General features: G+C 43.9%; 1 long non-coding RNA gene across 1 annotated transcript; it reads right to left on the bottom strand.

The window, feature by feature from the left end:
- Positions 1–17,581: 17,581 nt before the first annotated feature.
- On the bottom strand, positions 17,582–52,892 carry LOC128340829 (uncharacterized). The gene is made up of 3 exons (XR_008314002.1): positions 52,799–52,892; positions 23,890–24,055; positions 17,582–18,419 (listed from the first exon to the last, which is right to left on the bottom strand). It is a non-coding gene; the product is annotated as an uncharacterized LOC128340829 (long non-coding RNA).
- Positions 52,893–116,216: the final 63,324 nt, after the last annotated feature.

The following is a 116,216-nucleotide window of genomic DNA, read 5'->3' on the forward strand; positions in this document are numbered from 1 at the left end:
TTAATTGTGGTAGACTGTCTTCTCCCTAACACTGCAGCATTTTTGTGAAGTACAGGGCACTATTTTGTGTCAGGTTTTCTAAAATGCTCTCCTAAAGCTTTTTCTGATATAAGCAAATGCACCACACAGCTTCACAGGTAGGAAGGAAAGAAACGGTTTTCAAGCATTTCTAGAACATAATTGGTGCTCTTCTACCCTCTCATTTCTTTATTTGTGAAAGTCAGGGAGGGAAAGAAGCCCAGGATGGAATCTGGTTTTCTAGGTCAGAAAAATCCTTGCAGGCCCATATTTTTAACCTGCTGTTTTTTAATTGAAGTTATATCTCTGGGGGTATATATCTCTTTAAACATGCTTTTGCAACTCTCTGAATCTTTCTGTTCTTGTATCAATCCACTGGAAGTAGTTTGTACCATAAAGAAATGCAGTTAGCTGTGTATTCCACTTCAGAAAATGCTCCCAAATTTTCTGATCTATCTGGAGAATGTCTGGGTATAGGCTGATCGCTTGCTGTGGCGGGATAACTCACATGGTTTCTATACATGGTGGCTTTGTGAAATGAGTGAAGTTGGTAGACATGTCAGCAGAGTCAAAATGATGGTGTCCAAAAATACATGTGGGGCTGAAAACATTGCTCCTTCCAAATGACAACCAACTCCAACTGAAGCCATTCCTGGAGCATTTTCCCCACATCAGTTTTTACAAAATCAAGCCAAGATTTCCCAGTTTCTTTCTCAATAGTCACCCGAAGAGTGATGCCAATTCCTGGAGACTCTGGGCCAATGCTGGTGGGTAGGTGACCTTAATCCCAATATGCAGAGACCCCAGTATGCAAACTGTTGCCCGATATATTAAGCATTGAGCAGTTACGGCTTTACTTGCCGCTCTCCTAATATAGGCATTTCATTTATTAATTTCTTTTTACACAATGCTTTCATTCTGGGGTCCTTTCTTTAAGGGATGCACAGTGAGTTGGACCCACATAATAAGAGAGTTCAGACTGAGAAGGGAGCATAATGACTATGGTTACACATCCGAATATACCTTCAGACATTATGAATGCACCTGTATATTCATGTAAGATGACTTGACTTTAAATGGAACAAAGAATCTGCTTCCCGATTTAGGAAAACTAATGCTGGCAAGGGCCTCATAGTGTTTATTAATTTAGAAGAATTTCTAGGACATAATGACTCACCTCGCTCACTTTGTCCTGCCTGAGATGTGATTGCAATAAAGGATAAGGAGGTCTGATCGCAACCAATGGCACCTAGCTATGATGTCACCTGGGGATGCTGACTGACCCGGGTGGGGGGAGGCCTGACAAGGCAAGAAAGGGGGGAGTATGGAGGAGGAGGAGGAGGAGAGTGGAGAGCTCAGTGATGGACTGGCTGACTCTTCAAAGAAAGTTGGGGTAGCAGGCCTGGAGACTGGGCCAGAGCTAATTAAATTTTTAGAAAAATCACATGGTACGGCTTTCCTAGGATTGTACATCTTTCAGAATAAATGTCTAGGTGAAGAACTTTCTAACCTCCTGGTTTTCTAACTGCAAGGAGTGGGAGAGCATTCAGTCATATGATGGGTCGCCTGGCAGGAGGGTGTCTACCAGAAACCTCAGGAGCAGGGCTAACCTGAGAACCTGGACAAAGCAACAAGACTCTTTGTTTGATGGTCCATGTGTAGCTGGGCGGTGGACAGCAAGGTGGGTAGGTATCAGTGGGAGCGGGGGCTTGGAGTAAGGCCCTTCATTCCTTCCCACCTCTGGTTGGTAAAATGAGGACAGCCCTGGAAGTAGTCACTGTATTTCACTCTACTGTTAAGACAACCTATAGCTACCAAGTCTTGGGCATTTGCCTTTTCTCTACTAATGGGCTTCCCCTTGCAGTTCGAAAACCAGGAGGTCAGGAAGTTCTTCACCCAGACATTTATTCTGAAAAAGGTACAATCCTAGGAAAGCTGTACCATGCGATTCTTCTACAAGTGTAATTAGCCCTCTAGAATTCTGCCTTTGCAAGCCACGTCCCCAGAGAGGCCATGCCTTATTAGATGAAACAAATGCTCCTTTTGCTCAGGCCAAAAGCTCTGATACTGAAATCCCTGCTAACTTTGCAAAGAGGCATTTTTAAAGAGTGGTGCCTCTCTCATATTTAGCAGGGATGGAGGGACTGTCCCTAATTGCAACACAGTGTCCCTCCAATGGCTGTTACCAGTACCCTCCTGGTGTTCTTTTTGGATTCTGAGCCCCCTTGAGGACAGGGAACCACTTTATTCTTCTTTATAAACTGCTTTGAGACTTTTTTGTTGAAAAGCAGTATGATGTTAATTCTATAATTATGTCATTGTCTTTGTTTTTTGTTGGTGGTTTGATATGGCTGGTTGACTAATCAATACATTTGCTATTCTATTCTGGAGCAGGAAGAGGAGGAGATGTTACACCAGAAAAGATTGTACTCAGTGCTGTCAGGTGGTTGCTGTTGCCAGTCATTTTTGCTAGAGGACTGATGCACATATACAGATGTACCTTAGGGAGTGCACATGTTGCCTGCTCCTATCAGAATACCTACCAGAACATTTGGCATAAATTTGCCTAAGTGCAACTTAGGTGTCACACTGTGCCTAAGGTGCAGGCAGGTTTCTTGAGAAAACTAGAATTCAACCAACCTTCCCCCCCCCCTGCTCAAAACGTCTCTCAGATGATGAGGATTTAAAAAAACCTGACTCCCTAGAATACACAAGACACAATAAAGTCATTCTCATGACCAGCTTACCCGGGGTCAGGGAGGGCTGGCAGAAAGGCAGGCTCCTACCTGCCCCCTACACACAATCCCAGTTTCACTGAGCGCACGAGCAGCGCCACAGTGAGTGACAGAGCCAGGAGCCAGAGGAGGAAGTCCTCTGGCATCCCACGATGCACTGTGCCAGGAACGAGTCTTGGGGGAGTGCCCCATTGCTGGGTGCTCTTGCCACACCTGGCTTTTGCAGACAGCCTGAGCATTCACACAACCAGGGAGTGGGGTGGAAGGGCCCGCTCCCATCCTTCTACCTCACTATTAGCCGAAGTAAAAAACTCAGGCTATCTGGTGAAGAGCACCAGGACTGGGACCAATCCCAGGGCTCCACATAAGCAGGTGGTGCTCCTACCCGGGCAGGGCTGTGCAAGCCCAGGTCAAGCTGCTCATGTGAATTACCTCAATATGTATCAGTAGGTACACTGACCTTGCATTCCCCATCCCATGGGTCTGCCTGAGCACATTCCCATGTCTCTGTGAAGGCAGGGAGAAAGGGAGAAGCGGGCTCTGTTGGGTCCCCCCATGCATAGGTTCTGCACCACCAGTGGAAATTGATTTTTTAAAAACACATTTTATATCCCGCTCTTCCTCCAAGGAGCCCAGAGGAATACTTGAGTTTACATACTTGAGTTTCTCCTCACAACAACCCTGTGAAGTAGGTTAGGCTGAGAGAGAAGTGACTGGCCAAGAGTCACCCAGCTAGTCTCGTGGCTGAGTGGGGATTTGAACTCGGGTCTCCCCAGTCCTAGTCCAGCACTCTAACCGCTACACCACATTGGCTCTACTAGGGATTGTGTCCCTATCATATAATCCTGTAATGCTGGTGTCATTTCATTAAGTGTCTGCCTTGTTACATGTACTGTGTTGTGACACCTTGAAGGAGCTTTTTGTTCTTTTTTAGGGCTATTTTGTTTTGTACCATTAAGTTGCATATGCTGCACATAATTAATATGTACTGCATTTTTAAAAAGCTTGGCTCCAGTCATAGCAGCAAATTAGTGTTGTGAGCCAACAACAGCAATTGGAGTCCTTAAGCTGATGATTCTGGAGAGTCCAGCTACTGTCTATCAATGGAACTTCTCCAAAATTCAGTGGTGCAAGAACGAAAGTCTATCTGTTCGGAGGATTGCAGTTTAAGGATTAGCAGCCTCACCCACACACCAACAGAGTGCAGGACATTTTGGAGAATCCTCCCTGCCCCCCTCACCAATCTACAACCTAATGAGCTGAATTGCACAGTATACAATGCATCACCACTGAATGTGTGAAGTGCTTTCATAGGAGAATACTGGGTTTGAGGCAATATTAGGTGATATGAAAGAGCTGTCATTTTTGTGTTTGATCTGTGATAGATGTTTCAGAGCCAAAGGTCACCACTTGATGTTGCTCAAATAACTCCGCTTTGTTATTCCTTCATATGGCTTAAGGCTCCCTAAACAATGTATCGATTCCGCATGTGTGTTTTGCTTGCAAGGATGCAGACAGTTTGCTGTTGAAAAGGCTGAAATCTTATGGGAATACAACTGTCCTGAGAATACTCATTCTAAGTACAGTGAGTACACTCATAAGTGGATTTGTTGAAGACATTTTTTTCCAAATAAAGTATTGCAACATAAGATGATATCAACAACAACAACAATATTTATATACCGCTTTTCAACAAAAGTTTCCAAAGCAGTTTACATAGAGAAATAATAAAGAAAGAAAGATGGATCTCTGTCCCCAAAGAGCGTACAATCTATTTTCTCTAAAGAGAAAAACTTTAATAATTAATATAATATACAAAATATATCCAAATAAAGATAGTAAATTATCTGCTGAAATTTGGAGATCAAGGTGGTTTTGCATTATAATTATTATAGGGTTTAAAAATATATATATTATTATTGTCTTACAGTTCAACAGCATGTCTAATTTATATGCATGTCTCAATCATACATGGTTATATGAAGAATCTACAATTGGTTCAGCACATCGATCTATTGCTTCCGAGTATAAATTCCTCCTGTGCGTAGGATTCATCACTGGTATAATGTGTAGGAGCACTCTTATGAATTTTGGCTGCAACATTGTAGCAGAACCTAAGGTTAGGGGCTCTTATGACTACTACTACTAGGAATGTTTATATGGTGTTTTTCAACAAAAGTTCTTAAAGCAGTTTACATAGAAAATACATCAGTATTAAGCATTGCAAAAATCTACAACAATTTATGTTCACAGAACTATTTGCATAGGCAGTGTCAAGAGAGGAAAAGTACCCTCCCAAGCTAGTAACTTGCTCCCTCTGTTGCTCTCCTACTGTTGTACCCCTCTGGTAACTTGATGGAAAGGCACTTTTTTGCATACCCAGAGGTTCTGTACACCACAGAGTGCCACCCATGAAAGAATGGGGCATGCATGCTGGCTCCATGTGAGTCCAAAATACATCCTCAGTTTTTCCTGAGCTCAGAGAGGCTCTGTGGTTCCTAAAAATTGCCTCATTACTACAACAGGAATAAAAGGAAGGAAAGATTGTGCCGTTGAGTCGGTGTTGACTCCTGGCAACCACAGAGCCATGTGGTTTTCTTGGTAGAATACAGGAGGGTTTACCATTGCCTTCTCCCACACCGTATGAGATGATGCCTTTTGGCACTTTCCCATATCGTTGCTGCCCGATATAGGAGTTTTCCATATTCTGGGAAGCACACCAGTGGGGATTTGAACCAACAGACTCCTGCTCTCTAGGCAGGTTGCTTCCTCGCAATTATTCCTAATTGGAGGAGTGTCACTACAGCGATGATGCAATTCTTAGGAGGCACTGAGGCTCTCCAAGCTCAGGAGAAACAAGGATGCGGTTTGGACTCTCACAGAGCCAGCATGTGTGTTCCCCGCTCTGCCATGGGCAGCTCGCTGTGTCTATGTGAGCCAGAGTGCTTTTCTGTATTATATATGCAGAGCTGTTCCTCGTTAAGGAACCTGCATTTTTATTTAGGATAAATAAAATATTTAGGATGGAAGCATTGATTTGGTGGCGGCGGCACCCTGTTTATAGAATAGCCTCCCCAGTGAGGCTCACCTGGTGCTGTCAGTTTGTTCTTTTTGATGCCTGCTGAAGACCCTTGTGTTCACTCAGGCTTTTAAAAATTGATTTTAAAAAAATTAATAAAAAGTTTTAAAAAATGTTTTGCATTGTATTTTGTGGTGGGGTTTTTTTGGTTTTATTTTGTGATTTGTTTGTTGTGTTTTATGTATTTTATTGGATGTTCTTTAATGTTGTGATGTAAGCTGCCTATGGGGTAGGTAACAAATAAAGTTTATTGTTATTGTTATTTATTGATGTGAAATATCCCTTTCCCCCTTTCAGAAATCTTAGCATGAGGGACAAAATGCACCCCCATGCACTTTGCCCCTTCTTTACAACCCTTTTTTCCAGTGACTGTTTGATGAAGTATCACTGATAACAGCAAGATGTTTGGTTTGATTATTCAAATGTATGCATTATATTCATAGATTCACAGTATAATGTGTCCTTGACTGACCATTGATGGATAGATGGACCCTGCAGCAAAACTGCCATGTCTAGTTCCAACTGTGATTGACAGCACTGATTTTATCCCTGAAAGGGGAAAGAACACTGTTCCATCACTATTTGTTAATTTGGCAGAAGGGTTAGAAATGTTGTCTGAAGTAAACATTCTTGACCAAAAATCAACGGGAAAAGTCATGAGGGGAAAAAACAGAATAGCATAGAAATCAGTGAGTCTTAAATTGCTCCAGATGGTCTCCAGATCAGAAGCAATAGTACTGATGAACACTGCATCAAACAACATGTTTCCATTTAGCACATCAACCTGCCTCGGAGGACTGGTCTACCAGGTCTAGAGTGGAGGGCAGGTTTATCCGCCAATCCCAATTGGTAAACCAGATCTCCCTGGAAAAAAGCATCATTTTGAGGCCTATTTTATCAGCTGTCCCTGGGAAGGTGAAAGACACATAGGGGCAGTTCCTAGTGCATTGCAAGGGTGTGCTTACCAAGATGTTATCCAAGCTCACCTCTTTTCCAGGGTGAAAAGAGGTGAGCTTCACTTCTTGCCATTGCTGTGCACTCTCTCTTTTTAGGGTGGGTGTCCCCCGCCCCTCATTTTCACTCCCCTTTTTAGAGGCTGTCAGAGTGCAGCCTGAAGCCCAGCCCGTCTGTCTTTGCATTTAGTTTTCTGAGGGACATGGATAATCTTTGGGGCTGGGGAAAGTGGGAGGGGATTTGATATAGAATGAGAGGGTAGGCACTGCATCCCATAATACCCCATAGAGTGGACAGAAAACCAGAAAATGAGCTAGCACGATGAACTGTAGCATCTGCATCCTCCAACATTGCCTTCACTCTTCCACAAGTTCATTCCACCTTCTGCAAACACCCCTTGGAAATAGCCAAGGTCCAGCATGTGGACCAGCATGATCACTTGAAGGAATCAGTACAATAGTTGGCATAAAGAGGTTCAGTGCTTCTGGATCTGTTTTTTTTTTTAAATGTCTTGAGGATAAGAGCCTCACCAAAGACTATTGCGTAAACTTAGTAGCCCTGGGATAAGGGGACTAGTTCATGTACGGATCAGTAATTGGTTGAAGGACAGGGAAAAAAGGGTAGGAATAAATGGACAGTTTACACAATGGAGGAAAGTAGGAAGTGGGTCCCTCAGAGATCAGTATTGGGACTGGTGCTCTTTAACTTGTTCATAAATGATCTAGAAGTTGGGGTAAGCAGCGAAGTGGCCAAATTTGCAGATGACACTAAAAATTTTAGGGTAGTGAAATCTATAACAGATTGTGAGGAGCTCCAAAAATGATCTCTCCAAACTGGTGGAGTGGGTGCCAGCATGGCAAATGCGGTTCAATGTAAGCAAGTGTAAAGTGATGCATATTGTGGTGGGGGGACCCAACTTCACATATATGCTGATGGGATCTGAGCTGTTGGTGACTGAACAGGAGAGAGATCTTGGGGTCATGGTGGACAGCTGGTTGGAAGTGTTGACTCAGTGTGCAGCAGCTGTGAAAAAGGCCAATTCCATGCTAGGGAGCATTAGGAAGGGGGTTGAAAGTAAAAATGCTAATATTATAATACCCTTATACAAATCTATGGTGTATATTTGGCCATATTTGGAGTACTGCGTACAGTTTTGGTCACCGTATCTTACGAAGGATATTGTAGAACTGGAAAAGGTGCAGAAGAGGACAACCAAGATGACCAGGGGCCTGGAGACCTTCCTTATGAAGCAAGGCTACAGCATCTGGGGCTGTTTAATATGGAAAAGAGGTGACTATGGGGAGACATGATATAGGTGTATAAAATTATGCATGGAGTAAGGAGAGTGGATGAGTCACCTAATGGTGCAGCAGGAAATGACTTGACTAGCAAGCCAGAAGTTGCCGGTTCAAATGCCTGCTTGTATGTTTCCCAGACTATGGGAAACATCTATATTGGGCTGCAGCCATATAGGAAGATGCTGAAAGGCATCATCTCATACTGCACGGGAGATGGCAATGAAAACCCTCCCTGTATTCTACCAAAGACAACCACAGGGCTCTGTCGTCACCAGGAGTCAACACCAACTTGACAGCACACTTTACCTTTAGAGAGTGTGGACAAAGATAAATGTTTCTCCCTCTCTCACAACACTACAGCCATGAAACTGATGGCCAGGAAATTTAGGATCGACAAAAGGAAGTACTTTTCCACACAGCACATAATTAATCTATGGAATTCTCTGCCACAGAATGTGGTGGTGGCCACCTGACTGGGTGGCTTTAAAAGGGGCTAAGACAAATTCACAGAGACAGTACTCGGAGTACTTGGGGACAGCATCCACAGTTTTCTAATACTTGAACCGGGCAAGTGATACACAGAAGCACAAGTGATAGTCCATTTGGCTTTAAGGCTTGCCTAGTTCTCACCAAGGTGTTAAATTTATGTCTGGGCTGTACAGATGGAAGTTTTCTCACTACTGAATGCTCCCACATAAACAAAAATCTGGACCCTGCACATGAGCAAATGATATGTTAGAGAGAACAGTTCTAGCCTGGCCTGACTTGCTTGTTTTCTAAGTGCATGAAATGTTTTTCAGTGGAGGAATGTTCCATCATGTGTTCCATCATGTGAGCTGAACCCCCACCTGCAGTCTGCAATAGTATATCCCAGACAAAGGTTTACCGTCTAAAGCAAAATTTTGCCCTAAATGAATATGTGTTCACAGAATTCTGTGGATGTGTCTGGGGGAATGACTGTTTCAATTTGACACAGGTAGTTGTGGGGCAATATATCTAGTGATGACAATGCAAATTAGATAGGTAATGGCTCGACATAGCTTTGAGGGCTGCTAAATTATGCAGAAGGGTTGTTTTTATCCTATATTCATTGCATGGTTTGGAGTCTGTACAGATTTATGACTATAACTGTAAGAATTACAGTCTCAAGTAAGCCTTTTCTTTGCTTCTGTATATTTGATATTTGCTCTGTGTTGTTAACTAATTTTTAAAATTGCCCTATAGTCTATAATATTTCTTCAGAGGGATCTGTTCAACTTAAACAATGTTGGTGAGAAGCATAATGCCAGTATTATGTACCTGTAAATGGAGACTGTCAAGGAACACAGAAGCAACACAGCAAAGGGCCCCCACTGTATGTCTGTCCATAGACCCACCAACTGCCTGGGATTTAATAGGCCCAACTGCCAGCACTCCATGTAATCATAGTCAGTACATCAAAACATAAAGGAACAACAAAAAATATTATTGTTTATTGATTTTCTTTGGAACATTGAAGGATTACTTTGTTCCTTACCTGTACTTTCGATCAACTGATAATACAAACACCGGTTTCATTTCTTAATGTTAAGTAAGTAATGTTAGGGAGGAGCTGGCATGTCCTCCCTAAATGCCTGCCTGGAAGCAGTAATGGGCTGGATGAGGGATAACAAACTGAGGCTGAATCCAGATAAGACGGAGGTACTTATTGTGCGGGGTTAGAACTCTAGAGACGATGTCGATTTACCTGTTCTAGATGAGGTCACACATCCTCAAAAGGAACAGGTCCGCAGTCTGGGGATACTCCTGGATCCACACCTCTCTTTGGTTTCTTGTGTTGAGGCGGTGGCCGGGGTGCTTTCTACCAGCTCCGGCTGATATGCCAGCTGCACCCATTTTTCAAGATCAATGACCTCAAAACAGTGGTACACCTGTTGGTAACCTCCAGACTTGACTTCTGTAATGCACTCTACGTGGGGCTGCCTTTGTACGTAGTCCTGAAACTTCAGCTGGGTCAGAATGCGGCAGCCAGGTTGGTCTCTGGGTCATCTCGGAGAGACCACGTTACTCCTTTACTGATGGAGCTACACTGTCTGCCAATAGGTTTCCAGACAAAATACATAAAGCCCTAAACAGCTTAGACCCTGGGTATTTAAGAGAGCGTCTTCTTCACTACAAGCCCCACTGCCCATCTAAGGAGGTCCGTCTCCAGTTACTGCCAACTCGTTTGGTGGCTACACAGAGACGGGCCTTCTCAGTCGCTGCCCCGAGATTGTGGAATGTGGTCCCTGCTGAGATACGATCCTCCCCATCTCTGGCAATTTTCAAAAAACACCTGGAAACCAATCTTTTTGCCCAAGCTTTCTCAGCTTCCTAAATTGTTAGGTTTTAATTTCTGGTTTATTTTTAAATTGTTAAATTGTTTTTCATTTTTGTATATGTTTTTAACTTGTTTTATGCTATTGTTAACTGCCCAGAGATGATAGTTTGGGGCGGTGTACACATTTGATAAATAAATATGAAATTTCTTTGTGCCTCTTACCAGTGTTAAAAGGCCAATGTTGACAATCTTTATTTATTATAATGAAGAGGCATGGTATTTAAGAAAACACGTGAGTATTCTCACATTACACAGAACAGTGTCTAGGCACTAAAACGAACCTTTATTGTATTACTAGAGTGGTTTCTCCAATATGTATGTAATTAGCTAGGTAATGAACTAAACAGTTAACTAAGCAATCAACTAACACACTAGTTTAATGTATCTAGATCACTAACCAAGACTAAGTCCTATTTTAGTTTGCAATTTTTAATGTAATTTTTGATTGTAATTTTTAATGTTACCTTATTTACATGTCATTGTACACCGCCCGGAGTCTTTGGAGTGGGTGGTATATTAAATGCTTCCAATAAATAAATAAATAAATAAATAAATAAATAAATTTGAGGATAGAGGAGGGAAGAAGCAAAGAAATAAGATTAAGAGTAAACCAGGGTCCAAGAATAATCAGTGTTGGGATCAGGGGAAAAGTGGGGTGAGATGAACCCAGAAAACAACCCAGAAAACAAGAGTCCATCATAACTGTAACAACCAAAGCAAAGAAACAGTGACAAGGACTAGGTGCAAGAGTGTCAAAGAAGGGACAATGGCAAGGATTAAGTGAAAAGCAGAGTCAGAGACCAAGGAAATCTAGCAGGTTCCTAGTTAGGGGACAGGTCTAGGCTATGTAGATCAATCTGTGTCAGAGAAGAGAGAAAGGAAATAAAGAGAGAGCTCAGGTAACAACCAAGACACAGGGAGCAGAAAAAGCAAGAGAAGCAGATAGACTGGGCCAATTAAGAAAGCAGTGAGCGGTTACAGGGGGAGACAGACTTGTGATGAACTAGGGAAAATTAGGGAGAAATGGAACTAGAGTGGAGGACTGCTGAGCTGTTCTAAGGCGAGGCAATTGGCTAAAACTGGAAGCAAAATCTGTGGAGGTGGCTGTCCTTGGGTGGCCAGGGAAGGAGCCACCAGCAAGGAAATGAGTGACTGGAGCAAAGTTACGGGGGTGTAAACTGCTGGGGGGTCCATTTTAGAGGGGTTCTGGTGACTGGAGGTGCTTAAAACTGAGAAAGTCACAGGATCGGAATCCTTACCAGCAGATCTGGTTGGGATCTCCCTATGGCTGGGCAACAAAAGCCCAGAAAGCCCTCTGAACAGCCTCCTAGGGCAGCCCTTTGGATTGAGAGTTCTCATCAGATAATCTCCTCGGGTCCTGGGGGGAAGTTGGCTCTCTTCCCCAGGGGACAAGGACAAGGAGTTTCCCCATTATTCTAGTCTAAAGAGCTGCTAGGCTGGCTGGCCCTTAAACACTCACACACTCACACACATGCAGGCCTGCATCCCTACATCTTCAAGCATGCTTGGGAGGGGGAGGAGAATTAAGAAAAGCCATAGTTACCTACCCAGGTGCAATGTACTGAAGCCACATATTCAGTAGAGCACAATTGGGGTGTGCTGCCAGGATCAGAGAGAGAGCCTGGCTTGGAAGCCCCTTTTTAAAATAGGGTCTAAGTCATGTGCTCAGTGCCCAGGGGAGTCACTGAACACCTCAGTATGCTTCTTGTATCAGAGAATAGGAAGGATGGGATGACAAGTTTCCAGACTGAAAACAGGCTTCTCTTGATGACCAAAAAGACAAAATGCTGGTATTGGGCAGTTATCTTCTAAGAAGGGGTGATTGGCTTAGCCAGCATGGTTAATGGGCCATCCAGCAGGAAAACAATGAGGGCCAGGTATGGGCAAAATGAGCTTCCAGAAGGTGCTGGAAAACCCATACAGAAGATGGACAAAAGAGCCAATCTCCCTGGGGCAATAGAACGGACCCAAGAGGAGACTGGGTCCTTTAGATACTTGAATGCAGGAATGTCTGAAATGTTGCAAACTTGCTCTGGAGGAGTCTGAGCAATGGAGACTGCATCAGAGGGAAGCCTCCGGTTGTTGGGAATGAACCGTGAGGTCAGCCTGCTTTTAATAGATCAGAGAGTCTCCTGGTAAAAGGCATTTGCCACCCTTCTCTCTCTTTAGCGCTTCCCAGTGCTTCCAAACTCCAGTGCTAAAACACTGCTTATGCCTGGACTATTTCCTCATAGACACATGTCAACCATGCCAAACACTTCAGTAGGGGTGTAAATAGGCTTGCCATATTCAAGCTTCCCAAATCTGGGTGGCCTAATTTGCATATTATGCAAATTATGTGGCAACTAATTTGCATTTTGTGTTTTTATGTATTTATTTATTTGGCAGATTTGTATACTTTCCCCTCCTTTTCTGCCTTCCTATGTGATCGGATCCAGAGTAAAATCCGGGCCATCCGGGCCACGCATTTGAAATCTGTGTAAATCCAGGTGGAATTTAGCCGCCAGGTGGATGAGCCAAAATCTGGGGCCTACCCTAAATTCTGGGGGACATGGCAACCCTAGGTGTAAACCAAATTAAAGAGTGTGTGTGCTGTCAGATCTGGGGTCCAGATCCTGTCACACAGCTACTCTACTGGATATTGGCAGCTAGTAAGCCGGAGTCCTCTTCTGTCCACTCCTCATGCATCTATACTGAATACCTTTAGGTAGCATTAAAGCAAAAGCACTTACTTGTTGTTCTACACACGACTAAATATTAATGTTTTAGAGCATGGTTGCACAGCTTCAGCCCTCCTGCAGATGGTGGCCTACAACTCCCATCATCCCTGATTATTGGCAACTGTGGATGGGGATTATGGGAATTGTAGTCCAAAAAAGAGCTGGGGGGTCAACGTTGTGCAGTCCTGCTTTAAAAATTTCATGTTTCTTTTACCTTTGTAGTGAATGTGGGTCATATAATCCCTTTGTATGGATGGAGGATAAAGTAGTGAAAATAATGGATATATACTTAACCACCTGATAATCAGGGCCCAGATATACCACTTGGTGCCAGAGTTCTTTTTTAGCTACACGGATAATTCATTGTATGATACCATCAAATTATGCTGTGAAAACAACTCCTATACATTACATGTTGCAGATGCTTTTTATTGACTTAATGTGAATATTATTGCCACTGTTTATTACCAAGACCTATCTTGTAGTAATTGAAATACAATATGGTGCCATTAATCACTCTGAATACAAAATGTTAACTTTAAAGCGCTCATGGTGTGTATTATTAAATGCTGTTCCAAACATAAAACAATTTGATTTGCAACCGGACAATTTAGAAACTGTATGGCGATTTGCACTGCAATAGAATGGGAAAACATCATGTATGCTTGTAGGTATTTATAACAGGACTTTTAAAAAACTGCCATAAAATGGTCCCACAACAAGGTTTTGCATTTTATTTGGTTGTAAGTAGATGTGAGCTTCTGAACGTTTAGATGTCAGCTTTTTTAAGAGCGTCTGGAATGCAGGGCCCATCAATAAAATCCCAGATGGTAAAACTGCAAACTTTATAATATATTGGAAAGATTCTGGTTTTAGCAATATGAGCGTTAACATACTGGCTACTTTAGTGTGGTATGGATTTCACCCTCCCTTTATAGCCTAGTTTTATTATGAGAACTTTATCCCCACAATTTCTTCTCTAGAGCCGCAATGTTATATTAACAATACATAAGGCAAGTGCAAAGGAAAGACAGCATGTATGATATATTGACAAACTGTAACTACTGAAGCTATAGGTTATGTTCCAACCAAAGTAGTAGTAGTAGTAGTTGTTGTTATATACTGCTTTTCAACAACAAACGGTTCTCAAAACAGTTAAAAACATTTTAAAAAAGGCTCTTTGCCCCAAAAGGGTTCACAATCTAAAAAGAAAAACAAGGTGGACACCAGCAACAGCCACTGTGAGGACACTGTGCTGGGGTTGGATAGGGACAGTTGCTCTTCTCCTGCTAAATGTAAGAAAATCACCACTTTGAATGTTGCTTCCTTGCTCAGTTAGCAGGGTGACTTAATGCTCTTATTGCTGTAATCCTATAAACACTTACCTGAGAGTGAGCCCCATTGAACACAGTGGGGCTTACTTCCAAGTAACTATTAAGGATGTGCAAGAAATCCGCATGAATCCATTTGAATTTGAATTGAATTTGAATCTATTCAAATTGGAGCATTGAACAGAGTGGAGATTCGTTCAAATCAATTTGAATTCACCCAAATTCGAATTGAATTCAGGTGACTTAAAGCGAATTCAAATCGATTTGAATGAATCTCCATTCTATTCAATGATTCCAAATTGAATCAATTCAAATTTGATTCAAATTCAAATCAATTCATGTGAATTTTGTGCACATACCTAGTACCCATGCATAAGGCTGCTGATTTCAATCACATCCAGAGACAAAAGTTTTGGGCGGTATAGAAATATTTTAAATAAAAATAAAAATAAAATCCTGTGGATTTCAACAGGAGAATTAAGCTAGTGCTAAATCTCTCCCACATGAATGGGACTTTAAAATTTTTCACTTGAGCAAGATTGTGCCCCTAATAATAAACAACACCCAGACAAAATTAACATATAAAAAGATTAAGCAGAAGACTCTTAAATGTCTTCCTTTCTCATTTTTTGAAAAGGAAGGAAGGAAGGAAGGAAGGAAGGAAGGAAGGAAGGAAGGAAGGAAGGAAGGAAATAGGCTCAGCAATCTTAATTCAGAGGATTTCAAAGGCTATGTCCAATAGTTTGGCTATCTCTTTTGGGGGGGTGTATAGCAGTTTCTGCTATCTACAATCACTGTGGTATATTTCCTTATGCTCCACTTGGCTCTCCAGAGCATATTTTGGGTTAACTGGGTTGATTTCAATGCTCTTTGTATTTTTATGAATTTTATTGGGTGATTTGGTAGAACTGATGTAGCCTAATAGTCACATTAGTGGCTTGGAAGTTCCTGGCCACAGCCCTCCTCCTCTATCATTAATATGAGAGCAATAATACTGATCTTCTTTGTGGACCCTGTTATGAAGGGTTACACATACTGTACGGGAAGCATTGTCAACACTCTCTGATATATGATTACTAAGGATTACCATATTTACCAGAATAGAAGATGACTCTGAATTTAAGTCTACCTCCATTGGCCAAGACCATGTTGGGAAAATATATAGATCCCCTAAGTATTAGATTTGCTTGCGTAGACTGATTTCACTTTTCTCATTGCACTACAGTTCAGATAAGTGATTGGTAAGCAATGATCTGCATGTGTTCTTTTTGATACTTATAAGAACTATCCTGTTGCAAAATGAAAATAAATGGCATGCTGAGGCTCATATAGGTATATGTGGTAGAAACCAGGCTTGTTACTTCTATACCTGGTATGTAGCATAAAGCTGCACAAAGCTAAGTTCCTGTGAAGGAGATCTTTTGTTCCTGGCCGAAGGACACTCACATTGATTAAGTCTGAAAATCACTGATTCAAGCTAACGTACCTGTTAACGATAATGAGTGAGTGAGTGAGTGAGTGAGTGTGTGATGGACTCAGAACCTCGAATGGGGACTGAAAACTAAAATGCTAATGTTAGAATGCCCTTATTCAAATCCATGGTGTGGCCACATTTGGAGTACTGTGTGCAGTTCTGGTCACCCTATCTTAAGAAGGACATTGTAGAACAGGGAAAGGTGCAGAAGAGGTCGACAAAGATGATCAGGGGCCTGGAGCACCTTCCTTATGAGGCAAGGCTACGCATCTGGGGCTTTTTTAGTTTGGAAAAGAGGCAACTATGGGGAGACATAATCGAGGTATATAAAATTATGTATGGAGTAGAGAGAGTGGACAGAGAGAAAATATTCTCCCTCTCTCACAACACTAGAACCATCCCATGAAACTGAAGGCCAGGAAATTTAGAACCAACAAAAGGAAGTACTTTTTCACACAGTGCAAAATTAATCATGGAATTATCTGCCAAGGGATGTGGTGATGGCCACTAGCTTGGATGGCTTTAAGAGAGGCTTAGACAAGTTCATGGAGGACAGGTCTATCAATAGGCCACCTCCAGCCTCAGGCAGCATGCCTCTGAATACCAGTTGAAGGGGAGGAACAGCAAGAGAGAGGGCATGCCCTCACCTCTTGCCTGTGGGCTTCTCAGAGGCATCTGGTGGGCCACTGTGTGAAACAGGATGCTGGACTGGATGGGCCTTGGGCCTGATCCAGCAGGACCGTTCTTATGTTCTTATTATTGGGGGCCAATGCAGCTGATGAAGCACTGACGTGATATGATCAAAACATCCAGTCCCAGTTAATAATCTTGCAGCCCTATTTTGTACCAACTGCAGTTTCCGGACCATTTTCAAAGGCAGCTCCACGTACAGCACATTGCAGTAATCTAAGCAAGAGGTTACCAGAGCATGAGTAACTGCGGCCAAACTTTATCTATCTAGGTATGGCCGCAGTTGGCGTTATCAGCCGAAGCTGATAAAAGGCACTCCGAGCCACAGAGGCCAATTGAGCCTTCACTTTCTTCTCTGAAGCAAATAATATGGATTAGGTTTATCATACAAAGAGGCTTCCATAACTGAATCCTTCAAGTGTTCAATAATTTTTACTTTACTCAATCACTAGGTTTTTAATTACTAGATTTTAAAATTTCTTTTCCTTTTCTTTTATTCAGCTATAAGTACAATTGTGATGAACTCATTTGAACAGAATTGAATGCAATTGATCATAATCGTTTTTTCTCATTGAATAAGCAGATTCTAAAATGAACGTAAAAAGCAGGCAACAATCATGATGTCGTGACTGCTTGAACCTCCCCCGCCACCTTAAAAGCATTTCCAGGGTCCCAGAGGTCAGTGGTGAAATTTTGCAAGTTAGTACAGCTGCTCTGTGAGATATGGATGATTAGTTTGGTTAGGAAATAGAAAAGGCAAAGCTGAGTAAGAAGTAGGGCAAAGGATGTGTCCATGTGATTGTCATGTACAAATTAGAAATAACTCGCCAGATCTTAGGCTGAAGGTGTCTTGTCTAGGCAAAAGGTACTAGCACATACACAACAACTTCCAAAGGTTTCAGTGGGTCTGCTTCAATTTATTTTTGTCTCTGCTTGCTAGGTGTATTCACCTAGAGTACAATACTCTGTTATGACCTTGAAAGGAGTGTCTTTTGTCTATATGTAATACTATCACTGCTATTACAAAAAGTAAATACAGAGGTCCAGTAAAATCAACTGAAATATTAATTTCTCCCATTATACCAACTAGTAAACATTTATACCAAATTGTAGATTAATTATGTTGTTAAGCATGCACAGGATCCCTCATATTAATGTTCTTGATTACAAAGCGATCCATATGATGGAAAAACACAGCCTCCAGTCCATGAACTCTCCAGGGATCTATGGAAAGGAAGTGGGTCCCCCCCTCCCTCTTCTAGTATAAAGTGGATTGTGTGTCTGGGATGCATATATTTATATCACACATGTTTAATAAAATACAAATAAGAGAAGCAATATATCAGGTGACATACAGGCCAATGTCCCATCTTTTCCAAATGCACACTTAATCTGCAGTTGACTTACTGATATGCACATTTGTTTTATATAACCAACAGCAAGGAGATGAAGATGACATTGACATGATAATATATGAATAATCCCAGAAGGCAGAGAACCATAGTTTTCAAATGCAACTTGCTTGCCTGATGGCATGATCTGGAGGACAGGGGTCATAGATGTATCACTGCTATACAGCACATGCTCCTCATTCATCTGTCCTTGATGCTCTCTCAGTAGTTATCTGAGTATATCTTAATCATCTCAGCACGTTTACATTTCATTCTTAATTATCAGCAATCAGACCATTACTGTGGCATGGCAGTTGATGCCTCAATAGAATTGGTCAAGGGTGAGATGCTGCAATGTGAATGGGTAAAAAAGAAAAGAGAAAGCCAGAGCACATGGAATAATGCATCCTTTAAAATCGAACACATTAGTTCAGTAATTTCAACATGTAAGGATTGTCCCCACTGAAGTCCATGGTCACTATACTTACAATAAACAAATGCTTTGGTTTCCAAAGCAAAATCTCATCTAGATGATTTAATATTTATTTTTTGCATATGAGGGTGTGTGGTTTTCATTGTACTGCCTTGACAGTTGTGAGGTTTCTTTCAGAAAAACCTCTGGGCAAAATTCTGCTCTAGGCATTTAAAGCAGGATTTCTCTGAATTATTGATTGTATCAATAAATGAAACCATGGAGAAGGCAGAGGAAATTTCACAGGACCCTCGGTGAAAGGAAGCTGCTGATGCAATATTACTGTAGGGTAAATTAAAAGTTTGATGGTGGTTATTGTGTACTAGATTTTCCCTCAAACTCCACCTTTCATCTGTTATTGTATTTAATTGTTTTTCACAGGAAAGAAGCCTCAGATCAAATACAAATAGGACATCATATCCTTTAGTTTACACAGACACTCAAAAGGGTTGCCATTCCTGTGTCTGCTTCTATCTGAGAAGAGCTGTCAGTCCATTACCATTTCAAGCTATGTGGGTTCCACACACCACAAATCCTTTTTTGGACAACATTTGCAGATTTATCTTATTGAGACACATTCTGTTTCCATTAAAATAGTCAGTGTGGTGTAAAACATAAAGTGTCAGAATCGAACCTCTGTTTAAATCTCTGCTCAGCCATGCAGAATCTTCTGCCAGACATCAAGGCCATGCACACAACCTCTCTGGGGAGTGCGGGCAGGGAGTCCTGCATCTCTGCACATGATCACACTCCCCAGTTCACTCTGCCACTCACATGGGTAGTGTCATGCACATGAGCAGTGCTGCTGCGAGCGACAGAGCAGGGAGCCGTAGGAGGAAGTCCTCCAGCATCCCTCAATCCACCGCCCCAGGAGTGTGGCACATTGAAGGATTCGCCCTCAGCCAGGCACCCTTGCCGCCTGGCTCTCTGTGTGCGCAGGCTGCTTGCAGGCCGAGCACATACATGAGGAGAAGGGAACATTCATGCCCTACCGCCTGGGTAAAAGCCTGGGGGGAAACCTCGGGCTACCCAGTGGGGCAGCACCTGGATCAGCCACAATCCCAATGCTTCACACAAGCAGCCCTACGCAAGCCTGGTTAGGGCTGCTTGTGTGAACCACCTTATTATCTTTCAGTCTAATCTACCTCATAGGGTATTTGCAAGAATAAAACAGGATAACCTACCAGTGCCAGCACCATGGAGGCCAAGTACATTGGTCAAGTACCTTTTCAGCCTTCTTAGCAGAGGTGAGAGTTGTGACTGATATTTATTATTTATTTACTTACTTACTTACTTATTTATAACATTTCTATACCGCCCCATCCAAAAGGCTCAGGGCGGTGCACAACAAGTTAAAAAAAAGGCAAAACCATTTAAAGCCAGCGACTTAAAATGATATAAAAACAAATCAATTCAGAATAATTTAAAACCAATTAAACTACTCTAAAACAATTTTAAAACCTTAGAAGGCCAGGCCAAACAACTGAGTCTTTAGGGCTCTCTTGAAAGCCAACAACGAGTCCAAACGACAGATATCTGCTGGGAGTGCAGTCCACAGACCACCAGGAGTAGCCACAGAGAAGGCCCAGTTCCGAGTCGCCACAAGATGTGCTAGTGGCAACTAGAGATGGACCTCTCTGGAAGACCTCAGCATGTGATGGGGATCATACAAAAGAAGGTGCTCTCTAAGGTAACCTGGATCTAAGCCATCCAGGGCTTTAAAAGTAATAACAAACATTTTGTACTTTGCCCAGAAACATTTTGGCAGCCAATGCAACTGCTTGAGAACAGGCATAATATGGTCAGGTTCTCCCAGAGACCAGTCTGGCTGCTGCATTTTGGGCTAATTGAAGTTTCCGAACTAAATTCAAAGGGAGCCCCACATAGAGCTCATTTGCAATAGTCCAACCTAGAGGTTATCCACTGATGCACTGCTGTTTTGAGATCGTTCTCTGCAAGGAATGGACTCAGCTGTCGAATCAACCAAAGCTGATAGGAAGTGCACCTGTCCATAGCCTCCATCTGGGATACCAGGGAGAGGGCTGGATACAAGAGCACTCCCAGGCTGCATAACTGTTCCTTCTGGGAGTGGTTCCGGACCTTTCTTGGGGGGAGGTTCTAGAAGGTGATGCTGGGGGAATTTGGCTTGACTCCTTGGCTTCTGACCTATGAGGTCCTGCAAGGCTCAGTATTGTCCCCTATGCTGTTTATCATCTACATGAAACTGTTGGGAGAAGTCATCAGGAAGTTTGGACAGAAGTGTCATCAATATGCAGATGACACTTGGATCTACCTTTCCCTGACATCAGTTCCTAGGGAAGCAGTGGATGTACTGAACTGAGGGCTGGAGGTGGCGATGGGCTGGATGTGGGCTTAAATTGAGCTTAAATCTAGACAAGAAAAGCCAGTCAGAATAGGGTGATTGAACCAGTTCTGGATAGAGTTGTACTTCCCTTGAAAGAGCAAATGTGCAGCTTGGGGGTGTTGCTGAACCCGGCTTTGCTTTTGGATGCTAAGGTGTAGGTGGTGGCCAAGGGTGCCTTTGCACAACTTCAGATAGTGTATCAGTTGTGTCCCTTTCTTGAGAAGGCAGATCTGGCCACAGTTACCCATGCCTTAGTCATGCCATGGCTGGATTACTTCAATGCACTCTACATGGGGCTGCCCTTGAAAAATATTCGGAAACTTCAGTCAGTGCAGAATGCAGCTGTCAGGGTTCCCTCTGGAACTGCTTGCTCAGAGCATATTACAACTATTCTGAAAGAGCTGCACTGCCTGGCAATTTGTTTCCAGTTCCAATTCAAGGTGCTGCAGTTCCAATTCAAGGTGCTTTAAAGCCCTTAATGGTTTGGGCCCTGGGTACCTGAAGGACCCCGTCTGCTCCCAAGGGTTTATGCCCACCCAACAAGGTCATCAGGGGGGCCTTAGCTCCATGTGCAGACATGGAGAGAGGCTAAATTGTCATGCATGTGGGAAAGGGCCTTCTGTTGCCCCCAGGCTCTGGAATGCTCTCCCAGGGAATGTCCATTTTTGCCATCTGTGGCTGTTTTTAAGAAACAACTAAAGGCCACTTTATTTGTTCAGGCTTTTACCCCTTAGTGGCTGCCATGTCTCAACTCTCCTGCTTCTGTTGTCTATTTTATGGTGGTGGTTGTGGTTGTTTTTGATGTTTTATGGTTTTAACTGCTTAACTGATTTTAAGGTTTTAAATGTGATTTGTATGAAATTTTATTTACTTTTGTAAACCGCCTTGGGATGCCTTATGAAAGGTGATATAAAAACATCATCATCATCATCATCATCACAACAACAACAACAACAACAACAATAATAATAATAATAATAAATAATTAATATGAAACAGCAGGCCACCTAATCAGCTGTTGTAAAAAGATCGCACATACTGACTACAAACAAAGGCATGACAAGGTAGCAGGGATGATACACTGGAACATCTGCAAAAAAATACAAGCTACCGGTATCCAAAAATTGGTGGGACCATCAAATTGAAAAAGTTGTAGAAAATGAAGCTGCAAAAATATTATGGGACTTTCGACTACAAACAGACAAACATCTGCCACACAATACACCAGATATTACTGTAGTCGAGAAGAAAGAAACACAAGTCAAAATAATCGACATAGCAATACCAGGTGATAGCAGAACAGAAGAAAAAGAAATAGAAAAAATCACAAAATACAAAGATCTACAAATTGAAATTGAAAGGCTGTGGCAGAAAAAGACCAAAATAATCCCAGTGGTAATTGGCGCCCTGGGTGCAGTTCCAAAAGACCTTGAAGAGCACCTCAACACCATAGGGGCCGCAGAAATCACCATCAGCCAATTACAAAAAGCAACTTTACTGGGAATAGCCTATATTCTGCGACGATATCTATAATAATAACAGCAACAATACTGATAATAAAATTCAGCCATCCCAGGCCCTTGGGAAGGACTCGATGTCTGGATAAAACAAACCAGTCAATAACATCTGCCTGACTGTGTAAACAAGAAATAATAATAATAAATGGTGACTGCCAACATAGTTGCGGAATAGTGCTCCAAGCCACCACAACTGCTGTGGCAAGCCCTCACAGTGGTTTGAGGGAAGCTTACCTAGGGGTAGTGGCAGTACAGCAGCAGCACTGACAGCTGTTGTTTGGTGTCTTTTTTTAACAAGGGCCTCAAGGGCTGGCCATGAGCCTTTAATAGCCCGGAGCTTCCAATTAGTGTCTGAGCTGGTCAGCCCCTGATGCCAGCCCTACAACCATACAAACCTGAGCTCCATGGGGAATGGAAGATTCCAGATGTAACAAATAAATGTATTAATGAGTGGAAGTTTTATCCTGAGCTTTCAGAAGTGTATAGAGTTCACTTTTTGGAATTTGCCAGTAAGCATGGGAGCATTGGTGTCATTTGTTCTTTGTAAGTCTCCAAATTCAAGTGTCCCACCAACTTAAGAGTCAATATGAGCTCTGTGCCATGTTTCATGAAAAGAAGCAAGAGCCATCACTTGCAGCCAGTGCCAAAATACATCTGCTTGTGAATCCAAAGTGTGGCACAACAATATTAGAAAGCTATGAATCTATACAAGTATACACTAACGGGGGGCGGGGAGGAAAGAAAAGGTCATTTCTCCTGAGAGACACTATCTCAGTAGAGGATGTGACGTTAAAGGCCATTGTTGCCATGTGCCTTTCTGTAACCCATAGCAACAGCCATCCCCAGAGCAGCTGTCAGGTATTGATTTGAAGGGATAATAGGTGTTGCCCTTTAAAAATAACCCCACCAGATATTTGCGCACTTGAATACAAGGGATCATTTTCCATCCTGGATAGGAGATTTCCAAAGCATGGCTTTTAAAGCAGCAAACCATTTCCCTAAATAAACACAGGAAAAACATTTCAGAATGGTGACAGTATAATTTTGGAACAGTAGTGGAACACTCTCTGGGGGCAGAATCTGCTTGTTATCTCTGCACTGGTGCAATGTTGTTGCTAACTAGGGAAGCATTAACGATGGACCATAACAAGATTTTTGGGTCCAAATTCTAAGTAACAAAAGGAAAGGCAAACTGTATGTATGGCTGTAATGTACAATGCTTGTAAACAATGATAGGGCCAATTCGTCTTGGCTTGTCCCAAAACAAAGCCAGTTCTTTTTTTCTCCTCCCCCTCAAGCTTTCCTGATGAGTGCTCAAAAAAACCCTGAGGGCTTTGTTTTGTTTTTTAGCATTTGCCAAGAGCAAAAGAAAAAAAGAGAGAAATGTATGATGCTTGCCTAGCTCTCCCCTACCATTTCCTCCCTTTCCCAGCAGAATAAAAAAATAAAATAAATCCAAACGAACCTCAGGCCTGCCCTCTTCTCAAAGGTAACTGATGGTGGGGAGTGATTGCAAAGACAAGAGAAACCTTTCTGCGCCTCTCCCGTACTGCCAGGGATCATGGATTTTGTAGTTTTCTCTGCTTCCTGAATTGATGGCTGCAGAGAGTATTGTGTCTAGTTTGCAGAACCTGTTGCCGGGAAGGGAGAGAAGGACCATGTGTTACTGGCTGAGCTGATTCAGTCTGGGAGACAGAGAAAAATTGCAGGTCACAAGTTCTCAGATGTGATAATAATATGCTTAGGAGCATCATTTCTAGTTAAGCAGAGGCCCAGCACCACCTTTCATGATTCCTCATTAGTTACCCCCTCCCTCATTCTTCTAAAAGATAAGGTTTTTTGCTAGCGAAGGAAGAGAACTGGCAGGGAGCGGGGAGGAAGGAGCCCATTCTGGGAAAGACTCAAATTTGAAGAGAGGCAGACCCACCAAAATGGGATGTGGCTTCTTGAACTGGGAGAGTTCGATTCTGAACTTACCCAACTGTGAATATGCCCCATCACTATATTTCCCACAGTACATGTAAAGGGGGGAAGCAACAGCTTTTCTTCATTCATCAGGGTCATGCAGCTCAAACTCAGAAGGAAGCTGTGTGTGTAGGGCATGGAACTCTACACTCAAACAAGAAAATCACCTATTCTACAGTTAGAAAGCCAAAAGGAATCCATTACGGAAACTAGGCAACTTTACATGGTGCCGTTGTGGGGTCCTGGATATAGCAAACCAGGTTCAAATTACCACAGCCATTGAGCTAACAGAATAGCTCTTGGGCAAGTTCTACAGCTGCCACAGACTCCATCTCATGGATTCCAGAGAACCATCTAGGGAGCAGAGGAGTCAACCACTGATATTTTAGATGGTATCTTATTATTCCTCAGCTGCACCTTTCTCACTGGTTACTATGAGTGATTTTAAAAAAACAAACCCACGACAAGTGCTCTTAAAATATCCCACGTTTTTGTTGCTAGGTGTAGCCCAATTCTATGTGTGTGTACTCAGAAGAAAATCCCAGTCCCAGTCCCAAATCAATCTAGAATTTTCTCTCGAGGCACAAATGACCAGGCTCAAACTATCATACTTCGGACACATTATGTGAAAACTCAGCTCCCTCAAGAAGTCCATAATGCTGGGAAAATTTGAAGGAAAAAGAAGAGGACGACCAGCAGCAAGGTGGATGGACTCGATTACGACAACAATGAATGTACCACTCAGAGACCTTAAAGGCCAAGTTGAAGACAGATCATCCTGGAGATAATCTATCTATGTGGTTGCTAAGAGTCAACACCAACTTGACAGCACTTAATCAATCAAAAGTCCCAGTGGGACCTATACCCAAATAAATGTGCTTAGGACTGTAGCCTTGTTAATCCTAACATATCCAAGCAGAGTAGTTGTGAACCACCACCATCTGAAATCTTTATACTCCTTACCAAATTCTGAAATGGAAGTTTGGAGGTCAATACATATCATACATATCAACTAGAGATTCCTGAAGGTCAAGTAAGATACTTCTCCCATTGTCAAGAACCTGCGGCAGTGACAATATTTAGCAGAATATTTTGCAAAATATGCAACCACATCAATGGAAATTGCCAGTGTCCACATGTAAATATGACACCTATTCTATGCTATATTTATATAGCAAACCCATTACTGGTTTTCTTCTTTGTAGTCATACTAGTCTGTACAGTTACTACTGTTGTAGCAGCAAGTACAGAAATCCAAAATACTTAAAATATAACTCTGGCCTATAAAAATAGTTTAGGGAGCAAATAAAACTCACATCTTCTCAGAATATTTGCTATGTTGTCCCTTTTTCCTCCAAAATTATTTTCCCCCAGCAAAGATAATGTAGAACATATATGAAAAGTCACTTAAATGTGCTATATTATTTGTAAGTGCTCTTATTTTTCAGTTATTGATACTGATATATATTTTTGAGACAGCTGTAACTTGAGCACTGCATTAATCAAATCTGAATCTGTGGCTCCATTTGTAGCATACTAATATACCTACTCAGCCTCCTCCACATCTGTTGAATTCCTAAACATAAAAAGACTAAAAATGCTGATCACAAAAGCAAACAAAAGAGTTTTTGTCCTGTTAGACAGAAAAGGAAAAATACAGGAAGTCCCAGATAAAGCTTCCAAATACTTCTGAGGCAGTTTGATAATAGCTTAAGGATTGCACTTAACCCTTTTTTGTGTGTTTATCAGAGAGATCAGATTGAACTCTTCAAATCACATGGAGTTTAATTGCTTGGGCTTCATTCATATTACTGCATGTGAACTAACCCAACATGGGGATCTGCACACACAGTTCTGGATACTGGATCCAATTATACTGCTAAGTAAGCTGCTTCCATCCATGCACAGTGCAGAGCCAAAGGACACTTTCAGAAATATCATGCAAGTCCGCACTCTTGGGGCTGTAGCCCTTCAGAATGCATGTGGTAGGTGGCCTATTTGAGCCCTCCCTCTATCAAAACCTCCCTGTCTATAAAGAGCTAGCAGATCAGAAAGAAACGTAGTCTAGAACCCTGCTCCTCAACATGCTAGCTTTCTACAGGCAGGGAGGCTTTGACATTCAGTCATGATTGCCTCCCTACCCCTGCCACATTCTAAAATGTTCAAGCCGTAAGAGGGCCATTCAACATGATAGATCTGGTTATATAGTTCAGCTTTAAATAGCCACTTTTTATCCTGAGTCTGAATGATAGGATGCAGGTGTGTAGCATATAATTGAGCAAATGGGTTCAAAGTACCCAGACCCCGCAGCTCCTGAGGGGCCCCCAGCTCCACTCCTCCCTATTTTCTTCATTATTTCCCTCACTTGGGGGAAGGGGAGGCAGAGAGAGGGGCAAACACTGCCACCCTGTCCCCTAGCTATGCCCCTGATAGGATGGATTAGAAATTAGAAATACACCTGATTTGTGTATCTCTAGGTGGAGTACACAATTTAAAAGACAACAAATATAAAACAGAATTAAAACAATTAAAACAATTTCACGAAATAAAAACCATTAAAACAGTTTCACAGAATAAAAACAGTCGAACAGTTTAAAGTTAATTTCAGTTAAAAGCCTGAAAAAACAGAAGTGTCTTGAGGGTCTTCCTAAAAGCAATCAGAGATAGAGATGCTCTTATTTTGACAAGAAGCTTATTCTAAAGCCACAGAGAAGGCCAGGTCCCGTCACCAAATGAGCCGGTGGAAAACATAATCAGACCTCCCCAGAAGATTGTAACAGGGGGCAGGGTTCATGACAAAGAAGGCGCTCTCTTAAGTACCCTGACCCCAAGCCATTGAAGGCTTTATAGGTAATAACCAGCACTTTGTATTTCACTCGGAAACATATTGGCAGTCAGTGCAGTTCTTTTAAAACAGGTGTTATATGGTCCCTTTGGGTTATCCCGGAGTTCAGTCTGGATGCCACATTCTATACCAATTGTAGTTTCCAGAATATGTACAAAGGGAGCCCATGTAGAGAGCATTATAGGAGTCAAGACTGGAGGTTACCAGCACATGTACCACGAGTAACTAGTAATAATTTATTACAGTCAATGGCCAGTCAACATACACACCAAAATATAAATCAGCATAAAACAAAACAAAATCAAAACAGTAAAACTAGATAACAACACAACAGGTTATATAAAAATCTCAGTTACAACTACTCAGCTGTTCCCATCTCAGTTTACAACATATGTACCACTGTTTTAAGGTCATTAACCTCCAGACATGGGTGTAGCTGACATGTCAGCCAAAGCTGATAAAGTGCTTCTGGCCACTGCTTCAGCCTGAGAAACCAGAGAGAGTTTTGGGTCCAAGAGCACTCCCAAGCTACATGCTTGTTCTTTTGTGGGGAGTGTAACCCCATCCAGAACAGGCAGATCTAAACCATCTTTTGGGTCCCAACCCCCAACAATGAGTACCTCCATCTTATTTTGGATTCAATTCCAGTTTGTTATCCTTCATCCCGCTTCTTATTGCCTCCAGGCAGGCATTTAGAGAAGTTATGCCATTTCCTGATGAGGTCTATATGGAGAAATAGATTTGGGTGTCATCAGCATATTGATAACACCCTGCACCAAAACTCCTGATGATTTCTCCCAGTGGTTTCATGTAGATGTTAAAGAGCATGGGGAAAAGTATTGAACCTTGTGAAACTCTGTACTTTAGTTCTCACTTTGCAGAGCAGTTGTCTCCAAGGGACACCATCTGGAATCTACCAGATAGAAAGGAAAGGAACCACTGTAAAACAGTGCCACGCACCCAATCCCATCTCCCTCAAGTGACCCAGAAGGATACCATGGTCGATGGTAACAAAAGCCACCGAGTGATCCAAAAGGATCAGCAGAGTCACACTCACTCAGTCAATACCTAGCTGGAGCTCTTCCATCAGACTAACCAAGGCAGTCTCAACCCCATAGCCCACTCAAAAACCGGTTTAAAATCGGTCTAGATCATTTTTATAAACCAACACTGCCTGGATAAGCATTTATAATATTTACCACACCCTCTCTGATAGCACAGTTACTAGATGAAATAAGCCAAGTTAGGCAAGGGTCAAGAGAGCAGGTTGTAGAACACACAGTTTGAAGCAGGAGTCACAAACTGAAAATGAACCAATCTAATCCTGTAAGAGGAGTTGCTGGACACATCCATAGTAGACTCTGCAATAATGTGGAATCCAATTTAGTCCAAGTACGAGAGATTTTATCTGCAAAAATATATTAAAGTGAGTGACTGATTATTCCAAGTTCAAATTCAAGGGGAATTGGGCACATACTCGCCCTCTCACAGTCCTAGACAACTCTGCAGGACATGAATTTGCAGAAGCAATGTGGGTAGAAAATAACCGCCTCTTTGCCACCCACACTGCCAGAGCAATCTTTAAATGTGCTCTGTGTGATCTGTCAGATTTGCACCAAGTCTTCCTCCACTTGTGCTTTGATTGTCTACCTTGCTGCTTCAGCTCCCATAGTTCTTCCAAATACCGTGGGGCTAATTCTGAAGCAGGTCAGAGAAGATGCTTAAGACTGATTGTGTCTACAGCGCCAGTGAGTTCATTATTATGTTTGCACCAGAGCATCGACAGAATCACTGGTAGAGCCAACTCTAAACTTTTCCAAGGCTTCTTTGAATCCTGTTGGATCCAATAACCTTCTCAGGTGGACCAGCCTAATAGGTCCTTCACCCCTTCAGAGGTGGGTTGCGATTGCAAGTCCTACTTTAACCAGATGGTGGTCCATCCATGACAATGGAAAGATGACATGAATCCCCACCCATGGAACATCACCCTGATCAGAACAAAAGACCAAAGTGAGTATGTGACCAACATCATGTGTCAGTCCAGAGACCAATTGAGACACGTCCATAGTCATCATGGCCGCTACGAACTCCTGAGCTGCTCCTGACAACCCAGTCCTGAAATGAATGTTGAAGTTGCCCACCACCAGCAGCCTGGGCAACTCCAATGCCAACTCCACAACCAAGTCCATTAGCTCAGTTAGGGACTCTGTTGGACAGCAGGGTGATCAGTACACCAACTGAAGTCCCCGTCTATCCTTGGTCCCTAGGCTTAGGTACACACATTCAGTATAGACCACTTCCCTGACAGGGATCCTGGTAAGGGAGATGGTATTCTTATAGACTACAGCCACGCCACCTCCTCACCCACATCCTCTCACCGATTTGAACCAAAGCTAAGCATTGTGCAATGTACATATCTCCAGAACAATCAGAAAACAGCATAACAATATTGGCAATCCTAGAACACAGTCAGTATTGCTAGTTTAAAAAGGCTTCATTGTGTATCTTGGTGCTGAAAGAGGCGTCTCTACGGAGATTATTTCCAAACGTCATCACATGCTCATTCCTTTTAATTTGAAAATTGACACAAAATCTCCCTCATGCCAGCTCCAGGTTTTGGAAGGCTCTCAGGCAAGACTCCTTTGGAAGGCCTTATATCATGCAGCTTCTCATTGCCACTGCCACCAATGTCCACTTGCTCACATAAGGAGGAGCCAGTGGCTGGGCTGGCAGGCAAGCAAGTAAGCAGCAGTGAGGAGGAGGAGGAGGAGGAGTCACTGCCTCCCTCCTCTGAGAATGGAAGGGAGCAGGCAAGTGAGCGAGTGTCAGTGACTGCTGCTCCTGGCTGCCATCAAGCAAGCAGGCAGGTGAGTGGACTAAAATGGTAGCCAGGTTGCAGTGGGCCCTTATAGAATATACAGGTCTCAGCATCTACCCAAGGAATTCAAGGGTGTAACTGAACAAGGGAGGGGAAGGGACAAATGTCCCAGGATCCCTGAGGGAAGGGTCCCACTGGCTTGGCGACAACTTTGTCTCCTACTTCTCTGAGGAAGATGGGGGCAGGGAGCAGGGGCCCATCTTCACTTTTCACTGAGCTTGGAAACCAGGTCCTTTCCCTCCCTCTACAACATTAGATGGTGAAGCCATAATCCCCTAACAGAGCACACGCTTTGCATGTAGAAGACCCCAGGTCCATTCCCTGGTATTTCCAGGTAGGGCTGAGAAAGACCTGTCTGAAATCCTGAAAAGCTGTTGCGAATCAGTGTAGACAGTGCTGAAATAGGTGGACCAATGGTCTCTCGGCAGAAGGATGAGTATTCCTAACAAATACAGTTACACAACATTATCTCAGTACTCATCTCTTAGGCAAGAAGTCTCCACCAGATTCAGAAGACAGGTTTATCTTCCCAAGCAAAAACAACAACAGATATGTATACAGGGGCATAACTATAATAAGGCAAGGGGATACAGTTGTCTGGGGGCCCACTGCCTTGGGGGGGCTGGGGGGGGCTAAGTCACATGACTGACTCCCCCAGCCACACACCCCACCCGGGCTTCCTTCAGTTGTATTTATCCTCCAAAACTGATGTGAGTGTTGAGACCTGGAGCTACCAGAACAGCATGTCTTTCTCTAGTACCATTAAATGACTTGCATCGTCCACAATTTAGAAAACCTTTTAAAATATATAAAAAATTTACTATGCTTTTTGTTACCACTGTTCAGCCTCATTTAAGATTTCTTTACTTCATGAGCTGAGCTTCAGGGGTGGGGGGCATTTTAAAATCTTTTTTCTAGGCCCACTCCAACCTTGCTACGCCCCTGTATGTATATACTGCATTTCAACAAAAGTTTCCAAAGCAGTTTACATAGAGAAATAATAAAAAATAAGATGGCTCCCTGTCCCCAAAGGGCTCACATTCTAAAAAGAAACATAAGATAGACACCAGCAACAGTAATGGAAATACTGTGCTGGGGCTGGATAGAGCTAGTTACTCCTCCCCTGCTAAATAAAGAGAACCACCACATTAAAAAGCTGCCTCTTTGCCCAATTAGCAGGGGTGGCAAACATAAACACTAGCAGGGAAGAAGATTTGCTGGCATCAGTTTCTGGAGTTGGTTCCAGTGGTATCAGTAGGGAATCAAGGAGCTGCACCGTGGTGTTTGTATTTAACAGAGCAATTTTCCAAATGAGACCAAGCACATTTTGTAGGATCTTGGTTTGAAATGAGAGCCAATGTGATGTGAGCTTTCCCACACAGTTGAGTGGGCTTTTGCTGTGTTGTTTATGATACTGGCCCAGCTAAAACAATATTTAAATGACCATTAGCAGCATGCGTGGGGAGCGATGGTGCTTATAAAGGTAATGAAACATGCCAATGAAAAAACCCTTCCACATAACCTCTTTAAATGTGCCTAAAAGCTCATTTCATAATGAGACTTATTTGCAGAGGTTAACAACAGAGGCACATAGTAATCATCTACCCATTTCCTGTGGCAGCCGTCATAATAGAGTTCCCATGCCCCGCAGAATTTCGAGTTTCACCCGGATTTTAAGCATCTCACCCAGATTGCTTAGCCCACCCAGATTCACCCAGATTTCAGCTTTCATTTAGGGGGACGGGGGGACGGGGAGAGCTAAGCTCTAGCCCTTGTAGATGCAGAGTAATGGAGCAAAATGTGCAGTCACTATTCTGCTCAAAAAATGTTTTCAAGCCAATTTACATAATATGCAAATTAGGCACCCAGATTTGGAAAGCCAGAATATAGCAACCCTACATCATAAGGACCTGACATAAAGGGCAGAAGCCTTCTGCTTCCTGAAAAGGCTTTCTAAAAGGGATTCATGTATGCCGCATAATTCCACCAAAGTGCATCTATCATTCCTGCTCAACATTTACAGTATAGTGGTGGCATCACCAGTTAGTTAGATCCTCTGGGGAGAAGTCTTATTCATACATTATGTTGTATGTGCATTCAGTTATCTGTATACATGTGCATGTTTTTGTGTGAATGCCTGTATCTGTGTTCATTTTAAAAGTAAATCTGGGTACAAATACAAGCACAGATAGGAAAAGCACTTCTGTACATGTGCTGAACATAACAAGTGAATAATGTGCAGATCTGTACATGCATACACAGATCACATGTGTGTTGAACATAACATGTGGCTAGGACAAATGTTGGACCAGAGTTGGGAATCTTGAGTTCAAATTCCTCCCCAGTTTTGGATAAACTTGCATTACAGCTTCTCATTTTTAAAGTGGGTATAATGGTAAACCACCTCGCAAGGTTTTAGTGATGATGTATAAGATATGTGAACACTGTTGTGATATGATACAGTGCTGTGGCAACTGTGAAAGCCATCAGGCTAAACAAATGACAGGCACTCTCTTGTACTTTCTTGTTCTACAAGAGCCCTGTCCACTCATTAAGAAAGCTGTGGACACTGTGCCCAGTTCAGTGCCTTTGGGAGCGCACCAACAAGCCCCACCCCCTGAGCCAACAGGGAACACACTGCTTAACCACATCCCTCCTCCCTACTCTCCATGGATATAGCACTTGTCTGCAGAGACAAGTGCTGCCCTCAAGGAGAGATGCTTCCCATGACTGAGAATGCTGGGTATCCAGCACTCTTAATTATGGGGAGGATCTCTTCCCAAGTGGAGTGCTTGTCTCTGCAAACCAACAACTGCATGTGGGCCTTGCTGGTGCACTTCTATGGGTCCTGTACCTGGGTACAGGGTACCTACCTAACTGGTTTCATAACAAGTGAGCAGGGCTACAATTTCACAAGTATATTGTTACCTTCAGGCATTTCTGAAGTCTTAATGGTGGCCCTTGTGCTGACTCGACAACACTTTTAAGATTTTCTCAATTGAAAGCAGGGGCATAACTATAATAGGGCAAGAGGAGACAGATGTCTGGGGGCCCACTGCATTGCCCCCCGCAGAGGCAAGGCACATGACTGACTCCCCCAGCCACCCACCCGGGCTTCCTTCGAAATTCATCCTCCCAAATTGATGTGACTGTTAGACCTGGAGCTACCAGAACAGCATGTCTTTCTCTAGTACCATTATACCGATGATGTTCTATTGAGGCACATAGGTTTTATTCACACACACACACACACACACACACACACACACACACACACACACACAGGGGGATGTTGCCCAAATAGGCTCTGGCCTGTTTCTAGGAGATCAAATCAGTAGTCACTCCCCTGCTGAATATTTACTTAGGATCTCTAACAGGGATCATCGTAGGGCTCTTTCAGCAGCTAGGAGAGGAGAGCTGGTCTTGTGGTAGCAAGCATGACTTGTCTCCATAGCTAAGCAGGATCTGCCCTGGTTGCATCTGAATGGGAGACTTGATGTGTGAGCACTGCAATATATTCCTCTCAGGGAATGAAGCCGCTCTGGGAAGAGCAGAAGGTTTCAAGTTCCCTCCCTGGCTTCTCCAAGATAGGGCTGAGAGAGATTCCTGCCTGCAACCTTGGAGAAGCTGCTGCCAGTCTGTGAAGACAATACTGGGCTAGATAGACCAAAGGTCTGACTCAGTATATGGCAGTTTCCTATGTACCTATGTTCCTATGTTTCCTAGACTTAACGCCCTTCATATTCGTATTGGAAGGATGCTTCGGGAAGGTGCCCTATGATCAAAGATTATGCCCCTGTCAGAACGGTGAGGTGGAGACCACGGAACATCTGATGCTGAAGTGCAGATTTTATACTGAATTAAGGGGAAAGTTTCTCTCCCCATTACTAACTCATTATAACTCTAATTGCCCTTCTAATGGGGACAAGGTCCTTTTTCTGCTTACTGCTAAGTCAGAGCATGCTTACAGGAGGGTAGCAAAATTTTTCTTCATAGCAAGCAAGATTCGGTTTAGAGTGATTGAGGCACGAGATGCCGGGTTGTGCACTTCAGATTAACCGGTTTTATTTGAATGAAATTAGTTATGTATACAGTATCTGAAGATATTAATTTTTATATATATACTATGTATTTTACTGTTGTTGTTGTTGTTTCTCTTTGTTTTTCTTGTATTTATGCTGGCCTTGGGCCGAAATAAACTATATCATCTATATCTATATCTATATCTATATCTATCTATCTATACACACACACACACACAACACAATAACAATAACACTATGCTTTTTGTTACCACTATTCAGCCACATTTAAGATTTCTTTACTTCATGAGCTGAGCTTCAGTGGTGGGGGGGTTAAAATCTTGTCTCTGGGCTCACTACAACCTTGCTACGCCCCTGATTGAAAGATATCTACGTCAAAATATAACCATGGCCAATGTAAGCAGGACTGCCTACTTTTACTTTCCAGAGTTGCCCTCTATAGAGCAATGGTATATACTCCTGTGATTGCACCGATGGACAAATTAACACAACAACTTCAAATTTCTTGGGGGTTTCCACCTCAGTTTGCTTTATTAACAGTTGGTATCCTCTTATATCATACACAATCATCCTAATATCTTTCATGGTTCTAGGAGATACTTTACACTTTAGAAGGATGTTCTTTCTCCCTGAAATAAGACTAATAGGCCTTTTTAATTGTATTTTTAGCTGACTTTCCAGTAGCCTTATGAGATCACCTGGCATTCTGTGTGTGTGTCTGTGTGTCTGTCCACCCCACCCCCCGCACTCGCATCAACCTCACAACACCTGAACCAATATGAACCAAATTGGGTACAGTTGTAGGGATACACCTCAATGGTGTAGTTTGTGATGATGTCATCCACCCCAGTTCAAGATGGCGCAAGTGGGCTAACTTGTGAACCGCCTAACCGATTTGAACCAAATTTGCTACAGCTGTAGGGACACATAAGGATGCCCCAATGGTATAGTTTGTGACAATGTCATCCACCCCAGTTCAAGATGGCAGATGTGTAAATGTTTGAGACACAAGTGGGCTAACTTGTGGGTTGTATAACAGATTTGAACCAAATTAGGTACAGTTGTAGTGAGTGACACACAGGGACACCTCAATGGTGTAGTTTGTGATGATGCCAACCACCCCAATTCAAGATGGTGGATGCGTAAACTTTTGAGGTGCAAGTGGGCTAACTTGTGAATCGCCTAACCAATTTGAACCAAATTTGCGACAGCTTTAGGGACACATAGATATGCCCATTGCCCAATGACATCATTTCTAATAATGTCATCTACCCCAATCCAAGATGACAGACTTGCGAACATTTGAGGCGCAAGTGGGCTAACTTGTGGACTATTGAACCACAGACAATGTCATTGCGGTGTCCCTGTGTGTGTCTCACTACAACTGTACCTAATTCGGTTCAAATCACTTAGTCCACAAGACCATTCCATGGACCTTTTCTCTACTTATAATTTGCAACTTCATTTTCTAGAGCACTGTGCTTCTTTTCATTCTGTTAGACAAGCTCTCAGAAGACGTCAGTGAATATGAATGACTTGATGGGGAGCTATACAGATACTCAGCTTACGTGCCTTAATTCAGCATCTAAATATGGGCATCACTCTTTGGAGACTTCTGGTCATTATTATGGGAGTGTGCAGACTTGAAAAAAAATGCTTTTATTCTCTCTATGCCTTTGGTTTTTTATTATTGATTTAATAAATCAATATTCAAAGTATCCCTGGTGTTATATTCCTTGCTTGTTCTAAAGGGGTTGCAAATCTAACCAGACAAAGGAAGGACAGGGCTGAGCAATGATAGGGAGTAAATTTTTGGTTTTGGTTTTCGTTTCCTGTGCATTTTGCTGGTTCATCTGCTGAGCTCACCATGTGCAAACACACTGAGAGCTATGATCAGACTACTACCTAGTCTGCACTCTGCAGCTGAACTACAGAACACAGAATATGGCCTTCAATGTCAAACTGTAATGGCACACATGCACGTGTATCACCTGATTACTCAGCACAATGACTTGCAGCAAAATGTGCGAATTTGGCCCATTAAAACGGAGTGAGACTACACAAAAACATGACCTGTGATGTTTGATGTGGGATGGCTTATTTGCCCAAGCAAGTCACCACTAGATGCTGCACTCGTCAATGTGTCACCCATCTCATGGCTCTTTTTTTAAACACTAAGCAAGCCTGTGGACGCCAAGTGGTTACAGATGACTCTTACCACATAGTTAATAGGCTCATTCACATGATTACCAAAATGAAGGTAGGAGGCAGTAAACCCAGATGTTAATGTTTGTGAGATCCCACGCAAATCCTTCCAACATAACTTGCTCAAATGTGGATAGCTCAGATCTTTAGGACAAAAATAGTTCTACCTCAGTTTTTTGATCATCTGTTTGCATTTGCTGTTTGTAGAAGTACCTGGGAGCAAGTGGCCATGTTTGTGATAGAGCACTGTGGCTAGGGGGGCTGCCGTCTGTGTGTGCGCCATGTTGCACAGCACACTCTATGATCCTATGCTTGTAATAGCTTACATATGGCTAGGCCTGCCTCCTGAACCCTTGAGGTCATTCAGAGGACACCTGATGATTTTCCATTCTACTGGCAGCCTGATGCATGCTGGGATATCAGAGCTGATCCTTGAGTACCCAGCTCATAAATTTCTTCCACAGAGCCTGTGGCTGCTGTGATAATCTGAATGGTGAGTTTGCAGACCCAAACAGAGGGCCTGCCCATCTGTGGGAAATAGGGTAGGGGTTGTTCCCCCTCACCAACTTTCCCCATATGATTGTGTGAAAGGCCTTGATGTGTGGTTATTTCCTAGATACCAATGAGCGAGCTACTTCCTGTGAAAACGTGGTGCCTGCTTTCGCTAATGCCTGCACCAGCAATGTGTGTAGCATATGAGTTGATTTGTGGACCCATTCAAACTCTCCACCACACAAGGGATATCACATGTGACTGGGAATGTACCTAAATATGCCGCAGCCACACAAATAGGCCGCACCCATCCACTCCTTTTTGTGGCAGCTGGATTGTGCTTATTTATTTATTGTTATATTTATTGTTAAATTTATATACTGCCTTTCATTAAAAACAATCCCAAGGCGGTTATGGGGCAATGTGCACTTTTGGCCGGGGTTGTGCATGATGCTCTATGGAGCGAGGAGCACACAAGTTATATGGAGACTACAAGTCCAAAGACAGTGTCCTGAGAAAACCATTTACTTTGATGATAATAGTCTGAATGGTGAGAGATTAGGACTTCTTCACCCATACATTTGCCAAGTTACACTCCTGGGCTGTCTTTTGCTCTTCTCCTTTTTTTATAAAGAGTCCCTCCCAACTATCTTTGCCTTGTCCCTTTTCTAGGACTGGACAGAAGGCAAAATGAATCCTGAAAGCAGGACCAGCTCCAGTTTATGGGACCCCATGGCAAACTGGGACCCCCTCCTCCATGGACCCCCTCCTATTTGGGTGGGCCCTGAGTGTGTCACTCTGCCCCCATCACACAAAGGCACAGAGGTGGTGTCGGGGATTATTAGTGGGCCCTTGGCAGCAGCCCACCAATGCCTACCCCTGATGCCAGCCCTGATCCTAATTATTGGCTAGAGACCTTGGGACCATGTGTTTGTCATTTGGTTAAGCTTTTGGTATGGAGCACATCTGGTAAGTAATAAAGAGCACAATGCTGTCTTTGAAATAGGCCAACTTATCTCCATGTTTGGGATCAAGAAGATTGTTTCTTCTTCTTCATGGAACCACAGAAGAGTTGGAAGGGACTTTGGTGGTCTTTTAACCCAGCCAGTGCTTTTATCAGGTCAGAGACGTGAATGATCCTAATGGACCTTGGCATGTGACCTCTGTTACTCACTTGAATCATCTGTATTGTTTTGCTCTGGAAAAGTATTTCTGCAAAATACTTGCTCTTTGGATGCAACCTACTGTGGTCTAGATTGCATGTTAGTCTATTGGATGAACAGATGGAACTGGCCTTTTGAACTGGCTGGACAAAACGACCAGACAAAAGGGCCTTTTATCTGCTTCCAACACTTTTGTCTTGCACTTTTCATGACTGAATTTCAGTGGCCATTTTCTCAGAGCCTTTGGAATCCATCTTACAGTTCAGTAGACGAAGAAATAGGAAAACATGTTGAAGTGGCCAGACTGGTTTGTATGTATTACTCTATTCACACATTATGTTCAACACTCGTATAATCTGGGTACAGTGTACACAGGTACAAATCTACACACAGGTACAATTATTCACATGTTATATAAAATGCAGGTACAGCAACACACTTTCCATCTGTACCGTGCATTTAAGAGAACTGTACCCAGGTTCACTTTTAATATGCATGCAGGTACAATATTTCACACACAAAAATATGTATGTATGGACAGACCTCTGATTGCAACAGTAAAACATAATGGGCTTGTTCACATGACCAAACGAGGAGGGGGAGCTGAATGGAAGACAGGCTCCAACCTTCCTGCTCCCAGATGACCAGAGCCTATTTATGACCCTGCCACTCATGCGCCCATATGAACAGTGAAAGCTATCTCCATAGCCAAGATTGGGAGGGGGGAAACCACTCAAGTATCCCACAATAAACTGTGCAAGTAGCAGTGAGGTAGCCCTCAGTACAGCAACAGTGTTCCTCTCCCTGGTCTCGCAAGCCTTAGAACTTTATGGTAAATATGGCCGCTGGCCACCTGGGAGCAGTTTAAAAGCAGCAGTGGTTCTGTTTGCCTCCTGCCTCACTCTTAGGCTGGGTAGCAGATCTGGGCTACCTAGGCTTGGATCTGCTGGGTTGTGAGGGCTCCCGATGCCCCAGATGACTAGAGATTCCTGGGTTGACCCCATAGGTGTAACTATGGGGGGGCAGGGGGAGCACGTGCCCCGGGCGCCACTTGGCAGGGGGCGCCAAAAAGTGACCCCGCCGATTTGCCAGAAAAAAAATTTTTTTTGATTTATTTTTTATTTTTTGCAGAGCAGTCCCCCTCCCCCGGTCCTGGTGCCGCCGCCCCCCATTGGCATTGCTCATCCAGCACTGGGCGCCGCGGCATCTTCGTAGTCCAAGTCTCTGACTCTCACTCCCCGGCGCGCCCCACCGCCCCGCCACCAGTCGCGCATGCGTCGAGAGGAGGACATGCACCAGAGCAAACTTCCTGAACAACTCCCTCTTCTGAACAACTTCCTGAACGCCCGAACCAGTTCCCCTTTTTGCTCATTCAAGTCCTTCCTCCCCTATAATCTAACCACGTTTTAACTGAAAAGGTTCAGGGAGGGGGAGATGGGGGGATGTGGAACCTTGGGTTCCACATCCCCCCATCTCTCCCTTCCTGGACTTTTTCACTATGTAATGCAAGCTAATTTAATTATATGTCATCATCAAAATGGATTGGCTGTTTCAGCCCATCAGGAAAGTCTAAACCTCCACCGATTTAATTAACCAGACTGAAAATCAGATGAACAGAGAATGTTTTAATGAAAGGTAGTATATAAATTTAACAATAAGTAAAACTATCATTAGGAGCAAATAGCGATTATTTAAACATTGGTGCTGCCAAGCAATTTGTAAATAAAACTTGAAGCCCTTTGAAAATAAGCTGGAATTAATTATAGGTTGGGCAGGGGGTGAAAGTATATACTTCTAAACATTTATTGTTAAATTTATATACCACCTTTCATTAAAAACAACCCCAAAGTGGTTTGGTTTTAGTCATGGATTTTAATTTTAATTGCTCTTTTTGTCAATGTGATGAAGATTAGTTAAATCTGAGTGGTCTTAGGCAACCAATGTTGCATCTGAAATGCCATTTCATTTTTTATTGTCATAAATACTCTCCAACCAATTTAAATAGCAAAGGTGTATATTATCGCTTTATTCAATTGCAGGGAATCTCAAAAAAGCAGGATTTGCAACTAAGGCAGTGCATAGCTTCTCTAAAATGGCCCTTTTATAGTTTTTCTAACTTTGAAATCGTAACATAAAACAAAGCATAAATGCATAAATGCTTTCCCCTCCATTTGAAACCTTTTATGGTGTAAATAGCGCGCGGTTTTGGAAAAGGGGAGTCTTTCTTTAACAGCGGGAGAATAAGGAGTCTTTAGCACTATCACCCTAGTCCCTCGAATTACTTTGGAATCCTTGGCTTTCCTTTTGTTAAAATACAGTCACTCACAGGGGAAAGTCAGGAACAGAACCAGGGTGTAAGGGAGGGGCATCATAATCATAATAATCATCACTGCATCATAATTCTGATGTTTGAGATACAAGCCAACTTCACAGGGTTGTTGTGAGGAAAAACCTAAGTATAATGTAGTATGTATCATCATTGCATCATAATTCTGATGTTTGAGATACAAGCCAACTTCACAGGGTTGTTGTGAGGAAAAACCTAAGTATGTAGTGCATTTTGAAATTTTTGGTAATTTTTGTAATTTTTTAAAATAAAAGTTTTCTGAAACATGTGTGTTAGTCAGATGTATGTTGGGGGGGCGGGGCGCGCGCAATTCCAGTGCTTGCCCCGGGCGCCGTTTTCCCTAGTTACGCCTCTGGTTGACCCTCTCCTACCCAGGAATCTCTGGTTACGAGAACAAGCTTAGTGTCTGAATATGGCTTGTGTTTGTATGATATATACCCATATGAATATCTCACACCATATGATTAGGTGTCTTGTTCCTCAGATATCTCCAACCAGCACTCTTCATTCCTAAAATGAAGATGATGTCATTTTTATTTTATTTTATTTTATTTGGTGATTGCCCAGCCAGGCTGTATTAGCCCCCTGCAGAGTGCCAGCCAGCAGGAGGCTGCTTGTGGGGCTCTAGACCTGTGAATAAATGATGACCTACGAGTTAGAGAGAGGCAGCCTAGATATATTTAGGATACATTAAAGCTATTAGCCAGGAGAAGCAAGACACAAGGAAAGAGAACAAGATGGCATCATGCTTCATCTCAAACAAGCAAAGCCCACTGGAATAAAGCCATCCTGAGTGAACAACAGCCAAAGAGCCAAATGGCTGCAGGTCGCCAAAAGAAATTTCATTTGCTAGCTTCTTGGTTAGAAGCAGAGCAAGAAGATAAGATGTAGCAGCTGTGCTCTTGAATGCTGCAGGGCTTCAAACTGCTGGAAGACATTGTCTATTGAACCAGGCACCAGGGCCTTTCCGTGTCTTCCTGTCAGCCTGCCTTGTGAGCTGAAGACGCTATGTTCGTCATCCCATGTACATTGCAGGTGGATTTTTTGTTACACTCACTCCCCGCCACACTTACAGCAGCAGTGCAAAAAGGAAAAAGAGAGAACAGATTGTCATTATTTCTCATTCCTTCCAAAGTTGCAATTCTGACCTTTCTTCCATTTACAGCTGTGTAAAAACCGAATGATTTCAGTGAACCAGTCCAGCTGCACAGATTCACATTTACGACAGCTCAGAGAAGAATCAGATGCTAATTTGCACCCCGTTCTCCTCTAAGCAACAGTGAACTTTCCTTTCTATAAATCAGAATGCTCCCTCCTCTCCTGAAGTAGGAGGGAAAGTCCTTTGATTTGACCCAGCTGCTGCTAAACACAGGAGCACAGACAGAGCCTCCAACCTTGGTTTTAACTGACAGATGACCAGCAAATGGGAGCACGCTCAGCTTCCGAATTAGGGTGGGAGGCATCTCCTACCATAACTATGATGATGTGAACTGCTGGAATATAACAGGAGGATGATACCTTCCTGCAACGGTAATCATTAACTAGCATGACGGGCCTTGGATCCAGTCCAGTGCAGGGAGGAAGATGTCAGCAGGATTCAATTCAAAGGCCAGATTCAAAGCAGTGTTAAACTGGTATGATTTGCTGGAATCCTGGACTTCCACCCTGATCTAAACAAACGTAAATGTAGATTTAAGCCACTCTAGCCCTATCAATGTCCAAGAAGGAAGTCATTGTTCCAATGCGGTTTCCTGTAGTGCGTCCTTTGCTCTTGATATGGAGCAATGATTTCTGGAGAAGGAAAAGGCTGTTCCGATGAATACTGTTTTGACTCTGTTTCTTTTTCAGCCCACCCTTCAAGACAGTGACACCAGACTTACTGGAATTAAGCAAAACTATCCCTAGGTCTAGTGCTCCGGGTCTTGCCACTGAATAATGTCGCAGAGTTTCTCCCCCATCTCCCCCAACATAAAGAGTAGGGATTTCCAGACCTGAGGGCTCTTTTTGTCCAGAAATAAAGTGGGGGAAGGACAGGGAAGCACCATTTGGGCTGTGCTGTAGTCAAGATCTCCTCCTTCCTAGCCTCCAGCTCTTCACCCAGTTGCAGTCTCAGAATTCACTCTCCCCCCCCCCACCCGTTGCTTTTGCCATTTCCCTAAGATGATGTCAGCACCCCTTGCCTACCCTGAGTGTTATATTCTATCCAGTAATCTTTTGTGTTTAGTTGTTCATGACATTTGTCCCAGTGGGGATCCTGTAGAGAGAGTGGGGGAGGGGGGAGTGAGAAAGGAAAGGTGAGGGAAAGGAGAAGCAGAAAATGGGAGTTGTTGCTGAATAAAACTTTCATTAAATCCACATAAGATTTCTTTGTGCATATGAGGGAAGCAGCTGTAAAAACAGTGTTCCTGGCCAATCAGCAGGCATGCCACTGCACAGTGCTCACCTGGACAACTCTTGGCATCACTGTCTTGCAAGCCCGACTGATAAGCAGAGGACACCCCCTTCTAAGCTGTGTCAAGCATCCAATGTTTTCTGTATCCAAGGAGAAAATATTTGTGCTCTCATTGAAACCCAAAGAGACTACACAAAAGATTGAACATTGGTGTTAGCTTTTAAATGCATGCCGTCCACTGAGTTAACTCTGCCTATATCTAATTACACCTCCATCCTAAACACATTTTTATTTATCCAATTGATTTAAGGGGGATTTAAAGGGCAGGAGAAGGCTGAGCAATGTTGGAAGCCGAGACCTCCATAAAAGCATCTCAGACCAAACCTTCCTGTCTCCTTTTTACTGCAGAAGAAACTGCAGAGACATGGAGGTCTGCCTTGCATCTTGGCTGCTATTTTTAATGCAGAGTGCCCATTTCCACTTGCCAGATCATGCTGGCAGTTTTCAGTTTCTACTCCAATGGAATCCGAGGTGACAAGTTCAATTCTCTGTTCTCTCAAACCTACTTCCCATGCCCTACTTTTTCTCTCTGCACTGCTGGAACAGTGCCTTGCTACGTCTTTGCTCAGCCCTGGGTTTGTACAGAAGCCTGGTGGTTTGCCAACACTGGGTTGCACTCTTTGCATCCTAGCTGAGGACTCTTCAGTATAGGAACCTTTGGCAAAATTGAGTCCAGTCCTCACATTTGAATACTGAGGCTGACTTTCAAAGAAAAAGGAAGAGCAGGAGACTCAGTATGACCATCTGAAGAGCATGCCTTTTCTGGAGGCACATATAAAACAACACATTGAAGCGGAATGGATGTTTGGGTACTTTATGGACTCAACAAGCAGCCTGTACAAGTCTGTTGAGATATTTGTTAACGTCACAAATACAATCCTAACATGAAATAACGAATAAATAGAAGGTTATTATGGGAAATCGGCTCCCCTGCTCTCACTTCTTGCTAATTTCTCTCTACACCAACCTGCTTCTGCCTTTGAGACGTGTATTCTTGTTTCTAGTATGTGGCTTTATACTTGGTTCTGGGCTTTCATTGGAGCCTGTTTGAATTTATCCTTAAATAGCAGCTGCTGGTGCGGGAAGCAGGACCATGACTGGGGAGAGAAGGAATTTAACCCTTTGCCCCCATTATGGTCCAAATCTGGATCAGGCCTCCTGCACCTGAGATTTAGTGGGGGAAACAAGCACACAAGGGCCAATAATGTGTTTAGCCTAACATGTGTGGTTTGGCCCTGAGTGTGCCTGTATGAAAAATGTTTTCAGACATCTCTTTGACAGGCACAATTCCTCCAAGTTAAGTTATTTTAAGTCAATTGCAAAGAGTATAAAAGAAATTAATGCAGCTGGATGACTTTAAAGTGTGGATGTATCAAAGAAATGTCTGGAAACACATTTCATATAGGTATGTTCAGTTTATTGATTATTTTATTTTCTTGTTACATTTATATACCAACAATCAATGACTTTCAAGGTGGTTTTCAAAACAAGTAAATAGTTGGTGGCAGATTGGCTGCAGCTCCCTGTTGAGTATACACTTGGTGGCAAGCCCAAAGTTATTGCTAGCTAATGTGTGAAATGGTCCTTATGAACAGGCAGGAGACAATCCAAAGGTCTGTTAGAATTTGAGAGCAGGAGGGGAACCCATGGACTGTTTCAGCTCTTCTCTGTCTCCAAGGTTGCTCGTCTTCTGTGATTTACAGTAAGCCACAGAATCATTCCCATCCACACATTCTACTTTGTGTACATATTGGCTGTGATCTAAAGGGCTGAACAAAGTTTGTATTAGAAAACCTTTATATTGCTCAGGCTGGTCACCCAGTCGTTGGACGAAGGGCGACACAAAGGGTCTCCGTAAGACAGCCTCACCTGAAATGCCAGAGAAACATCATTGACCTAATTAACCCACCCATATTCTCCCATAGCTGACTTCTTTTGGAACTCTAGGGCAATTAAGCCAAACTTGGCATCCCTGCCATTTTCAGAGAGCCTGCCAATCATTGTGGAATCGAGTTTGTAGGCACTATCACTGAGGTACTGCATTTCTCTCTTTGTCTGGCCTCCCATGGTGCTGTTTAACTCACACTCATTTCTGCATGCTTCAATCAAAACAGTAGCTGTTTTCCATGCATATTGCCATGATTACTGCTCCTATTATGCTTTCTGTGGAGTCCAGTCGCATTGCATTACAGCAAAATAATCACTCACTGTCCATTCATACTTCTGTCATGAATACCATCTTTTTTCCACCAAACAATCCTCTTATTGAGTACCCTTTCTCCAAATAAATAATACCCCCTCCCCTGCCACAGATTACATAAGCAATGTGCCCTTTCTCTTAAACAGAAGACGAGAAGAAATAGCATGCTTATGATGAGCCATATTCCATATCCAGTATAAATGTGAACTTCATAAAAATAACACTTAGAATTTATATAGCATTGTAGAGTGTTCAAAACATTTCATATTCATTTATGATTATAACCCTAACCACAAGCCAGTAAAGTTAGTCAGTATTCTATTGCAGGTGAGTGGGTTGAAGTGAAGAGACAGGCTTTATTGTTGAGCCACCTAATGAATTTATGGCTGAATTCAGATTAGAATCAGAGACTTCCAGATATCTCACTCAGGCTATAGTCCTAAACACACTTGATTGATTGATTGATTGATTGATTGATTGATTGATTAAGTGCCGTCAAGTCGGTGTCAACTCTTGACCACATAGATAGATTCTCTCCAGGATGCTCTGTCTTCAGCTTGGCCTTTTAGGTCTCTCAGTAGTGCATGCATTGCTATCATAATCAAGTCCATCCAACTTGTTGCTGGTCATCCTCTTCTTCTCTTTCCTTCAAATTTTCCCAGCATTATGGACTTCTCAAGGGAGCTGGGTTTTCGCATTATGTGTCCAAAGTATGATAGTTTGAGCCTGGTTATTTGTGCCTCGAGTGAAAAATCTTGATTGATTTGTTCTATGATCCATTGTTTTGTTTTTTTCCTGGCTGTCCAAGGTATCCTCAAAAGTCTTCTCCAGCACCAAATTCAAAAGCGTCAATGCTTTTTCTATCTTCCTTCTTTTTGTAGGCATAGACCCATCACGGTATCTAAATATCCTGTCATTGCAACCCTACCAAGTGCTAGTCTGTGGTGTATTTCTTGACTGCTGGATCCTTTACTGTTGATGGTTGATCCTAAAAGGCAGAAGCTATCCACCACTTTAGTGTCTTCATTATCAGTTTGGAGGCTGGTTGCTGTACCCGTTGTCATTAGTTTATTCTTCTTTACATTTGGTCGTAGTCCCATTTTTTCACTGTGCTCCTTGACTTTCATTACTAGAGCTTGCAGATCATCCACATTCTGAGCAATCAGAGCGGTGTCATCAGCGTAGCGCACGTTATTGATGTTTCTTCCTCCAACTTTAAAACCACGCTGATCTTCTTCCAATCCAGCTTCTCTCAGTATATGTTCAGCATATAAATTGAATAAATAAGGAGAAAGTATACAGCCTTGTCTTACTCCTTTGCCGATCTGGAACCAGTCTGTTTCACCATGTTCCACATGGACTGCAGCTTCCTGTCCTGTGTATAGGTTTCCCATTAGAAAAATGAGATGTTCTGGGATGCCCACTTTCCTAAGGATATTCCACAACTGGACATGTTTGATGCCGTAGTCAATAAAGCACATATTGGGGCTATTCCCACGATCCCTGGAAAGTGGGCTAAGGGAGCTTAGCCCGCTTTCCAGAGATCATGGGAACCACTGGGTTCGAAGGCGAGCCCAGTGCTCCCAAGGCGGCTAGCCCGCCTAATTCCCCCTCCCCTTAAATGAGGTTAACAGAGCAAGTGTTCTGTTAAACTCATTTTTTTGCTCGTGTGTCACCGCAGCGCGCGCCAACACATGAGTAGACCCCCAGCCAGGAGGCTGCAAGCAGCCCCCCGGGCTCAGGGGTCTCTCCAGGATGCCCTGCACACTCATGTGGGACGTCCTGGAACTTTTGGGGGCTGCACAGCCCCTGTTCCCCACAGCCCCCTCTGAAAAGTTCAGAGATCTTTTGGAAAACTTTCCTTATTTTTCCATGTTTATTTCCATCCTCAAGGTCTTTACAGATGTCATTGTAGTACTGCTCCTTGTCTCTTCTAACAGCTTTCTGAAATTCTCTATTAAGTTCCTTCCTGAGGTCTTTCTCTTTCTTGACTTTGGCTTCTCTCCTCTTCTTGGCAATTTCCACCATCTGTTCTGACATCCATTTTGCTTTCTTCTGTTACTTGGTCTTTGGCAGTCTCTTTCCACATTCATCCTTAACAACTACTTTGATTTCATTCCAAAGTTCCTCTGGTTCCCTATCAATGAGATTCAGAACTTCAAAGCAGTTCCTGATGTTCTCCTTGAACATGGTGGGTATATTCTCAATATCATATCATGGGAGCCAGCATGGTGTAGTGGTTAGAGTGCTAGACTATGACCAGGGAGACCTGAGTTCAAATCCCCACTCAGCCATGATACTTGCTGGGTGACTCTGGGCCAGTCACATCTCTCTCAGCCTAACCCATTTCACAGGGTTGTTGTGAGGAGAAACTTAAGTATGTAGTACACCGCTCTGGGCTCCTTGGAGGAAGAGTGGGATAAAAATGTAAAAATAAAAATAAAATAAAATGGAAGCTGGATAACTTTGTATTTCCACTTTAGTTTGACTTGCACATGAGCAGTTCGTGTTCTGTTCCACAATTGGCCCCCAGCCACGTTTTTGCTGTTATAACTGATCTCTTCCACCTCCTTGCACCATAATGTAATCAATTTGATTTCTCCTTACTCCACCTGGTGATGTCCATCTCTATAGGCGCTGCTTTGGTTGTTGGAAGCATGTGTTAGCAATGAAGGGATCATTGGCTTGGCAGAAACTAAGAAGTCATTCTCCTGCTTCATTTCTGTTTCATAGGCCATACAGTATGACTATGTTTTCCTCCTTACCATTTCAAACTTTGGCATTCCAGTCTCCAACACACTTACCAGGGAATACGTCCCATTTAACACAGTGGGACTCACTTCCAAGTAAACATACATAAGCCTGCACTCTTACTAAATTACACCAGCTTTCAGTGGTCATAGCTATCAGAATCAGAGACTTCACACATTCACACTCTCACACACATTAGACTTCAAATTATCTGCTTACATATAACTGGTAGCAATTTTATTACAAGTATTACACTATTGGTATTGGTGGCTGTGGGCTTTCTAACACAAGAAAATGTTTTTTAAAGCCAGGTTCCTTCCTGATTTGCCAGTCTAAGGTCAATGTGTCCCAGTCTATCCTACATGATTGCAGAAGTGGCTTAGCTGGGTGCGGAATCATACAATAATTGGTGCTGCATGTGTGATCCCCAAAACGGGTCCAGCAGCTGGATTAAGGTGCATGTATCCTAGTGAAAAAAGCCGGAATCTTGCCAGTCAGAAGTTGCTCTGTCCTCTCTACCAAGGAACTGGTTGGTGGGATCTTCACTTCTTTTTCCAGACTTCACACAGTTACTGTGCAATTCTGATGGATTGAGGTTGTCAGAATGTAACTTTTAATTCAAAATCAATGACATATAACAATGTACAACCACTGGAGATGATTTAAATACACTTCAAAATTGGCCCCCTTTTAAACAAAATTATTTTGTTGTAAACCACCCAAAGATGTAAGTTTTGGGCAGTATAAAAATATGTTAAATAAATAAATAAATGAATGAATGAATAAATGGAAGATCTATGGGGGCAGAAGCAGCAAGGTAGATGACTGGAACGCAAGTGGAGAAAGACTCAACTTGAATCCGACAGATTACGACAGAGAGCACATTTAAAGATCATATGTGTGACAAAGAAGTGGTTCTTTTCTGCCCATATTGCATCTGCAAGCTCACGTCCAGCGGAATTGTTCAGGGTTGTGAGGGGGCTAGTACGTGTCCCCCTTTCCTTGAATCAGAATTTGGAGCCATTACTTACCCACTGTGATGTTTTTAATGAGTTCTTTGCAGACAAATCTCTCATATTCAGGCTGACCTAGATGGAGACTCCACAGTTACTGTGGTGACTGAACTGGAAGTGTCCAGCAACTCCTCTTATATGGTTCAGCTGGATTGGTTTCAGTTTGTGAATCCTGAAGATGTGGACAAGCTGCTTGGAACAATGAGACCTACCACTTGTTCTCTTGACCCTTGTCTGACATGGCTTGTTGTATCTAGCAGGAAGGCTGTTGTAGGAGGCATGGTAGAAATCATAAATGCTTCTCTGAGGGAGGGCAGGATGCCTCAGGAGGCAATCATTAGACCTCTTCTAAAGAAGCCTGCATTAGATCCCTCAGAGTTGAGCAAATATAGGCCTGTCTCCAACCTTCCATGGCTGGGCAAGGTTATTGTGAGGGTGGTGGCCTCTCAGCTCCAGACGGTTTGGGAGGAAACTGAGTATCTAGACCCATTTCAAACTGGCTTTGGGGTGGGCTATGGGGTGGAGATCTCCTTGGTCGGCCTGATGGATGATCTCCAATTGGGAATTGACAGAGGAAGTGTAACTCTGTTCGTCCCTTTGGATCGCTCAGTGGCTTTCGATACTACCGACCATAGTATGCTTCTGGAACATCTGAGAGAGTTGGGGGTGGGAGGCACAGTGGTTCCGCTCCTACCTCTTGGATAGATTCCAGATGGTGTTGATTGGAGATTGTTGCTCCTGAGCTTATGTGTGGCATCCCTCAGGGATCCATACTATCTCCAATGCTCTACATGAGCATCTACATGAAACCACTGGAAGATATCACCAGGGGATTTGGTGTGGGATGTTATCAGTATGCTGATGACACTCAGATCTACTTCACCATGTCAACATCATCAGGAGATGGCATAACCTCCCTAAATCCCTGCCTGGAAGCAGTAATGGGCTGGATGAGGGAGAATAAACTGAAATTGAATCCAGATAAGATGGAGATATTTATTGTGCGGGGTCAGAACTCCAGGGACTGTTTTGATCTGCCTGTGCTAGATGGGGGTCACACTTTCCCAAAAGGAACAGGTATGCAGTCTAGGAGTGCTTCTGGATCCACACCTCTCCCTGGTATCTCAGGTTGAGGTGGTGGCCAGAAGAGCTTTCTATCAGCATCAGCTGATATGTCAGCTGCACCCATTTCTTGAGATGAGTGACCTTAAAACATTGGTACATATGTTGGTCACTTCCAGACTTAACTTCTGCAGTGCGTTCTATATGGGGCTGCCTTTATATGTAGTCCGGAAACTCCAGTTGGTACAGAATACAGCAGCCAGGTTGGTCTCTGGGTCATCTTGGAGAGACCACATCACCCCTTTGTTGATAAAACTACACAGGCTGCCAATAGGTTTCCGGGCAAAATACAAAGTGCTGGTTATAACCTATAAAGCCCTAAATGGCTTAGGCCCTGGGTATTTAAAATAACATCTTCTTTATTATGAGCCCCACCGCCCATTGAGGTCATCTGGAGAGGTCCGTCTCCAGTTGCCGCCAGCTCGGCTGGTGGCCACACGGGGACAGGCCTTCTTGGTTGCTGCCCTAAGACTGTGAAATGTGCTCCCTACTGAAATACTATCGTCCCCATCTCTGACAATTTTTTTAAAAGCACTTGAAAACCCACCGCTTCAGTCAGGCTTTTCGAGCTTTTTAATTTTTTTAAGTTTTAATCTGTTTTTAATTTTTAGATTGCCTAAATTGTTTTAAGATTTTTGTGTATGTTTTAACTTGTTTTATGTTGTTGTTAACTTCCCAGAGACTAAAGCTTGGGGCAGTGTACAAATCTGACAAATGAATAAATAATAAAAACAGGAACTTAATTCTGGCTGTTTTCATGACATATTTACATCTCAGAATATGACTTGATGATCTCTTACCCATTTATTTATTGAAAATATGTTTGTTTTTTAAAAAATCCTTTTCATTTCAAAACTGTTCAAAGTGGCTTATGACCAACAATTAACATCAGTTTAAAAACAATACAAAATTGAACATCCATCTTAAAACTACAAAAGTGCTGAAAACCAATCCAAACTACTCTGCAGCATAAAATGAAGCATCCAAAAGGCCATCAGTTCCTAAGGCCCCAAAGCCTTTCCTAAATAAATGAGCCTCCTATCACTGTCAAAAAGCCAGGAGGAAACAGAAATGCTTGAGAGAAGTGAAGCTCACAGCACAAACCTGGTCCACCAGCATTTAGATTATGTGGTCATTTTTAAAAACTCATTTAATTAAGGGATTCTCAAAGTGGGCCCCCCAAAGGTTGTTGGATGACAACTCCTGTCATCACCAGCCAAAATGGCCTTTGCCATTGTGGCTAGGGATGATGGGAGTTGTAGTCCAACAACATCTGGGGACCCCAGTTTGAGAACCCCTGATTTAATTCAAATACAATGTCTGTTGGGCAATAATTAAAAGGGAGGCATGTTTGTCTGAAGGCTGGAAAGTGGACTCCTGCCTGAGAAACCCTTGCCTGAGATTTAACATCTCAGGCAGGTCTCCCTTTTCCAGCCTTCAGACATGCCTCCCTGTTTATGACTGAGTTGCTAGCAAGACAGAGCAGACAGTATTGGGTCAGAAAGATCCATGGTCTGACAGTTGTTTTGTGGGATCAGGTTATGAAAAAAATATAACAAAATCACATTTCCCTTTCCATTGGTTGCAACATCTGTATAGAAGATATATAGTGAGCTGGCCACTGATGGAACTTGAAAAACGCATGATATCAAGTTATTGCCAAAGTTAAACCTCTATTATAGAATGTAAATATTAAAACAGGAAAAACAGTAAAGTTAAGAAATGTACCACTTAAAAACAGGCTTGTTATCTTTTAAATAGATGTGCTTCCAGTCACTGGTTTTTTTCCTGCACACTACTCAGAGCTTGGTGACCTAGAAAAAGAGGCTCCGTTTCCCTCTGTCATTCCATTGCGTTCCTTCAGCCTGATATTTACTTCTACTGTACTTGTGACATGTCCTCCCCGCCACAGCCCCCAATCTCGCAGGCTTATAACGGTCATCAGGGAAGTCGAAAGGCATATGGTGGTAGTCTTCTTTATCAGTGATTGTTTAAAACGAAGTGGTTCCCCAAATAAGACATTTTTAGTACAAGAACAACAAAATTATCTTCAGAGCATGAGGTTCTGTCCTTGCTCTGGAATTAGAGAGGTGTTTTGATTATAAGAGAGGCCCTGAGGAGGACCAGCTAGATATGATGATGGCAGTTCTGTGTTTTTTTGATATAGAATTGTACAAAGAGGGGTGAGGTCTGATTTAAAATGGGGAGGGTGCATGAGAGAGGAATGCAAAACCCTTCCCCCTGCCCCCAGCCGACTCCTTGCGGCTTCTCTCCCCAAGCACTTTTCACACCACAAGTGACCCCATTTTAAACACATCTAACTGCTATTATATTGTCTAGTTTGGCCCCAAAAAGTAGAGATGGGAGATTTCTCCCCTGCTTTCCTCACGTTCACTGAGAAAATTGGTTTTTAAAAAACCCAGATCCCAAACCAAGTCAATTCTCAAAATACCCGCTCCCTACCACCCCAAACCACTCCCAGCACTGTCCTTTACTCCGCATTCCATCAACAGTGGGAGCATAGCATGGATGGCAATGTGTGGGGAGTATGGAGGAGCAAGTGGGGATTGATCTTTTTTCTTCCCTGTCACCTTCCTCAGCAAACTAGATAAAGCAAGGGGTGTGAGAGGGGTGGGGGGGGGGTTCCTTTCCTCCCTTGTCCCCTCGTCACCATCATCAGTACACCAGGAGGGAGAGCACAGTGGCCCTTGGGACTTGATATAACAGAAAGGGGAGGGAGGGAGGAAAAGGTCCTCCCCGCTCCCCATTCCCAAGTTTTGCCAGTTGCCACTGCTGCCCTGCCACCAGATTAGTAAGGAAAGGGCAGTGTGGGGATTGTGGCCTTTCCCAAGTTTGGGCTTGGAGAAGACCTTGGGGGGGGGGGATTTCAACCCTTACCTTTTGTGTGGGCCAGGCTTTTACAAACTCCAAGGCTGAGAAGTTCACCAGCATCCTTAAAAAAAGAAGAAAAAGAAGCAGCGCTGGGAGAGAGCCATTAGAAGGAATGAAGCTGACAGAGAGCGAGGGAAGCTTTATACTTATAACACCTGACTACTGTCTGTCAGACATCTCAGTGTAGATAAATAGAAAGATAAAATTAGCATTGATGCCTCAGAATCTCTGCAGTCTCCCAAAGGAGACATCATGAAGATTTTGATCACCTTTAAAGAGCTGGTTTTCTCTAATAGGTACTGACAACTTGGTGTTTTTGTCTTTTGTTTTGTTTTTAAAAACACAATACCCCCTTCCTGGTACAATAGAATTTTAAAATGTTGGCACATTTCCCAAGAGTAGATTTCTAATTCTATGCACCAATACAGCTGTTGCTAACAAGCTTATATTAATTTCTTGTGGGACAAGAACAGGCCTTTCCCCCCAACCTCTATTCAGTAGAACTAATTTGGGGGGAGTCAAAAAGCAATGTGTGACCTGCAATGGCCTAAATCTTACTACAAAACGGTTTTTATAATGATTGTGTTTACACACATGCATAGCTCTTCCAGCCTCCCACACATATTTGTTTGTTTGTTTGTATCCCACTTTTCTATTTAAAATCAAAGTAGCTAGCAAACGTTTTCAAAACTTCTATTTTAAAAAAAATCTAAATGTCTAAAGCAACAGATGATACACACAAAGAATACAATGCAGCATAGCACTTAAAATGTTTCAAGAAAAAGTCAAAATCCTGTTAAAATAAAATAAAATAAACTTTTAACAGCCTGCCAGAAAAGAAGTGAAGATAGGCCAGGCAAACCTCCCTCAAGAGAGAACATAAGAACAGCCCTGCTGGATCAGGCCCAAGATGGCCTATCTAGTCCAGCATCCTGTTTCACACAGTGGCCCACCAGATGCTGCTGGAAGCCTACAGGCAGGAGTTGAGGGCATGCCCTCCCTCCTGCTGTTACTCCCCTGCAATTGGTATTCAGAGGCATCCTGCCTTTGAGACTGGAGGTGGCCTATAGCCCTCAGACTAGTAGCCCTCTCCTCCATGAAGTTATCTAAACCCCTCTTAAAGCCATCCAGGTTGTTGGCCGTCACCACATCTTGTGGCAGAGAATTCCACAAGTTGATTATGCATTGTATGAAAAAGTACCAACCGGCATTCCGTGTGTTTGTGTGTGTCCCACCCCCTCAACTTCACAACACCTGGACCAAGATGAACCAAGTTGGGTACAGTTGTAGGAACACATGGGGACACCTCAACGGCGTAGTTTGTGATGATGTCATCTACTCTGATTCAAGATGGCAGATGCATAAACTTTTGAGGCGTAAGTGGGCTAACTTGTGAACCACCTAGCCAATTTGAACCAAATTTGCTATAGCTATATGGACATATAGGGATGCCCCAATGGTGTCATTTGTGATGATGTCATCCATCCCCATCCAAGATGGTGGACGTGTGAACTTTTGAGGAACAAGTGCACTAACTTGAGTACTGTCTAACTGGTTTGAACCAAATTTGGTACAGTTGTAGTGAGTGACACACAGGGACACCTCAATGCTGTCTTTTGTAATGATGTCATCCACCCTGAATCCAAGATGACGGATGTGTGAATTTTTGAGGAACACACAAGAGATCTAATTTGTGGACCTCGATTTGAACCAAGTTTAGTCCAGTTGTAGAGACAGTGAAAGGAAAGTAGGCAGATTAGTTCTTACTAGAACAACTTGTATTAAAAAAAAACAGCCCACTACTTCCTGAAGAGGCAGGGCTGGCTCCAGGGCCCCTAAAAAACTGTTCTCCACAGGTCCCTTCTTATGTGGGTAGGCCCTGAGGGAGCTGCTTTCCCATCACCACAAAAAGCTATGGGCACAGAGGTGGTCTCAGGGATCAGCGGTGGACCTTTCTGAGGGCCCTGGGCCCTCAACAGCTACCCAATGATGCTGACCACAAGGATGGAATCAACTAGTCATGTTGCTATATTTCTTATTTGCTGGCTTGGAAAAGTGCATTTCAATGGTTCCTAATGCGCAACTCCAATACTATGGCTAGGACCTTGGACAGCAGCTACCAGTCAGAGAAGAACATACTTCTAGAAGAGCCAAGGATCTGACAAGGCAGTTCCCTTTTGTCTTATGGTGTGTGTGTGTGTGTGTGTGTGTGTGTGTGTGTGTGTGTGTGTGTGTGTGTACACTTGTGTGTGCATATGCATGCACACCACATTACTCATTATTGCAATGCGTAGGCTTCAGATGCTACAAGCTCATCCACACGGTTATAATTATAATACAGATGTCCTACCCTCGTTTGGGAGCTGTGGGCACTCCCATTTTGTGATCATGTGCAAGGGAAACAGCAAGGTCAGAGGGGAATGAAGTGATCATCAGGGAGAGAGGAGCTTTGTCAGATGGTGCTGTCCTACCCAGCTCTCATACCCAGTACTTTACCAAGGTAGGAGGGATTGTCGTCTGACCCAGCTCCTCTTTCCTAGATGATGACTTCCTCCCACTCCAACCTGGTTGTTTCCCTTACACACGATCATAAAAGGGGAGCACACTCAGCTCCTATATTATAATCATGCACAGTGCCTTTCTGTGAGTGATTCCTTGCAGGTAAGTTATAAAGTATCCTTGTATCTATGTGAAGCCCAGAGGCTAGTAAGGCTTAGCAGGCTTAGCAACCCGCTAGTAACCTAGCAGAGATCACATGTAACCTTAGCCAAGACTGCAGGTGATCTACATGACTGAAGGTGGCATCATGCATGTGATTTTCCCTTACAGGGATGTGGGGGGGGGGAACATATCCATATTTACTCAAAAGTCTGTCCCATCAGGTAAATGTGCATAGAATTGTCACCTAATCCATGTGATATAGTGCAGTCTCCTAGGTCTGTTAATGTAATAGTTGGTCGGTATTTTTGCTCTTTAAAAAATTATCATTATTTTACTTTAGAGAAGCCTGCTTAAACCAACATCATGTGCAGGCAGTGCAATACTGACTGACTCTTTCTCTGAGTGAGGTCTCTGCTACTGACCATCTCTGCATCAGTAAAGAAATTAGGAAGAGAATCCCCCGCCCTCTCTCTCTCTCTCTCTGCTCTGTCTGCTGAAACAACTGCTGAAGCAGCACTTTTGCCAATGGCCTTTTCAAACACAGACCATTTTCATAATGCTGGGCAAGTTATTTCAGGCAAAGTAACGCCAGTCCTCAGCTAGGAGGCACTACGTCGAGGCAGCATCTCTTGAGACTGAGCATCAGGGAATCATCCCAAAGGACACAATTGCCATGCAGAATTATGTGGCTGGGGTGGGGTGCCTAGGGCTGCATATTTGGGGATCGCAAATGCTAGGAAAGAACCAGGGCCAAAGGCACAGCTCTTATGCCTTTAATAGCTGGATGGAAGAAGGAATATGAACAGGTGCACCTTTGCTCATCCCTGAGGCCGGGGATCCCTGTGCATTTTCACATGTACATTTTCACATGCTCATGCCTGTGCTTTTTCACATGCACCCTAACCCAGGCTAGGGAAGCCCAACCTGGGTTAGGCTGCGAACCACCGGGCATGCCCTCAACTCCTGCCTGTTGGCTCCCCAGAGGCATCTGGTGGGCCACTGTGCGAAACAGGATGCTGGACTAGATGGGCCTTGGGCCTGATCCAGCAGGCTGTTCTTATGTTCTTGTGACACCAACGCCTTGTCCCGCTTTTAAGCCCAGCTCTTAGCCAGGGTTAAGGGCTTGAGTGAGCCACAGGATCATGTGTTCACTGGGGTTATATTTAGCCCAAGCTGACACAGAGACAGGCATCTAAGCGCCTGTCTCCTGGGGGAATCCCCCAATGCATCACGTGTGTCACGCAATGAATTGTGGGATCTCCAGAGTGCAGCGCGGAACATCTGGGAGCATGGTTCATGCTCACAGCAACAAAACAGTACTCATCTGGGGGAGAAAGTGAGTTTAGCCAGCCTTCCCCTGGTCTACCACATTGCTCACTCGGTCGTGTGAACGACCTCCCTGTGTAACAAACTCTCCTGTCAACAATTTATCTTTTGTATCTGGTCATCTTGATATTAGAGACCCATATCAATCTAACAGGAACCAAAGATAAAAGAAGGAGAAGGTGGGTGGGTGGGAAGGAAGCCCAGATGAGAATCTGGCTTTATCTCTATGTCATAAGTCAGTCTGTACCAATGCAGTTAAAGGTGAACTACAAGCCCAAGATGTGTAATCTTTCATCTAGGTAGAGTCATTCTATTGGTTCTTTTTTCTGTGTTTGCTAACTGATAGAAATTGTTGGTTATGTTTAAACTTGACCTTTTTAAAAAAGTTAAAAAGCAGAGGACCTGGTTAGAGAATCTAAACAATTCAGCCAAAATTAACACTTTAACATCTCATTAATTTCAGTGGGAGAGCTTAGACGGTGCCTAATTCTCTCAGCAGAAATCAGTGGAGTTTTAAAGTGTTTGACTTTGGCTGGATCACATCCAATATGTTTGTCTTAATGAGCCCTTTTAAGACTTGATAGCTTCAAGAGGGCTTCTTGTGTTTATAACCTAATGTCACATTTCCATCTTAAGGGAAAGTATTCTGTTAAAAAAAAAGTGCAAAACATGAAAAAGAGTTTCTGAGACCAATCTGTGAGCTTGACCTTGGAGTGCAAACATGAACAAAGATAAAATCCCATTTGCTCAAATTTAAATGAACATAAGCCTTACCTACATTACAAACTCACATTGGTTTGCTATTAGGGATGTGCAAATTGATTCAGGTACAAGTCGATTTGTACCCAAATCTAACTGATTCTGGTGATTTGGAGACAAAACAAATCACCCCTGTGGTCCATTGGCTAAATTTGGGCCTGATTTGATTCGAATTGATTTGAGATTCAGATCCCTCCTATTAATTCCCCCAGATTCCCAGCTTTCAGTTTTTTGGTTTTTTTAAAAAAGCTAAGCTCTAGCCCTTGTAGAAGTGGAGTTATGGAGCAAAATGTGTGGTTGCTATTATCCAAGGTTTGGATTCTTTGGTGTATAACAATTTTCCCTCAATGAATCCCCATGAGGATTCATTACACACCTTCATTTCTTCTATTCATTTTGACTGTCTTTTTGATAGTGCCAACTGTCAACTGTCATGTGCCAACTACACCCCACTCTCACCTGCAAGGCAGTGGGGTACTACTCAGTTTATGTTCTAGGATTTTTTTCAAGTGTTTAGGCTCTTTGGTGTCTAATAACCTTTCCTCATAATGAATCGCTATAAGGATTCATTACACACCAAAGAGTCTAAACACCTCAAAAATTCCTAAAATATAAACTGAGTATCCAGTGGCTTGTGGGTTGTGGGGTAGTTGGAACATGGGGTGCCACTAATTCCCCACCCCCTTCAAAGCAGTGGGGTCAAAATGAACAGAAGAAATGAAGGTGTGTAATGAAGAAACCAAAGAATCTAAACACTTCAAAAATACCTTTAAAATAAACTGAGTACCCCAGTGTGTGGGTGTGTGTGGGTGTGTGCAGTTGACATATGGCAGTTGACAGTTGGCACTGTCCAATGATATCAAAATGAACAGAAGAAACAAAGGTGTATAATGAATCCTCATAGGGATTCATTATAAGGAAAGGTTGTTAGACACCAAAGAATCTAAACATTTCAATAATCCTAAAAATTAAAATGAGTACCCCACTGCCTTGAAGGTGGGGGGGTGTAGTTGGCACATAGCAGTTGACAGCTGGCACTGCCCAGTGGCAGTCAAAATGAACAGAAGAAATGAAGGTGTGCAATGAATCCTCATAGGGATTCATTATGAGGAAAAGTAATTATATACCAAAGAATCCAAACACCTGAAAAATGACTGCACATTTTGCTCCAAAACTCCCCTTCTACAAGGGCTAGAGCTTAGCTTTTTTATAAAAAAAAATGAAAGCTAGGGATCCATTTTAGAGTTAGGATATGACAACTTTGAATCACTAGTGTTTCCTATGGCAGAAATGTTCAAAATCAGTAAAAACTAAAAAAAAATCATTAAAAATCAACCAAGTATCCTGCTGCCTTGAAATTTGGGTGGTAGGTGGCATCCATGGGGACCTGCCCACTACCATATTTGGTGCCCCTATGGCCTTGTTAAGTGGTCTTAATCAGTCCAAACCAAATCAAATCAAAGCAAATACAAATCAAATCTGGGGTGATTTGGAGGGGGTAGATTTGGTTACAAAACAAATCAGGGGTGATTTGTTTTGGGCACAAATCAAGTCAAAAAAATCAATTTGTGCACATCCCCATTTGCTATCACAACTATCATAGCTTCCTGCAAAAAAAAAAAAAAAAATTGGAATTGTAGTATGGTGGCTGCAAACAATTTTCCTAGCAGGGATCCTTTCCCCATTATACTTCCCAAGGTTTCTCGGAAAGAAGCAATGGCTAGTTCAAGTCTGTAGTATGGATCCCCCTGCGCATTTAGGTAAGGGGTTCTGTTAAATTCACAAGCATATTACTTAAGGCATTACATTCATTGCAAGAGCCATTCTCTGTGCACATATTCTCTCAGTAAATGACCAAATGAACCCATCCATTCATTTCATGGACTGTATTTATCTGTTTATGGACAAAGTCTTTTTCTTTTATTCATCCACCCCCTCCTCTTTCTAATGTCTATTCCTTGTGATTTTAAATATACCTTTAGCTACCCAGTTTACTCTATCTACAATACTTTTCTTCAGGAAATACATCCTGGGGTTATTTTTAAACCAGCATATTAGTTTGTAGGAGACAAGGAAGTATTTCCTCTTTTTTTAAACACAGGATGATACCCAAATGCTAGCTGAAATGCTAGATGTGGCCAACACACTTGTCCTCTATTATATGGCCAAAAAAAATTGAGTAAAATACTCTCTCCTTTTTTAAGCTGCACACTTCCTAAGCAATTATGAAATCTTTCTCCAATTCAGTTTTGCATACTGTCTTTCCCAAAATAAGCAGTCTCCGTCAGCTCCCATTCAGCTCTTATATTTTTTGCTCAATTTCTCCCCTCTTGTGTTTCTTTCTCTTGCTCTCTGATATGATGAATCCTTTTTAACAGTGCTCATTCAGCCCCAAGAGAGGCTTTTAAGAGAGCCGTTTTCTGTTGTTCCAAACCATACCTCATGCTTGATTCACAAAAATGCAAGAACAAATCAGCAGAGAAGATTTATGTAAACAATCAATTCCCACAGAAGCAAAAATCAAGACAGACTATATCAACATATAAGCTTTATTTTTCAGGATTTGGTGTTGAAGCCACAAAGATGAAGATGGAGAAGCAACAAAGCTCCTCTGGTACCCAGAGACCAACCAGTCACGATTAATAACGAGCTACTACGGCACATTAAAAACATAGTGGCAATATATTGCTATCTGTCAAAGTGTTATTGGGAAAATCAGGGTTCATGGTACAAATAATGGAAGCAAAGTGTCCAGTGAAGCAAGCCGCATCCTCAAGGGTATACAATATGTTGCAATATCTTTCAGTTCTGAAATTCTCCTTAGAGCTGGGGCTATTAGTGTGGGAAGCAGGCTTCCCTAAGGAGACAGGAGCAATTGTTAGATGGTTAGTAGGGGTGGGGGGTGTCTTTGTTATAGTCTTGGAAACAGAACAACTCACTAGATAGGATGCATATTCCCTATGTATTTTACATCTGAGGCTTCATGCCTGGCTTATTTGGCTTTCCCCATTTTCACAGGATCCACATAAGAAATAATTTTGACCACGGTGCCATAGGCACTGTGCGGCACACAAATCCTCTGAGGATTTTTTTTTTTTAATGACAAGCTTTGATTCAATATTAAAAAAACAGGAAGGCATAAAAGATAAAAGTCAGGCAGACTGCCTTACAGAGCAAAGAAACGCTGATAATTGCAAGCTGACAAGAGAGGAGAAACCATTTGCTATGCCCTACTATATCCATCCAGAGCCGTGTGGCAATGACAGGTGCTGTGGACAGCCTCTCCACCCGAATTGTGCACCTGCGCAGTTTGGATATGGAGTTGCATGCCCGTGACATCACAGGCATGCGATGTGCATATCCAAACTGCGCAAGCATGCAGTTCGGGCAGAGAGGCCAGCGGAGAGGCCAGCTGGCCGGCCACAGTGCCCACCACTGCTGCCCAGCTTCCCCCCACCCACCAGGCCAACACAAATAGCAGTGGTGGGGCAGGGGCAGTAGCCGCACAGTTTGGCCGGAGAGGCTGGCGGAGAAGCTGGCCGGCCACAGCGGCCACCAACACTTGGCGGCACTGCAGGGCAGGGGCAATTTGCTTGGGATGCCCCAGACCCTCTGGGCCCAGGGACACATGTCCCTGTTTGTCCAAGGGGTGCTACGCGAGACATTTTACCTGGGCCCAGAAGTCTGGAGAGCCCAGCATAGCCTGCAAGTGTATTACCATGAAGGGGGGTGGGGGAAAGTTTGTTTATGGAAACCTATTCCCCTGTATCTATATGGCATGTCCAGTTTTTCTGGAGCAAATTAGTGGTAGTGCTAGAACAGAACAAGCAACATTCTGAAAAGCTGCTGGCCCAGGCCATCTTCTAGAGCAGAGAGAAAGAGAGAAGAAGAGAGCTGATACAGAGTTCATGTGGCTCCCATTTTGTTCCATCTGCACTGGCTTCCATTTTGTTTCTGAGCACAATCCAAAGGGCCAGTTACTAACTTTAAACAGTTTGGGATCAGAAGAACTAGCTGATATGATGAGGGAAATTATGCAAAGTAGTCCCATTGAAATTAAAAGGACAAGTTAGGCAATGCATAATTTTCCTTATGTCAGCCACCGACACTGGATCCTAGAGGCAGGGATTGGCACCAGTAAAGTATTCAGCACTGGTATATGACTAATATACATATATGCCTTGTCTGGCTATAAATACAGGCAGCTAGCAACATAAGGAGCTTAAGCAACAAAAACCAAAAGAAGGAAAAGGCCACCCATCAATCTTCCAATGTTTCAAAACAGGCAAGACCTTTCATGGAGGGAGGCATGGTACAGGCATGGTAACGTTTTACCAGGCTAGGAGAAACTATGCCTGGGCACGAGGCCAGAGGATCATAGTGATCAGTCTTTTGTGAAAGGTTATTATTAATGTTGTAGTTGCATGTTTTGGCATCTTTCTGGTTAATGAGCAGGGCTATTTAAATTGTATTTACCTGCTGTTTACGATACTGATTTTTCCTGGTCAATTAATACTGCTGTTTGAAATTGTTTTTACCTGCTGTTTCACATATACTGCTGACATTGTTATGGCTTTTATGATTGATCGGTTTTATGGATCAGTGTAAAAAGGATTTTAAGCCAAATTGGGGGGGGGGGGGTAAACAGAGCCACATTGTTCCCCCTGCAATTGAAAAGTAAATGGCTATCTGCTGGGCACTCCAGCACACGAAAGAGAAGATGTCCCAACTGCAAAAAGGGCACCTGGTGATGAACGGAAACTGAGGAGCTGAATTGTCAAGGCCAAGTCTGGATATGGGCTGCCTGCCAAGGGTGAATTGTCAAGAGGCTTCTCTACATTTTGGCTGGAAACTCATTCAGTTCAGCTTTGATGGGAGTGCTCCCCAGGGAGCGGGGGAGGCTAAGCCTGGGGAAGGGTGAGAGAAGTGCTGTGTAGGCTCTTCATCGGCAGTCTCCTGAGTGCTCTGCAGTCAGTGCCGATGCCACTCTTGCGACTTCATTCCAGACAGCAAGTTGCAAGGGGTCTGCTATGATGGGGAAGCATGGCAATGTCCCAGTAATGGTGTGATATCCCTCAAAGGTAAGTGCTTCCTTGAAGGAAGGTGTCTGGATCCCATGTTGGAATTTAGGAACAACTGCACCTTTGTTTTGCTATGAACTGATAATCTGGAAATGCCTTCAACATGCAGATGCATCTTGGAACATTCTGATTCACTGAACATTGATCCTGTCTAACATTTTGTCTCTGTCAGTGGAGAACTGGATGCCCCTGGGCAGCAGCACCCAGTCAGGGCATGGCAGAGATAGCCACTTCCTGTTGTTTGTTCAAGGCATCTGGTCCTTGGAGGAAGACAGCCTCAGAACAGAAGAGTCCCATTTGAGCTCTACAGGGTAGATAAAAATTAAAGCTCTTTCAAACAAAATAAAACCAGATTTTTTAAAATTTAAATTAGGTTTTTAAAATTAAATTTCAGCTATAATGTTTCCCTGTTTAGACTAATCTGGTTTAAAATGGAATCTGAACTTAATAAAAACATATCTCTTGTGAATGTATGAAACTCTTATTTCCTCTGTAAAGAGAGAGCTGTAGGGAAAAATCTTTGCTCCTTGTTACTTGGTATAATAATTCATGTAGTCACATCATGGCTTGATACCGAGGACCAGGCAAGGATGGCAAATCAGCATAGGGGTCACACATTGATCCATATGAATAACTATTTATTCCTATTTTAAGTCTAGTAAAGTTGTGTCGTCAAGTCGGTGTCGACTCCTGGCGACCACAGAGCCATGTGGCTTTCTTTGGTAGAATACAGGAGGGGCTCACCATGGCCTCCTCCCGCACAGTATGAGATGAATGATGCCTTTCATCACCTTCCTATATCGCTGCCATAGTCTAGGAAACATACCAGCGGGGATTTGAACCAGCAACTTCTTGCTCCCTAGGCAAGTTACTTCCCAGCTGCACTATTAGCTACCCAATATCTGCAACTGGTTCAGAATCATTACTGTAAGTATAAGCACAGTCTGTATATGTATCTGCCAATCAAAGAGCATGAACAGGAGCCAGAAGGTTAGTCTGGCTAAAGTGCTGCCACCACGGAAGAGAGTGAGAAGATGGGAAGGATAGTTCCAAAGCCGTCCCTCCCCTAAACTGGCCACTGGTCCTGAGGCATCTTGCTTCAGCCTGCTTCATGGATACTACCACAGCCACTACCACTGCTGGACACTTGCAGATTGCCCTGAATTGGCACAGTCCTGACCAGAGGGAAGAATCCTACCAAATCTCTTCCTTCAGCAGGACCCAAACAGATATTCCTCCAGTGGTAGAAGGAGGGGAGGAAGCAGTGATAACCTTCCCCAGCAATGCACTCCTAATTTGAATGAGTTCAAATGTTCTTGCTCTCTTCTTAAGGCAGACCTTGTAAGACAAAAGTTGCAACACAGAGATATGCTGTCTCTTTAAAAGGCAGGCTCTCTCTTGCTTCTTGTACCTATCAAGTATGGCCAGAGTGTAGCGTATAGAGTTCTAGCACATCAATAATTCAAAAGTCATGCAAAGGGTTTCTTTGCCCTCCCTCCACCCCCATTCCTGGCTTATAATAAATGTTAATTTAATCAATTGGCAGTAAATCTGGCTCAGTGCTGACTCATGCCAGACAGAATCCCCTGGGGACAGTAACGGAGCTTTTGCTGTCTCATTTAGAAATGAACAATGCAGAAGCCAGTTCAGTCTTCACCTTTTCCCTTTTGAGCAATTTTGTAAAAAGAAATGAACAACAGCAAGAAAACTGCCAAGCGCATGCAGACTTTCAAAACCAAGGATCACACATCAGAAGTAAGCTGCATCCTTTCCCATTTTTGCTGACACGAACCACGGAAGAAAATGGAACAGAGAAGCTAATAGATGGAGATCCATTCTGAAACCATTTTGTTGTTCACTACTGCAGGAGGCTTCAGATGTTAACTGGACTCATCTATACATCCCCCACTCCCAATTGTGTTATGGCAGAGCATGCACAGATTATGCATGTCCTCATGTGCTGTCATCTCCTGGCCATCCAGGTAGCACTCCAACACAAACCATTGTGCATAAGAGATACATGCAGCACAGATATTTGGTACTGGAATGAAGAGGTCTGGAAGCTAGCCAACCCAATGCACAGTCCAGTCAAACTTATATTTAAACTGCTCACATCCCATTGATATTGATGAGGGTCTGATGCACCTCACATGACCCAAGGCCATGTATGAGAAGATGTCCCCTTCAAAAGGGTTATTTCGCGCACAGACACAAATGCAAACATGGTTAAAGAATTCTCCTAACTAACCACTAGACAATGGAGGGTAGTGTTTTAGTAGGCACTATAGACTGTTCCTGGCAGCCTGCGTGTGCATTGTGTGTGGAAGACAGTGTAGGATAAGAAACCTGTTGCCAGAACTGCTCTATTTGGGGGTGACTCAGAAAGCTCCCCTCTAGGCAATTCGAACTGTGGGCTCACAATCTCCATTTTTTGATACCTCAGTTAATGGGATCATGAACTCTTCACCTGCCCATATTTGGCAAAGACTCACAGTGGGTCACTTGGCCTGAGCAAAGCATGGAGCAAGGCACCCTGAGGTCACAATAGCTAAGACTGCAAGGGGCCATCCCTAGCCTTTGAGCTGGGTCTCATGATCAGTGAGACCCAGTTTCTGCAGCAGAGCAGGGAGAGCGGGCTAAGCCCGGTCTCCCCACTCACGATCAGGGAGGGAGCCCTGGGCGGCCAGATCAGCTGCCCACATGATTGCCGGCTCCGTAACGGAGCTGGCGGGGACTGGGGAGTTTGGGGGCCGCGTGGCCCCCAGAAGCTCCAGAATGCCCTGTGTGAGCACGCAGGGCATACCAGGGAGACTCCCGGAGCTGGGAGGCAGCTTTTTGCCTCCCCTCTGAGGGTCTACTCCTGAGTAGCTGCGGTATGGAGCCCCACTGCGGCTACTCACAATCAGGAAGCCTGGGTTTGCGGAGCACTCACTCTGCAAACCCGGGCTTAGGGGGGGCCTACAAAAGTGGGCTAGCCGCTTGTAAGCCACCGGGCTCACCTGCGAGCCCGGTGGTTTACACAAGCAGCAAAAATCGGGCTAGGCTCTCCTAGCCCGATTTTTGCTGCTGGTGAGAATAGCCCCTTTGTCTCTTTATCCCAAGAGAAGGCAACCAGCCAGCAAGTAGACCTAATTCAAAAGGTACACTTCAAGGGCAGAGAATACTCCCTTTTCACAAGAGAGATAGCATGACCCTCTGCTGCAACTCAGATAAGAGCGAGCATTTCTCAACCCACCATTAATGGCTTAATTGGCTGTCAACAACCAGAGTGGAGGCAGCCCAGCAAAATCTAAAACATATATCTTTACACTTGGAACGTCATCTCTGTCTCAAGATAAGCCTTAAACCCAGTTATTCACATTTACACGTACACTTCCACAAGCTACACTTGTCTCTTGTTTTGCAAGTCACATCCAAGACTGACCAGTTCATGCAACTATGAACTTCATTGTTCCACTCGAGTTTCTGCCCCTTCTGGGAGGGAGCATAGCTTGGGAATTGCCTCCAGGCATGTTTTTGAGAATAAGTACCCCTGACAAAGTGACATGGCCTCGGAATACGGATGGACCCTGCTGGTTCTCAAGGGCTCGAGTGGTAGCCATTTGCCCTTCATCCTTTCTTCTTCCTGCTTTTCTGCCTTTTTCCTGCAAGCAGACCTGCCAGTGCACCAACCTGCCAGTGCACCAACCTGCAAGCGCACCAAACGCACCACCAACCTGCAAATACACCAAACATACCACCAGACTAAGGATAGGTAAACTAACTTCCTGCCTCTCTGAGTCTACTCACCCGCCTTTCTTCCCTCTACTGCCTTTAAGCACTTTCTACGGCAAGTCTTAACCAGCAATTTGGACCCTACGCTAAATTACCTTCAGTGAGATTCTCGATAAGAATGTCAGCTAAAGATTTTATTGCCTTGCCTAACCAACTTTTGCCTTCCTGTATCTCCATCTATCCTAAATAAATCTGTTGTATTGCATTTCTGCCTCCTCATCTTTTCCAGTTACCAAAACTTGCACAAATTTGATGCTGAGGTCAAACTGCTCCCTCTAGCCAAGCTAATTCCCCACATGAAGCCAAAAGCCCAGTTAGAGTGTGTAGCCAGCACGCCAGTTCTGGTAACAACCCTGATGTCATCATGGCATTCATTCCTGCTATTGTTGCCTGTAGATCAATGTCTTTCATCACGGGTGCTGTGGAGTAATCAGCAGCAAGTGCCACCGTGATTCATGGCTGGCAATGGAGCTGCCAGGTATGGAATGGGAGTGGCTGTTGTCTTTCTGTTAGCTTTTGTTTCTAATATGATTATGGTGCTTTCAGCTTGGCTGCTGGAAGTACTTAGATTACAATTGCTATTGCTCTGGGCCAGGCATAGGCACAGTGAGCCCCCAGGACTGCTCTGCCCTGCTCTCTTTTGCAAACAAGAGCAGTACACTTTATATTGGCAACATTGTCTGCCAAGGGATTGAATCCTTATTTGACAGAGAACAGAGTCAATTATCCAATAAGTCCATCCCATCACTAGCTGTTATGATCCCATCATTTACACAAACCATCTGCCCACAATTTGTCCATCCTCAGACCATAATGGTCCTTCATCCTTTGTTCTGGTGTTTCTATTGTTCATACCCTTTCTCCAAAGAGACAGATCCCAGAAGAACTGAAAGAAAAACATGCTGTGGTTGCATAGCACAGATAATAATTGTGGCAAGTATCAATGACCAAAGGACTGTTCACATCCCACCCTTACAGATCACAGAGTACTATCAAGGGCATTCCTTGTAAAGGTGCCTGCTCTGCTCTGCTCTATGCTCCACCGAACAGCTGAGCTGGGAAGTTAGTTGATGTGACCCCATGATGCGAACTCCTGCCTGGCAACATTTATCAAAGGGCAGTTTACCAGACAGATGGAAGAATGACATCTAAGAAGGAACAGAAACAGCTCATGGAAATCTTAACAGGCAGGTTAAAGCAGAAAGTGTTGATCGCTGGACTGACTCGACTTATTTTAAAATATTTTGCAAGTTCTCAACAAAGTTATTTGCCAGCCTGGCTGGACCATGGAGGAGAATGTACCAATCTGGAGACACTGAAGCCCTACTCCAGACACTTTTGGTGTATTCAGGAAAGGATGACCTACTCGCACACAAACCCAGCTGTATTGTTGTTCATCTGTTCTGCTGTTGTTTCCTACACATATGATGCTACCACCTACCTGTCAACCACCACCTCTTCAGGAGAGGAGAGCTGGTCTTGTGGTAGCAAGCATGACTTGTCCCCATAGCTAAGCAGGGTCTGCCCTGGTTGCATCTGAATGGGAGACTTGATGTGTGTGCACTGTAAGAGATTCCTCTCAGGGGATGAAGCCGCTCTGGGAAGAGCAGAAGGTTTCAAGTTCCCTCCTTGGCATCTCCAAGATGAGAGAGAGAGAGATTCCTGCCTGCAACCTTGAAGAAGCTGCTGTAAGTCTGTGTAGACAATACTGAGCTAGATAGACCAATGGTCTGACTCAGTAGATGGCAGTTTCCTATGTTCCTATGTACATTCCACATGCCTGTTTTATAGCTGCTTCTCTCATAAACACAAAGAAATATTATGCAGGTTTACCTAAAGGATTATTCAGCAACAACTCCATTGTTCTCCTTCTCCTTTCCCTCCCTGTTCCTTTCTGACTCCTCCCACTCTCTACAGCAGGGGTGGGGAACCTTGGCCCTCCAGCTGTTTTGGCGATGGTGGGAGTTGTAGTTCAAAAACAGCTGGAGGGCCAAGGCACCCCTGCTCTACAGGAACCCCCCACTCCCGGGACAGATGTCCAAACAAACTGCAAATGATTATTGGATAGGCTTCAACAATACCCCACTTCATGCAAACCCTCCTTTCTGTGAATATGGAACAAACCCTTTGTGCTCTGTCTCTTGCTTCCTAGCTAGCAGAGGGGCTCTAACCCCTGGACCTTGGGGACCTGGCCTATGGCCTCCAAGGTCCAGGGGGCCTCCAAGGGACCAGGGGGACCTCCGGGGGGGGGGGCTTCTGCCACCACCCCATGCCTGCCCTGCTGCTCTGAACTGCCAAAAGCTACCTTATTTTTAGCTTAACTTTAGGCACTTCCTGCCTCTGTAAAGCCACCCATCTGGGAAAGCTCCTGTTGGGGCAAACTGCAGCCATGTGGGGCAGGGGGATCCAGCTCAGGACTTTGGTATGGGGAGGAGGTGCTTCAACCTTTTGCCCTCACGAAGTAAGGATCAAGTCTTCTCACAGCTGCTCTTTATCATTTTAAAAAACCATTGTAGTATTCCTTCCTGGCCCCTGGATCATTTTCAGTTACCATTGGCATTGGTGTAGGAGGGGGAGACCAGGTATGCAGGGAAACAGGAGATGGGATTACCATGGAGCTCTTTCTTCTAATACAGAATGCAAATGCCAGCCTCTTGCAAATTTGTCACAATTATACATAGTAACTGATTTCCTTCTAAGCTATGGCCCTAATACGGGAATACAACGAGCAGGGCACATGGATTCTAGTCTAGTCTAGCTTTTCAAAAGTCAAAGCTTGTAATCAGCAAGGTTGTCTCTCAGCAAGTCCATAGTTCAGTCTTCTTGTAGCAAGGTCTTCTTGCCACTGTTTCCTTTTGGAAAGAATTATGTCTGTATTTAGATTGAAGATAAGTGAATAAAATCACCCCTCCGCAGGTGTAAGGGGCCTGTTGGGATGGTTGGGTATTGGATCCAATAGGATTTCAAGAAGCCTTGGGAGGATTAGTGTTGGCTCTGGCAGTGATTCTGTTGATGCCCTGGTGGAGAACTGGAACAGCAAACTCACCAGGGCAGGAGACATGATCGCTCCTGAACGTCCTCTCTGAGCTGCTTCAAAATTGGCCCCTTGGTATGCAGAAGAACTACAAAAGCTAAAGCAGCAAAGTAGACGACTGAAGCGCAAGAGGGAAAAGACTCAACTTGAATCTGATAGTTTACAAGACAGAGCACATCTGAAGGCCTCTGCTCAGGCAACATGTGCAGCAAAGAAGTGCTTCTTTTTCACCCTTATTGTAACCATAAACTCATGTCCCGCGGAGTTGTTTAGGGCTGTGAGAGGGCTAGTAAGTGCACCTCCTCCCTTGAGTCAGAACTTGGAACCATCTATTACCCACTGTGATGTTTTAAATGAGTTCCTTGTGGATAAAATTTATTTATTTATTTATTTATTTAACATATTTTTATACAGCCCCCAAATCTCTCGTATTTGGACTGACTTGTACTCAGAGACCACAATTACTGCAGAATCTAATGTGGAGGTGTCCAGCAACTCCTCTTATGTGGTTAGGCTGGATCAGTTTCAGTTTGTGACGCCTGATGATGTGGATAAGCTGCTTGGAACACTGTGGCCTACCACCTGTTCTCTTGATCCTTTTCCAACATGGATTATGCTATCTGGCAGAGGGGGTTATTTTTTTTTTAATTGTTAATTTTTTATACCACCTTTCATACTATATCTCAAGGTGGTTTACATAAGTTAAAATACAATAAAATCCATAAAAGTTACATTTAAAACCTTAAAATCAGTGAAACAATAAAACCATAAAACATAAAAAAAACAAAACAAAACAAAACCCAAAAACCCCAACCATTAAAAAGACAAACAGAAGCAGAAAAGCTGAGAAACCTGGTAGCCCCTAAGGGGTAAAAGCCTGAGCAAATAAAAGGTTCTTTAGTTTTTGAAATTCTTATATTGCCTAACCGAACATCTAGAGAGGGGACTGGACTCACGATAGATGACCACAACTACTCCTCCCGAACCCTCAAGGCAGGGCAGCTATAGGACCATGAAACCTGGGGGGGGGGAGGCAGAGCTGGGAGAGACCCACACCACTGAGCTTGCCCAACCAGGTCTCAGTCACACATACCAGGTCAGAATGCTCACCCAAAATTAAATTATGGATGAGAGTTGTTGTTGTTTTTCGTTTACTGACCTGGCATTCAACAGCAGAACCCTAACTGTTGAGGGAATGTTACCGGAACTCCCTGGAGCTGTAGGATTAGGAGAAGAGCTGGAAAAAGGAAAAGGCCTCAGTTGCTTAGCCCATTTCCCCCTGTAACGGCCTGCCCAGCTCCTACTGCCATATCTCCCTCTGCCTGCCACCCAAGAAATACCTACCCCCAGACTGCCCACAGCTCCCTGCTCTCCCAGGCATATGCTAGACATCACAGGTGGGCAGGATTTAAAAAGGTAGAGTTCAATTAATAGTACAAAGACTGTACCAATTAATAGTACAAGGACTGTGCCGAAAACAAAGGCCTCTTTGTTGTAGACATTATAAGTGCTTCTCTGAGGGATGGCAGGATGCCTTCCTGTCTTAAGGAAGCAATCATTAGACCTCTTCTGAAGAAGCCTGCATTGGATCCCTCAGAGCTAAGCAACTCCAGGCTTGTCTCCAACCTTGCATGGTTGGGCAAGGTAATCGAGAAGGTCTTCGGAGTAATCGGACAAGGTAATCAGAGACAGGCCTTCTCCATTGCTGCCCTGAGGCTTTGGAATGCGCTCCCTGGTGAAATAAGCGCCTCTCCATCTCTGACAATTCTTAAAAAGTCTTTAAAGACGCATCTGTTCACCCAGGCTTTTAACTGATACTGTTTTGATTTTTTTAATGTTGTTTTAGAATATTGTTTTAAAAAATTTAAATTGTTGTGTTTTAAATTTCTTGTGTTTGTTTTTAACTAATGTTTTAATGTTGTTTTTATCTTGTTGTGAACCGCTCAGAGATATAAGTTTTGGGCAGTATAAAAATATGTTAAATAAATAAATTAAAAATAAAAATAAATAAATAAGATGGTGGCCTCCCAACTCCAGGCAGTCTAGAAGGAAACTGATCATCTCGACCAATTCCAAACTGGTTTTTTGGTGGGCTATGAGATGGAGACGGCCTTGGTCAGCCTGATGGATGATCTCCAATGAAGAATTGGCAAAAGGAGTGTGACTCTGTTGGTCCTTTTGGATCTCTCGGCGGCTTTCAATACTATCGGCCATAGTATCCTTCTGGAGTGTCTGAGTGGGTTAGGAGTGGGAGGCACTGCTTTGCAGTGGTTCCGCTCCTACTTCTTGGGCAAATTCTAGATAGTGTCACTTGAAGACTGTTGTTCTTCAAAATGTGAACTCTTATATGGCATCCCCCAGGGCTCCATACAGTCTCCAGTGCTCTTTAACATCTACATGAAACCACTGGGAGAGATCATCAGGAAATTTGGTGCAGGGTGTTATCAGTATGCTGATGACACCCAAGTCTATTTCTCCATGTCATTGTCATCAGGAGAAGGTATAACCTACCTAAATGCCTGCTCTGGATGAGGGATAACAAAGCAAGACTAATCCAAATAAGATGAAGGTACTTATTGTGAGGGGTTGGAACTCAGGAGACAATTTTGATATGCCAGTTCTAGATAGGGTCATACTTCCCCAGAAGGAACAGTTACACAGTCTGGGAGTGCTTCTGGATCCAAAACCTGGTGTCTCAGGTTGAGGCAGTGGCCAGAGGTGCTTTCCAATCTGCTTCAGCTGATACGCCTGCTGTGTCCATTTCTTGAGATAAATGAGTACTGATGTTGGTAACCTCCAGACTTAACTGCTACAATGCGCTCTACATGGGGCTGCCTGAGTACCTAGTCCAGAAACTGCAGTTGGTACAGAATGCAGCAGCTAGATTGGTCTCTGCATCATATTGAAGAGACCACATCACTCCTGTATTAACAGAACTACACTGTCTACCAGTAAATTTCCAGGAAAATTTATGTTGATTATAACCTATAAAGCCCTAAACAGCTTAGGCCCAGGGTATTTAAGAGAATGAGGCTCTACACATGATCAAGGTGTAGTAGAGCCTCAAGGGGTCTGGTGGGGAAAGCGGGCTTAGCCCGCTCTCTCCACACACAAGCAGTCACTTGTTGCTGGGCAGATGGATTTGGCCGCCCAGATGAGCGGCAGCTTCAGTCAGGCATTCCAGCACACGGCCGCGGCTCACTGGACAGCTCTGGGGTTTGGGGGAAGGGGAGAGCCACCATGCGGTGCCCCAGCCCCCAGAGCTCTAAGAAGGCACTGTGTGAGTGCACAATGCCCTCCTGGGGTCTCCCCTTCTCTCTCCCACCCCCAGTGTGTGAGCCACAGCTGCAAGTAGCCGCGGCTGACACACTATCAAAATAATGAGGTTAACGAAGCGTTCGCTCCATTAACCTTGTTTAGCGGGAGGGTTACTTAGGCAGGCTAGCCACTGTGGAACCACCTGCGAGCCCGGTGGTTCTGATGATCACTAGAAAACAGGTTGGGCTCCCTTCACCCAGTTTCTAGTGATTGTGGGAATAGCTTCTTCTTTGCCATGAGCTCCATTGCCCATTGAGGTCCTCTGGAGCAGTTTGACTGCAGTTGCCATCAGCTCATCTGGTGACTACACAGGGCTGGGCCTTCTCTGTTTCCACCATGAGACTCTGGAATGCTCTCCCTCCTGAAATAAGAGCCTCCCCATCTCTGACAACTTTTTGCAAGTCTGTAAAAATACATTTATTTACCCAAGGTTTTTAACTAGACTTGTGGTTTTAAATTTTTTAAAGGTTTTAATTTCTCTTTTAATTTGTTTTATGTTGCTGTAAACCACCCAGAGACAAAGGTTTGGTGCCATGTACAAATATAATACTGTAGGTAGGTAGGTAGGTAGGTAGGTAGGTAGGTAACAGAGGTTAGGGGAAAGGCCACAAGGACATGGGTTCATAACATGGAGCCGTTAAACTGTAGTCGTTTAAAGAAACCACCTAGGACATTTGTCTCCAACTGTATTTCAGAATTATTCCCATCTGATTCTCAGTCATCAGGCATTAAGCTGACTGACCTCAAAGAATGATGATGAGAAATAACAACAGAGAGAAGAACAGGAGTTCTTCTGCACACTTAACCCCCATGCAGAGACCTTTGGCTCACTCCCACTCTTCATTCTGGAACAACCTGGAATGAATGAGACAAATAGATCACCCACAAGAGCCTGGCTTGCTGCTGAAGGAAAATAACTGGAGCAAATGATATCTGAGACTTACAGTACTATGTTAATAACAGGAGCAATGGGAGTAAACACACGAGTTTCCAGACACCTTTATTAGTAACTCCAGAATCAAAGTGTGTGAATCATGAAGCTCTCTCCCTTCCCTACAAGTTCATGTTGTTCTTATGCATCACTCCTATCGCACTTTTAATTTGCAAAGTGTGACAGGGCTGCCTTGATTTGGCTGCCCTCACAGCAACCCTGTGAAACAGACTGTCTGTGGAAGTGATGTTTGGAGAAGAAAACATTTTGTCTCTCTCATTTTCTAATGCTATGGTTTTATTTGCAAATCTTACTAATGTTGGGGGTGGGGGAGGGGATGAGCTGAGTAAAACCAGAGCATTTTGACTGACTTTTTCCTTCCATTTTGTAGACAGATATCCCCACCACCACTGAGGAACTGCGAAATTGAAGAAATAATCTTTACTGCCATTGGTCGGCTTAGGGGAAATGACCCTGATGGACACACTCATCACAGATTAGATTTATGTGGCAAGGAAGCTGCTGAGGTGACAAATAATTTAAAAGTGACCTGTCCTTCATCTAATCCCTTTGCATTTTAGATGGGGGAGAAACTAATCAATGCAAAAACTGACAGCTCAAAAAACTGAGTAGTTGAAACCAGCCAAAGTACTGATGTAGGATGGCATTTCCATCCAGGATGTAGGATGGCATTTCATATTACAGTGGAAAGCCATATGAGTCTGTCTGTCTGTCTGTCTCTCTCTCTCTCTTCCCCCCCCCCCCGCCAAATATATGAGTCAGTGAGCTTCCTGGGCCTCACTGACTGACTGACTGATTGACATGGAACTCTCAGACTAAACCACAAAAGATAGAAACATACCATTTTTGCAGGTAAGTTCCAGAACTTGCCCAGACTACCAAAACAAACAAACAAACCCCTGGGAAAATGCATTACTTTCCTGGAACAGGGGACGACTCTCCCATTGGAAAGCATGGGGAATGAGACCTCATTGAGACAGCAGACTGGAGTCACAGAGACCTGAGACATTAACATGCTAACCAACTGCAAGCCCTCACTGACTCACACCCTTACTGATGTGAAATTCTAAGAGCAAGCCATGAAAGACAGAAGCATACCATTGTCACAGGTAGGTAAGTCTTCCAGACTTCACCCAGACTACCTAAACAAATCCAAATCCCCAGAAAAAATCATTAATGTCCCGAAAAATGCAGAAGAACTCTCCCATTGGCAAACATGGGGAATGAGTCATCATAGAGATAGAAAAAGACAGAAGAGAGACAACTTATTCATAAGAAGAATAGACAAAGTCACAAAAGAGAGAAGGCATTCCTATGCTTGCAAACTGCAAGCCTTTTTACTAGTAATCTATAAACACGCACACACACTCCCCACTTCCCTAAGCAGGAAGTGCTTCTTGGATTGTGGCTTCCTTTGGAAGAGAGATGGAGGCTTATGATACTTTTTAAAAATATTTGGTTTATTTACAAATATACATTAGATGGAGTTGAAAAAGCTGAACTTCATTTTGGAATTCTCTTCCCCCCGAGATTCGGTCTGCCTCCTCCCTTTCAGCCTTTAAAACCTTATTGAAGAAATTCTTTTCTGCCTAGCATTTACCCTTTAAATCTTTAAAAAAGAAAAAGAAAAAAATCTTGGATGCTGTTCTTGCTTTGTACACCACCCTGAGTCTGTGGATTGGGTGGTATATTAAAAATAAATATATAGAGATAAATAATAAATAATAAACTAATTAATTAATCAAGAGGCAAGTCTCACGATCGGTGAGACCCACCGGAGGGGGTTCTGCGTGGACATGGCCCGCTCTCCCCACAGACGATCCAGGCTGCAGCCCTGGCCGGAGTCAGCGGAGGCTGTGGGGATTGGGGGCTGCACACGAGGCATCCTAGAGAGACCCCCAGGGCTGGAAGGCTTCTTTCAGCCTCCCGGCGAGGGTATCCTCATGTGTTACTGCGGCATGGAGCCACACCTCGGCAACACACGATCAAAAAGACAAGGTTAGCGGAGCATTCACTCCGCTAACTTCGTCTAAGGGGAGGGCTAGTTAAGCGGGTTACCCGCTTTGAGGACACCGGGCTCACTTGCGAGCCCGGTGGTTCTCACGTTCTCCAAAAAGCGAGCTAGGCTCCCTTAGCCCACTTTTTGGCAATCGTGAGAATCGCCTCGATCTCTACAAGTCAGCAACAGGCTACATCAGGTCCCCAGAGAGAAAACCCTGCATCCTAAAATACTTCAGCTCTCTGTCCAGCTCCTCCATTTCAGCTTCTCCAAAATGTTGTCTTTTTCCCTCTCCATAGCTGGTTCTTTTAAATGTAGGCATCTGTGGGCTATTATTGGTGTTTCATTTATTTTTCCCCAGTACCTTTTTTGTGTCTGTTCCATGGCTACAACTCCAGTGCAGGAGTGTTTATCAAAGATGATTTCCTGCCCTCTCTCTCCAAATGTCAAATAGCAGCACAGCTCATCTCCAAAGTGACTGCCTACCATTTTGTAAACAATTAACATTTTTTTTAATGATTTGGAGATTGTGTACTCCTGTTCTCTTGTTCTAGGCTGTTCATTTAGCCAGATATCTTTAAATACTTTTAAAGTAGGGAGGCTGAAGAGCAGCAGGGCTATTACCCACAACCTCTCATTACACATGTGAGGATATCACGCTGTTGGCATTCAAAAAGGCTAGGTGGGAGTGTCATGTAAAGGCTAAAATGCAATTGGGGCCCAATTTGTCGGACTATGCAGAAAGAACCTCCAAAGCACTGTTTGAATAGAGAGGGAAATCCTGTTGGTTCACCATAATGACAGAGCTGCTGTCATGACTCTAAATAATTACTATTTGTTCATCTTTCACGGAGAGTTGCTAGTAGATGCCTTTAAATGTGCTTTTCTGGGAAAGATTAGACGTTTGGTCCAGTTGCTTCATATGAATAATGCATAGTCCCGGTGTTCCTATACCCTTGCTTTTAGATGAACTCTTTGAAATTGTGTGTGTGTGTGTGAGGGGGGGGGGCGTGTTCTCCATTCACTAGCAAAACAAGCCAACAATAACCCCTTTCCACTTCTATCCACCTGCTTTGCCATCTGAAAATTTAGACATGACACTTTGTGAACTGCTTTGTGAACTTCTGTTGAAAAGTGCTATTTAAATATGTTTAATATCAATTAATAATTAGAATGGTAAAAATAATACATCCGCCCACCTCCAAAGATTCAAGCAATAGATCTTCAGCAGATTATTTCACTTTTTAAAATTTATTTATTTATTTATTTATTTATTACATTTCTAAACCGCCCCATCCAGAGGCTCTGGGCGGTGTACAATAACTTTTTAAAAGGCATAAAACCCACAATTAAAACAATGCTAAAACAATATAGAAAATTCAAAAATGATTAAAACTATTTAAAACCAATTAAAATACTTTTAAAAACAACAACACTTTATAAGCCTTGGAAGGCCAGGCCAAATAAATAGGTTTTTAGGGCTCTCTTAAAGGCCGACAGCGAGCCTTTTATTCCGGATGTATTCTAAGGGAAAGCCATTCATTGTTTGGTTTTTTTGATTCATGCTGATAAAGCCCAAATTGTGGAAGGTGGTTTGTGCAAACCCTTTCTTGGTAGACCAAAAATCAAATGCTTCCATTTTGTTTGCAAAATGCCCGCTTTCCCTTTGTCTGCTGCCCTATCTTCCTTAGCAATATGGAATGTTAATTCCATTCTAAACAGTTTGTGTGCCTGAATGGAACAGATAAAGATGATGGCTGTGTTCCCGTAGAGCTGACCCATTCTGTGGTCCTCTCCTGTTGTGGGCTTTGACAAAGACAAAGCCCAGTGTGATAGATGTTTCCATCCCATAGTCAGTAAGAGGACCCACATTGACAATGGGACACAGGATCAAGGGCATTTGGCCATTATGGGCTTTATTTTGAGATACACATGCTCAACAGGGTACTACATACAATAAGTACTATGTGTGCTAATTAATTTAAGATATGTATCTATATCTGAATCCAGTTATAGCCAGTGATTCAGATCCACACTGATTTTCACAGTGTGAAAATCCACAGATCCACAGAAGCATCTAACACAGTTACACCCATGTTCAGCCATGTTCAGGCCTTTTTTCTTTTTTGCATGCACAGCAGTGTCTGTTGTGGCTTTGTAGACATAAACAACAACAACAACAAATATCACTGTGGAACATAGGAACATAGGAAGCTGCCATATACTGAGTCAGACCATGAGTTATTCTGTTTCAGTTCCTTTAAAGATAAACTATAACTGTCTTCCACACCATCTCAAAATCAGAGCTTTAAACTAGTGATAGGTGAACAGAAATGAGCTGAATTTGGCAGGGCTTCAACCAGAGCTACACCTAAGTAATTTTGGCACCTGGTCCTAAAGGCCTTTGGAGCCCACACACACACACCGTGACATGCACAACACGTGAGTTCTTGAGGGCACAAACAACTGAACTCACAAGAATGCAATAAGAATTCACAAGAATGCAATCTGGGTTCAACCAATCTTATGAATCAATCTGTGGACAGAAACAGGTTTTTTCCAAATGTGTCTCCCCCGCCCTGGAAGGTTCTAAATTGAGTTGTCGTCTGAGTTGTGGTACATTAAAGAGAGTTTAAATGTCATATATTTGCTTCTGGCTTGAGCTGGATTTGGAAGCTTCTCCTTGGTAAGACAAATTCCATGGCTACGTGGCTACTATTTTTCTCTCAGAGGTTCAGCAACATCACTAGGAACTAGTGGTGTGCACAGAGCTGGCGCATGCTGGTTCGAAGGCAGGGGGGATAACTCTTTAAGGTCTGGGGGGGGTGCACTTCCCCACCACCACATTTCTCCCACCGGCACTCTTACTAAAAATGGGCTGGTGGGGTGGCAGCGTACCTCCCTGCTGCCCTGTTGCCTCCTCGGACTGGAAGTGACTGGAAGTACCTGGCGCATGTGCACATGTCGGCTGCATGTGTGTGCACATCGTGCTCACTCACGTGCACGTTGGGCACACACGAGAGGGTGTGACATGCACGCACCCACGCCTGAAGTGAGAACGCACACTGGGTCTTTCCGGTCACTACCCATCTAAGGAGGCAACAAGGCAGCAGGGAGGTACACTGCTGCCCCGTTTTTAAAGAGAGCACCGGTGGGGGAAACGCAGCGGGGAACTAAGTGCACAGTCTTTAAAGTTATCCCCCCACCTTCTAACTGGCCAAACCGCCCATCTTCTGAACCTGTTCAGAGGCCTGTAAAAGGAGCCTCCAAACAGGTTCGTGCACATCCCTACTAGGAACACTTTAGGTTCTTAAAGTGTATGGCCTCCTTCCCTATTTTCCTTCATGTGCTTATGTCCAGGATTTGGACTAAAAAGAAACCTAACTTAAAACCTGTTCTGTATACAAGCAGAGAATCCCACTTTTCATTTTGAGCTCTAGAAAAACTTTGAGGAAAGTAAGGTTTGCCTTCTGTTATTTCTGAGCACCTTAAGAGTGCAAGCCATTTGTCAGTTCAAATCTGAGCCAAACATTTACTCGGTGGTCAGAGGAAGCCAGTTCCTCTCAACCTCAGGCAGCCCCTTTTTTGCAATAAAGTAATAATAATATTGGCCTGTCATGATTACAGTGGCTCAGTTGTCACACTAATATTTACCTATGTTCCTCTACTGTATACAAACCAGATTAGAGACGTTAGAAATCCTAACTGACCTTGTTTGTTTGTTTTTCTCCCCCACTGAACAGTTCACCCCAGACATTTTCAGCTTCCTGTCACGTCTAGCTCTTTGCAGTTTGCTGTTTTAGTAGCAGGGAGACCTAGAGAAGGAGCACTGCAAGCTCTGGGCAAGTGTCCAAAAGGAAAGAACAAGCCTTGGCAGGAAGACGATGTTTTAGGCTCAGGGCCTACTTGAATCTGTGTGGACCCCACTTTCACACAGTTACTCAACACCTGTGTTTTGCGTCTTCTCTTGCAATATGTAGTTTAGGAGATGGGACAAAATGTGTATTTGTAAAGGATAAGATAAAACCATTAAGCTTTTAGAGTAACTAATTAATCTTTCCTTGGGCTCATCTCTGTATAATCATGTCCAAAAAGAATATACATTTAATAAAATCTTTTCATGTAATTCCTATTGCCTTTATGATCATTGGTACTCCAGTCTGATAACAAGTGACAGCCATGTCATGTACCAGGCTATCTTGATTAAGCCTGCATCTGTTAAGACAGCAGGCTGCACTGTGTTACCATCCATGCTTGTTCTACCCGGTTCCCAGGAGCCTCCCTGTTTGCAGTTGCATCTCCAGGCTTGGAGATTGCACTCTGGATATGCTCAGGAGCTACACCACAATGTGAATTCTCCGTTTATAGTACACATGAGGACAGGGAGTGGGCTAGTCACCACTAGATTTGGCTGCAAGCAAAGCAAATTGGAACGGGGATCAAGATGCACACACCCCTCCCTATACTGGGGACCCCAGCTCGAGAGTTAACTCTAGCAAGTTAACTGGCATCCAAAGCCACTCTAAACATAGTGAGCCACCTCGCTCCCCTCTCCTTTCACAGGAGATGACGACACCCTAAGGAGCCGATTATGCCAAGCAGGAAGACAAGTAGCGAAGACAGTGAAGTAATGGTCTCCCCACCACAAAGGAGATGAGTCAGTGACGTAGACCTAGAGGTGTATTTTACTGAAATTATTGATAGGATTACTGGAGAGCCCATCCCGGCATGGATACTCTTTTTGCACACCGGCATAGTCTAATTTTCATCACAAACAGCCTTCCTTGCAAAAGGCCACCCCCTCATTGTGACACCCAGGAAAGAGAGATCCAAGACAATGCATTCCGTGCAGGCCCAGCCTGACCCTTCTAATCAGCAAAGTATGACGGTATGGATGTGCCCCCAAGGCATGTTTTGGTATATAAGGATCCCCACTTCCATGACCCAGTGGGCTCCTTTGACTATTCCTCTTGGGACTCCTACAACAAGTGTTGTCCCCTGGATCTCACTGAAGACTCCAACTACAAGCAATTTCCATGCTTCCTTGTATACTCCATCATGTCTATACTTGGGACTCCACTGAGCATTCCATATGCTCTCTTGCAACCTATAAAAGAGCTTGAAATCACTATCTGAATCAGTCTTGGTGCCAATCTCCATCGAGCTTGCCCATAGGCATTGCCCATAGTGGTTAGAGTGCTGGATTAGGACCAGGGAGACCCAAGTTCAAATCCCCATTCAGCCATGAAACTAGCTGGGTGACTCTGGGCCAGTCACTTCTCTCTCAGCCTAACCAACTTCACAGGGTTGTTGTGAGGAGAAACCTAAGTATGTAGTACACCGCTCTGGGCTCCTTGGAGGAAGAGCGGGATATAAATGTAAAAAATAAAATAATAATAATAATAATAATAATAATAATAATAAGAAGAAGAAGAAGAAGAAGAAGAAGAAGAAGAAGAAGAAGAAGAAGAAGAAGAAGAAGTTGGACCCACAGAGAAACTCTTCTCGTGGGCATCTCCCCCTCTACTAATCTCCACAACTCTCCTGCTTCCCTGCCATGCTGAAGAAGCAAGATTCTGCAGCCCAGAAGTCTCGTTGTCCAAATCAGATGAAGGTGAATGCTTGTCCTGTTCTTGGCCCCACCCCCCATCTATCTCTTTCTTAAATCCAAGCTATCCCCATCTCTTAAGCCTCTTTCTCTTGCCCACCTGGGAACTGACACAATTAGGGCCTTAAGCTAAAATGCCTCATTGAAGTTGATTTATTTAGAAACATACTTTATTGCTCTTTAAGTTAGAAATGCCTCATCGTAGTTAATTTGCTTAGTAACTTACTTATATTGCTTTAACCACAATTCTCTTCCTGTACACCCCCTCCCTCAAACAAATTCTTCTTTTTAATTTTGCCTCAATCATTTCTTGAGTCCAAACGTTTGCACAAATTAAAACTGGTGGAGCTGACCCCCTTAAGAGCTAGTTTCCCCACAAAGCCCAAACATTGGGGTGCTGATCAAACACTTCAGGGCAGTTCCATTAACAACTGAGGTGCTGTATATGAAGCACTGTTTGAAATGTGCAATATAAATACCAGGTATTGCCCAGTTGCTTTGCTAACACAGAACATAATATGCAGCTGTTAATAATATCAGCTTTTAATGTCACTCATTATTAATTCATCAAAACCTAAATACGTGAAAATTGTATTATATCAGATATCTATCTATCTATCTATCTATCTATCTATCTATCTATCTATCTATCTGCTGATCACTTCAATGTGTGCATTATTTTTGCCCTTCCAACTGCATACAGTAATTATATTAAGTTTATGGTGCGCGCACACACACAATTCCCAGACATAGGTGCAGCTGCTGTTACATAGGGAAATGATCTAGTAAATCTGAGCATGAAAAAGGGGGGGGATTCTCATTTTAACCTGTGTATCCATGAATTATGAATTTATACTATTGTATTACATTCAATCTTGTAAAGGTAATATGAGCAGCATATTTGTTTCTCACCTGCCTTTGTCCCAAGGTTACTATAAAGCTTTTTTTTGTTGCTGCCGCAAGCCTGTTTAAATCCCATTGCAGATCCTAAGCAAAATATGCAGAGGCAGAGGTTCTCTTGGGGATTTCAAGGCAGGATCAAATATAAAGAGATATCAGTACGGAGAGAGAACACTTGGAAGTGACATTTTAGATGGCTTGGGGTATATGGTCCCCAAATCCTAAAAGACCCATTCTTCAAGCATAAAATATCCATTGCTGTCACAAGGATATCAGCAACAGGAAAAGAATGGGTTTGTAAATTGCCTGAGATTGTTCTCCAGGGAGCTGGGTGATACAGGCATAGGGGGAAATGCCGGTCCTGCTTGTTGCTGTGAATGCAAAATTTGATCAAACAGCCTGCTAAATCAGTTTCTCTTAAATGCCAGCTGTCAGCCTTCTAAGCTGTGATGTTTCTGAATTCAGGGTCAGACATATTGTCATGGGATATGGCCAAGGATCTGTAGCTATGGGGATCTTGGGAAGATGCAGGGAGGGGGAAGATGAGATCTTGGCGAATAACATGCACATGTGTTATGATGCCTGCAACAGCTCCCCCATGCTTTTGGCACATGCAACCACTGTGAGCATGGGTGTCTGCAGGAATTTTCCTGGGTGGGCAGGGAGTGATGTGAGTATATCCATATAAATAACAGCATCTGCTGCTCCTCATTAATCCAGCCATGAATTGGGGGAGTGGGTAACTGCCCCCTTCCCCTGCCAATCCCCCAGACAGATGTGCTTGACTTTGGGATTCACAGGAAACACTCTGAAGTCTGAACAGTTGTTGGAACCAAGGAGCCAGAGAACCAGCTTGATTTGCAGCCGTTAGCCAGTGATAATGTTTCTCTCCATCCTATGAAAAAGATTCATCTTCTGATGCCTGCATATCAGGTTGCTGTAAAAGACACAAGAATTGGTTAGGCCATTTTTTCTGATCAGTTGGCAACCCTCTGGCAGGGAGGCAGGTACTTCTGATGTAAAGCTTGCTAACTTCCAAGGCAGCTTGCTGAATAGTCTGATGAGGAGCTAATTATCCTGCACTTGATCAAGAAGTGATGGGTGGGGCCAGCACTGGAAGTCCAGCTCCAGAGCATGTGTCCGATAATTCGAGCAGAGGCACACACAGAAGCAGCATCTAGGTACACTGTGAATTAACATTAGCATGACTTTTTGTTTGAAATGCGTCATTTGGTTTGGTGTTACCAGCCACCATTCTATTGGTGTTACCCTAGGAGGTGTTATTTCAGTCAAGCCCCTCGCCAGACAAAAGGACATTTTTGGCAAAATGCATCCCTCTTGGACTAGAAACCACATGAATTAACTGAGTTATTGTCCCAGCCTCATTATATATGTAAAACAATAAGTAGTGTAAGCCCCTGACTTGTAGTGAAACGATATCATGTGTATCATTGACAGTATGCATATGCAAAAGACGGGGGCTGGAGTGGTGGGGTGCGGAGGGGGGGAGAGATGCAGGATTTAAGAGCATCTGAATCCCAGGGAGATTCTGTAGTGCTGCAGGTAGAACCATGTGCCAGACAGAGGCCTGAGTCAGCACCTCGCCAGCCAGGAGAGAATCGATCCAACAAGACAGTGACACAGCAGAAATTAATGGATAAATATAGACTTCCAAACTTTAGAGTTCAGTGTCTTCCAAATGTTGGAAGTTGCCCATTTCAGCTTTATAGGCAAATTAAGCTGGGTCATTGCGCCCCAGGTGGAAAGGAAGGCAGCATTAAAAAATGTGGATCCCCCACAAAAGCCTAGTAAAGTCATTGTTTTTCATTATGAAACCTTACATCTTGTCACTTGGAGGCCACGGAGGCTCCATGAAACAGTGGAGGGATCCGGCACCTTGGTATTGCTAATAACAAGATTTTTCTCACATGAGCAGATTGCATTCTTGCAAACAGTCTTGCTTATGCCAGAATGGGCTGTTACAAGCCATATGGCTCAATGGCACCACCAACAAAATCCATCTGCCCTTGGTCAGGCATCAGCAGGCCTGCACAACATAAGACCTGGGGACCAGATCCAGCCTGCGGGGACTTTTTTACTGGCCTGCAGGTAGAAATATCCTGCAGCAACAGCGGGAGCCATGAAGAGCTCTGGACCTGTCCTGCTGAAGAACCAGAGGGACTCAATGCAGTTGGCTGCTTGAGACCAGATGTCTCTCACCCCTGGGCCGGAGCCCACTGACACCAGCCCTCTTTCCCCTTGCCTTCCCCGCGACTCGAACCCTCTGACCCCTCACTATCAGTAACATTTCAATAATTAATTTTAATGTAATAATTAATGTGCTAAAATTTGACCTCAGCTCAGCCTCCACACAATGTCATGCTTGGTTCCAGCCCACTGGGGCATTTGTGTTGTGCGCCCTTGGTCCCCAGTATCCTCCCTTCCTTCCTTTCTCTTGTCATAGTAGAGTTGGGCATGCCTTTTGTATCCTTGCCTGTCCTTCAAGGAGCTCCAAGCGACCTACCAAATAATGCTCCATTCTGTCTAAGTTGCTAGATGGTGGATACCCCAAGGTCACTCAGTGAGCTTCAAAGCTGGAGCAGAAATCTGCATTCTGAATCTTCCGGGTCCAGTTCTACCTTTCTAGCCACTTACTTGGGATTTTTGCTGCCTAAGATACCCTGTGGATATGTGAAGAATTTTGGCTCACTGTATTTCAAACTTAATGCAGTTAAGAGAGTGATAATTTGAATGTTGGAACTGTCAACATGCAAACCTAAAACTATGAAAGTTTTAAATTGTTTTAACAGGTTGTCTTATTTGTTTTTGTTGTGTTTATTTTTGTGAACCACCTAGAACCTTTGGAGTCATGTGGTATATTTATTAATATTAATTAATTAATTAGTATATGGTTTTTAATGGCAATTGTGTACTTAGAAATAATAAAACCACTGGATGGGCCTCCAAAGGGCTGGAGCGGCAGAGGCTGGACAGGTAGGCCCTCTGATGATCTGGCTGGACAGGTAGGCCCCCTGAAGCCTACACACACACTTCCATCCCTGCAAACACAATTTTCTCTTGTTTGTACTTTTAATTTGTACTGCTGTAGATTGTGTAAAAACTCTTTAAATGTAATTCTTTCTTTCTTTTAAAGAAATATACATCTCCTTTTCTCTTAAAAATGAAAGAAACTTCCCTGCTTTTCTCTTTTCTGGGGGTCTAAATTCTGAAGATCTGTCTCATACTCTAGCACGTGGAACTTGTAGTTAGGAATATGCAGCAGTTAGTAAACAAGAGGAATAGAACTGCTTTGTCCTTTTTGCAGGCAGCCTTTCTCTCTGCCCCTCCCCCCTTTCTTTCCTCTTATCACCTGCATTGCAAAAAAAGCAAAAAAAAAAAAAAAAAAGGCTGCTGCCCTTCCTGAGGTCTTTGCTAGCATTGGCTGAAGCATCTAATGAAACCTTCACTTTGCATTCTGAGCACTGAGGAGGCCAGCAAAGTGCAAGGCACAAAAGTTAAAAGGGAGAATGCAAAATGATCGCAAAGAGGCATAGAACAGGACAACTGCTTGTTGTTGTTGTTGTTGTTGCTTTCCTGCTGGCAACAAAATTAAAATCCCTCGTTGCGATTGGCCCCCGCCAGAGGGAGAAAAATGGCCAGACCTGTCAGGCAAGAAAGCTATGCGGTGGGGGTGGTTTGGATGCATCCCACTGGCATGCAAAAGGGAAAAATGCCCCGAGGGAAGCCTTGGAGAGCCTGGAAAGCAGAAGCAAAAGCAAAGGGAGGCAGGTAAAGGCTTGACGGCTGGGGAATTGGGCTGAGGCGCCTGGATGGTGGATGGTGGGAGCAGGCTGTTGAAACAGCTGGCGGGGGAGCGGGGGGGGGAGCAGGCGGTTGCCACTAGCAAATGTTGTTGTTTGAGCAGCTTCCTTGGCCTTCCCATCAGCCCGACTCCCCGTGATAAGCCTGCTGCCCTGCTGAAGCCAGAAGGCTGCTGCAGACGCCCGCCCTGCCTAACATGCTGAAGCATTGCCCAAGGACATTTAGCAGTCATCATAGAAGCAGCAGGCCTCACGGGCCCTCTCTCCCTGGCATTAATCGCCCTTAACTAAAGCCATCAGTTAGTTGAATCATGTGGAAGAAGTGTGTGTGTGGGTGGGTGGGGATATTCCACAGTTACAGACAAAGGGCCATAATGGTTTGTGGTCTCGGATGGTGGGGTGACAATAATATCGCCCCTTTTAATCAGCACGGTGTTTTGGCAACTCTATTACTATGTTGCACAAATGCAGAGACTGGTATTGACCACAGAATTCAGCCTCCTGGGAATCTTACTTTCTTTGTTTGTTTGTTTTTGTTTAAAGCAAGTTTCTAGTCCTTAAAGTTTGAAAGTGTGCAGACAATGTAGGATGAAATCTGAAAAGAGGGCCGAACCCACCCCTCCCACCAGAGACCACAAACCATTATTGCCCGCCCTCCCGCGGGCCAAACCGGCCAAACTGTTGGACCTTTGAATTGGTTCATGCACATCCCTACAGGAGAGAGGGCATGCCCTCAGCTGCTGCCTGTGGGCTTCCCAGTAGCATCTGGTGGGCCACTGTGTGAAACAGGATGCTGGACTAGATGGATCTTGGGCCTGATCCAGCAGGGCTGTTCTGATGATCTTAACAACAAGGCAAAAGCACACACACACACAAAACACAGACTGGGTTGAAGCCAGCAAACAATCTAGCACTCCTCACCACAAACAGTCACCATGATGTAAATCAAAATCAGGAGAAGAAGGGAAAAAACAGACCAATTTTGCTAGAGCATGAATGCAAGATTCTTTCCCCCTCTCCGTGCTTAGAAGCCACGGCAGGGGGGTGGGGGGTGGAGTCTTCAAATCAAACCAGCATGCAGAGGTGTGCACTTGCATCTCTCTCCTGCAGTGAGATGCATGAGCTGCATCATCATATGGAGTTCATGCCTCTTTGAGGGAGATGCACAAGTTTTCTCTTTTGACAAAGGTCAGTATTGTCTACACTCATTAGAAGTAGCCCTCCAAGGTTTCCGGCAGGAGTCTCTCCCAGCCTTACTTAAAGATGCCAGGAGTTAAACCCAGGACCTTATGCATTCAGATCCTCTACCAATGAGGTACGATCCACCCTCATATTGCTAGACTAGGATTGAGGATCTGGATTCAAATTCTTCCCCATCCAGCCAAGAACTGATTTGCAGGGTGACCTTAGGTCACTCACTCTCTCTCTCAGCCTCACTGGATTGTTGTGAGGATAAAAGCGAGGGGGTGGGGCTGTGCTGTTTGGAGGAAAGGGATGATATAAAGGCTGTAAGTAATAAAATACACATGTGTACGTGTACGTGTTTGTGTGTGTGTACACACACACACACACATTCATATAGGCCTCTTAGCCATATGCTGCAATCCTAAGTATGTACATCCAGAAGCAAATTCAAATATGGATATTTTTTAAAGCAAAATAATAATAATAAAAACTATCACCTCTGTTCTGATCCCAGATCACAGCAACCAGCAGTCTCAGTTTATATTTTTGAAGCCCTGTAAGAAAAGCACAGACACACACAAACTCCTTTACAACAAAACAGAAATCATCACATCAGGCTAAAATCCATTTCATAAATATAAAATATCCTTTATGTATTTATTTAATCAATTGAAAGAGGAAGGGACACTTTTTTTCCAGAGTCAAGCAGTCCAACAGGAGCAGTGGCTCTTGTGCTGTTCTTATTTTGAAAGATAAAAGTTCACAGCAGCAATCATAGTGGGTCTTTATTTCGGTCAATGACCAGCATTCCATTTAAACATTAAATTGATACACAATAAAACCACCTTATATACCAATAACCCAATGTGACCCACTCTAAAACAAATAACCTAATACATAGTGTACATAGCTAATAACTTAACATTTTGATTTAGTCTGCTCTTGGCTGATATTAGCAGGCACCACACAAAAATTTGGCTCCCTTCAGAGCGATTCCTACATTCTGTCCAGAAAGCAGATGAGTGGCATAAAACATTTCAGAATGTCTTGGGAAATATAGTAAAAGAGGGGCAATAAAAATACTACAAATTTGACGACAATATTGTGAATCAGTCAATATTACTGAATGGTGTAATATTGCTACTATTCTGGTGACTGTGGGCCACCTCCAGAGTCCAGCCTCAGAGGCACAGTGCCTCTCAATACCAGTTGCAGGGGAGCAACAGAAGGAGAGAGGGCATGCACACACCTCTTGCCTGTGGGCTCCCCAGAGGCAGGATGCTGTACAAGATGAGCCTCAAGCCTGATCCAGCAGAGCTGTTGTTATGTTCTTAATAAAAATACAATTTCAAGTAACATGTTCTATAGTTTCCACTGTCCCTGATTCACAAGGACAGTTGTTTCCCTATACGAGATCTTTTGGAATTTACCAACAATACAGCTGAAGGCAGCACATCACAGCACATGCCAAGGTAAAAGCCTTTCTATATTTAGAGATGATTAAATCAGTAAGATATTTAGCAGGATTTAAGCAATGTATTCTCTCCAAATTAAAATACCTGGGCACTAGATTCAGATCCTTTTGATGTTCAGTGTCACTCATTCATGTTCTACAGCCACATGAGAAAAGACCCTAAGGGGAGTTCAGCTTTCCTTTGAAATGCCCTTTGGTCTGAAAGGAGTCCTTGATTTCTTAGGATGGGGAAATATTCAGTCCTTTGTGTCTCTGACTACTGTGATGGAGTAAAGTAACAGAGGAGAAAGGCAATATTTCTCATCCCCAGCAGAAAATCCAAGTTCTTCTATACCTGCGATAATTATGCAGTACTTAGCCTATAGAGGGGAGGAGTCCAGCACTTTTATCCATGACCCTAAAACCTCCCCAGTGGTCACTATGAGACATTGCAGCTGAGAGCTGATGCTGCCAGGATCTTAGCTCCAGCACTCCTTCTCATTGGCTCATGCTGCAGTCTATAAGTCCCAACTTCTCTCTCAAGGTTTTGAAACAAGCCCTGGGCAACAGCTTAGTTAGCACCATTGTCCCTCTAACAGAAAACCTCAGATGTCGTTGACTACAACTCCCAGCATCCTCAGCCAAAGCCCACTGCAGCTAAGGATTCTGGGAGCTGTAGTCAACAACATCTGAGATTCCTTCTTACAGGGAACACTGGTTAGCACATCTGCTACTGTTTGTTCACTTGGACAATGCATCAATGTTAATAATAAATAATAATAATAATTCGATTTCTATACCACCCTTCCAAAAATGGCTCAGGGAAGTTTACAAAGAGAAATAACAAATAAGATGGCTCCCTGTCCCCAAAGGGCTCACATTCTAAAAAGAAACATAAGACACACACTAGCAATAGTCACTGGAAGTACTGTGCTGGGGGTGGATAGGGCCAGTTACTCTCCCCCTGCTAAATAAAGAGAATCACCACGATAAAAGGTGCCTCTTTGCCCAGTTAGCAGGATGCACAAGTCCTTTTTCTTGTGCATCCAGCACATAAGGATATTTTGTTTCAACGTGTTTTGTTCTAAATTTAGTTTTCTCCATTTGTGAGATCTGGATGCAGCTTTGATTATCCTCGAACATCTCAGTGGGTTTTGGTTTGTCTATGTTGAAATCCAACATTAGCTTGTGCAGCCACGCCACCACTTGACATGCTTGAGTGGCAGATACATATTCTGCCTCAGTAGATGAGAGAGCAACTATTGATTGCTTGCAGCTACGCCAACTGACTGTTCCACCACCATAAAATAATACATAACCACTGGTTGGTTTCTGGTTATGGGTGTGCACGGAACCAGCTGGTCCAGTTTGGTTCGAGTCCGAACCAGACCCAAACTGGACTGGGCCAGTTTGGTCTGGCACCCCTTGAACCCCCCCCCCCAATTCAGTTTGATCAGGGTGTGTGTGTGTGAACCTTTTTAACATTAAAAAATATTTAGTTTTTTTAAACTTACCCCCTCCAGGGGGATTCTCTGAGGTGGTAGGGGGTCCACAGAGGTTTCCCCTCTCCCCACTAGCCTTTCTTCCTTCAAAAATGGCACAATTTGGCCATTCTTCAGACTGTTCGAGCCTTTCCCCTGGCATAGTGGCCATTTTGGAGGCCACCACACCTGCATAATAGGCCTCTACATGGCCTTCATAAGGGGGCTTTGCTCCACGTGCCGATGGTGAGAGAGGCTCAGCTGTAGAGCATGTGGGACAGGGCCTTCTCAGTAATTGCCCCCAGGCTTTGGAATGCTCTCACAGCTGACATCTGCTCCTCAGCTTCCATCACAGTTTTTAGAAAACAAGTTAAAACATGGCTCTTCACCCAGACTTTTATATGAGAGTACAGTTTTTGCTATTGCTGCTTTGTGTTTTTTGTGTTATTGTTTTATATAGGTTTTTAAACTTTTAAACAGAGATACATTATTTTTATCTTTATATGTAATATCTGTACATTTTGTATTTTAATTGTGCATTGTGTAAATTATACTGTAAATGCACTTTAGGGTTATTTTAATGAAGAGCAAGATAGAAATTGAAGAATGAATGAATGAATGAATGAATGAATACATACATACATACATACATACATACATACACACTGTACCAGAAAGGCAATGGCTGCTTTCAGAAAGGAGCTTTTGCAGATGTCCGGTGCACCAGTTCAGCATGTTGCCAAACACACCCCGAGTAAATTCCTGTGTAGGAAATTCCTGTACAGATCTCCACTAGCCCAAGCTTGCAGACTGAATTCTGAGGCATTGAGCCTAAAAGGCAGTATAACCATCTATGAAAGAAATAGATAGATAAAATAAATCTAGCACAACTGATGCAGGTGCTAAGGTAGGGTAGGAGTTAAGAGAACTCAAATCTCATCTCAGTCATAAACAGAGTGGGTGACCTTAGGCAACCCATTGATCTCAGTCTCAACGCAGCTTCCCATCCCCTCCTTCCCATAATAAGAGAAAAATAAATGCCAGCCTGCCCCAAAAGGGTTGTTGTAAGAAGTATGGGAATGATATATGTGAAGTGCTTTGAACACTTTAAAGTATATATACAAATGCAAAGTGTTGTTTTGCTAGGTGGCAATGTTTGCAAGAGTGAGGCCCCATTCGGACATAGTATGAAACCTCTGGTAGACGAAGCTGTGGTTAATCTGTGAAGCCAAGAATCATGCTGCAGATAATTGACTAATTGCAGTTTGGCAACCTCCGGCTTCTGGGTAGAGAAACCCCTCCTTCTTCCTAGTGTGCCCAGGCTGCATCCCAGCAAGATCCATTCCACTCACATCACCAGACTGTGGGCAAAGCGTCGGCATGTTAGTGAAGCTGCAACCATTTGGCCCAATGTTAGCAGGAATGTGCTCAGCGTGATCGTGCCCTTTTGGCAGGGCAAAGACATTTTAATCCTTTAACCCTTTCACACTACTGTCTTCTGCTGTTGTGGAGGGAGGGTCTTGTGGTCTCCCTCTTCCCTCCCCTGGAAAAAGAGGATTGGGCTCCTCTCTTCCCACTTGTACTAGTTAAAGATAGACTGCACAAGCTATCCCTCCACTTTTTCCTCATCTGTTCACAGAATGAGTTTGTTACTGGCAATGGCCATTTATGACACACCCACACCAGGCCATTCTCCAACAAATATGCCATGGGACGCAAGCCCCCACCTCCCTATTTCTCTAGGGACTCCCCCCACCTAGACTCACATTCCTATCCCATGCATGAGTGCTAGTGCTTATGTGTGGGTGGATAGGACGAGACTGCTAGAAATAGATGAAGATTACTTGGGATTTGACCCTTCAATTTTGGGTAGTATTGCTCTATTATTTGTACAAGTTGGTAGGGGAACCTCATGAGAGGTTCATCCAGAGCAGGATTAAATCACACAAGATATTATTCTTATGCAGTGAAGACAACTCCTGCTCTGGAGCGGACCACTCTCTCATGTGGGCTGGAGGGCTTTTACCACCCATCCTGGTTGACAGTTCCACTAAAGCCCCAGGAAGGGTCCCTTGGCAGCTGCTGGGAACCGAGAATATATGCACCTTTTAAAGGAGTCTGGTCTCCCCACAACACATCTCCATGCTCAGTTTTGCTGCTCAGGTCACCTGGCTAGCCAGGGACTGTTCTAATCCACAGGTGTCCCACCCCAGAGTGTCCGGCGGCAGCTGGTTTGCATTTGCCACAGCGTTGGGTCCAGCCGGTACTGATTTGCCTGGGACATAGGACTCATCTCCGGTCTCTCCTTGTCTGCCCACCCAACCCAGAACCGCTTGAACACCTGAAGCAGCCGTGACTATTTTGAAGTCTGGAAGGGTTGGGTGCAAGGGGGAAGGTGCAGAGTATGAGTTCTATCGTTAACCAGTGGTGCCAGGAGCTGCACAACAGTGGGGGGCCCTATAGTTGGAAGGTTTACCACATGATAGTGCAGTCAAATGGAGAGCTTAAACACATTAGTGTTTCTGTTTTATCTGGTGGATTGACCCTCTCATGCGTAGGTTAACCCCCTGGCCAGCAAGTTGGCATGAGGATGAGAGTGTGTTGGGTCTTTCTTACTGCTTTGCCTGGGTCTGCAAGCCTGGTGGCACCCTTGGTTACAGTGAACCAAACCCTAGGATTCTTTGCCTGCCTTCATATACATATCCCTTCCCAGGAAGTCAATAAGATCTGTTCCTGGAGTACCAGACAAGCAGCCCCGGCCCTTCTGTGGTCCAGCAACCAGTGTCTTCCCCAGGGATTCTCAGGCATGTCCCTCAGTCTGGTTCCTCCTTCCCACACCTTTGTGTACATTAAGACCAGAGGGCAGAGGGCGAGGCATCAGCTCCAAAAGGCAGCCAGTGAGAAACATGGCTGCTCTAGAACTGGCCCATTTGTGGACTGCTTTGAGCCAGCCTCTCTGTGGTGGCAGGTGGAGCTAAGGCAGGAAACCCAGGTTATAGCAGTCGGCAGAATTCGGGCAACACAATGCTACCTTCTAACCTCAAGTTTCAGCAACGAAACCCACTACAAACCAAGGGCTCAAATTCAGGCATGAAGATGGAGCTGCGTTTGGGTGACGAAACTGCGGCTTCACGCTTTCGGATAATCACAAACTCAAACCTTTGGTTTGGCATTAAGTCCAAACATGGCCTGATTGTTGCATATAGTCCCTGTGCTAACTGGCTGGTTTATTCCTTTGGTAACCCCCATTCCGTGCCCCGCCCCCCACCGCAACACACATGCTTCCAGTTTAGCCATGGGGAGAACTGTGCTGAATAAAAATGTCTTCTAATTGCACACAGGAGGGATAGAAACTAGATATTTTACAAAGTTTGAAATTCTGTAGAGTTTGCTTCTTAAACTGTATATTTTGCTTTTTGAAACACAGCCTTGCATATATTACAGATCCGTTGGCCTGTTGCAATTTGATTGATTACAGGTTGTAGATTTCTCATATGTGGGACAATTTATTTGTCAAGTGTGGGAATCATAGAATCTGAAATATTTCTCTCTCTCCAGTTGATTTATTTCTTATCAGAACTGCCAACTGGGCCAATCTGTTTGGTTCAGTTTGAAAAGCCGGCTTCTGCTCACATGAGCTCAGAGCCCCTCCCTTGTATACCTGAGCAAACACACACAGAGAGAGACATATGATGCAATCGAAGCTGGAAATGAATCAGGATCCCAGTGGAAATACCAATGACTCATGCTTTTGAGGACTTTTGTCTCAAAAAGTCTCTAAGGGGATTGGAATGGAATGACGCCATGAACATGGGAAATATCTCAAAATAAAGATAAGCAGCATCTCTGGTGCAGAGATATTCCCACCCCTTTTTTGAGGATTAGGAAGAAGGCTTTCCTCAAGCTTATGCTTCTTAGGTTTCAATTGTTGCTTGCTTATTATTCTGTAGTGGAAGTGAAAATGTGAGAAAAAGATTTCTGAGTCAAAATAAAGCACCCATCCACCTCTTGATTCTTCAATTAAGGACCAATTTACATAATTGGCTAAAGTAGTGGCTATCAGATTGCAAACTTAGGGCTTGATAAGCTTGCCTGAATGATCAGGTGCTGCATTCAAGTGCTATGGGAAGGAGCATCCCTTATGGACACTTTGAATTGCTACACATGGCACCTGTCACTACCAGGTAAGTCATTTGTGTGGAGCAGGTCACTGCACAGTCCCCCCCCCCACTGAACTGTGGATCAGGGCCAGCACCGCACAAGGCACCCTTGGACAGTTGCCAAGGGCCAACCAACTCGAGGGGCCGCTATTGATGCCTGCACTAGCCTCTGAAAAGGACTGGTCCCATTCGACAATCAATAACCACTGGCTGAAATGTAACCTCCTAGTCAGAGTCTCCTTGTGAATCACTGCACCACGGAACCGCGCCATGGTGACGAACGATCAGAGCAACAAGGTTAGCACTCGCTCCACTAACCTCATTTATGGGGAGAGGGAATTAGGCAGGCTAGCCACTGGGCTCGCCCATGAGCCCAGCGGTTCTGACCACCACTAGAAAGCAGGCTGGGTTCCCTTAGCCTACTTTTCTGCATTCATGAGAACAGCCTCTCTGTTTTGAAAGGAAGCTGGTTCCCACCAGGGGCGTGAGACAAGGCTGCATTTGACACCTCACCTCTGGTGCCACAATACCTTGGGCCACCCCTAGTTGAGGAACAGAAGCCCAATGCCCTCTGAGTACACAGAATGTGTTACTGTTCCTGACTGTCCTGTGTTGTGGATGACTGGCCCCCTGAATGAGAACACTCCTCACCTGCAAAGCACATGTTCAGTGCACTCGCAGGATCAGCACTGTCAATCATTGTTTGATTGATTGATTGATTGATTGATTAAGAGCCATCAAGTCGGTGATGACTCTTAGCGACCACATAGATAGATTCTCTCCAGGATGATCTGTCTTCAGCTTGGCCTTTAAGGTCTCTCAGGGGTGCATTCATTGCTGTCATAATCACTACTGGGGCCCAAAGGTGATGATCTCTATAAACGTGCCCAATAAGATGCACTTCTTCTTTGAGCTACTACCTGGTTCCTTCACACCACATTTTTAAAAAATAGGCTTGTAAATGAAAACATATAGATATTTAACATTGCAGCAGCCTAATCATCTGGTTCATGTATGTAGCAAAGAATTAACCATTTCCCCCCATTCTGGGTACAGATGGAGTGTAATCACATATACATTAGGAAGCATCAGTGCCCACAGGTTAAAAAGGAGGTAGTTCTGCAAGGGTAGTGAAGGCCTCTAACTGCTGTAAAGACTCCATGCCTTTGTCCTTGCAGGAAAAAATATTGGGAACTGGAATAGCATAGGAGCTTGTTTTGTATCAGCTCAGAATATTTGTCCATCTCCTAGCCCAATAGTGTCTCCACTATTGGCTCTTCAGGTCCCAAGTAGAAGTTGTTCCCACCACCTTTCAACTAGAGATGCCAGGGATTGAACCCTGAAACAGAGCTACCATATCCTGCTCCACCTGCCCTTCAGCTCTGCCCCCCTCAGCAAGGGCTGCAAATTGACACCTTCTTCTAGCCACCATGGCATCGCCCCAGCAGCAAACAGAAGCATATACAGGCTAACCGGTGGGGATGTGGTGTGTTGATGTTTAGCTCACTTCCCTTCTTCAAACACAGGACGTTTGGGGGTGGGATAACAGTGGGGAGGCTATGTGTACAACCCAAGAGCTCCTGGGGCATGGTGCTGACCTCCCCAAGAGTCTTCTTGCTGGTTCCCTGGAGCTGCCAGGTGACACGGGACCTCTCAAGGGGACTGCTCCTTCACTGCCAAAAGAATCCTTGGGAGAGATGGGAAGGGAATTGGAGGGCAAGCATCCTTCAAACTCAATCCCCTCCCCATCTTTCCAGCAAGGAGGGGGCCAAAGAAAGGGGCTCAAGTGAAGGCAAAATTGGGCCCTGGAGATGCCTTTCTGAGCCAAATCACCAAGGCACCATTTGCTTTACTAATTTTAGAGGTTCTTCACTTGTGGCATCTTGAAATTCTGTACACTTCAAGCCTTTCATACTCTTGCACTCACAGAAGCTGATATGAACCTCATGCAGACAGTCAACAAATGTATGAGGAGGGAAAGTGGGATCACAATCACTGTTGGCCTCTATCCACTTATCCAGATATCTGAAAGGAGTTTGCATGTATACAGCTGTACATGTTGGAAACTCCACCTTTTGCAAGGTTTTACAGACACACACACCCCTGCACAGGATGGTATCTATATCATAAGTGGAGGTGGGGGGAAAATCATTATTAATAATAATAATAATAATAATTAATAATAATTAATAATCCATCAGCCAATTACAAAAAGCAGCTTTACTGGGAACAGCCTATATTCTGCGATGATATCTATAACAACTGACAATAAAATTCAGCCATCCCAGGTCCTTGGGAAGGACTCGATGTCTGAATAAAACAAACCAGTCAATAACACCTGTCTGACTGTGTAAACAAGCAGTAATAATAATAATAATAATAATAATAATAATAATAATAATAATAATAATAAACAGATTTGAATGTTAATGTTTTTCAACTATGGAGTATGGGCAGCCCTTACATGGGGCGAGGGGAGGGGATTGTTGGGGCATGAGAGTAGGGCAAGATACCCCCTGCCACCTCACCTACCTTCTTCTACCATCCTAGCCATCCTTACTGACTGGTGGCACAGCGATCACGTGACAAAGAGCCACTCCTTGGCCAGCACCACCTCCTCCTCCTTGCTGCTGCTGCCAAACCTCCCTCATTGGTCACTAAGCTGATGAGAAAGGGACAATATGAAAGAGGAAATAATGAAAGAGCATTAGAGAGAGTTGCCAGTATTCTACTCCTCTTCCTCTCTCATTATCAGCCCAGCAGCAAAGGAGGAGGAGGAGGCAACAGAAGAGGTGAGTGTGTGAACACAGGCACACACACACACACAATCAAGCTGTGAGGACAGAGATATTTTGAAAAAAAGAAAAGAGGCAGAATTTAGTACCCTGCCTCTGGTGCAAAGATATTTTGAGCCACCACTGCTATAGAAAAATCTTCATTGGATAGTACACTTGGAAAACAATGTTACCTGTGAATGCAAAATCCACATAGGTTGTGTATTCCAATATTACTTAGGAACACAGGAAGCTGCCACATATTGAGTCAGACCATTGGTCTATCTAGCTCAGTATTGCTTTCACAGACTGGCAGTGGCTTCTTCAAGGTTGCAGGCAGGAATCTCTCTCAGCCCTATCTTAAAGAAGTCAGGGAGGGATCTTGAAACCTTCTGCCCTTCCCAGAGCGGCGGCTCCATCCCATGAGGGGAATATCTCACAGTGCTCACACATCAAGTCTCCCATTCATATGCAACCAGGGTGGACCCTGCTTAGCTAAGGGGACAAGTCATGCTTGCTCCCACAAGACCAGCTGTCTTCTCTGCCCTTGCCCTGACCCCATGTATTCCTTTATGAGTTTTTCTGCATGAAGAAAAAAGTGTCAGAATCCATCTTTAGTAAACATCCCCCAAGCTGCCATTTTTTTAGGAAGTAGTATTTGTGACTACTTCCTATTTCCTCTGATTTCCTATGGTGACCATTTCTAGCTTGCATAGCCCCCTCCCCCCATCCATTCCCTTTTGTATCGCCATCCCCCTCCCACAGTTGAAATGCATCTGCATTGATTTGAGCTTAGCTGTGTTATTGTCTTTCAAAGGGCAACTGCAAAAGCTATTAAAGTGTAACCAGAGACTCTTGTAGCTGAAGAGGAGGAAGTTCATGTTTCCTTGTTTGCTTGTTAGAGACTGAGTCTTGGTCACCTTCTATCTGTTAGTCCATTTAGAAAACATCCTTATGATTGTGGCTGTGTAGTGGGCCCTCCAATCCCTTCCCTCATCAGCCACGACGACCACCAACATCTTGTACTTCCTGGATTTTGGTGACAGCTAAAAGTTATGCACCCAAATAGCAGCAGCAGATTGTATGAAATCCCAGCGGTGTGAGTATGACCGATGTATGCTAGAGAGAGCCCAGGGCAGCAAGAGACAACATTATTACTAGAAATTTCTAGTAGCATTATTACTAGAAATTGGAAGAATTCAAATATCATTTTGATGGATTCATTTGGAATTCTTGTATAGAATCTATAGATAACTTTTGGTTGATTTTTTAAAAAGATTGTGAGCCCTTTTCAGGACAGGATTATTAATTCTAAAGAATGCTGTAAGATGCTCTGAGCCTTTCTGGAAGAGTGGGATATAAATGTAACAAACAAACAAGCAAATACTTGGTTCTTCTGGTTCATCGATTACCTTGGATTTCATTTTTTACATTTGCAGTAAAATCTGATTTAGACCTTCCCCCACTACCTTGTGGAGAATGGTGTCCATGTGTTTGTGAGTATAGAGACCTGTGAATGTTTGTATTTTGGATCACTGGCGATCACAGGCTGACAAACAAATAGCTGAGATCTGTGAGTTAGTACAGGAATGCTGAACTTGAGTCTCAGAGACCAGATTCAAATCCCCAATTGGCCGTATGGCTCTCAGGGTGATCTTATGCAAGTTATTATGCCCATGGGGTCGTTGTGAGGATAAAATGGCATGATCCTGTGCTCAATGAAGGGAAGGATAGGTTGTGAAGTTTTCAGTCAATCAATCAATGTCAAGTTGCAAGTGTGGATGGTTAGCTCTAGGGAATGAATGAAGCAGTGCAATCACCACGTGCATGGTATTAGAATCTGTTTCCCCATTAAGACCGAAATGTAAAGGAAACAACTGATAAATGTTCATTATCAATGATGAAGGATTAATTATGTACTTTTGTGTTTTACTTTCTACATTTAGCTGTGTTTCCATAATAAAATATTGGAAAAGATTTTTTTTTTTAAAAAACCCTGATAAATTAATGTCTTCCTTTGTCCCAAACATTAATTATGAAACTAAGTGCTGTGGTCAGTATGTATGATAAATTCCAAAATGATCCACTGAACAGAAAGCAAAGAAGCCAGAGTGGCCATGATTTCCCCATCAATCAGAAGATCAATCTGATAACTTCTGCTCAGTCCACATTATCATGCTATTAAACGGCTATTAGAACAATCTCTGGAGCTGAGCACGGCCAGTTCCGTAGGTTAATATTAGCAATCCAGGAAAGCCTTTAACAAGCTGCAACCCTTCAATGGCCTTTTAAAGGGCCATGCACGCCCCTTAAAGAGTTGCTGTGGCTGTAGCCAATACAGCTTGGAGACCTTGACCTATGCCTTCACTACCGCAGGTGCTTTCAGTCCAAAATTAATCACAGCAGGGGCTCAATCAATCTGCTAGATCAATAGAAGCCATTTAGGCTTCTCCTTCCTGGGGGCCACCCCGCTGGGGGATATTGAGGGACCTTTTGACCTATGCTTCAGGCCTTGCTGTGATGGAGAGGCTGAGAGATCCAGTAAGAATGCTTTGGGTAGTAACTCATTCCTTACAATGGGAGTATTTGCATATAACCATTAGTTTAGGACTAAAACTACTACTGGAAAAAATCCCTACAACTGGAGGGTTTGTTTTCATGCAGCCGGTTTCCTTTGGCTTTTGATAAGATTTACTCATTGATAGAAGATCCAGAAGTAGTTTCATCCACACCCCAGAAAAGCCAATGTTGAAAGAGAATGTCCTGAGAGTAATTATGAGCCCCTGGTGGCGCAGTGGTAAAACTGCCGCCCTGTAACCAGAAGGTTACAAGTTCGATCCTGACCAGGGGCTCAAGGTTGACTCAGCCTTCCATCCTTCCGAGGTCGGTAAAATGAGTACCCAGAATGTTGGGGGCAATATGCTAAATCATTGTAAACCACTTAGAGAGCTTCGGCTATAGAGCGGTATATAAATGTAAGTGCTATTGCTATATTGCTATTGCTATGGCCAACTCATTTGGTCATGGTGTGGGTTGTACAGCGTTTGACATGCCATGTAGCAAATGGACAATTGTTTCAGCCAGCTCCCAGTATGATCCAGTGTGCAATGGACATAGTCTGGACTCTTCCTCATAACCTGCAATCTACCCACCCAGTCCTCTGTTCTGTTCTCTTTATGGGTCCTTGCACCAGCTGCATCCCTTCCTGGGCATTCCTGCATTGGTACAGCCATGAAAGTCTTGAGGTGGACATATGACCGCAGAGCCTATTGCTTCTCCATCATTCTACAATTGGGAGTCCATCTAAGTAGTTCTCGGGGGGGGTGGGGCACTCCACTTGAATCCCAAAAGCATGGAAAGGGGAAGCAGAAGCATGGCAACTGGATCCATTCCTGATGTCTCCACATTTAATGCAACACCTGAAAAGGATTACATATGGCTTTCCATGAATAGGCTCTCCACATGAACTCCATGCAGACCTTTCACTGAACTCCCTGAGGTTGTATCCAGTTCTGGGCGGAGTCAGTGTCTCCACCAAAGTAAGGATCCAGGAGTGACACCAGCCTTCAACAGCCCCAAGGGCCTGTACCCAGAACCTCAGGTAGCAATGAGAAGGATCATAGGAATCAGCAATGGCAACCAGTGGCACTCTTACTCCGGAACTTCGGGGCCAAGGTCCAGGGCCTCCACACCCCCGAGGGCCCCCAAATCCTCTTTAGCCTGTCCCAGGTGGTGTGGTTGCCGCTGGCCTGCACTGCGCGGGGTGGCCGAGTATTATTAGGACCTGTGCTGGATGATTTAGAGACAGAGGGGAGAATGGGAAAGAAATATGTAGGATAGGAATAGGGGGTAGGGATGTGCCAGAAAGTACTTCAGCACTGGCAGGGGTGGTTATTTAAGGATACTCAGCCCTCCCGCCGCATCTCCCCCACCGGCGCTCCGTTAATTTAAAGCCCCTCAGGGCAGCAGTGTTCCTCCCTGCCGCCCCATTGCCGTCATCGGGCGGAAGTGGCCAGAAGTACGAATCACGTGTGCGCTTGTATGAAAGCACATGGCAGACAGACATGTGCAGGCACATGACGGGCGCACACACTATCGGTACTTCCGGCCAATGACAGCAATGGAGCGGCAAGGAGGAATGCTGCCGCCCCAAGGGGCTTGAAATTAACGGAGCACTGGCGGCAGAAATGCAGTGGGAGGAGTGAGTGCTCCCTCCCCCGCCCTTAAAGAACCACCCCCGCTGGCACTGAAACACCGAAACAGCCCCCGGAGCCAAAACATTTTGGAGGCAGGGGCGTAGCCAGCCCACCGGCGGCCTGTGTGCGGCCACAGCAGGCTCCCCGATAGCCCCGCCCCCTGGGTCTGATGTCAGACAGAGGGGATAGCCACGCCCCCGCATCGGACGTCAGACACGGGGGGGCATGGTCTGGCTCCCGAACGGAGCCTTGAGGCTCCGTTCGGGAGTTCAGAATCAGAAGCAGCTTAACTGCTGAAGGGGCCGCGCAGCCCCTTTGGCAGTTAGACGAAGGCTGGTGCTGCGTTCGCAGCGCATCCCAGGAGCGGCTCTTCCCTTCAGGGGCTAGTTAGGCTGGCGCTGCATTCGCAGTGCCAGCCTTGGTTTAGCTCCTGAAGGGAATGCACAGCCCCTGCTTGGGAGCTAAACTACCGCCCCACGTTTGACGTCAGACGCAGGGGGCGTGTTGGGGCCGCTCTCACGGCCCCTGATTGGCCACCGGCCCGGGTTCTTTGAACCTGTTAGCCCAATGGTGGCTCCGCCCCTGTTCGGAGGCCTTTATAATGGTCTCCAAAACGTTTTGGGCTCAAGCCTATTAGGGGGATGATGCTTAACCTGTAGACGGGGGGGGGCCTCCAGCAAGGGGGGGCCTCCAAGGGCCTTTGGGTCCAGGTTCCAAAATTACCTAGTTGCACCTCTGATGGCAACATGAAAAGAACATTGCTCCATCAGCTTATTTGAGCAGACTGTCCGCTTTTAAGGCTGCTGCCCAGGCAGAGTGACTCGCCCCCACCCCTTCCCTAGGAAAGGGTCTGTTTCTTAAAGGGGGGGTTGTCAGTGCTGGCTCCAGTAATGCTGGGGGCTTCTTCTGAACCCGGTAGGTCCTCAGGGCAGCAAGGTTGTGTCTTTGCATAGCACACTAAGTGGTTATTCATTTCAGAGCAGCTATTTTTGTAACAATGGACAGAAATGTATGTTTCTGGCATCTAATACATACAATGCCTGCTATTAGGGATGTGCACGAACCTGTTCAGAAGCCCTTTTACCGGCCTTCAAACAGGTTTGAACACAGGGCCAGTTCAAAGTTCGACGGAGGGGGGTGCCTCTTTAAGGGTGGGGGAGGGTGCACTTACCCTCCTGCCAGCGCTCGTTACTGTTAAAAGCCTTTGGGGTGGCAATGTACCTCCCTGCCGCCCCGTTGCCCTCTTTGGCTGGAAGTACCAGGAGCGTGGGCGCCCATCGTGGGCGCATGCCGCTGTGCACACGCGTGCACACGATGTGCGCATGCGTGCCCAGTTCTTCCAGCCACTTCTGGCTGAGGAGGGCAACAGGGCGGCCAGGAGGTAAGCTGCCAGCCTGAAGGCTTTTAACAGTAACGAGCGCTGGCAGGGGGAAAGTAGCAGGAGGGGTAAGTGCACCCTCCTCCGCCATTAAAGAGGCACCCCCACCACCATCGAACCGTCCAGCCCCGGTCCCGTTCACATCCCTACCGCTATAGTAATCTATCTACTGAATACAGAACAGTCTATTTAATGGCATATTGAACAGCCATTTCCAATAGGACGTGTGGGAAAAAGAAACCTGGTAAGATGTGGAGCAGTTATATCTGAGGTAACTGCAGTGTGGTTGTTAAACAGAAGCAAAGTTATTACCATGGAATGTATGTAGGAGTAAAATGGATGTCATTAATCCATAGAGGAGAAAGCAGAGGCGTAACTATAGGGGGGGCAGGCGGGGCATGTGCCCCGGGCGCCATCCTTTTTGGTCACATGGGGGGGCGCCGCCATGTCAAAATTTTTTTTTTAATTTTTTAATTTTTTTTGTTAATACAAATGTTTCCTGCTCAGTGCAGCAGCGCTGCAGCAGTCAAGGGAGCATGTCGGCGCCCCCTCCCCCACGAGCGGTCCCTTCCACACCGCCCGCGCCCCCCCCCATTGCTTTGCTGGCGCCTGGCGGCCAGTCAGTGGCCTGGCTTGGCGGCGGCGGGCGCTTGTGAGGAAAATCCTAAGTATAATGTAGTATGCTGGGGGCGCGGGGGGGGGCGCCATTTCAATGCTTGCCCCAGGCGCTGTTTTCCCTAGTTACGCCTCTGGGAGAAAGATATATGTGCCCTTAATACCAGTATTCCAAAACCTAGGGTTTTAAGTACACAGACCATTTTCACTTGAATTTTGTATTGTTCTGTTTGGTTTAAATGAAATTAAAAGCAAAATTTTGTGTTCCTAGTATGAAGGGAAAGTAGGACTAAAGATAACAAGCCATACAGTATTCATTATATCTATTTGTTTCTCTATCTATCTATCATGTACTACTAGAAACACTAAGTTGGGAATACACTAGATGGCCTGTAATTTGGTGTTGCTAATTTCTAATTGCTTTGTTTGCACTTGCTTAAAATGTCTTGTAACAAAAATGTTGTGTGCTGGTGATGATCATTTATTGCTGGATTTTCAGTTACTTTCAATTTCTTTCCATATGCTTTTAAAACACTGTTCAGCTTGCCATTCCCAATGGGAAGTAAGCTTTTTAAGCTGTACATATATGGTAAATAATTGATATCTACCATATGTTACTAATCTCCTCCCCCTTCCTTTGGCTCCCCTTGGATGTCTTTTTCTTTCTTTTCTACTTCACCTCAGTCATCATGTTTCTTTTCTTAATCATGCCCTTTTCTTATTGGTTTATTCTGCCGTCTCCTCCAGTCCTTCTGGCCTCACAGGCTGGATCCTGATTCTATTAACTCCAAAGTTCAGTGGGGCTGTAGCAGAATCATTTGAGGATAAATGGGATTAGAAGCTCACTCTGCAGGTGAACTCTAGCTGCTTTAAATTGCATGTGAGCTTGACGCTGATTTTAATCAACACCATTTCATCTTGAGTTCTCACTTTGGTTAGATTTCATTCCATTAAGGACACTTCACACATGACAACTTTCTGATATATGGATATCACTTTTGTATAGGAAAAAAGTATATGCCACATATACATTGTTGTGGTTACTTGTATACACCACATGCACACTTTGTCATGTCTGTTTTGCTGCATGCAGTGAGAAGTGATGGGCAATGTTCTGTAATTTTCTCATGCTGCAACAGTATAGCTGAGTCTATCTGCTTTTTCCTCCCTCATGTAGGAAAACGGTGAAATTGCCCAAGGAATAATGATAACACTACAATTTCAAGCTTTGTGTCTCACAGTGATATTGGTTGAAATGGTTGAATTCATTTTAGGATGCAATTAAGGAAATCCACTTCAGGATTTCCCCAGCACTGAATGGAAAGTAAAGAATAAGACTGGAGCCCTTCACTCCCCATTGATTCAGCTAAGAAATGGAGACCCCCTAACTGAAAATTGCAGGTAGCCACATCCTTCCCTTGGGCTGCAGAGACACAAACATGCGCACGCACACCAGCTCCTGTCTATGGAACTGAGCATTCAGACTTGAAATGTGCATTTGTCCTACAAGCACATTCCTACAAATGTCCTACAAGCACATTCAGAAGTGTACACAAATTGCTGACTTGTATACATATACAGTTATTCACATGTTATGTTCAGTGCAGGTACCATCTGTATTCAGTGTGCATGGATGGTTGATCTTACACTCAGGTTCACATCTGAGTGTTCACATGTAAAGGAGTCCAGATGATATCTCTGCATATTCTGCCCATGCAAGGGCATTCCTTCTTCACCTGATCTTACTTGGCTAGCACAGAGATAAGAAAACAACAGTGTGTAGGGTTCCAGTACACATATAGGCGATTTCTTGGTTGATTAGTTGGTTGGTTGGTTACATTTTAAAATTTGTTTTCTCCATTCATACTCCAAGTGGTGTACAATGTCTAAAAATATAAGCATTAAAATATGATAGAAAATGCATTGTAAAAACACAGAACAGTAAAAGCCAGCAACAACACATGGAATGCAATAGCAGCAGACAGCAATAAAAGCAAAGTCAAGTAAATGCCTGTCTAAAAAGAAAATGCAGTGGGCCAGTTCTGACAATACCTTACCCAATTAAAAAGGAAATGTGCAGAGAGTATGCCTATTGTGACATCTTCTGCAGATATCCCAGCACCCTCCCAGCATGCCCCTTGATAGCATGGGGGTGGAGGTTGTTGGCTGCTCCACACAAACCTCAAATACCACACATGTAGAGCAGCTATTTGTATAAGTAGCCTCCCCATATGATATGATGCCAGGAGGGCATCAGGACATCTGCAGAAGATGTCACAAGTGTGTTCTTGGTTGGAACACAGAGCCTGGTAACTGGCTGTGAGTTGTGGGAGCTGAAGTTATTTTGAACTTCTGGCTCACAAGCGTCTTTTTTAAAAAAAAAACAAAACTTGAAGGTACTGTACATAAACAGCTACAGTCCTAATGAATTCTCAGGAATGACCCTACTTTTGCTACAAGGAGAAATTAATCCATATGAATCATCATCAATAGTTTTGGGCTAAAAATACCTCTGTGGTTTGCATCTTATTTTCATAGCGCATTGCAGAGCACATTGATTCCACTATGCGCCTATATGTGTCCGTAGCACACCAGCTGGCTTTATCATCCCTGTTCTTAATTAACAAGCAAGCCAATGGCTATAAGGAAATGTTATTCTACTTCATGGAGATCACAGATGTATGTCCATAGAAAAGAAGCATGTCATTTTGTGTCTCTTGAAGGGCTCTACATGAGGCATCCTGAAAATAATAAAAGCCTTGGACAGACTCCCCTTGAGCTGACCTTTTGTGGAACACCCTCTCCATAATACTGAACCATCAGTCATACTTGGCTAGTGAAGTGTCAATAATTGAATAACAGTGTGACAAGCAAGGGAGAGATCTCCAGATAAACACCCGACTTTGTGCATTGTAGCATATATGTGCATCCCAGCCCTTCACCTCCACAGAAATGGGTTCAGAGAATGCACTCAGTTGGAAAGGGAAGAGGATTCCCTCCCCCACAGGTCTTGACTCTATTCCTCAGGGGCCACTTGTTCAACTCAGAGGACCTGTCTTTCAATATGATGGATAGCTGCTCCTTAGCACAGATTCCAAACCTGATCCAGAGAGATGTCAAGCACATGTACATCTAAGAACAGCCCACTTATGAGAATATGAGAGAACACTAACATTCAGCACTAGATTTTAAACATGAATTTCTTTCTAAAATATTAGAACAGAATTCCTACAATATCAGTGTGGAATTGGATGCTATAGAGCAGTTGTATACTTAGGGCTTCTTAGAACCAATTCAGAGGTTGACGCTGATGATACACTATGTTACAATGAAATGTAGTAATGTCCAACATGTAAGGAGCATCACTGGCTGGTTCACATGAGCCCATCCATAACACATAAGCTAGGCTCAGCTGCATGCAAATGAATGTGCAATTCCCCTGATTTCAGCTTGCCTTCCACCTCACTCTATAAATGGGAGGACTGTGGAAATCAGACCAATCACACCTCACTTACATCTATACTTGAAGTTGTTTACTTCTGACCACAGGTTATTTGCTATTGCTACGCACAATGGTGTCCTGTTCTGGTTGCCCGCAAGGGGAAGGTGAGCCTACAGGACCTCAGAGAGCTCCAAAGGAGCAGCTTGATCTGACAGAGTCCCAGCTCCAACTGAACTCTTTTATGTCTCTTGACCCTGACCATCTTTCTCAGGCTCCACCCCTGCGCTGCAGACAGGGCCGGATTAAGGGCAACTGATGCCCTAAGCACTGCCCAATAATGGTGCCCCTCCTCAGCCCCCTCCATTGCTTAACTGACGAGACATTAAGACTCAAGCAAATTATTTACTTATACCTTAGTATTTTTTAAAGGTAAAACAAAACAGTTCCAGTGCCTATAATTTCTTATAAATAGCCGCAACAGAACGAATGATTGAGAAAAATATTTCATCTTCAAGGTCAGACATCATAACATACAACAATCTTTTACGTGAAGTTTTATCAATATTTTGTACTGCTCTTTACAGTAATCTTTTGCAAATCAATGACTTTTTACTTCAGATACATAGTTTAGTAGCTTCTCGAAACTTTAGTCGCTCACTGAGCCAAAGAAAACTTTTTTTTACAATGCAGAGTAAAGTCAAACATGGCAGATAAAAACAATTTCAAAAAATCGACTAAAGTTGAGTGTGGTAGTGAAATGCAAGGTGACAATAAGGGAGGCGAAAAGAGAGTTTGAGGAACAATTAGCTAAAAGTATCAAGAGGAATAATAAAAACTTCATTAAATACATTAGAAGCAGGAAACCTGCCAGGGAGGCTGTTGGACCATTAGACAATGAGGGAGTGAAAGGGATTATTAAGGAGGACATGGAGGCTGCAGAGAAGCTCAATGCGTTCTTTGTGTCCATCTTCACAGCAAAGGATATGGACCATATACCTGTTCCTGAAGCAGACTTTTGGGGGATGGAGGCTAAAGAACTGAGTCAGATAGAAGTGACAAGAGATGATGTTCTAAACTGTCTGGAAAAACTGAAAACTACCTAATCACCAGGGCCAGATGGCATCCATCCAAGAGTCCTCAAAGAAATCAAATGTGAAATTGCCGGCCTCCTTGCCAAAATATGTAACTTATCCCAGCAATCAGGCTCTGTACCAGAGGACTGGAAAGTAGAAAATGTAACACCAATTTTCAAAAAGGGATTCAGGGGCGATCCGGGAAATTACAGGCCAGTTAGCTTAACGTCCATTCCAGTCAAATTGATGGAAAGCATCCTCAAGGATAAAATTGTAAAGCACCTAGAAGAACAGGCCCTGCTGGGGGAAAACCAGCATGGCTTCTGCAAAGGTAAATCTTGCCTCACCAACCTTTTGGAGTTCTTTGAAAGGCTCAACAAGTGTGTGGATCAAGGTGATCCATTTGACATAGTATACCTGGACTTCCAGAAAGCTTTCCATAAAAGTCCTCATCAAAAATTCCTGAGGAAACATAGCAGTCATGAGATAAGGGGACAAGTACATGTGTGGATTTCAAACTGGTTGAAAGACAGGAAACAGAGATGGGGTACCTATAGGGACTTGTTATGTTTTCAAGAGAGGGGCTGTAAATTAAAAAACCTAATCGAAGTACAAAATTTGGTTAGTAACTGGTTTCAGTATCATCAGCTAAACAAAATGTACAAGAAGGATCTTAAAGTTGGATTTGAGGATCAAATGTCGAGATTCGAGAAGGAATTGTGTGAAAATGATGAAAAATTAGTCTCTAAGATGTATAAGTTGTTGCTTTTGGAGGAGACAAGAGATGAAGTGGTTAAAATGACTATGATAAAATGGGCTCAAGATGTGGGTCATAATATAGATATAGCAGCTTGGGGAAAATTATGGAAAACTGATTTAAAGTCCACTGCATGTTATACTTTAAAAGAAAATTATTATAAGATGATGTACAGGTGGTATTTGACACTGAAAAAATTAGCATTAATGTATAAAAATTTTCCAAACAAATGTTGGAAATGTGGACAATGTGAAGGAACCTTTTTTCATATGTGGTGGTCATGGGGGAAGGCAAAGGCCTTTTGGGATATGATATATAATGAGTTGAAGAAAAAATTTTAAATGACATTTCCTAAGATGCAAGAATCCCTCCTGCTGGGAATAACGCAAGGAGAGTTCTCCAGAAGAAATTTAACATTTTTTATGTATGCAACCACAGCGGCTAGAATAGTATATGCGCAGAAATGGAAAGATAATAAAATGCCCTCAAAAGAAGATTGGTTGATAAAAATTTTGCAATACACTGAGATGGCAAAACTTACAGCACTCATAAGGGATGAAAACTTGGAATGTTTCAAAGAAGACTGGGAGCCATTCTTATTTTACTTAAAGAACTATTTTTCCAATATGGACCTTTCAGCAGGGTTTGAAATTTAGTAACAACAGCAGGTTGGGTAGGGTAAAATCGAGTTTGCAATGTGGAGTATATGTGTTTTTGAATTATTATAGCAATGGTAGATTTGTATAGCCAATATGAACCATGCAGATTGGTAAGCGGGAAGTCAACATTTACTTAATTAAATGTAATTGGATTGTTAAGATATTGTAAAACCAATAAAATTTTAAAATGCAAAAAAGGAAGGAAGGAAGGAAGGAAGGAAGGAAGGAAGGAAACAGAGGGTAGGGATAAATGGAGAGTTTTTACAATGGAGGGAAGTAAGAAGTGGGGTCCCCCAGGGATCTGTACTGGGACCGGTGCTTTTTAATTTATTCATAAATGATCTAGAAGTAGGTATACACAGCGAGGTGGCCAGATTTTCAGATGATACCAAACTCTTTCGGGTAGTGAAATCCAAAACGGATTGTGAGGCACTCCAAAAGGATCTCTCCAAACTGGAGGAGTGGGCGACTAAATGGCAATGTGCTTCAATGCTGGTAAGTGTAAAGTGATGAACATGGACAAGCCGCCCCAACCCCGCCAACTTCAAGTGTACGCTGATGGGATCTGAGCTGTCGGTGACTGACCAGGAGAGGGATCTTGGGGTCGAGGTGGACAGCTCGTTGAAAGTGTTGATTCAATGTGCAGTAGCTGTGAAAAAGGCCAATTCCATGCTGGGGATCATTAGGAAGGGGAATAAAAATAAAACTGCTAATATTATAATGCCTTTATACAAAATGATGGTGCGGCCACCCCTGGAGTACTGCATACAATTCTGGTCACCACATCTAAAAAAGGACATGGTAGAACTGGAAAAGGTGCAGAAGAGGGCAACCAAGATGATCAGGGGCCTAGAGCACCTTTCTTATGAGGCAAGGCTACAACACCTGGGGCTATTTAGTTTAGAAAAAAGGCAACTGCGAGGAGACATGATAGAGGTCTATAAAATCATTCATGGTGTGGGCAAAGTGGATAGAGAGAAATTCTTCTCCCTCTCACATAACACTAGAACCAGGGGTCGTCCCATGAAATCTATTGCCAGGAAATCTAGGACCAACAAAATGGAGTACTTTTTCACACAACACGTAATCAACTTGTGGAATTCTCTGCCACAAGATGTGGTGACAGCCAACAACCTGGATGGCTTTAAGAGGGGCTTGGATAACTTCATGGAGGAGAGGTCTTTCAATGGCTACTAGTCTGAGGGCTATAGGCCACTTCCAGCTTCAGAGGCAGGATGCTTCTGAATACCAGTTGCAGGGGAGTAAGAGCAGGAGAGAGGGCATGCCCTCAACTCCTGCCTGTAGGCTCCCAGTGGCATCTGGTGAGCCACTGTGTGAAACAGGATGCTGGACTAGATGGGCTGTCTTGGACCTGATCCAGCAGGGCTGTTCTTATGTTCAGTGAAAGAGTTAAGGTCATGATAGCTAGGGGGGAAAGTGTGTGGTGCCCCCCTTCCCTTGATGCCCTAAGCACGTGCTTGTTTTGCCTTATGGTTAATCCAGGGCTGGCTGCAGAGTATGGCCCCTTAAAGAGGCAATCCACGAATCAGAAGCTGAGCACCATAGTTTCTCTCAGTCACTTCTTGCTTGATGCATCAGTAAGCAGTACTGAAGGCTACGTAGTTGGTGATATATCCAGGTCCCACCCTTCAGGTGAGTCCAGCTCAGAGGGTACCATCTCTGAGGGTCCAGTATTTTGGTTCCCAGGGCTCTTCATTTCCTGGTTCTGTCAGGTTTGTTGGAGACACCAAGCTGGAGGAGACTCTATCGGAGGAGGACGAGCCCACCCCAGCCTTGATCTCTAGTCCTGATAACTATCCCCAAATCCCTCAGGCTGGAGCCAGTCACCCCCTCAGAAGAGCCTTGGAGCACTGCAGACCCAGTGCCCCCCCAGTGGGGCTCCTGCCCTTTCCTTGAAACCCCCTCCATCACCCCCGAGTCTCCAGGAGCAGAAGTGACACCATGCCAGGGTGGTGCTCCAACCCTGCAGATGAAGTGCTCACTTGGCTGCTTGGGGCCTCCCTCCCAATTGGTCTACTTGGGATGAGGGGCAGTCCAGTTCAGGAGCCTCTTCTGGAGTACAGATCATGGAAAGGGTGAGGCTACATAAGTGCTCAGCTGTCATCAGCCCTCTACTGATTCAACAGTTTCCATCCAGAGCATGTGCTTTCCAGTCACTTGAATCAAGTGACTTACCTAACGCTGATGTGCAAGCAACAACAATCAGATTCTGCCCAATCCCGTTAAAGGCTTGTCCATTCATGATCTCTATAGCCTTTGGTACCATCATTGGCAAGTGGTTGACTGAGCCAGTGGTCACAATTCAGCAGAAGCAAAAATTGCACAAAACTGGGATAAAGCCAACATTTTTAGAAGTGAGTGCAGCAGCAGAAAAAAGGCAGCATATTAATAAAATAATCATTACTTGATTATCAGCTGCCAATGAAGACAAAGAGAGAGCTTTATAAATCATCCATCATGACTGCTAGTGCTGTGATCTACACCAGACTGCTTGTCATCAGCATCAGCTGATGAAGACTGCTGTTACACAAAGAGCAATATTTGCACAAAAAGGTTCTTCATGACCAAATGAAGAAATATGACTGGGCATGGATGTAATAGAAATGATACATGACATTTGTGATGCCAAGCATAGATGGGACAGCCATGTGGCCCACTGGTGAGGTTGCCAACTCTGACTGAAGCTATTCCTGGAGATTTTCCACCCTAATTTTTTCTGGCCTCATTCACAATATCCAGCCACTAAAATATCCAGAAATGCTTTTGGTAATCTCCTGGAGATTGATGCTGATTCCCAGATATTCCAGGCCAGGCAGATTCCCGGAGATTCCAAGCAACCCTACCCACTGGCAAGAGAACAGGCAGACTTCTCACCTTACTGGATTCTCAGAGATTCCAGAATGGATTTCCAGGAATCAAAAATGTCATCTTGGCAGACTTGAAAAACATAGAGACACATTTAGATGTGTAAATGACGTGAGAAAAAGCCAAGGGGGGAATATAAAGGTAGAATAGACCCTTAGTCGTTTCCACTAAGGCTAAATGTAGTGTAAATGTTAAATAATGTGCTCTGTTCCCTTTTGAGCTGGGAGATGCGGTCTAGGATGGAATTTTAAGGACATTGCTCCCCTACAGTTATGGCGAGTTGGTCACAATGTGTTCTAATTAGACTTTAAAATTTACAGGGGTGGGGGAGACTTAAATCAAATCAAAGCTAGGTACTGGATTTCTTTGAGTGGCCTTTTCTGGAAAGTTTTCAGTTTCATGACATAATTTTCCAGAGGCCTTTGTCTGTAATGAATCTCCCTGGTTCAAGCGGTGGGGAAGAACTTGGCCCATGTGGAGATGAGTAACATTGGATGGAATGTCAGTAGCCAGCAATGCTGTGCTCTCTAAAAAGCAGGGAACAAAGGGAGGAAGATGTCATGCGACGGAAGGGGGGCGATGTGTTAAAGCGGCCGATCTCTATTCTAGGCCATTGATTAAACAAAGCCCTGTTGGTTGCATGTGTGCCCCGTACCAGATGTCAAAAGAAAAGTTCTGGGCAAAAAATAAGCCCTCTTTTGTCCTCGTTTCTATGGCAACTTTGCTCACTACAAAAAAAAAAAACCACATTTGTGTGCTCAAATTTTGGGAGTATGATTAACAACATCAAAAACAAACCCTTTAAATAGATTTTTAAAAAGCAAAACCAAAACCCAGCTTCCTTCTTTTTGAGCCAGAAACGGCACACTAGAACAAAGCAGGTCTAGCTGCTTAGCTCTGTTCTTTCACCAGTCCTTTTAACTCTCACACACTTCAACGTGATGTAGCGAAGCTGGTCTCTAATTCTGCCCCACATTAGGCAAAGGGGCAAGACGGGCAAAGGGGCTGGTAGAGGAGCCAAGAAGGCGGTGTGGTGGCTCTATTCCTCTCAGTGTCTTGGAGCTTTTAAAGAATAGGCACCATCTCTGGCTACAAAGCATTTTATTATGGCTAGATTAAAGATTGTGCACTTGAGAGCATATACAGGGCATACAAGGCACATTTATATTGCAAACCTACATTGTATTATCACTTAACTGTCAGGGGTTCCCTCCAAGAATCCTAGGAATTAAAATTTGGTGTGGTGTGAGGTGAGGTACTAAGAATTCTCTGGCCCCATTCATACGTTGTGCCAAACTGTGGGTAGACGAACCCAAGGTTAATATTTGTAACCGTGAATTGCATCACTGACATTCGTCCAACCGTAGTCCGGCAACCTCCAGTTTCAGGATAGCGGAGTCACGCCCCCTTCCTGCTCCTCTGAACAGCAAGCTCCATAGCACTCGCATTGTCAGACTGTGGGCAAGGTGTCAGAACATCTTCAGGGTGGCAGCCATTGGCCACAATCTTTAAGGGGGAGTGCTGAATGCGATCATGCCTTTTCAGAATGGACCTTCCACCCTCAGCAGGGAAAGGGACTTTAAATCCCTTTAAATTTAAGCCATGATGATAGGCCATGACGACTGTGGGCCTATCCCAATTGGTCTCTGGACTGACACATGATGCTGGCCACACGCTCAATTTGGTCTTTTGCTCTGATCAGGGTATGGTGGTGTTCCATGGGTTATCTCCCCATTGTCATGGACAGATCGTCATCTGGGTAAGGTAGAACTTACAGCCACAACCCACCTCTGCAGGGGTGAATGATCTATTAGATTGGTCCATCTGAGGAGATTATTGGATTCAGTAGGATTACAAGAAGTCTTGGAAGAGTTCAGGGTTGGCTCTGCTAGTGATTCTGTCAATAGTCTGGTGCAAACATGGAATAATGAACTCACTAGAGCAGTAGACACAATTGTTCCTAAGCGCCCTCTCTGACCTGCTTTAAAGACAGCCTCATGGTATTCAGAACTATGGGAACTGAAGCGATGAGGTAGACGACTAGAGCGCAAGTGGAGAAAGACTTGGCACAAGTCTGATTGGGCACAACACAGAGTACACTTGAAGAGCTATGTTCTGGCAGTGCGGATGGCAAAGAAGCAGTTCTTTTCTACCCACATTGCTTCCACAAATTAATGTCCAGCTGAGTTGTCTAGGATTGTGAGGGAGCTAGTACGTACCCCTGCCCCTTGAATTTAAACTTGGAACTATAGGTTACTCGCTGTGATGTAACTGCTAATATTATAATGCCCTTATCCAAAACTATGGTGTAGCCACACCTGGAGTACTGCATATAATTCTGGCCACCACATCTAGAAAAGGACACTGTAGAAATGGAAAAGGAGCAGAAGAGGGCAACCAAGATGATCAAGGGCCTAGAGCACCTTTCTTATGAGGCAAGGCTACAACACCTGGGGCTATTTAGTTTAGAAAAAAGACAACTGCGGGGAGACATGATAGAGGTTTATAAAATCATGCATGCTGTGGAGAAAGTGGATAGAGAGAAATTCTTCTCCCTCTCACATAACACTAGAACCAGGGGTTATCCCATGAAATTGATTGCCAGGAAATTTAGGATCTGCAAATGGAGGTACTTTTTCACACAACGCATAATCAACTTGTGGAATTCTCTGCCACAAGATGTGGTGACAGCCAGCAACCTGTATGGTTTTAAGAGGGGCTTGGATACCTTCATGGAGGAGAGGTCTACCAACAGCTACTAGTCAGAGGGCTATAGGCCACCTCCAGCCTCAGAGGCAGGATGCCTCTGCATACCAGTTGCAGGGGAGTAACAGCAGGAGAGAGGGCATGCCCTCAACTCCTGCCTGTAGGCTTCCAGTGGCATCTGGTGAGCCACTGTGTGAAACAGGATGCTGGACTAAATGGGCCTTGGGCCTGATCCAGCAGGGCTGTTCTTATGTTCTTAAAATCTCTCATATTCAGGCCAGGCTGGATTCCACAGTTACTGCAGAGTCTACTGTCGAGGTGTCCAGCAACTCCTATTATGGGATTAGTTTGTATCATTTTCAGTTTGTGAATCCTGAGGAAGTGGACAAACTGCTTCGGACTGTGTGTCCTACAACCTGTTCTCTGGACCCTTGCCCAACTAGGCTTAACTCATCTGCTAATCATATTATCAAAGAAGGTCTGGTAAATATTATAAATGCTTCTCTGAGGGAGGGCAGGATGCCTCCTTGTCTTAAAGAGGCTATTATTAGACCACTTTTGAAGAAACCTGCATTGGATGCCTAGGAGTTAGCTAATTGCAGACCTGTTTCTAACCTTCCATGGTTGGACAAGGTGATTGAGCGGGTGGTAGCCTCTCAGCTCCATGCAGTTTTGGATGATGCAGATTATCTAGACCCATTTCAAACTGGCTTTCATGTGGGCTATGGGGTTGAGATTGCCTTGGTTGGCCTGATGGATGATCTCCAACTGGCTGTCAAGAGACGGAGTGTGACTTTGCTGATCCTTTTGGATCTCTCTGCGGTTTTCAATACCATCGACCATGGTATCCTTCTGGACCGCTTGAGGGAGGTGGGATTGGGTGGCACTGTTTTACAGAGGTTCCATTCTTACCTCTCTGGTAGATTCTGGATGGTATCGCTTGGAGACTGTTGTTCTGCAAAGTGGAACTAAATTGTGGAGTTTCACGAGGCTTCATACAGTCTCGAATGCTCTTTAATATCTATATGAAACCACTGGGAGAGATCATCAGGAGGTCTGGTGCAGGGTGTTATCAATATGCTGATGACACCCAGATCTATTTCTCCATGTTGACCTCATCTGGCATATCTTCCCAAAATGCCTGCCTTGAGGCAGTAATGGGCTGGATGAGGGAGAATAAACTGAGGTTGAATCCAAATAAGATGGAGATACTGACTGTGGGTGGTCGGAACCCAAGAGATAGTTTAGATCTGCCTGGATGGTGATACACTCCCCCTGAAAGTGCAGGTACATCGTGTGGGAGTGCTCCTGGCCCCAAAGCTCTCCCTGGTTTCTCAGGCTGAGGCAGTGGCCAGGAGCTTTTTATCTGCTTTGGCTGATACCTCAGCTATGTCCATTTCTGGAGGTAAATGACCTTAAAACAGTG

This window comes from Hemicordylus capensis, chromosome 1 (genome assembly GCF_027244095.1).
Source record: "Hemicordylus capensis ecotype Gifberg chromosome 1, rHemCap1.1.pri, whole genome shotgun sequence".
In the NCBI taxonomy this organism is placed as follows: Eukaryota; Metazoa; Chordata; class Lepidosauria; order Squamata; family Cordylidae; genus Hemicordylus; species Hemicordylus capensis.